Source organism: Delphinus delphis, chromosome 6, assembly GCF_949987515.2.
Source record: "Delphinus delphis chromosome 6, mDelDel1.2, whole genome shotgun sequence".
NCBI lineage: Eukaryota > Metazoa > Chordata > Mammalia > Artiodactyla > Delphinidae > Delphinus > Delphinus delphis.
This window is the reverse complement of record NC_082688.1, coordinates 62297088-62418983: the sequence shown is the minus strand read 5'-3', so window position 1 is coordinate 62418983 and position 121896 is coordinate 62297088. Positions and strand designations below refer to the sequence as shown.

The following is a 121896-nucleotide window of genomic DNA, read 5'->3' as shown; positions in this document are numbered from 1 at the left end:
TAGTTTAGATTAAGGTTCATGCTTTATATTAGACAGTTCTTTGGCTCTTGAAAAATATATAGTGTCATTTATCTACCATTGCAGCATAATAAAGAATAGTTTCATCATCCTAAAAATCCCCTGACTTTTACCTGTTCATCTCTTCCCCTTACCTCTGGCAACTACTGATTGTTTTACTATTTCTAGGGCTCTGCCTTTTTCAGAATGTCATATAGTTGGAATCATATAGGATGTGGCCTTTTTAGACTGGCTTCTTTCACTGAGCAATAGGCCATTAAGATTCCTTCATGGTTTTGGTGGCTTGATCGCTCAATTTTTTTATTGCCAAACATACTCCATTCCATGTACCACAGTTTGTTTATCCATCCACCTATTAAGGGGCATCTTGGTTTCTTCCAGTTTCTGACATTATGAATAAATCTGCCTAACTTTCCTGTGCCGGTTTTTGTGTGGACGTAAGTTTTCAACTCAATAAGGTAAATACCTAGGAGTGCAAATGGTGGGTCATATGTTAACAGTATGTTTACTTTTGTAAGAAACTGCCGAACTTTCTTCCGGAATGGCTGTACTCTTCTGCAGTCCCACCAGCAGTGCATGGGAATGCCTCTTGTTCTGTATCCTCACCAGCATTTGGTGGTGTCAGCATTTTGTATTTTAGCCATCCTAAATGTGTAGTGGTATGTCATGGTTGTTTCAGTTTTCAATTTTCCTTATGACCAGTGGTGTTGAGAGTATTTTCATATGCTTTTCCACCTGTATATCTTTGGTAGATGTCCGCTCAGATGTGTTGCCCATTTTTAAATTGTGTTGCTTGTTTTCTTATTGTTGAGTTTTAAGGGTCCTTTCTCTATTTTGGATGCAAATCACCTGTCAGATATGTGTTTTGCAAATATTTTCTCCCAGTCCTTGGCTTGTCTTTTATTCTCTTTCACAGAGCAAAATTTTTAATTTTAATTAAGTCTAACATCAATTTTTCTTATATTTTCTCATATTTTTAATGTTGCATCTGAAAACTCATTGCCAGACGCAAGGGCACCTAGAGGTTCTCCCATGTTATCTTCTAGAAGGTTTATAGTTTTGAATCTTATTTACATTTAGGATTATAATCCATTTTGGGTTATTTTTCGTGAAGAGTATAAAGTCTGTGACTAGATTCATTTTTTTTTGCATATGACTGTCTAATTGTTCCAGCACCATTTGTTGAAAAGAGCATCCTTTTTCTATTTATTTGCCTTTTTTTTGTGACAAAGATCTAATGACTATATTTGAGTGGGTGTGGTGTTTTTTCTCCATTTTAAAAATAACACTTAACTAGATTTTTTTAAATAAAATGAAATATAAATAAGAAAAACACAAATGATCTATAAAGAGAGGGCTTCCATTTGTTAGATGATTGAGTAAAGTTGATTTTGCTCCCTTGTTTCAGAAATCATTCCAAAGCAACAAGGATAATGGGAGACACAGACACAGATTTTATTTTTGATAACAGTAGGAGATTTTTTTTTAAACTCTAAATCACAGTATCCAAGAAAAGGATTGCGAAATGTTGTGCTGGTTAAACAAGGATGCCAGGAGGCACTTAGATTTTGTATGTGGGGCTGTGAATCTCTAAACAGCTGGAATTCCCCAGAGTCAACATACTTCCTAGGGACAATGCCTTCTTTGGAAGAACGGAAATGGGTAATTGGGCTAGTTGCACAACTTTCCTGAAAGCAATTTTATACTGTAAAGAAGCACACTTGTGTGCGCGCGCTCTCTCTCTCTCTCTCTTTCTCTCTCTCTCTCTCCTGTTACATAAAGCACTTCAGTATAAACCAGAAAGAATTTCTCCTATTTTGGAATGCTGGTCTCTTATGCATGAACTTCCTTTAATTGTAGAGGATAAATTTGCTTCATTCAAAGACATCTAATTTTTTTTTTTAATTTGAGATACTACAAAAAGTCAAAGAAACAGAGAAAACAGAGGTCAGAGAATATTGATAATGATGTTGCCCTAAAACATGAAAATTGTGATTATAGGCATACATTTAAAAAAAGTAAAACACTTTTTAAAATATATAATAAGAGTTGAAAGCAGATATATGAGGGCCCAGAGAGATGGCCATGTTGATGATTTTCATCTAAATAGCCTCAAGGAAATGGAATACTAGAGCCGACCAAAGATATAAGTACCTTCTAGCTCCCTCATAGATTAGGTACGATATTCAGTTAAATATGATTTGCGACATATCAAAAGCCAGGCCTGCCCCCTCTAATACCTCTTCACCTGCCAACCTTGGCATTATCCTCTCCTTCTGCCTAACACAAGAAGTTAAAGTAATTCTACTCCACTAGGTCAGGCGGGCACCTGTGTATCAGCTTAACCAAGACTGTATGGAAATGTACACTGCCTGCAAAAAAGGATATGAGTTATCGATGGCTGCTTTGACGACCTTGTCTAAGCACGTATCAGTTCATCTCTTGAGGCTTGTTGAACGTTGCATAGAGCCTGGCTGTGAAGACGAGATGATGGTCAGATAAACTGTAGTGCAGAGTAGCCTAGGAGTAGCACGCCACAAGATGGCGCTAGACTGGCGAGAACCGACACAGTAAAAAGCCTCAGAGAATTGAAGGAAATATTTTTAGTCCATTTTGGAAGGAGGTTGCCAAGAAACAAACATTTTCTTGGGAAGACACGTATCTTTTGATCCAGTAAGTCCAAGTCTGAATATTAGACTCTACTGGAAATCAGTTGTGTGACTTTAAGCAAGTTACTCAAGCTCTGAGAGCCCTGTCTGTGAAGTGTAAGAGATGTTTGTATCGTTGGTTGTTGGTAGTTTTAACTGAGATGAAGTTCGGAAGGTACCTAGCACAGAGGAGGTGGCATTCAGGCTGTGATGCACAATTCCACAGGGCAGCATTCTCAGTGTGGATGACACTGAAAGCTGTGGAACGTGGAGGCCCTAGGCAGTCAGTTAGGATGACTATTATTATTGCTGCCTTCTCCTTTTGCCCAAAGGCAGCCCCAGCCAGTCATGTACTGGAATAGCACAGGAAAATTAATTCTCTGCTCTTTCTGTCTTACTTCTTATTACTTTACAGCCTTATACACGTGTGATGCGTGAGAAAAGGGCCTAAACTGATAGAAGAGTGTTCCTGGTCAAAGCCCCATTATTCTTTAACTAATTTGGGAAAGTGAATCAATTAAGAATTTGGTCCCCAGTTTCTTCGTCTGTGAAAAGAGAGAGTTGGACCAGATAATCTGTAACATTCTTTCCCCAATTCTTTGTTTTACAGGCTGGGTCCCGTTCAATCCTTTCATCCTGGTACAGTTGCCCATAGAGAAGAAACCTTGTTCTTAAAATGGCAATGAAATTCATTGAACATGAATTCCCAGAGGATAGGAGAAACGGGCCAGACTTCTACAAGTATGTGGCATCTAGTCCTTGGCAAGAAAAGGAAGTTGTCAGGCTAAGCTTAAAATATTCCTCTTTGCTGATACAGTATTAATTAAATTTGCTTAATCATTGCTGCAACTGTTTAGCAGAGAGGACTTACGCACAGAGGGCTCAGGGAGCAAGCAGATTATGGGAAAGTATGGGAACATCGAGGGCAGAATCATGTTTACAATTAAAGTTGAACCTCCTCTCCATCTCCCTCCCCCCTCCCCCTTCTCCCTCTCTTCCTCCCCCTCCTGTCACTTCTACCACTCCTTCCTCTTTTTAATTTCAAGGAATTGAGCAGTTGCTCAGAGACCTTGGCGATTGCGCTGGGGCTCTGTCCAGCTGAACAGCCCTCCATTCCCATCTCCCTGGCAGTTACCCACAGTAACTAATGCAGACTGGGAACACATACGTAAGTCCCTTTCAAACGAAAGCCATCACATCTACTCCCACTTTCTTAGCAGGTTTTCTAAATCTTCAATAAGTTTGTGTTCGCTGGGAATGAATGTCTGAATTTAGGCTTCAAAAATATTCCTCCCCCCGTCCCAATCTGTATAATTACTGTTTTTTTTTTTTTTTCCTGAAGCCTTTCAAAATACTGTAATTAACAGATTGGCAGATAACCCATAGAACTGCAGTTAAGGCAAATATAGTATGCAGCTGTCTTTGCATTAAGTGATTAAATCAAATAGCATAGTTTTGAAGTACATTTATAAAGCATAAATTTACCTCCTGGCAAAACCGTCTTAAGTAACACACCCTGCACCATCTGTTCACTCAGTATTAATAACCATATTTCCCAGGACGATAGCTACGGAGAGCAGAGCTACCAGCTGTGCAGAGCTAAGAGGTGCTGAAGGATTCTTTGGAATACTCAGCAACTATTGGATCCTCTTAAGGATGCTCACAGTGATTGGGCATGTGAAACACACACACACAACATATATGTGTGTGTGTGTATATATATATATAGGCGCACATGCATGCACATACACCCATGCATGTGCCTACACTTGCCCATGTACACACGTGCACACACACACGCACACCACCTCAAGGTACAGATGACTGTATGCTCACTTTCCATGAAGAAGACAATACACTGGTGTGACTTTAACTGTATTTATTCAAGTACTTATTTCATTAAATGATTCATTCAGCAATGATTTGTTAAATACCTCTATGTGTTAGATTAGGTTCTAGGTAGCAGGAATACATTGGTGAAGGGCAGTGGCCCCTGCTCTTATGGAGCTTACAGTCTAGCACAGAAGTCTCATTAATAGACTCACTGCAATACATGGTAATGATTTAAAGGCAGGATAGAAACCCCCATTTAGGTTTATAAAATCAAAAGCTATAAATATTTTGCATTTCAAGGCTATGTGTAATAAGTGAAAACTGTTCCATAATCAAAAATGTATCCAGAACCTGCCATGAGTGGCAGTAGCCTCAGTGGACAAAACAAGAAAAAGGTGTTTCCAACCAGGTAAAAAAAAACTGAAGGTAGCGGTAAAAAGAAACGCTAACTTGAATGATTCAGGCTATTGTGCAGAGTTTCAGAGACAGCCAGCAACTACTGAGGCATGAGAAGCCTGAATGGGTTTCACAGAGCAGTGGTCTGCCCTGGCTGCCCCCTGGAATAGTCTGGGAGCCTTCAAAAAATATTCATGGCCAGGTCCCACCCCAGATCAATTAGATTAGAGGATCTGCGGATGGGGCTTAGACATCTCTCGGTTTTTTTTTTTAAGTTTTGGAGGTAATTTTAACGAAACTTATCCTGCAAGAAGTGGAATTTGAGCTAGATGTCAAATGATGGTATAATCTAGAGCTTTACTGGCCAATATGTTAGTCACTAGCCACATGTGGCCATTGGAACTTTAATTAATTAATTAAAATGAGATAAAAGTCAGGTTCTCAGTTGCCTTGTCCCACTTCATGTGCTCAGTAATCACCATAAATTCTGCTGGAATGTGAACCAGATGGATGAAGAAGAGAGAAACTGGATAATGATAGGAGTGAAGGCATAGTGTTTGGAGAATTCATTAGCGGCTGCGGGGAGAAGTGACTAGCTGCTTACAGCAGTGGGAACTTGTGAAAAAAGGTATGTAAGGGGGAGTGGTAGGAGATGGTGATAGTGAGGGTCCCTCAGTCAGACGGGAATACTTAGAGTTGAAGCAATAGCCAACAGGAAGTATGGAAAGATTGGATGTAGAAGAATGATAAAAGGGAAACTGTGTTAAAGCAAATGGCCTGGTGTAATTCAGGATGGATGGAGGATAGAGTAACTGGAGTTTGCAAAGCTGCTCTTTTCGTACCAGGCTCAATAGGAGGATGGGATGAAGACCTAGTCCAGTTAGCTAGAGCACGTTTCACTTCATTTCTAGTTTTATCTGGGAAGTCACACCAAAGCTCATTTAAGCTTAAAAAAAGTCAAAGATAGGATGGAGTCAAACTTGTCAGCTTTCTTGAAGACATAAAGCTAGAGCTTCCGAAGTCATAATTTATTAGGAGGGATTGTACAGGCCATCCAAGCCAATTTTCTCAGGTCATAAGTGAAAACATAGAGGTACGGAGATGGTGAATGAATTCCCCATGGTCTCACAGCTAACGCAAGGTAGATACTGAACCAGAGTACAGGCTTTCCAGTTTCCAGACTGGGAGTCCTTTTATTACATACCACTTTCCAGATTTTAGTGTATAGTAAAAGTCAAAGAGAGTCACACACACAAAAATAGCTTTGTCATGAAGGTTTCAAAATGGAAGTACTTTGAGTAGGAAAGCAAAGAGCAGGAATGTAAATAATCAGTTGAAAATCAAAGATCAGATATTACTATTTTGTGCAGGAAAGTGGAAGTAGATTCTTAAATTTTGTGGTTTACATGAAACACCAAGAATGCAAGCATCTAAGCTTCTTTTACTTCTGTTAACGATATGATTGCTTCTTTTAGGGGTACCAATCATTTGATCTTTGGGGACTTAGCGTTATACAAAATCTTGTCTACCTAAGAGTCCATTACTCTTGTGAACTCTTGTGAACAATGCCTTATTAGAAACACAGTGCTTTCTGTTACGGCTGCTTAATCTAAAGATAAAAAGAAAGGTTTCCCTTGGTAAAGTCTGGGTAACATAGTGCTGCCAGACTGGACTACAAGATTCAGCCTGCAAAAGAAGGTATTCTGAGCTTTGCTTTGTATCAGTATTTATTATTGTATCAGCAGCTACATTTGACGTGCTTATAATTTATTAATAGTCTTTATCTGGAAGCAGAAACAAATTCCATAATTCTCGTGAATCACATATCCTCCAGGCATTTTTTAAATCTAGTTTTTGTTTGCTGTCACTGGTACTGAACATTTCTCATTGCAATTCATGCAGAAGCTGTTCACTGAAAACTGGTATCTGGCCTACTCCAATATTTTCCATTTTATTGGTCGATGGGAGTTGGCTTTAAACTACCAAGCTTATAATTTATTACCGGAACAGACAATTTAAACATTTTAGGATGTGTTCAGGCACAGCTCAAAGTTTTAACAAGGCTGCTCTCTTTATTTCAGAGCCCTTCCCTGTCAAGTAGGCTCTTGTATTTTAACAAAGAAATCACTTTTTTTTTTCTTTCAGTTTTCCCTTGAGTTAGAATGTGTATTGAAACACTTTATGAGGAAGGTAATGTGGGGAAGTAAAGTTAATCTCCAGGAAGGGAAAAAAAAAACTGGGAGTCTTTTGAGGTCATATAAAAAATAAGTGAAAAAGATGGCCCAATTATTTTGACAGCAGATGGGATCTCTAAGCTGTTAATTAAGAGACTAACCATTAAGAACATGAAGACTCAAGTTTCTAGAGGTTTACTCCTTCTTTTCTGGTGTTTTGAGAAGATTTGATTATATGGTACTATTTTTAAATGTCATTTTATAGTTTTAAAAAATGACAGAAGAAGCACCTTAACAAAATGATCATCCTGAGGGGACAAGAGTAAAAAACCACCGTATTCCAGGTTTTCATCTTACGTTAACTCCAAACTATTTCCCCCGTGGACAAAAGACCATTCATTACGAGAAGTAGGTGATATAATTCAACATGCCTATGCTAGGCCAACTAATAAATCAGGCAAATGGGTGCCCTAGGCAACAGAATGGTATCTTCAGCTGATGGGATAAATAGGTGGATGGACAGACGGCAGAATGAACTGATGGATAGATGGGCAGACAGTATTAGTACTCATGTGAACAAATGCCACCCAGTGTTCATGTCAAATAGAAAAAAAGCAGGAAGAACCAAGAGAATTGCCAATTGGTAGATAGCCTCAGTAATGACAGTAGAAATAACTCAAGGAACACAGTTCTTTCTGGCACGAGCTTTGTCTTACTTGACTTTATATCCTCCGCATCTATCATAGTCCCTCTCATTCAGTAGTTCAATAAAGTTGCATAAATGGAGATAAAAGAACAGAAATAAGGACTCCTAGATGCGAATGCTATCAAATTGCATTTCAGGGAACAAGAATGGGATATTTCCATTAGAATTGAAAAGAATCTTAGTATCACAGAAGGAAAACAACTGGAGTGGAAATAATGACTTTTAAAGATGTTCGTTCTGAAGCAGCCTGTCTAGAAAGCCCTGAGAAGTCCTTGATGAAGGGGAGAGATGTTGGTGACAGGGCTGTAGAATGGGTGGAATGTGCAGGGCCATGAAACAGGACGAGGCCAGGAGCAAGGAGACCAAGGTAGATCTGGATGTGCCGTCTCTAGACGAGGAGTCCTGGGACAAACCTTCTGTGGGCCTAGTTTCTTATTGTATTAAATAAACTAATTTATTTACCCCTTAGATTCTTTTCTAAGTCTAATGTACATTTTTATAATCCTTATGTTTTATTCTAGAAATCTCTTGTCTGACTCCCTGCAGTACAGGTGATTACTCTTTGGGAGAAGGTGGGCAGAAAGCAGAAATATTGGTTATCATATTACTTTCATTTATGTTATGACTTGAAAAGTTTTTCATGTTTCTCAAATGTGATTTTATTATATGAAACCCTAAAATACTGAGTCTACGTAGGAGTTCCTAAAAGTAGCACCTGGAAAAAATTGGGTTTGAGCCAAAAAAAATTACTTTAAAAGAAACTTCTCTAAAAACATGTTGATATTGGTATGTATTTGGAACTACGTATGCTACGTGCTAAAACCTTTGTATTCTTTCCTTTTTAAGAAAAATCATTCAGTGATTAGCATTGAGATACATGATAAAGGCTTATGTTTCATTGGTTTAAGCTTTCAAATTGGGAATTTCAAGGATCTGGTGAAGCACAGGTTCATCCCCAGGTTTGGCAGTCTGCAATTTTCAAATACAGTTTGAACTCTCCGTGCAACTATAGATTTCTTTCTAGCTATAGGTTTCTTTCTAGATATTTATAGTAATGCACAGAGTGCAGAGGAGTGGATACCTATACCTGAATATTTGTTTCTCCTCTGTAGGAGGCTGGGAACAAAATGTTTCTGTTAGTAGAAAATGACAACAGTAAATATGAAGGGAGAAGAACCGCAAATCAGCAATGATGCATATGGTAAAGCAAACATAGGGCAGCTTTATCCCAACGTAGAAACGCTTTGAAGAGAAACAGAGTTCAAGTGAAATCTGTTAACCCAACACTGTGAGCGGGTTTCAATGGAAGAGGAAAAACCCTGAGGTGAAAGAACTCTCAGGAGGGTCCCATAAAAGGCTGAAGTGGGGCGACCTCTGCCTTGAGTTGGTTTTCAGCAGAACAGCATTATGGGGCAGTGATATTAACATACAGAAATAAGAACGGAGCACTTCATCTTGTTGAGGAGAATCAATCTATATAGGCTTGTAGGACTGTGTCCTGTGGATTATTGGACTAGGAGCTGTGCCAGGTGCACTCAGAAAAATTGGGGTGTTTTGAATAAAGACATTTCAGGTGCGGTAAAGCTCCTATTGGTTTTATTAGTATTCTTAATCATAACTACTGTTTCTCATGTGACTGAGGACTTTTATCTCTACCTTCCAGATAAAGAAACAGAAAAAGAAAGAAGTAAAATGACATTTCCCACATCACTCTGTTGGCATGTTACAGGGCAAAGGTTTGAACTCATATTAATGTGATCCTTTTATTTGATATTTTTACATGTATGTATTTTTATTTCATTTGCATTTTCCAATAATTTTTAAAATCCATGTTGAAAATGTTTAGAACCACAGTTGTAATAAGAAGATCCTAGTGTTTTTGTCTGAGACAGAACCTAATAAAACTGTTTAAAAGCTGGGATTTCTTGTAAAATGGATGGCTAGTGGGAAGCAGCCGCATAGCACAGGGAGATCAGCTCGATGCTTTGTGACCAACCTAGAGGGGTGGGATAGGGAGGGTGGGAGGGAGACTCAAGAGGGAGGGTATATGGGGATGTATGTATATTTATAGCTGATTTACTTTGTTATACAGCAGAAACTAACACAGCATTGTAAAGCAATTATACTCCAATGAAGATATAAAAACCATTTTTTTTAAAGTTGGGATATCTCACTTTGAGGAGTTGGATGTGATGGTGACAGCTGTGGGCATCAATGTATGTATCTCAAAAGGAGTTAAAGCTCAGCAGGACTGATCGATGGACCATTTCTTAGAACTGTTTGTTAGGAAACAGTTTGAAACTTACAGAAGACTTGCAGTTTGAAACTTAGAGAAAATTTGCAAGTCTTATAGAAAAAGACTGCCCAATAGCCTTTACCCAGCTGCACTTACCGTTTATAATTTGTCCTGTGTGCTCTCTTTCTGTGTAAACATTATTCTTCATCCCATACTTTTGAAATTGAGTCGCATACATCATGGCCCTTTGCTTTTAAATACTTTATGTGTATCTCCTAAGAAAAAGGTTATTCCCTTAAAAATCCACAGCAGGGTTAGCAGCTTAACTAATTTAACATCAACACGGGACCTCTGTCTTATCTACCATCTCTATTTCAGTTTTGTCAGTTCACCCACTCAGCAATGTCCTTTACAGCCTGTTTTCCCTCCAGTACAGGATACAATTAAGGATCACATATTTCTGATCCTTTACTTATCATGTTTCTCTGGTCTCCTTTAATTTGGAACAGCTCCCAGGAGCAGCAAGACACTTGAAAACTCTCAGAAAGTAATAGGATACCATCCTTCTAGGGGAAAAAGTTGGGTGGCTCAGAGGTCAGAGTGGAGACTGAGACTTGCATGCGAAATTCGCAGACCATCTTCCTGGGTGTGGTAGAGGTTTCCAGGGTAAATCCCAAACACCATTAATCAGGGGTGATAATTTGGTTTTTTAAGGTCTTTCAGGACACCCGAGAAGAAACATTTCTCAACGTTGTTCATCAGCTGCCTTCTGTCTCAGCTGCCTCTGGGATAATCCTCTCCCTGTGTGAGGGCTGACCTGGAGAGCAGTGCTGAGCCTCTGATCAGACGCTATCCCACGGATGCTCAGGGAACAGAATCCCACTGAATGGAGCATAGATGTTTCTGAAGGTCTGAGGATCTGTGCCCTTCTTCAGCCAAGGACTGCTGGTGGGAATGTCAACTGAAGACCTCAAGCAGGAAGCCTTTGTTACTTGAGTTTTTTAGGCAAGAAACAATGAAAAATTACTGTATCCACTTCAAGAAATGAATAACAGAAATGGAAAACTGATCGTAACAAATTGAATGCAGAATACTAAAGCGTAGTGTTCGTGAATAATGAATATCTGCATGTTGTCTAGAGAAAGGGGAATGAGAATGAAGTCCCCGACTCTCATTCTTTTTTTGTCTCTTAGCATCAGCAGGGCCAGGAAGAGGATCATTAACAGGAAGGTGGAACACTCACAGGTGCGTTTCTGCCCCTTCAACACTGTGCTTTCCAAGGGTTGACCTTAAACCCTCTGTGGGGACCCAGGTTGACAATCTCTGAGGATGTCAGTTATTAGACTGACTCCCTTCTCAGAAACAGGGCCATCAAAAGGGAAGTCCAAAGGAGGGAAATTCCCGGGCCAACCTTGGGAATAAAAGTATGACAGAGGGCTTCCCTAGTGGCGCAGTGGTTGAGAGTCCGCCTGCCGATGCAGGGGACACGGGTTCGTGCCCTGGTCCGGGAAGATCCCACATGCCGTGGAGCGGCTAGGCCCGTGAGCCATGGCCGCTGAGCCTGCGCGTCTGGAGCCTGTGCTCCGCAATGGGAGAGGCGACAACAGTGAGAGGCCCGTGTACTGCAAAAAAAAAAAAAAGTATGGGGCCCACCTACTCAGTGGTGGTATGGGCTGCAGTAAACACTAGTCAGGGTTATCCAGAGAAACAGAGCCAGTAGGGTGTGTATAGAGAGATTTATTTAAGGAATTGGCTCACGTGATTATGGAGGCTGGCAAGTCCAAGATCCTCAGGGTGGGCTGGCAGGCTGGAGACCGAGGGAAGAGCAGATGTTATGGTTCAAGTCTGAAGGCCATCTGGAAAATTCCTTCTTGCTCAGGGGAGGTCAGTCTTTTGTTCTATTCAGGCCTTTAACTGATTGAACAGGGCCACCTGCATTGTGAAAGGCAATACTATGCTTTATGCAAGTGTGCTCATTTAAATGTTAATCTTATCTAAAAGCACCCTCACAAAAACATCAACTCTGTATAGGTTTAAACAAATGCATAGAGTCACGTATCTTATTTTATCAATTTTATACAACAAACAGCTATTTTTTTGGCCCCAGCAAGTTTCACTTTCCATTTAATGTGATATTTATGACAAACTGTCTTCCTTCTTTCTCTTTTTTTTTATTAATTAATTAATTTTATTTTTGGCTGCGTTGGGTCTTCGTTGCTGTGCGCGGGCTTTCTCTAGTTGCGGTGAGCAGGGGCTACTCTTCGTTGAGGTGCACAGGCTTCTTATTTCGGACCACGGGCTCTAGGCGCGCGGGCTTCAGTAGTTGTGGCGCACAGGCTTAGTTGCTCCACAGCATGTGGGAACTTACGGACCAGGGCTCGAACCCATGTTTCCTGCATTGGCAGGCAGATTCTTAACCACTGCACCACCACGGAAGCCCCTTCTTTTTTCTTTATTGCGCCAGTTACAATACTAACTTAACCATTTCCACTCTATGTCTTTATTTTAAATAACAAAAATTTTTCATATTTATGTTGCTGAACTAGAAAAATAAGTTAATATTTTCACTGTAAAATCATTAATTTCAATATAATTATCAATTAAACTTACACAGATGTCATGATAACCTGTGATGTTTTCTTAAGATATTCAAATAAATGCATTACAATGTTGCATTGATTCATAGAAAAAATTTGAACTGAATTAATTCATTGGCACCGACATGTGCTTTATATGATACTAGAAAAGATGCACTAGCACCTCACACATAGTACAATATATTACAAGATGCAATAGTTAGCACAAAATGGAGGACTAAAATGGTATTAAATTGAAAGATAGTTTACACTGTCCGTTGATGGACATTTAGGTTGTTTCCATGGCTATCATGAATAATGCTACAATAAACATGGGTGTATCTCTTCAAGATCCTGATTTCAAGTCCCTTGGATATATACCTGGAAGTAATTCTATTTTTAATTTTTTGAGGAGCCTGCATACTATTTTCCATAGTGGCTATACCAGTTTCTATTCCCACCAACAGAGTACTACTCTTCTCTTTTCTCCACATCCTTCCCAATGCTTGTTATCTTTTGGGTTTTTTGATAATAGCCATCCTTCTCCAAAGAAGATATGTAGATGGCCAACAGACACATTAAAAGGTGTTCATATCACTAATCATCCAGGATATGCAAATTAAATCCACAGTGAGACAGTCACCACCTCAGCTTTGGGCCAAGGCCACAAACTTTCTGGGAAGTCCTCAGCCAATGTCTGAGCATGGCAGTGGCGGGGGGCTTCTATCTGTGGCAGGACACAGCAGTCTTCTATCTGCAGTTCCTGATGGGCTGGTGGAGAGTTTGCCTACAGCTCCTCTGCCCAATCCTTCCCCCTCCCTGCTTTCCTTTCACAAGGTTCAGATGTGCACTATCACCTAATATCTTTCTTTACCCAGACCTGCTTCTTGCTCCCTTGTCTTTCATGGACATCATCACCCCTTCTCCCCCAATAAAAGTTTTAGCCCCAAATTACCTTTTCATGTCTGCTTCCAAGACACACAATTCCTTAAATTGTTTTCCTTTTCTTCTGCTCTGTGATTGCTTGAAATTTTTAGTGTCTCCCATCCTTTCTTAGGGATGTTTTTAGACTCTCTGGCAGTAAAATCCCACATATTTCTGCACACAACTTAACTGAAATCTACGTTGCTAAAGTTTATGTTTATCAAGAACTGTAAGGCGATATATTCATGTCCTCATATTCTGAAGTCTTTTTTTCCTTTTTTGATAATAATCACAAATTATCAGTGTTACCAAATCAAATAATTCTGGAGTTGCAGCCACCTTGCCCAACACTGCTCTTTTATAGATGATATGATGTAGCTGAGGGCCAGAGTATTTAAGTGATTCATCTCAAATTGCAAGAATTATAGGATGAATTTTCTTCAGAAGTTAATTGTCTCGAGAATTTCTTCACTTTCATGACATTTCTAATCAGAAAGTGTCAGATCCTAGCTCTAAACTGCTCATGTACTAATCTTACTAAATTACTTCCTAATGTCTTTAAGATTATTTTACTCATCTGAGGTTTGATAGATTAGCTCTGTGTATGTGATGAGTGCATTCTCCTTGGGGGTATATATTCCATATATGCTGGGGAAAGCTATTTGCCCGGGGCTAGGTTAGCAAGGAACAAGGTGATCATGGAAAGCCCATTAATTAATATATATTTAATTTAATTAGTTTGGGCCAGGAAGTTAATATAGAGTACAGTATTAAAAGATATAAAAGTGCTAATTAATAATGAAAAATGAATTTAGATAATCTATGGGATGTTTTTAAAAGTATCCTTTTTTTTTTCTCTTGTTCTTTCCATGGCTCCCCACCTTCCTTCTTCTTCATCCAAATGGCTACCGCTGTGATTGTCCATTATTCGATCAACAGTTAACCCCCAGGAACAGAATCTAGGATTTCCCAGGAAGGCATTATTAGCCTCCTTTCCTGCAGACATTGTGGTGCATCTTGGGAAGAGAAACTCAAATTAGCTACCAAAAGGTAAGATAGAACTGGGGGTGCCTACTCAGACTTGGGTAGGAGGCAAGGAGGGTGGCAGTTTACAACAATTATACTTTACAGTTCTGAAAGGATTAAACACATACACACCCAGTTAATTTGACCCCAGGAGGCATGCAAGCAATTTTCTTCCCCTAAGTAATTCTGTCAAATGTATCCATGTTTTCATTAACTGCTGAAATAATTTTTTCTATTCATTGTAGGTTATACTGTACTTGTTTTGTGTTAATAAGTATTTATCCTCTTACCTTATACTATTACAATCATTAACTGCAGTGTGTAAATGTACTAGTTATTACTGTCTAATTTTTGTTGAGAAAAGCACAACAAAGGAGTGAAGGTGAAAAAAACATTTCATAAAAAGCATGCAGCCAGAGTTTCCTGCCAAGTAGCAGGGCACTGAATTCATGACATTTAGTTTCTGTGCCCAACAGCTATGTCCTATGGTTTTATTGAAAGAGAATACTGATCAGCCCAGGGAAAATAATATTCTTGAGAATTGCACATCTTGGAACTGAAGAAAATGAGAAATTGGAGGGAAACTATCCATGAGGTACTGCCTCTCCCCCCTCCCTTCTTTCTTTCCTTCCTTCCTCTCCTTCCCATCCCCTCCTTCTTCTTCCTCTTTTTCTTGTTCTTTTTTTTTTTTTTTTTTTTTGTGGTACGCGGGCCTCTCACTGTTGTGGCCTCTCCCGTTGCGGAGCACAGGCTCCATACGCGCAGGCTCAGCGGCCATGGCTCACGGGCCCAGCCGCTCTGCGGCGTGTGGGATCCTCCCGGACCGGGGCACGAAACCGTGTCCCCTGCATCGGCAGGCGGACTCTCAACCACTGCGCCACTGGGGAAGCTCTCTTGTTCTTTTTTTTAATGGAAACAATTTAACTGTGGACCAGGAAGGCATCAGAAGTAAGATACAGATAAGATAAGGTAGCTTCCAGTCAACAGTATCCATTTGGAAAGTTGGTTACCACACAGAAAAAAAAAATGCACAACGTTAAGAACTAACCATAAGGAAAAGTGAAATTAAATGCTAGTAAGTGATACAAAAAGAATAAGCATTAAGGGGGAACAAATGCATGTATACATGGCTCAGTTACTAAAAAAAAGTCTCATAGCTGTCAAAGCACTTCAGGGATGTTGTGGATAAGCAATGTCTTGAATATGACTCTTTTTTGTACACAATATTTTAAATGAAACAAAATCTGGGGAGAATGTAGCAAGTGCAGCCTCTTCACTATGCAGTATGTTAATGCGTCAGATTGGTTGTACTGCTGAACAGCTTGAGGGAATGGCAGTATTTTAATAATACTATATGGTAACCTGGCCTTTATAAATCATCTCTGTTTACCTGCAAGATGGTATTAGCTTAAGTACAGAAATGTCATTCCTGTAGCTGTATATCACTTGATTTTTATTTGAATTAGCAAGGTAGCATTTAAGTCTTTTTTTAAGGAGAGGAATTAGATTAGTTTTGGAGGAGAGGAATGTTGATTACTGAACATAAACATATGTATTTGTCAGGGTTGAATGTAGGTTCCAGGGTTGAATGTAGGTTCCAGTAATTATCATTTGTTGTTTTTTGACCATGAGAAGGTTACCTCAATTTCTTACTAGTTGCAGCCTAAAGGCAAAAATAATGGAGCATCCTGGAAGTACATCTGCAGTCCTGTTTCTTTGTCTTGGATTACTCTAAAATCCGTTTCACACACATTATTTAAAGAAAGGCCATTGGCACAGATGGAGAATCTGAAGCGCAGGAAGGTTGTCTGTGATTAGCTATAAGCCGCACTTATTTATGCTACTTGCACAGGGTATATTCGAAAATTTACATGTTTTTATTCCATTTTAGTGTTTTTCTTTTTTGCATCAAATAATTTCTCTGTATAAACAATCTGTGTTGATCGATTTTAAAAATGCCTTAATCCGAATGTCTCAGGGAAGGCGACAGGCGACAGTGCTGGCTGCCACACACCACCTCTCAACAGCATCCTGTCCAGGAGCACTGCTGTTGGTCTTGTCCACTACAATGAATTATGCATAACTGGAAGGCTAGTTGTTGGCATGGAAAAAGTGTGACATGTTAGATTAAAATTAAATATTGAGTAGGTTTCCTCCTAGAGGCATGAATCAAAGAAAAATGCTTCTTTTTCATCAGTGAATGTGGAGGCTTCCCATTAACGAGTCTTTGCACAAAGGAATCTGACTGGCACAACATGGCGCAGAACACTGAGTACATCACGCCCGGCTCTGTCCTCCAGTGTTGGTTGGTGTCACAAGGAAGTCCCAACAGTTCTCGGAAATGACTTGGTGATGAGAATCTTTCTGTAGACTCTGCTGCTTTTTCCATGGACCCTTTATGGCCTTTGGTTGAGTGGAGCCTGAACTTAACCCACAGACCCATTAGGGGCAGTCGTAAAGCAAATTACAACAATAACTATGTCAACCATGAAACGGACGAAAACACCCCCAAGTGATGCCCCTTTCCCTTCCTCACTCAGGAAGGCTCAGTGAGCAAGCCCTGGGAACAAGAACCTACTGAGAGAAGGTGAAGGACTAACTAGGAGCCACTCTGACAGGCCTGGGAAGGGAAGGAAGGAGATACAATAGCCACTGAGCAAACCAGCCAACCTTCTCCGAAAATATCAACTCCAAATTTAACTTGCATTTGTTGGTCAATTTCCTTGTCGGTTCCTTCTTCCCTTTTTTGTAATAACACATTGGAAGAGAATGAAAATATGGTCTCTACTTTTCAAAGCAAAGTAAACCAAGCACCAAAAAAGACGTTATTCAGGATATGTCTATTACAAACTTGGCTCTCCCAAACCGATCCAGTCTTTTCAAGATCCTGGATTAAAATCTCTTCGGTCCTTCTCCCGATATGGTAGCTGACATTAACACTCGAGGCTTGGCTAGGGATATCAAAGGTCATTTCTTTTGCAGGGATGGGCATGTATCTGGGTGTTTATTTCTCTGCTAACTAGAGGTTCCTTTGCAGATATTGGACTGCTGTCTCTGACGATGTTCCAGTGCCCCCTGAGGGCTTCTGAGTGTAATAAAAGCAAACGAAAAAGCGGCTTTGTATGAAATAATTCACTGTGCAGGAACAAAGCTGAATATGGGACTCAAAGGATCTCTGAAGTAAAGATTAACCTCCAGTCATCAGGAAACCTAAAGTCATTTGAAATAAGAGGTGCCACAAGCCAGAAGACAGAAGCCATAAACACATACAATATTAATAAAGCAATTACAGTAAGTGCTATAACGCTCTGCTTTTCAAATCTCTTGCCACTTCAAGAAACATCTGTCCCCGCCACTAGAAATTACTGTTAAAAAAACCAAACCAAACCAAACAAGCTGTGCTTTGTGTTTCAGCTTTTCATTCAGTATCCTGATCAGCCAGTCCACTGCCAGAGCTTCAATACCAATTTAATAGCCTATTCCCTGGGTTGGTTTTCCAACCAATGTAGCCAGTTGTACTTACAGTAAGCAGAGGAGCAATTAGCTGATGCACTGCATTGTGCAAACTGCCTGGATCCAATCACACATAATGTCTCAGGGGAAATTCAAGTGACCAGATGAATCCTTATTTAGTAGAAACTGGCTTGAGCCTTAGCTTCCCCAGATCCTGAAAGTTGTTGGTTCCTTATATATTTTTAAAATAAATTTTCATGTTTAGTTACAGTGCACATGTTTGTTACTTTGTTGCTGGTCAGTACACTTCAGACATGCCTGCTAGAGGGAGGAGACATGGTGATGAATGCACACCTTTTCAAAAAACCAGATTGGCCTGAGTTCTATTCCCTGTTTGAATGGGAATGACACAGATTCTCTGAAAGTTTCCTTTCCCACATTTTAAAATAGGAAATTTAATTCCTCCCCATCTCACAGGGGATCAGATGGAAACTTTTCCTGAAAATGCTGTGTATACTGTAGAGAGCCCTAACAGGGTAAGGATTCCCCCATACATGAGTTGTGGTACACTTTATCCTGGAATAGCAACCTATCTTAGAAAATAATTGAGAAGAAAGGCAGCCATGTCCCTAAGTAATCACTGACCCTTCCATTGAAAAGAGACACAACAACAAAGCTGAGGGATTCAGGAAACAGGGAATGAAGTTTGCTTCAATGATGAAGAAAGAGATAAAGGTAGTAGTGGTTTCTTAAATGGAAGATTATGACAGAAGATAAATTTCAGACGTCCACTACTTGGGGTTGTAGATCTGAATGAGCAATTGGGTTAAACGTTCACCCCAGTATTTAAATTAGAAACCCTTAAAGTCTACCTAGGTTTCTTTTCCACACTTATCACGAAGTCCTGATTTCATTGATCACCAGCTCTCTCTTCTTGCTATCTGTGTCATAAAATAGGCTTCCTCTTTTTATTCTCCTTCCCACGGACTTTGTTCAAAGCCATCTCCATTCTTGCCAAGACTTCAACGGCCTGCTGAATGATCTGTCTGCTTGTGGCCTCCTGCGCCTTTCATCTGTTCTCCAGATTGGTAACAGAATGTTTTCCTAAAATTCAGACCTGAGCTGTCATTTCCCACTTAAGCCTTCTCCATGCCCGCTCTCACCTACTGAACAGAGCTTGAGCTCTTTAGGCGGCCTGCTGACCCTTTGTGATAGAGCCCTTTGCCTGACTTTTTGTTCCATGTGTCCTAACTCCATACACGGTACTTCCATACTACTTTCAGTTCCTAGAATACGACATCCTTTGGAGCCTGGCAATGCGTTCCTCCTTCATTGTGCATTCTTCACTCTGCACACTTGTCCACAAAACCAATCACCTCTTATCCTTTTCTGTCTAGCTTATTAGATAACCTGGTTTGGGTTTGCTGGTCACTTCTCTCTGTACACACCAGCTTTTAGAGTACTGTTCTCAATGTGTGTGAGATACAGCATCATAACATAGTGGAAAGAAGGGAGCTTTGGAATCTTTTATTTTTTTTTTGCGGTATGCAGGCGTTTCACTGTTGTGGCCTCTCCCGTTGCGGAGCACAGGCTCTGGATGCGCAGGCTCAGCGGCCATGGCTCACGGGCCCAGCTGCTCCGCAGCATGTGGGATCTTCCCGGACCGGGGCACGAACCCGTGTCCCCTGCATCGGCAGGCAGACTCTCAACCACTGTGCCACCAGGGAAGCCCTCAAATTTGGTTTTAAGTCCTAGCTTACAACTTACTATGGCAAATTATTTATACTCTTGGAACCCTAGTTCTCCCATTTGTCAAATAGGAATAAGAATGTCCAAGTTTGGTGAGGATTAGCAATAGTATATATGAAATACCTGATGCTATACTTACAGTAAGGGCTCTATATATGATTGCCACAGTAGATTATATTGTAATTGCTTTGTTAGTTGTCTTCCTCATCTCCTTTAAACTATGACTTTGAAAAAAGGGGTTATATCATCTTATTTTTTCTTGTTCATCATTCTGGCCTCAGTACCTAGCAAAGAGCCTGGCACATAGCAATTGTGTAATACATATTTGCTCAAAGAATCAACAAAAAATAAAAGGTACATGAATGGTGAAATCTCTTTGAGAATTCGTACTACAGCAGGATTAGAAGTAATGACTTTGATAGTGTCTGTAAATCTGAAGCATATTTAAAACAGCATTGGATTTTCTGGTTCTTGAGTTTTACTATGCTGACAAATGAACATGTTTGGAAGCTGTTTCTTCTGAAAGGACAGACTGCTATCAACATGAAATGAAGGCCTGTATATAGTATAATCCCATGTTGTTTTACCATCTTAATCAGGTGTTTTGAAAATGGAATCTGGTACCTAAATGGCTCTGAATTTTGACTCTCAGGTGGAACGTTGTATGTGAAGCAGGGAGTGGAAAGAGATAGGAGATGACCGGTCAATTAGAGGCCAGATGGAGGAGTACCTTGCAGTTCACAGTTATAACTTGGACATCCCCCTTTCAGGGATTTATTGAAGGATTTAAACAGGGATGTGACAGAACCAGATGTCTGCTTCAGGATTTTATATGGAGGGTGTGTACAGGATGATTCCCAAGGGAGCAAATCTAAAGAACATCCGGAGGTTGTTGAAGAACAAAGGAGATGATGAAGAGCTGAAATAAACAGTGGTCAGGACCAGCTTCAGGGTCATGTGACCTGTGCAATCACACAAGAAAGGTCCCCGACTTAGAAAGGTCCTGTGCTTGTTTCATGCTCTGTTGTCATTGTCTTGAAACTTTTAATAATTTTTGGAAAAGGGACCCTGCATTCATTTTGCACTTGGCCCTGCAAATTACTTAACTGGTCCTGGCAGAGGTAGCAGGAGAGAAATCATGATAGATGGTCCAACACATAGGAGGATAAGTGTTCTGTTCCTCTTTGCTTTTCTGTGTATGTGATTTCCGTAGTGCCCTCAGGTTAATCCCTGCCTGACCCGAGTGAGGTGTGGGTGTTGGGATGAGTGGAATAGAGAAGATTTAAGCATTTAATTATAGTAATATAAAAGAGTAAATACTAAGTCTCTCTCCTTCAGTGGGGAAGTTTTGATGTCTCGTCCAGGCAGTGCATAGTCAGGATTGATTAAGGGTAGAAACAATTATCTATGTTCTTCTGTCTTTTCCTGATTAAAAAAGAAAATTTTATTCTGTGTCCAAAAGAGGGGGGTAAAATCGTGCCAAGATATTGGAAGCCTAAGGCCAGTTCCTTCTAGCCTGAAGGATTGTGACAGCAGGATATCAGAGAGAGAGGCCTGAAGGGGACAGCGTCCTCTGGCATTCAGGTTCCCATGCTGGGTACAAGTTCACATGCCCCGAGAATGACACAGAAGTAGTGATGACCGTGAGAGCCTGGTTTCTGCATCTCGGCAGCTGTCATTTTTCCCGGAAGACTGGTGCTTACTCTCTCCCCATGCCCCATTCCAAACAAAACTCCCAAGCTTTGCTGCAGAATTTGACTTTGGAGCAGAAGCGCTGATACGGATTGAGGTTGAATTTCTTTACAGCCTATTGGGGTAGGTGCTTAGAGTCAAATTTAAGTTAATTAAAGAAAACAAGGTGTACTATTTCTGCAACCTAAATAGGAGGTTGCAAATTCGTACCTGCGGCATAGACATAAACCACTGTCTGGTACTAAGAAGACAGAAATATTAAGACATAATCTTAATTGCAAGAAACCAGTTCCCTCATCGGAGTACTTTTAAGTATCTGAAATTGCAGCATTATATTCCTTCTTCATGTGTACGTTTAATAGACTTTCACGTTATTAGGAGTTATACAACCACAATATATGTGAACAGTTACATATTGTTAAAACTGATACATTTTCCATTACCTAACTGCCATAGTATGGGGTTTAGCATTATAATGCTCCTTCATACCTTTCCTACAATTTCTTTATGATAACTTTCCCTTTCATCTTTGTGTAATTAGGAAGTATTTATTTTTATGAGATCCTAAAGGAAAATAGTAACTACCAGCATGGGAAATAGATTTATTCCCACTTTCCTGCTTGGTATCCATTTGTGAGGACATTCTAGGCTTGTGCAATCCTTAGTGCTTGTAAAAATCAAGAACATCATCTCTTACTGAAGAAGGTATGGGCGCATCACTTTTTGGTATTATTTTGTGTTTTTTCAAAACTGGATATAAGGGGCTTCCCTGGTGGCGCAGTGGTTGAGAGTCTGCCTGCCGATGCAGGGGACATGGGTTCGTGCCCCGGTCCGGGAGGATCCCACGTGCCGCGGAGCAGCTGGGCCCGTGAGCCATGGCTGCTGAGCCTGCGTGTCTGGAGCCTGTGCTCCGCAGCTGGAGAGGCCACAAGAGTGAGAGGCCTGTGTATCGCAAAAAAAAAAAAAAAAAGCCGTATATAAGATTCTGGAAGTGATGCCTCTCTATCTTGATGGTCCCTGCTGCCCAAGTGTTTCAAATGTAGTCCACTGCATTTCTTACAGACAGCAGTAATATAAGTAGGACTAGTATAAGATTGGCCTGTGAGCAGCTGCTTTTCTGATAGCTAGCCTACCACTTTTGAAGCCTGCATTAGAACCATATAGCAGTTATTATTGTCTTCTCGTTATTTATAATTGCCCCATTGACCTGTAAGCACTAATATTAATAGATATCTCTCGTTTTTGATTTTTACTTCATTTTCCCGATTTTTGAAATAAAATATCTTCACTCTGGAAAACTTAGGAAATACTTAATGAAGAATTAAAATTGTTTCTCATAAGCTAACTTTTACGTTTTGGCCTGGATTATTTTATTTTTCCTATAAACTCATAAGTACTTCCCATGAGACTGGTCTGTGCCAGGGATCATTCTAAGTGCTTTACCTTCAGTTAATTTTCACAATGCTATGAATTTTGTAATTTTCAGCATTTTTTGATGAGGAAACAAAGGCCCAGAGTAGTTAACTTTCCCAATGTCACAGAGGAAATAAAGGCAGAGGTAGGATTGGAACCCAGGGCTGATTCACTCTGAACCAGGAAACAGTAGTGCCTTAGTTTGGGCTTAAATGGAACATATGTTTTGTTGTCTTTATTTTCCCGTTAATATTATAATGATATAAATAATTCTGTTTTCATTAAACATTTTCATAAATATCTTTAATAACTGAAGTGTTCATTATATGGGTGTTTTATAATTCGTTCAATCAATTTATTTATAAATGCTCTCCATGCCATTCCCCAAACAGATCTAATTTTGCAAGCTTTGTCGTATTGAATTGATTTAAGTTTAGTAAACTTAGTTATGTATTTCTCTCATTGGGGGAGGTTATTACCTACTCTGGTTAAATTTTAATGTAGATTTTCCAATGCATTTTAATTTTAGGAAATATTATACTGAGGGGAAACTATATCTCATGATGGAAGAAATATAGGAATCACCCTGTAGAATCGGTGAGGGAGATGAAGCTGCAGTTCTGTGCTCCCAGACCCGCCCAGCAGATGGCACCTTCCCCGTGGAGACCTAAGTTTTCACACTATCTGGTGAGAGCTGCAGTTTTCTTTGAATCATTGTAATTCTGTAGACAAAAAATGTCTTAACTTTGCAGCTCTTGTCACTTCGAATTTGGAAAGATAAAGAACAGTGTGCTAAAATCCAGATATTTCGTGCACTGAAAATTGAGGTGAGGTTGGGGTAAAGTACATAGGAATGTCTGGGAAGGGATGGCAGTCGGATTCCTTTCTTCAAAATGCATCACTGCTGGTGCTGGGAAAACTGGACAGCTACATGTAAATGAATGAAATTAGAACGCTCCTGAACACCATACACAAAAGTAAACTCAAAATGGATTAAAGACCTAAATGTAAGGCCGGACACTATAAAACTCTTGGAGGGAAACCTAGGCAGAACACTCTTCGACATAAATCTCAGCAAGATCTTTCTTGATCCACCTCCTAGAGTAATGAAAATAAAAACAAAAATAAACAAATGGGACCTAATGAAACTTAAAAGCTTTTGCACAGTAAAGGAAACCATTAACAAAATGAAAAGACAGCCCTCAGAATGGGAGAAAATATTTGCAAATACTGTGCATCAACTATACCTCAATTCAAAAATATATTTTAAAAAATAGTAACATTCTGAGAAGGGAAAAAAGAATCCATCACTGCTTTCTTCAAAATGCACCAGGGAACAAGATTTTTAAAAGAAATGCGGGGCAATCGTAATTAAGACTTTGTTTTTGAGTTTTTACTTTTTGAACATTGAAATATTTCGTGTGGGAGGGAACACAAACAAGACTGAGAATAACCTGAGGCTGAAAACATTTGCAAAGTAGAGTATGCCAGGTGCTTTCTTCTGTGTGGTAGATTTCTCAAATGTTCTCTACCTTTGTACTGTGAATATGTAATTAAAGTGGATAATGGAAAAGGAGATGTGAGGAAAAATAAATTTGCTTTTTAATTTTCAGTAATTTGAATATACTGAATTAAAATAACTAGGCAACATACTTTTCTGTCAAATCTAGTCTGGAGATGTGTTTAGAAGCTAACAGTTAAATAAAACGGAAATTAATGAGTTTTTTAAAAATTAAAACTTCCAAAACATTTTGGGAATTATGGTTTTTACTTGTCATAAATGTGTACATTTTTTTCTAATGTCAGAAAAATTCTTTCCCAGACTTGAATTATTGAAAAGTTTTTATTTTATTTTATTTTCAAGGAAGAGTAGCTTAAAATGGATTGGATAATTTCCAGGATTTTTAAAATAAATTCTGATCTGGGTTAAGACTGTTATACATATTTTCCAAAGATGAGGCAAGTTCGGGAAAATCAAAAAAAGTTTAGAAAATGCGGTTTTCTTAGCAAGAAATGGATTTTACAAATTAACTATTAAAAAGCCCAGTTACTATATATTTGATTCAACCCAATAAAATCCAAACAGCTTTTGTTTTTGGTGGAAATTGAAGCGCTAACCCTGAAATTTATATGAAAAAGAAATGTACCTAGAATAGCCAAAATTATCCTGAAAAAGAACAAAGTTGGAAGACTCACACCACCTGATTTCAAGACTTACTGTAAAACTACAGCAATTATAACATTGTGGCAAGAATAGGCAAAGAGATCATTGGAACAGACCATGTACCATCAATTTTCGACATAAAATGTGTAGTCAGGTAATTTTCAAGTAGAGCTTTTTAACAGAGTAACGAGAATCTTCTCCATAATGGAGTCAGACTAAGTAGATAAATGTGGGGAAAATGAACATTTACTCTTACTCTATACAGAAATCAGTTCAAGGTGAATCATAGAACTAAACAAAAAAGCTAAAACCACAAAGCTTCTGGAAGCATATATAACACCTTTAGAACCCTGTGTTCGGGGAGTTTCTTAGAGTGGGCACTAAATATAAAATTAAAAGTTAAAAATTGGACATTATCAGAATTAAACTTCCATTCATCGAAAGCTACTGTAGAAAATGAAAAGTAAAGCCACAGACAGAAAATATTTGCAAAACATATATCGGACCAGTGATTTATATTTGGGTTATGTAAATAATTCCTACAAATCAAAAAAGGACGACTTAACTTTCAAGTGGGAAAATGTCTTAGAGAACTTTACCAAGGAAGATCCCTAACTGACCAATAAGTGTGTGAAAAGATGCTCAAGATCAAGAGTCATCAAGGAACCGCAAAATAAAGCCAGAATGAGATAATGCTACACACACACTAGAATGGCCAAAACTTTCAACACTGACAATACCCAGGATTGGCAAGGATGCAGAGCAACTGGAATTCCCACACGTATTGGTGGGAGGTGTAAAACTATTCAACTAACCACCCTCCTGGGTTGAATAGCGTCTCCCCAAATTAATGTCCACCTGGAACCTCAGAATGTGACCTTATTTGGAAACAGGGTTTTTGCAGGTGTATTCAAGCTAAAATGAGGTCATAGTGGATTAGGATGGATCCTAAATCTGATGACTGGTGTTTTTGTAAGAAGAGGGACATGGAAGCACAGGGAGATAGGAGGCATACAGGAAAGAAGGCCATGTGAAGACTAGGTAGACATTGGAGTTATGCTGACACAAGGCAAGGAATGGCAAAAATTGCCAGCAACCGCCATAAGCTGGAAGAGGCAAGTGTAAGGATTCTTCCCTGGAGCCTTCGGAGGGAGTTTGTCCATGACAGGAACTTGATATCCAACTACCTGATTTCAGAAGTTCTGGATTCCTGAACCCTGTGACAATGCATTTCTTTTGTTTTCATCTACCCAGTTTGTGGTACTTTGTTATGGCAATCCTAGGAAACTAACACGACCACGTTAGAAACGTAGGCAGTTTCTTATAACCTTAAACATAAATACCTACCTTAAAACTCAGCGATTCCGGGCTTCCCTGGTGGCGCAGTGGTTGGGAGTCCGCCTGCCGAGGCAGGGGACACGGGTTTGTGCCCCGGTCCAGGAGGATCCCGCGTGCCGTGGAGCGGCTGGGCCCGTGAGCCATGGCCGCTGGGCCTGCGCGTCCGGAGCCTGTGCTCTGCAGCGGGAGAGGCCACAACAGTGAGAGGCCCGCGTACCAAAAAAAAAAAAAAAAAACTCAGCGATTCCACTCCTTGGTATTTACCCCAAAGAAATGAAAGCATATGTCTGTAAAACTATTTGTATAAGAGTATTCATAGTGGCTTTAGTTGTAATAGCCGAAACTGGAAACAAATCAAATGTGCAAGAAGGGAATGAATAAAAAATTGTTTTATATTCATATAATCAAACACTATTCAGCAATAAAAAGGAATAAACTCCATAGCATGAATGAACATCAAAAAACCAAACATAACAAGAGAAGACAGTAAAAGAAGCCAGAAACAAAGAGTATTTATACTCTATGAGTCCATTGATATGAAGTCCAAGGGCAAGCAAAAGTATTCACAGGCAATTAAAATTAGACCAGTGAGGGGAGGGGAGGGGAGGGGTCGACCTGAGAGGGCCTGAAGGGACTATCTCAGACACTGGAAAAGTTCTGTATCTCGACTGTGGAGGTGTGGTGGTGGTGTTTAAGTTAATGTGTATACATTTGTCAAAACCCATTGGGCTATAGACATAAGTGGATGCATTTTATTAAATGTAAATTATATTTCAACAAAATTGTTATAAAGAAACATAAATCTTGGAGCATTTCACCATATACAATATTTACCTCAATTTAAAAAGAAGAGGGCCATGGCCGTGAGCCACGGCCGCTGAGCCCGCGCGTCCGGAGCCTGTGCTCCGCAACGGGAGAGGCCACAACAGTGAGAGGCCCGCGTACCACAAAAAAATAAATAAATAAAAAGAAGAGAAAATCCTCATTTAATTTAATGAAAATGTTTATCCCTCTTCTGTTTTTGAAAAACATACTAAGTATCTGCTTTCAGAACTCACTTTTAATTCTTAGGCAGTAGATTATCTTCAGGTGATTTATTTTTATTCTCTAAGTTTTCCAATCTACCTTGAATGTAAGAATCCGTACAACTCATACCGTCGGAGTTCACTTCTGTGCGTGTCGGCAAAGCCTTAGGTCTCAGTTTCCTCAGTTGGGAGGATTCTAATAACTTATCAGGACATAATTTGCTCTGTTGGCTATTTTGTTAGGAAGGGAATAGGTCACTTGCAGGAGCCAATCAAGTGCTAAATAAAAAGACCTGTACTTCAAACTAAGAATGCACAGCTTTAAAGAGCATTCAGAATGTTCTTGGGCATTTTTTCAGATGGGAGGAACAGACAGAATTTGGCCTGTCTGAGAACAAAGAACAAACCAGCTTCAGGTGGGCAGTATCCAGTTCCGGTTTGACAGCTTCTTGGCAAGTGTTCTACGTATCAAGCTCGACTGGATGGAAAGGAGGACCTGAGGGGAAACACAGCAGAAGAGTGGGGGCAGGCAAAAGAGAGAGGGAGGCCCCTGGAGGGGCCTAGGGAATCCACACTGCCCAGCTGCTTCTGTATTTATGGTGCAGCGCCAGCGCCATCATGTGGTCATCAGTGGAATTTCAGAGGAAGAAAGGAATTCTTTCCCCACTACCTTTGAAGAGTGGAATTAAAAAAAACAGTCACCCAAAGGGCCTGAAAAACTTTGAGAAGGATATCACCGTATAATTCTTTTCCATTTAAAAGCTGAAGGGATTCTTGACATCTCAATTAGCAACACATCTGGAATCGTGTTTGTTATCCAGATACCTGTTATCTGTTCCTTCATTCATGGAACATTTGTTAAACACTGTGCCAGACCCTGTACTAAGCAGGAGAAAAGCAGGCATCATGGTCTCGTGAAGCAGACAAACCTGTGAACAAAATATTAGAGCAATACAAGTACTGTAATGCAGGACTGAAAGAGACCCTGCCCCTGAAAAGGAGCCAAGTGGGAGATTTTAATATTTACCAGAAATGCTATGATGTCCCCTCCGCCCCTGCAATTTGGTGCTATAATCTTATTCCCTGAAAGGCCTGTGTTGATCCTATTGCTTGTGTCACTTGCCCATACACTTTTTTTTTTTTAACATCTTTATTGGAGTATAATTGCTTTACAATGGTGTGTTAGTTTCTGCTTTATAACAAAGTGAATCAGCTATACATATACATATATCCCCATATCTCCTCCCTCTTGCGTCTCCCTCCCACCCTCCCTCCTGCCCATACACGTAGAAAAAATCTAGCTATAATTATTGATTGATCGATGGATTGACTCAGTAATTATTTATTGAGGTCCTACTATATGGTAGCACTGTTGTTAAGTGCTGGGAGATAACAGATACAAAGGGAAAAGACAGAAAATGTTTCTTCTTTTGTTAAGCTTGTGTGTGGGGAGTGAACTGTGAAAAAAATGTCATGTGTCATGTATATAAAACATAAGCTATTTTCTTTTTGCCTATTTATTTTTGTTTTTATTTTATATTTCCCACCCATGTCTGTTGTTCCTTACTTATTAGCTTGTGAACAATTATTCTAAGCTGTTTCAAGTTAGTTTGAGATTTTTAAATCAGCTTGGCTTCTTCCTTAAGGATTCTGGGAAATTGATTTAACTTTCCTCTTCAGAAGGGCACTTGGGTTTCGTTTATGTGTTAAGCCACAAAGTCAGAATCTGGGACAAGACGTCTAGGTTAGCTCTATTAAATGCTTCATTTGTCAGGTTTACTTCCTCATCTCAGTTTCTCCTGGCTGCTTTAGGGTCATGCATGTAATAAACATGAATGGTATCAGAATTTTATAATCAAAGTAGCAGATCTTCGAAAGCTGGCAGCACGCTGCATACACACCCAGCCCCTGCGCCTTGGCACTCACAGCCATCAGGGAGAGGATTGCAGCCTCAGCCCCTCAATCACACAGAGTCGGCTGTCTTTCCATCTGCTCCAACTTTGGGAGCCAGAGCAGGGAACGGGAACTCTTCTAGTGACCTGAAATGAGAGAAAATTTAAATAATCATACTGAACTCACTGGAGGAGGGGGCCAGGATGCCCAGAGTGTCCGCTTCAGGCTCAACTACTTTCCCCAATTTAATCAACCCAGTGGCTCATACCTGTAAGCCTATCAGCTTCCTGTTCATTTAAATTTGCAGGGAGTTTTTTTTTTTTTTTTGTAATAAAACTGAAGCTAAATAGAGATTATGTGTTATTTCATATAAAGTACAGTTGTAAATTCTATGCTGTGGTAACTTTCTTTTAGCTCCAGGTGTTTCAGACATTAAACACAAAACCAACTTTATGCTCTTTATGAATTTCAAGGAAAACGTCTTTTGATTCATAGTGCCATCTGAGAGGAAAAAAATGTAATCTTTGCCACAAAAAACAAACCTGTCATCAACAATAAAAAAAAAATCCTTTGCTTAAATTTCTGTATATTTACATGACCTGGTCACAGTTGTTAAAAATTTACAGTCTACATACATTTGATAAAAAAATTGAAACATTAAAAAATTCTCCTGTGTATCGCTGACTCAAGCCTTTAAAGACATAAATCTGATCTGTGTATGCTTCTACAGAGAACAGTTGTTTCATCAGAATTTTAAACATGTTATTGGTCACTATTAAAACAAATCCAATAAAAGAACTGAATCCTCATTTAAAAATACATACTTAAAATATTTTTCAGACTTTAAAACATCACCCAAAAGCATGCCTTGCAATTTTATTTCTGAGGTCTTTGCATTTAGGACATATGAACCGACTGTTTTCCCTTTGTGAAGAGCAACTGTGCTGTTCTCATCCTAGCATGCCTCTTCAGGGTATTAACTGCTTCCAGAAAACCATCGTCAGTTGAATCGATGAAGCATCCCCACTGCACCACAGAACAGGATGTACTGATGAGATAATCCTTTCCTTTGTGAAGGGCCAGTTTGTGAGACAGACTGGATTAACGGCACGCACTTTTAAAGTCGCGGTTCACAGCCAGCTTCATTAAACTGCATTAATAATCTTTGCAGTTTTATTGCAGCAACAACTGGTGAACATTCTGTTGTCAAATAAATAGGCTTTTATATTAAAAATGGATACTATTCTCACAGTCATATATTTTTAGAGAACTTATTTCCCTAAAATTTCCCTCAGCCTGACCCTAAGGTGCCTGAACTGTCTGATGAAGGTCATCAGTAGTGTAAACAGATGAGATAGAATCTTCATGAATAAAGTGACACTTTCTAGACCCATCCCTCTCAGCCTCCAAGTCTATACCAATTTAACAGTCTTGAATTGTCTGTAAAATTATTTCAAAATATAGGTCTCATCTATATGTTACTCTCATGGTCTAATTAATCAAATACTACAAAGAAAATGACACTGTTTTGTATCCAAGGCAACAGTATAGTATATTGTGCCTTTACTAGGGTATTTTTGAGCTTGAATTTGAAAATCAAGTATCAATTCCATAGCCGTAGCATTATTTACTCATTTTCATGAAGGATAAGAAGGCTTGTATAACTTGACACTGAGAATAGAAAGAGTTATTTAAAGATTATTGCTCTAGTTCATTGCTTAAAAAGTTCCTCATCTATGTCATGTAATAACAGTAATAACCGCAGGGCTTCCCTGGTGGCACAGTGGTTGAGAGTCCGCCTGCCGATGCAGGGGAGACGGGTTCGTGCCCCGGTCCAGGAGGATCCCACATGCCGCAGAGCAGCTGGGCCCGTGAGCCATGGCCGCTGAGCCTGCGCGTCCAGAGCCTGTGCTCCACAACGGGAGAGGCCACAACAGTGAAAGGCTTGCATACCGCAAAAAAAAATAATAATAATAATAATAACCACAATTAAATAATAACATTGTTGTGGTCCTAAAACACTGTGTGCTAGATACTGTTTTAGGCACCTCACATATACTAACTTATTTAGCTCTTATGACAGTGTTATGAGATTGGTATTATTATTATCCCCATTTTATTGAGAAGGAAACTGAGTCACAGGAAGGAGGAGTAACATTCAGAGTCTCATAGAGAGGAGGTGGTAGAGTCAGGACAGAGTCTTGTCACATGCTCTTCCCGCTAAACGAATCCTCTCTATAATCTTTATTTATTTTTTTTTTTACATCTTTATTGGAGTATAATTGCTTTACAATGGTGTGTTCGTTTCTGCTGTATAACAAAGTGAATCAGCTATACACATACATATGTTCCCATATCTCTTCCCTCTTGCGTCTCCCTTCCTCCCTACCCCACCCCTCTAGGTGGTCACAAAGCACCGAGCTGAGCTCCCTGTGCTATGCGGCTGCTTCCCACTAGCTATCTATTTTATACATGGTAGTTTATATCTCTCAATGCTACTCTTTATCTCTAGGCTGAAATCCTCCTTCAACTTCATATCAGGCTGCAGACCATCTCTTCCCAAACAGCCCACCAGATCATCAAATTCAGCACGTTCCAGATGGCGCGGAGGATCTGCTGCCAGGTACCTGCTGCCTCCACCCTTAACTTCGATTGTCTAACTTACCTTCCCAGTTGTGATGAAGATGCTTTCAGGCTCTGCTCTTGCTTCCCCATCAGTGCTTGCCTCACTCACACTTGGTCCTAGCCAATTTCCGTATCCTACCTATGAGACACCTTTAGCATCTCTTTCCTCTTCCCTATCCCCAGGCTCCATTCTCTGAGGCATTGCTTATCTTTAACCTGGACTTTTGAAATTGACCTTGAGTGGTTCTTCTTATCTCCATTCTTTCTTCTCCAATGAATCCTACACATTAGTCGCAATGAAACTTACTAAAACATACTTCAAATCATTCCTGCTAAGAAAATCCTAGTAGCTTGCCTATAAAATTAATACTAAGCTCCTAAACTTTCCACTGTAGGTTGTTCATATGATAACCTCAACCTTGTTTCATTCCTTATTGCCATTGCATCCTTCTGTCTCTGCCTATCTGTTTTTGCTTGTGAAATGTTCTTTAATCTTATTTTGTTATGTCTGATCCACCATCCCAATACCAACCCATTGCTTCCACCTCACCATTGTGTCTCTCCCACGTTCTAGATGAGATGTCCACTTGTTTGGCCAAATCTTCTTTCCTAATTTTTCAGGTCTCTCCCTTTCTCTTCCTCCCCTTCGCTAAATCTTGGTTCAAGAATTCTTGCTTAGGCTAGAAAAATGCTTCCTAACTAACCTACCTAATCTCCTTCATTAAACCCACTCAGCATTATCACGTCAGGGTAACAGTATCAAAACACACACTTTCACCTTGTCAATTTCCTGTTCAAATGTTAGAAGGGCTTCCTATTTACTACAGATCAAACTCCAAAGAGGTCACCATATGACACAACTATAGGGAGACCCATTCAGGTTTTATTCTGTTGGAGTCCTCAGACTTCTTAGTTTAGCCTTAAGCAGTATTTTGACAACCAGTAGTAGAAATGTTATTATATTACAACCTGCCCCTCCACTCTCCCAGCCCCCGCAAGGCATACGCCATCACCAAGAGAAGATGGGCCATTACCTTCAGGTATGTTGGGGAAGCATTGAGTCAAATAGGTTCTCCTTCCTGGAGGATGTTCAGATGTCTTCCATACGCTAATGTGTATTATGAATCTCCAAAAAGAATGTCTATGGACAAGAGTTGTTTTTATTTTCCTCAGTCACTCTTTGGTATTTCCCAGGACACCAGAGTCTCCAACCTAGAGTTTAGGAAAGCCTGCCCTCCACATTCTCTGATCCTGTCGTCACCCCAGGTCAGAGGCCACCTCAGAACTGCCTTCCCGACCATCTTGGTGGACGTTGCCATCCCTCCTCTATGCCGTCCTCCTGTCTTATTTTCTTCATAATACTTGTCACAATTTGATGTGATGATGCTTGTTGCTTGTTACTTATTGTTTGTTGTTCTTTTCCTCTAGGATGTAAGATCCAAGGGAACCAGCATTCTGTCTTGTCTGTTACTATCTTCTCCACGTGGGATAGTACCTGATACACTTAATGCGGGGGTTTTTTTTTTTTTGGAGGGAATATATGTTCCAGTCAAAAGCCTTGCTTGTGTCCATCTCCTTGTTTCTCTCCCTACCTAACTGAATTTAGGCTTATGTTACACGGTTGAAATAAAAGTTTCCTCCTCTCTGAGGTTTTCCCTGATGGCCTGACTCATCCCAAGTAATAGCTCTTCTACTGAACTTCTGTAACGTTAGTATTTGAATAAGTCAATTTAGTTTGAACAGTTAATATTTTTTTACATAGAAATGCTACCTTATTCTCCCAACTATAGGGTATTTGCCTTGTGGCCAGGATTGGTGTCATACGTTGGATATCTCCGAAATAACCAATACATGGCTTCTCAGGTAAGCAATAAATATCTGTTACTTGATTGAGTAGATATTCCCATTCTGTTCCCTTGAAGGATGCAGTGTCATGCTCATATGTGGATTGGCTGGGAGGGCTCCATCCTAGCAGGAAGTATATCCCCTGCTGGCAAGGAGGTAGAGAGAGGGTTTCTACAGCAGGAGAATCTTAGGGACTTGCTTTGAGTCCTCCTGTATGTGTGCTTTCTGGCATTTCCATGTGTTTGGTAAGTCTTCCTTGCCAGTAGCTACGTGGAACAGAAGAGGGGGAAAATCCTCCTTCTGGCCTACAGAAAAGGAATTGACAGAGTATGATCAGTCATAGAGAGGGGGAATATGGACCTTGCAGGGAAGCAAAGGAAAATGTACCTCTCCTCAGTTTGCAGAAAGGTAGTTTGCACTTAAACAGCAATTTTTAAAAGTGTGTATGTTATGCTGTTTTGAGAACCTGTTTCCTTCAAATGTTTATTTTACAGTATTTCTACACACATTATTTCATGTACAATATGACAGAGAAAAAATATGGAAGATATAAGTGATCAAATAGTTTTGCTAATAGCCAAGAGGTTTTCAATTTAAATATGATGGATTCTGTTTGGGTGGAGATGCTATACATTCTCAACTTTAAAATTATTTCTTATTCTCAGAAGAAGTAGCTATAATTGGGAGGAGTTGCGGTAAAAAGGTATAATGAAGAAGTTAGGGAAAGAAGGGAGTTTGGGATCGAATAATACAGTATGAGTGAAAATTCTTGTCTCGTGTATACGTAGAGGGTCTTAAATTCAGCAGTGCCAGCAAAACCTCTCTGGCGTCAGGGACCTTGGATTGAGATGTTACTTCCTGTAACGAATCAATAGGCACGTGCATTTTTATGTAAGTCCCTTCAATGTTAATCCATCTTTAAAATTATCACAGCGATTCCATTTCTTTTATGTAGAAATAAGATGTTCTTTGTTGAGACAGGTTAAGCTCTTGGGTCTTCATCCAAGTGATGTGGCTTAAGAACATCTGGAGAACCTACCCTTGTTTTCTTATTAATGGAAAGCTTGTAGGGCTTAGTGATTTATAACTTCTGTGTATACTAACACACCATCTGATTTTTTTCTTTTTTTAGAACTTGATTTCATTTGGCACCTTTATGTGATGATGTAATATGCCACATACGAAACTTTCCTAATGAGAAAAGCCAGTATTTCTGCCGCATGTCAGGTTGCATAGCCAGGAGGGGCATGATTTGGAGCAGACTCCACCTAAGTGTTTGGATCTTCTGGAATGTTGTCAGGGTGCTAGTTTCAGCTTGTCTCCAACCTTTCCATCTCAGCCTAGCCTGGGACCTTAAGATGAAACCTACCCGCAGGTGGATTTGGCAGAGCTTTGAGATACTCTGTGAGAGAGGAAAAAAAAGAAAAAAGCGTTGGGTATCAAATACATTTGAGGAATTGCAGAATTCTAAGTCTGCTGTTTGAAAACTCTCACGGCTTATTAACATATTAAGGCTTTGAGAATTCCTAGAGCTCTACAAAATTGGGTCTGTCTTGTTCCCTTTACTTTTACTTTCCTGTCTTCATCTCCCACGTCTCTCTGTCACTCTCTAGCAACTCAATTGATAGGGGTTAGGCACAGGCACTTGGGTTGTTGGGTTGTTACCCGGCTGTTGGGTAATCGAGGAGGCCCCAGTGAGATGACTGGAGCATCTTAGCTCTGTTGCATGCGCCTCTCATCCTTCAGCAAGCTAGCAAAGGCATAATCTCCTGGCCGTCACAGAGACGCAAGAGCCAGCAAGCCCTTCAGTGTGCTTATATCAATTTGCTAATGTTCTATTGGCCAAATCAGGTCACATGGCCAGGCACAGACTCAGAGCAGGCAGGCACTGCAACGCTACAAAGCAAAAGGTGCCGATACAGGAAGAGGTGAATAATTTGGGTTACTTTTGTAAACTACCTTATGTGTTAGAACTTTAAATTTTTTTTGTTTCCCTCTACTAGAATATAAGCTCCACAAAGGCAGGTTTTTTTAAAATCTATTTTGTTAACGACTTACTTTTATTACTTAGAACAGTGCCCTGCACATAGTAGGTACTCAATAGATATTTGTGAATGAATGCATAAAAATAAACCCATTTAACTGTGTTTAAGCCAACATTTTCAAATATGTTTTTCAGTTGATCCCATTATTAGTGGAAAGCCAGATGAAATTTCATTGGAAAGTAGAGATCCTTCGGATATCTATGCCTTTCTTACTGAGGATGGAAACTCCAGTAATTAATGGAAAATGATGATCTTTACAAAGAGAAAAATCTCTCAGTATTTATTTTGCCTCCTTTCATTCACCTAACTAACTTAAGTTTTAGTAAATGGCTTTCATGTATCAGGTGTGTCCTAGATGCTCATGGTAGTGGAGAGCGAGAATGCAGCTCCTGTCTCTGGGAGGTCTCAGATGAGTTGAAGAACAAACCTATAAAACTGAACTTTGACCAATATGATATGTGCCATTGTAACGTTGTTAAAACAGCCCCCAAGAACACAAAGGAAGAAGTGTTTACATGTGCCATAAGATATGAGAGAGAGCATTCTACCTTTGACCATCATATCTATTCAGACTGATAAAGTCACTCTTCTAACACAACTTGCATATTGCCAACATAGCTGTTCATACCATTTAATCTCTTCGCCCATCCACACATTCACCCTTGTTCTCTGTTCTTTCCAAATCCTACCCATTCTTCAAGTCTGACCAGCAATGGAACATTCTCTGAGGTTGCTTACAGTTTTCCCCTGAATTCCATAGCATTTATTGTCTGTATCATAGTCATGTGTAATACCTACAGACATCTATTCTACTGTTTTTTTAATTGACTGTTTAACCCTCCTGTTGTTCACCTTTTCATGTGTGACTGTTTTGTCTTTTCAAAGAATTAATAACCATCTTGAGGGTAGAGTTTGTGTTTCTTTTCTGGAATTGCTAAAAATAATGCTTGCTATAATAGGTGCTCTGATAATTAATTAGAAGGATATACTGAAAACTGAAAGTTTTAACTTCCATTCATCACCTAATTATGGTCAGGCCTGATAATGCATGTGAGCTGTTGGCTGTCAGTACAGAAATATTTCTACTTAGAACTGGTGTTTATGTACTGTCTTTATGTTGGAAACCAGTTACTACTTTATATGAAGCTGCAACCACAAGCCAGTATTTTTAACAGGTTGAAATAAAACTGACAAATATTAAGAGGTTTGGAAATGGATAAGAGAAAATTTTAAAATGGTGAAATGGCGAACTATAAATGCACAGGGAGTAAAGAGATTTCTCTACTGGCAAAGAATATGTTGAAAAAGGGAACAAAGGAAAAACAAAGATGTGTTACCTGCTGATTTTTGGCTCCAGAGCAGAGCAGTGAAGCATTTGTCATCTGTCAATTAGTTTTGCAATTTCTGTACACCTGCATATTCTATCCATTAGCCCCATAAGAGTGCCCTTTAGTGGGAAATTTTGCTTAACATGGTACTTGATGTGTGGGAAACTCCCCAAATAAACCACAAAACAATCAAGTCAATTCATTTAGGTTGAGAAGAATCTGAATCTTACATTTGACTTGGAGGCCCTTGAAAAAGGCAAAAAGGATCTCATCAATATTCCAAGTATTCACTGAAAGAAACTGCTCCAAGTCATAGTAATGATGATAAGAGAAAGGAAATTGTTAGTTTACTCATAGTCATAGTAATTAAAGCATAATAATCTATTCAGATCCTATTAAAGACTGTGTCTCACTCAATACATTTCCAGGCAGGTTTTAGGCCACAGCCCATTCCAAACTCCTTTTTCTTAAGTTCTACAGTCTAAGGAATTTCTTGCACTCATTCATGGCTCTCTCATATTAGGGGATGGGTGCTGTGTACAGCTGATGGATTAGTTTATTGCTTATGAACTTATTTCCCATTTTAAGTGAATGCATTTTGTTGGAGGTCTTATTGGTATCTGTATGGTATGAGTATTCATCTTTAAGCCTTATCCTTTTGGAATGAGCTGACTATGGACGTCTCCACTTGCATAGTTGAGAAACCTGTTGCTGGACTCAGAGTAATCTCACGAAGGTCAGAAGCCTGACCTGGAATAATTTCTTTACCTCAAAAACTGATATTAGCTACAGACATCAGTAAGCACACAGTATACTAGAGCACATACAATTTTTTAAAAAAGAAATGTGATTTTTGCTGTATTCTATTAAACTTGAATTTATTTCATTCTCACATTTTTCCTTTCATTTATGCTATATGTAGGTATTATAAGGAAAAAGATTGTTATTTGATTACATTAAGATCAGTCCAGTCCTAGCTAATACAATAAGACAAGGCAAGACTGAGAAGGAAGATATGAAATTGTCTTTATTCACAGATGATATGATCATCTATGTAAAATATCCAAAAGAATTTACAAAATAACTCCTGGAACTAATGAACAATTACAGCAAGGTTGCAGGATACAAGGTTAATATACAAAAATCATTTAACTTCCCTATGTACTAGCAATGAAAAAGTGGAATTTGAAATTGAAACTATAATACCATTTATATTAGCACCCCCCAAAATGAAATACTGAGGTTATAAATCTAACAAAATATGTGCAAGGTCTATATGAAGAAAACTGCAGAACTCTGATGACTGAAATAAAAAAAAGAACTAAATAACTGGGGGCATATTCCATGTTCATGGATAGGAAGACACTATTGTCAAGATGTCAGTTCTTCCCAACTTGATCTATAGATTGACTGAAATCTCCTTCAAAATCCCAGCAAGGTATTTTGTGGATATTGACAAACTGATCCTAAAGTTCATATGGAGAAGTAAAAGACCCAGAATACCAACACAATATTGAAGGAGGAGAACAACGTCGGATGACTGACACTACCTGATTTCAAGATTTACTATAAAACTACAGTAATTAAGACAGTGTGGTATTGGGGAAAGAATAGACAACTAGATCAATGTAACATAATTGAGAGCCCAGAAATAAATCTGCATAAATATAGTCAACAGATCTTTGATAAAGGAGCAAAAGCAATACAATGAAGCAAAGACAGTCTTTTCAACAAATGGTACTGGAACAACTGGACATCCACCTGTGAGTAATGAATCTAGACACAGTTGTTACACTCTCACAAAAATTAAATCAAAATTGTTCATAGGCCTGTGCATATAAATTTAAACACAAAACTATAAAACTCCTAGAAAATAACATAGGAGAAAACCTAGATGACCTTGGGTATGGTGATGACTTTTTAGATACAATACCAATGACATGGTATATGAAAGAAATAATTGATAAACTGGACTTCATTAATATTGAAAACTTCTGTGAAAGGTAATACCAAGAGAATTAGAGGATCAACCAGAAACTGGGAGAAAATATTTACAAAAGGTGCATCTGATGAAAGACTATTATCCAAACTATACAGAGAACTCTAAAACCTCAAGAATAAGAAAACAAACAACCTGATTAAAAAATGGGTTAAAGACCTTAAGAGACACCTCACCAAAGAAGACTTACAGATGGAAATAAGCATTTGAAAAGATATTGTTCATGATATGTCAATAAGGAAATGAAAATTATAACAACAGTGAGATACCACTACACACCTATTAGAATAGCCAAAATCTAGAACATTGACAACACCAAATGTCAGTGAGGACATGGAGCAACAGGAACTCTTATTCATTGCTGGTGGGAATGCAAAATGGTTTAGCCACTTTGGAAGACAATTTGGTATTTTCTTATACAACTAAACATACTCTTACCATACAATACAGTAATCATGCTCCTTGGGATTTACCCAAAAGAGTTGAAAACTTATGTCCTCACAAAAACCTGCACATGGATGTTTATAGAAGCTTTACTCATAATTGTTCAAGCTTGGAAGCAAGCAAGAAGTCCTTCAGTAGGTGAATGGTTGAATAAGCTGTGGTACATCTAGACAATGAATATTATTCATTGCTAAAAAGAAATGAGCTTTCAAGCCATGAAAAGACATGGGGGAAACTGAAATGCATACTACTAAGGGAAAAAAGCCAACCTGAAAAGGGGACATACTGCGTGATTTCAATTATACGACACTCTGGAAAAGGCAAAACTATGGAAACAATACAATGATCAGTAGTTACTGGAGGTTGAGAGATGAATAGTAGGAGGACAGAGGATTTCTAGGGCTCTGAAAATATGTGTAATACTATAATGATGGACACATGTCATTATGCATTTGTCCAAACTCATAGACTGCACAATGCCAAGACTGAACCCTAATGTAAACTGTGGGCTTCAGGTGATTATGATGTGTCAATATCAGTTGTAACAAATGCAGTACCCTGGTGGGGGATGTTGATAACGGGAGAGGCTGTGGATGTGTGAGGGCAGGAGGTATATGGGAATCCCTGTACCTTCTTCTCAATTATGCTGAAACTACTCTAAAACAACTAAGTCTTAAAAATAAGTCTATTTTAAGAAAGTGTAGATAAAACAAAGTTAAATATTAGAAAATCATTTTCAACATAAAAAGCGACATGAATGTGTAAGAAAAATAAATACGTTCCTCCCTTCACAGGGCAAAAGACATGAGTTTATAAAATTAGCAATGCAAATTTTAGAGTGTTATGCCAGCTCTCACCTACCAAACTGACAAAGATTCTTTTTAAAAACATTTTTTTACTTTTAATACACTTTTTTTAGGTTACACTCCATTTATGGTTATTAAAAAATATTGGCGGGCTTCCCTGGTGGCGCAGTGGTTGGGAGTCCGCCTGCCGATGCGGGGGACACGGGTTTGTGCCCTGGTCCGAGAGGATCCCGCATGCCGCAGAGCGGCTGTGCCCGTGGGCCGTGGCCGCTGGGCCTGCGCGTCCGGAGCCTGTTGCTCCGCAACGGGAGAGGCCACGGCAGTGAAAGGCCCGCGTACCCCCCACCCCAAAAAAAAAAAAAAAAAATATTGGCTATATTTCCCATGTTGTACAATACATCCCTGTAGCTTGTCTTATACCCAGTAGTTTGTACCTCCCACTCCTCCACCCTATGTTGCCCCTCTCCCCTCTCCCCACTTGAAACCACTAGTTTGTTCTCTATTTCTATGAGTCTGCTTCCTTTTTTGTTATATTGGTTTGTTTGATGTATTTTTCATATTCCATATATAAGTGATATCATACAGTATTTGTCTTTGTCTGACTTATTTCACTTAGCATGATACCCTCCAAGTCCGTCCATTTGTTGCATATGGCAAAATTTCATTCTTTTTTATGGCTGAGTAGTATTCTATTGTGTGTGTGTATGTATACATCACAATGTATACCACATCTTCTTTATCCATTCATCTGTTGATGGACACTTAGGTTGCTTTCATATCTTGGCAATTATAAATAATGCTGCTAGGAACATTGGGGTACATGTGTCTTTTCAAATTAGTGTTTTTGTTTTTTTAGGTATATACCCAGGAGTGGAATTGCTGGATCATATGGTAGTTCTATTTTTAGTTTTTTGAGAAAACTTCATACTGTATTCCATAGTGGCTGCCCCAATTTACATTCCCACCAACAGTGTACAAGGGTTCTCTTTGCTCCACATCCTTACCAACATTTGTTATTTGTGTTCTTTTTGATGATAGCCATTCTGACAGGTGTGAGGTGATATCTCATTGTAGTTTTGATTTACATTCCCCTGATGATTAGTGATGTTGAGCATCTTTTCATGTGCCTGTTGTCCATCTGCATTTCCTCTTTGGAAAGATGTCTATTCCGTTCTTCCACCCATTTTTAAAATTGGGTTGTTGTTTTTTTGATGTTGAGTTGTATGTGCTCTTTATATATGTTGGATATTAATCCCTTATGGGTCATATCATTTGCAAATATTTTCTCCCATTTAGTAGGTTATCTTTTTATTTTATTGATGACTTCCTTTGTTGTGTGAAAACTTTTAAGTTTAATTAGGTCCCATTTGTTTATTTTTGCTTTTATTTCTTTTATTTTAGGAGATGGATCAAAAAAGTATTGCTGTGATTTATGTCAAAGAGCGTTCTGCCTATGTTTTTCCTCTAGGAATATCCAGTCTTACATTTAGGTCTTTAATCCATTTTGAATTTATTTTTGTATATGTTGTTAGATAATGTTCTAATTTCATTCTTTTACATGTAGCTGTCCAATTTTCCAGCAGCACTTATTGAGGAGACTGTCTTTTTCTCCATTGTATATTCTTGCCTCCTTTGTCATAGATTAATTGACCATAAGTGTGTGAGTTTACGTCTGGGCTCCCTATCATGTTCCATTGATCTGTGTGTCTGTTTTTATGCCAGTACTATACTGTTTTGATTACTGTAGCTTTGTAGTAGTGTCTGAAGTCAGGGAGTGTGATACCCCCAGCTCTGTTCTTCTTTCTCAAGGTTGTTTTGGCTCTTCAGGGCCTTCTGTGTTTCCATACAGATTTTAAAATTATTTGTTCTGGTTATGTGAAAAATGACATTGGTAATTTGATAGGGATTGCATTGAATTTTCAGATTGCCTTGGGTAGTATGGTCATTTGAACAATATTGATTCTTTCAATCCAAGAACATGGTATATCTTTCTATTTGTGTCATCTTTGATTTCTTTCATCAGTGCCTTATAGTTTTCTGAGTACAGGTCTTTTACCTCCTTAGTCAGGTTTATTCTTAGGTATTTTATTCTTTTTGATGCAATGGTAAATGGGATTGTTTCCTTAATTTCTCTTTCCAGTAATTCATTGTTAGTGTATAGAAATGCAACTGATTTCTGTATATTAATTTTAAAGTTAAAATAGAATTTACAATGAAGACCAGAAACAGGGGCTCTCATTTAGTTCTGGAACAATTCTAAATTGATACCATATTTTGGAGAGCATTTTTATACCATATTTTCCTTCCATTACTTTCTGTAAAAACTTATTCTCAAACATTCAGTTTGGTATTTGGAGGACGAGAAGCATAACTCAGTCCTGTGGTCTTTTCCTCCCTTTTTTCCCTCTTCTCCTTTTCCCCCTCCCTCCTTCTCCTACTTCTTCTTCTTTTCCCTTCCCTACCTCCCTCTCTCCTTCTCTTAAATGTTGAAAAATGGGAGGTATTTAGTCAGTGAAGACCAGTGTTGAAGTTTATATCTATCTCTTCTCTAGTACAAAATGTAGATAATATAGAAATTTTTTTTTCTGGATTATTTTTCTTGCCAAATGGTAAGGAGTTTTTCGAGGCCACTCTAAAGACTTCCTGCGTGTGTACTCTCGGCTCATTGTACCTCCAAGTTTCTGGCATAAACCATTGAAAGGAATTTTTAAAAAATGTGCTCTAGGGCTTCCCTGGTGGCGCAGTGGTTGAGAGTTCGCCTGTTGATGCAGGGGACACAGGTTCGTGCCCCGGTCCGGGAAGATCCCACATGCCGTGGAGCGGCTAGGCCCATGAGCCATGGCCACTGAGCCTGTGCATCCGGAGCCTGTGCTCCGCAACGGAAGAGGCCACAACAGTGAGAGGCCCGCGTACAGCAAAAAAAAAAAAAAAAAATGTGCTCTATTAAATTTGATAGGAACATTTGCATTTTGTAGAGAGAAGATTCACACATGATATATTTGATTTCAAGCTTTCGCAGACTTCTTTTAATTTTTCACTAATATCACAGGGCAGAAACTAGGGACTTAAGAGCCATTTGGTTACTTTGCCTAGTCAGACAAGCTTGGGATTCCTGGGGAGAGGGGCATTCCAGTGGGACAAATAGATATGCAGGTATGCACTGGACACAGAATTAGTGTGCGTATATATTCAAGACTGATGTGGACTAACAGTAATCACACTTGCTCAGAGGCACATCCTGACTGCCCTGGATTATTATTCATTAAATGTAAGATTTCCTAACAGTAATCTAATTTCCAGCTTTGAAAAGAGAAGCAAATTTAGGAACTTGGAATTTTCAGAACAGAAAAAAAGGTATCTCTTGTCAATTCCAGACTTTCTTCTCCTTAATCAGAATTCTTAAACTATAATCTTTCTTTGTCTTGTTCTTACATCAGTCTTTGTTGGTGAAGTTTCTAAATTGGAGAGAAAAGTGAAAATATTGTCAGGACAGATTTCTCAAAGAATTTGTGGTACTTTCCTCATCAAGTGTATTTATAACTAACATATAAATCTCAAAATGTAACTGTAAGTATTATCTTTCATGTGAGGATGTGAGCGTGCTTAATTAACCGTAGTTAAGCTTCATGTAACATACATTTTATGATCAATTTAGTGGTAGACAAACAGAGGCTTTAAAGTAATGCAGACCTCAAACTAGGCACCATCTCGACTGGATAGCAGATATTCTGTGCTGAGTACCCGGGACAACTCTCACATGTGGAAAGCTGAATTTCAGGGAAACCAACTTTCCTAAAATTAATGTCTCTGTTTTTAGGGAGCAAAAGAATATCCTGGGAAAATTTGAGAGAAATTAAACAAAAAGGATGGAAGCATTTTAAGCAAAAGGCTTATGAGTCTCTTGGGAGAACAAAGTGCAAACTATAAAACAACAGACAAAAATACATACAAAATGTTAAGAGGAAATACCGCAAACATTTTTACTCAATTACTGGTTCAATATGTGTGAGATTAATATCTTTCTATCTCCTGCCTATACCCCTTTCAAATAGGAGTGGGAAGAGGGGAAGGAGCTGGCACAGACCAGAGATATTTTCTTGAAGTTGCAGAAGAAGAAGGCTTGTCTGGGACCAAATATCTATAACCTCTGGTTTTCTTAGAAATAAGAAAGCAATTTTTCCAAAAATCATTTTGCTAAGAAATCCAGTCTTTATTTCTTTTTTAAATACATGATTAAAAATCTTATTGAAATGGCAGACCATAAGGGATGTTGAAGTATTTTGGAATATCTAAATGCTTCCAGCTGCTATCTTAATTTTAAACTATTTCTTAAAGGGGATTTCCAGGCTGTTGGCAGCAACAGAATAGAATTTCTCTGTTTTTTTTTCTTGTTTCTGTTTCTATTATTGGATTTCACAATGTATCATATGATTTCCTTTGGAGAGGCAATAAAATGCATTCATTTGGAAATTATATTATTTCTTAATAATGTAAAAGTATATATTTACATTAGTTTGGAGTTTTTCAAGTTGGTGGAAATGACATATTAAGATACAGTGTTCCCCTACCGATGCTAGAAAATCAGAACTAGAAGGAATGTATTTTGCCAAAAGACATCATATAGAGAAAGATTAAACTGGGGTTAGACATCAGGTGCCTTGGCCTGGTCTCTTAGGAGTGCCAAGGTTCAATCTTTGTGGTGCCCGGCAAAATGTACCCAGAAAAAAAGAGTTCCCAGATTTCTGAAGGTGGTGTGTAGGAAACAAAAGAAGGGGGTATTATTCACTAAATTTCCTCTAATCTAGGTCCTACAACTCTGATTAGCAAACCTGTAGACTGAAGTTAGTCTTGCATACCAAAGATTAAAGAAGTGTCTATCATATGTCTCCACCATATTCAAGGTACCAGTTTTATCTCCCACACCCATTTCCTTAAGAGAGAATCTGCAAAATCTATAATTCTGAGCTCTTCCTTCTGGTCTAAGCTGACTTCACAAGTAGTGAATGCGAGACATCGCAATCGATTAGATAGTCTCTCTCATGAGTTTTGGAACGAGGCCATTGAGAGAATGAATTAGTAGTCTGTGGAGACCAAGGTGGAAAACTATGTAGTCCCTAAGATGAAGGCTGTCATTTTAGGTTGGCTTTGACGGTGTGCAAATATTATAAGTCAGTCCACAGAAGAGGTAATACCCCAGGAGAAGTAGAGGGAAGGAACATCGCAATCAGAGAGGCAGAGACAGGCAGATACCGCTCTCAGGATGTTCCTGAGTGCCTGCTGTGTTCGTACTGTGCTCCAAGCTGGGCAAGGGTTGGGGTATGTGGTAGACTTATGAGGCTCCCAAAGATATGTCCATGTCCTAATTCCTTCTACCTGTAAATGCTACCATATTTGGAAAATGGGTTTTCACAAATGTGATGAGAATCTTGCGATGGAGAGGTCATCCTGGATCATGTGGGTGGGTCCTAAATGCCATCGTGAGCATCCTGGTACAAGAGAGGCAGAGGAAGATAAGACACACAAAGAAGGGAAGGAGGCAGTGTGACTAGAGAGGCAGAGATTGCAGTGATATGGCCACACGTCAAAGGATGCTGATATCCACCAGAAGCTGGAAGGGCCAGGGGACAATTTCTTTCCTAGAGCCTCCAGTTGAAATGTGACCCTGCTCACAGGCCCTTCTTCAATTTTGTCTCATGAAATTGAGTTCAGATTTCTGGCCTCTGGAACTCTGAGAGAATAGATTTCTGATGGTTTAAGCCACCAGGTTTGTGGTAATTTGTTACAGCAGCCATAGGAAACTAATACAGGGATTTCCTTAGCATGAAATAAAACATCCTTTCTGTTCCCAGGTAGTCAAAAATCAATTAGATGGGAAAATCAAATACCCAGTTAACTAAAAAAAAGAGTAATAAAGTCCTTATTGAAGGGGCTGGTTAGCAAATGGCCACAAATTGACAGAATAATGAACATGAGTTCTTCTAGTGAGTTCTAAGATGTGTGGTAGGGATGGCATTAGAACTGGACCATGAAGTCAAACACAATTAGTTTGAACTGAGAATATTTAAAAATGTCAGGTGACAAAGCCCATACATGCATGATTAATACATTATATGTTCCTCTCTCCTCGATAAAAATAATGCATAAGAAACAGAGATTGAAATTAAAATATCCCTTAGAAGATGCTAGGCAGGCCTGTGAGCAAAGATCACTGTGTCTAATGATAAAGGTAGGAATTTCTGTAAAACTTCCTCATTTACAAAAGGCAAAGCAGACATTCTCAAAATTCATAGAACAGATCAAAAGTGAGGTCTCTTTTTAAAATTTGATTTTAGCCTTATCCTCTTTTTTCCTCCCAATGATGTGAAAATGCACATTGGATGTTATTAAACGTGAAAATGACTTTTCCCACCCCATCTATCTTCTGGATTATCTCATTTTTTCTTGTGGTTGATTCATTATTTCTTCTTTACAGGAAAGGAGACAGGGCTATGTATTTATTGAAAAGTAAAATCAAGGGCAAATGACCACGTGAATGGAGGAGGGATAGAGTTCAAATTCATAATAAATTAAAATGTATTACTTTCTCATCACAAGGCTGAGAAACTCCTGTTTAGTTGGAATGTTGAGGATGGAAATTCTGTAAGACGTAAGCTCTCACAGGTTATGGCCATGGGACACTCCTGGCTTATTACCTTCCAGGGCTGCTTTCTGCTTGTATCTATATCAGCTATATCCCCAGTATATTAAGCTGATCCTTTCCAGAAAGGAATTTAGTAAGTAATATGCTTAGATTAAAAAGTGCCAACATAGCATTACACATGGAAATTCCTGACGATTCTGAGACAAATTTGGGTTGCGTAAGATAAAAAGATATCAGGCCAAATTCCTCAGAAACTATTACCACGGAAAACCACTGCTGCTTCAAAATAAAAAAGAAAACAAAGCAAATTAGCTCCGGTATACATTGTAATGCTTACCAATATCCAGTTCTCTCTCCTTCCTGGGCGTGAGGGAGACTACCCTTCCCTGATCCCTGGCAATGAGATGGGGCCATTGACTTGTTCTTGTCCATGAGATATGATCGGAAAAACCTCTGTGTGGCTTTCTCCTACTTCTCCTGTCCTCTGAAAGGAGTTCTGAAACCACATTTTTTAAATTATGAGCTTCCATCAGCTGCAGAATTTGTGGAGTAGAACAAAGTACTCTTGTATCAAACATTCAGAGTTAATGAGAAATAGCCTTTGTTGTATTAAGACGCTTAGATATCAGAGTTAATTTGTTACTGCAGTATAACCTGCAGTTTATCCTGACTAATTCTGTACTAGTCAACCAAATAAAGAAGTAGACAAACAAAAATTTATGTTTAAAAAAAACTGGAGAGAAACATACCCGGCTTAAAGTAGTGTGAGTTTGCATAAACTTTTTAATATTTGTATATTTCCATATTTATTTGTATATATCCATATATACACACAAACTACTTTTATGAATGGATAAATTATACTTTAAAAATCATTATCTCAAAAATCATACTGAGCGCAAAGTGAAGACAACCACGTTGTACTCTTAGAGATCTTTGTATTCTCTCTTTTAGTCGTGTTCCCAAATGTTTGCAAATAGAATATACTCTAAAGATAAGCTGGCTTTTATCTATTGCCACAGTTCAGATTTCATATTGGTGGCTTCTTCCAAGTGGTTCCTTAAGTGGTTCCAGTTCTTAATTCAAAAATGTGATATTTTCCAGCATGTTGACACTCAGGTTGTTTCATTAGCTCTAGAATAGCGTGTTATATGAAGAATAGAGGAAATTGTTGAAACTAGTCATTGAGGCTTGTGTTCGTTCTCCCCTTAATCTTATTCTAAGAGATGGAAAATCCCTCCACGGGTCCTCTGCTTAGGGACCTGGCATCACATAAGCTTTCCTCCTTGTCTGGAGTAACAATTTCACCTTGGGAGTGAGAATAATTAACCAGTATGGAGATGTCTGTGGGTATGTGTGTGTGTGATGGTGTACCACAAATGCTATGTATTATTCTTCCATCCTCAACTTTTCATTTTTGCCTTTTTAGGTAATAGAGTTAGTTGGTTGCATTAAATATTGTTTTGATTGTTAAATATGGTAAATACAGCAGACAGTTATGTAACCACAATTACTATACAAAAACTGTAGAGATCTACAAATCAATAAAAAAATGACAACCCCATAGCAAAATAGACAAAGGACATGAGCAAGCAGTTTACAAAAGAGGAAGCCAGGATGCCCATTATACATATAAAAGATACTCAATTTTGCTAGTAATCAGGAGAATGCAACAGAGAAATGCTATTTTGTAGCCATAAAATTAGACATAATTTTAAAATCTAATAATGATAAGCATATTGAAAAAGTGAATTCTAATACATTGTTATTGGAAGTGAATATTGGTACAACCAACTTAAAGAACAATTTGGAATTATTTAGTGTTACGGTTTGAATTGCGTCTACTTCCCAAAAGATATGTTGAAGTCACATTGTGAAGTACCTCAGAATGTGACCTTATTTAGAAATAGGATTATTGCAGATGCAAACAGTTAAGATGATGTCACACTCGAGTGAAGCGGGCCTCTCACCTAACGTGAGTGATGCTCCTGTATGGAGATGGCTGTGTCAGGATACAAGGAGAGTGCCATATGACATGGAGGCAGAGATTAGAATTATGCGGCCACAAGCCAAGGAAGGTCTGGGGCTGCCAGAAGCTGGACGGGGCAAGAAAGGGTCCTCTCCTAGAGCCTTGGCCCTGCCAACACCTTGACTGCAGGCTTCTAGCCTCCTGGAACTGGGGGGACAACACGTTCCTGTTGCTTTAAGCCACCCAGTTGCAGGTACTTTGATATGACAGCCTTAGGAAACTAATACATCTAATAAGGCTGACAGTGTGCATACCGGTGATCCACAATTCTACTTACCTTTCTCCCACATGCAAACCAAGAACCTAGTGTTCAAACTGAAGTCTCCCTAAAGTATTCGAGGGACCTCAGTGATAGATGTTTGTATGTACAGAAAGACGGTGGTGAAGAGCAGTCAACTAACCTGGTTTCAGCTCCTTACCCTAGCTTCAACCAGAGTTATTTGGTTTTGGTTCTGATTAACATTTCCCTTGAATAAAGTCTTCCCTGACTAAAAATAAGCTTGAAAACAACTGGAATAAGAAAATATTCTTTTGTAAAATGATGACATTTCCTTTATAAAAGCTCTTTGATCTAATTTAAAGCTTTTTCTATTTTCACTTGCTTTATTGTGCTACTATTTTTATCTCTGTACTATACATATGATATTCTTATTTTAGTGAAACCTTTTCTCCCTTCTGGTATTTTTACTCCTGTGTAAGTCTAGTTTTACCCTTGACACATATTGGTAGGACAAATGTATCTGTTGTATTAATCAAGATTCTATTAATCACAGTTTTGTTAGCTATTTTTATTTTTTAAGTAAATATTATTATTATTATTTAAATTATTTATTTATTTATTTATGGCTGCATTAGGTCTTTGTTGGTGCACGTGGGCTTTCTCTAGTTGTGGCGAGTGGGGGCTACTCTTTATTGCGGTGCGCGGGCTTCTCGTTGCAGTGGCTTCTCTTGTTGCGGAGCATGGGCTCTGGGCACGCAGGCTTCAGTAGTTGTGGCTTGTGGGCTCTAGAGTGCAGGCTCAACAGCTGTGGCTCATTGGCAGGCGGATTCTTTTTTTTTTTCTTGCGGTACGTGGGTCTCTCACTGTTGTGGCCTCTCCTGTTGCGGAGCACAGGCTCCAAACGCGCAGGCTCAGTGGCCATGGCTCACCGGCTCAGCCGCTCCACGGCATGTGGGATCTTCCCGGACCGGGGCACGAACCCGCGTCCCCTGCATCGGCAGGCAGACTCTCAACCACTGCGCCACCAGGGAAGCCCTGGCGGGTGGATTCTTAACCACTGTGCCACCAGGGAAGTCCCAGGAAATATTATTTTTATTTCGTATTGGGGTGTAGTTAATTTACAATGTGTTAGTTTCAGGTGTACAGCAAAGTGGTACATTTATACGTATACATTGTCCATTCTTTTTCAGAGTCCTTTCCCATATAGGTTATTACAGAATATTGAGTAGAGTTCCCTGTGCTGTACAGTTGGTCCTTGTTGATTATCTATTTTATATATAGTAGTGTGTATGTGTTAATCTCAACCTCCTAATTTATCCCTCCCCCCGACCTCTCCCCTTTGGTAACCATAAGTTTGTTTTCAAAGTCTGGGAGTCTGTTTCTGTTTTGTAAATAAGTTCATTTGCATCATTTTTTTAGATTCCACATGAGTTATATCATATAATATTTGTCTCTGTCTGACTTACTTCACTTAGTATGATAATCTCTAGGTCTATCCATGTTTCTGCAAATGTCATTATTTCATTCTTTTTTATGGCTGAGTAATATTCCATTGTATATACGTGCCACATCTTCTTTATCCATTCCTCTGTTGATGGACATTTAGGTTGACTCCGTGTCTTGGCTACTGTATTGTAAATAGTGCTGCAGTGAATCTTGGGGTGCATGTATTTTTTCTTTTCTTTTTTGCATGTATATTTTTGAATTATGGTTTTCTCCAGATATATGCCCAGGAGTGGGATTGCTGGATCATATGGTAGTTTTATTTTTAATTTTTTAAGTAAACTCCATACTGTTCTCCATAGTGGTTGTTACATGCCTACCAACATTGTAGGGGGGTTTCGTTTTTCTTTACAATATCAATCAAGAGTCTATTAATCACATTTTTGTTAGCTATTTTGAATAATTTATTAACAATTGTAACCAGTTTTGAATGGCATGAAATATGGATCAAAGTTCATTATTTATTTACTTATTTTTGCATATGAATATCCCATTTTTCCAGCATGCTTTGTTGAAAAGATTATCCTTTGCCACTCAATTGCCTATGTAACTTCGTTAAAAATCAGTTGACCATGTATGAATGAGTCTGTTTCTGGACTCTTTATTCTGTTCCATCAGTATATTTGTCTCTCTTTAGACCAATATCACACTCTTGATTACTGTGGCTGTGTAATAACTCTTGGAATGAGGTAGTACTCTGACTTTGTTCTTTTTTTTTTCAAAGCTAATTTTGGCTATTCTAGGTCCTTTGAACTTCTGTATAATTCAAAGTTATGGATCATAGACCTAAATGTAAAACCTAAAACTGTAAAACTTCTAAAATAAAGCCCAGGAGAAAATTTTTGTCATTGCATGTTTAGGCAAAAAAACTTTTACATATGATACCAAAAGCATGGTTCACAAAAGTAAACACTGATAAATTAGATTTTATCAAAATTAAGAACTTCTGCTCTTCAAGAGATACTGGTAACAGAATGAAAAGTCAAAAAATAGGAGATATATTTGTAAATCATATGTCTAACAAAGAACTTGAATTACAGAGTATTAAAGAACTCTCAAAACTCAATAATAAGAAAATAAACAACCCAATATAAAATGGGAAAGTAATTTGAAAAAACACCTCATCAAGTAAGATATGTAGATGGCAAATAACAACATGAAAAGATGTTTCATATTTTAGGGAACCGCAAATTAAAACCACAAGGAGATACTATCTCATACTTATTAGAATATCTAAAATTAAAAAGATTGACCATGGCAAGTGTCAGGGAAGATATGGAAGAATTTCAACCCTCATACACTTCTGGTAGGAATATAAAATGGTATAGCCACTTTGGAAAACAATTAGGCAGTTTTTTATAAATGTAAGCATGTACTACCATATGATCCAGTCACTCTGTTCCTAGGTTTTTATCCAAAAAAAATAAAAGATATGTTTATACAGTGATATATGAATATGCAAATGTTTATAGTGGATTTATTTATAAACTGGAAATAGTCCAAATGCCCATCAACAGACAAATGGATAAACAAATCGTGGTACATCCATACAGTGAATACTACTCAGCAATAAAAAGGAATGAACTGTTGATACATGCACCAGTGTGAATTCTCCTCTAGGTTTTCTTTGGAAAGCATTTTCCCCTTACTGTGTTTCAGCAGCACTACAGGTCTTTCACTTCCTCAACTGTGACCATCTCATTCCCATCTCTTTGCTTATGTTGTTGTTTTTATCTAGAACACACCACCTCCTCTTTAGTAAGCTAAATTATATTCATCCTTAAGGTTCCAATTTATACTTCAGCTCCTCTGAGAAGCTTTCCTTGACCATGTATGTCATTTTTATGTGTTCCTGTGTGATTCTATCAGAATAGCAGAGTGTGATTTAATCTAGAAAGGTGTAGATTTTGGTGTCAAGCAGACCTCTCTCAAAAACTCCAGTCTGTGCTTTCTTAGCTGTTTGACCTGGAATAAGTTACACTGCCAGGCTAAGCCGCAGTTTTCTTCAGTTGTCAAGTGATCCTATTAAGTTTTATGAAAATTAGAGGAGAATAATGCATGTAAACCATTTAGCATGGTGCTCGAGGTTTTTTTTTTTTTTAGTATTCATGATAGCTTTATTTTACTGAATTTTTGTTTCTTGTTTATCTTTCTCTACCATAACATATAACATAAGTTCTGCTTGAGAAGAGCTGTCTTTCTTATTAATGGTTGCATCCCTAGAATCTAGTAAAATGTCTGGCAAATAATAGGTGAATGAATGTAAGGATGAAACTTAAGCCCTTATTTTCTCATTAGGAAAGATGTCCCACTGTTATCGAAATGCTGTCCACTCTCGTAGTCCTCAGGCTGCCACAGAAGCAGAAGCAGCCCGTGTCCAGTGTGGCTCACTCCCTGACTGCAGTTAATTGGCTCAGGGATTGGTTGCCACTCTAACTGGACCAATACGTCTGTGGCTTTAGGTTTTTCACTTTGGCTCAAGAGATCACTGGTCTAATCTTTCTTTGTGGGGTGGAGGCTGTAAAATGTAAACCTTGGGAGTTCTCAGTGACCTTATTTTTTGCCACACTGGAGGGAAAAAAAGACTACACTGAAAAACATAGTGAAGCTATTGCAAGGGAAAAGGACAGTGGACATTGGTAGGAGTGGGGGTGATGGGGTAGCTGAGGCTCTGCACTTAGGGAAGTAAAGGCTAAAGAGTAGTGAGATTCGGGTAGTGATTTTTCATGTTACCTAATTTTCACTCATTTTATCTTATGGTTGGTGGGGTCTGAGGACATTTGGTTCATTTGAGCATTGGTCCAACATAAGTAGAGATTTTTCTTCTTAGACACGGGATTAGTTATAGTTTCTTAAGTCCTGAAATCAGTGTTACTGCTCATTGATGAAAACAAATGAGAGAGCTCATGCCTGTTTACCACTTTCAGTTTTCCTTATTTAAGGCCAAATTCATAAAACAAGTAGAGAAGCATTGTAGTATTAATAGATTAAAAGTTTTAACAAGCCATTGTCTATATCTCATAATCAAGTACATAAACATTTTGTTGTTGTTGTTTTAAATACACTGTAGTTATCCACAGAAGGCAAGATATTTAGCCCTAGATAAGGAAAAAATACTTATAGCCTTTCCAACTCAAATGTAGATCATACATGTGTTAGAAGACCATTAAAAAGCAAACATGGGGCTTCCCTGGTGGCGCAGTGGTTGAGAGTCTGCCTGGCGCTGCAGGGGACACGGGTTCGTGCCCCGGTCTGGGAAGATCCCACATGCCGCGGAGCGGCTAGGCCTGTGAGCCATGGCCGCTGAGCCCGCGTGTCCGGAGCCTGTGCTCCGCAACGGGAGAGGCCACAACAGTATGAGAGGCCCGCGTACTGCAAAAAAAAAAAAAAAGCAAACATGTTGTCTGATTCAAGGTTAGCAGGTTGAAGGGAATTATAAACTGGTTAGGAAAATCCTCTAAGAAATTCGGACGTCTCTGATGAGGATTTGACCTAACCACTAGGCTGAGACATTGATGCTTTTTATCCTTCAGTTTATGTATTTTGAAAATCTCCAGGCACCTGGAAAATCTTAGACGGTCCCCTTGTCCCCAGGCTTATCAACTTTTGCAAATCAATGCCTGCAGGCCATCATCGCAACCAATTAGCAGTCAGCCAGGCTCTGCCTCTCAAAGCCAGTTGAGGCTCAGCTGGGAACAACCTGCCATACTCAGAATAGAATGATAGGGCATCTGAGAAGATTATTTCTGCTGTTATCAGGATACATTCACATATGTTCTTCCCAAAATACTCCTAAAGCACACATCCATTTAAAGATGTAGCTCATGTCATGAGAAGTAGGAAATGTCATACATCAGCTGCTATTTTATTTTCTTTGGGGGGAAAAGTGGCATGAAGAATTCAGAGTAACAGGCTACAATGATCATTTAAAAATTCTGGCTCTCTCATTCACAAACATTCTCTTCTTTGACTTTTCCTACTTTTCCCCCATGAGCCTCTGCTTCTCTGTCTGTCTCTCTCTCTTAAAGTCTGATGTTACAAATAAAGAAATACCAGAAGAAAATGGGAACCCATTGCCAAGAAGATCTGCCAGCAGAGTTTTATTCAGACAAATTCCTTTTTAAAGAAAATTAAATAAATCTCGTGGGCTCCTAAGTTAGAGTTCCATATTTAGAATTCTTGATTGGTATCTGAAGGTAGATCATAGTGCAAATAAACTTGGTAATATGTAATAGAATATGGAATGGAATTGTCTTGCTATCTTGAAATTTCAGCTGAGCCTCTAACTTAGGACAATAGGTGGGAATTTATCCATATTCTAGAAAGATCTAGCTGCTAGATACACGCATCCAGGACTTATTAACGAGAGAAGAACTGATCCAATGAATGTGACCACCTCTAGAAATCCAAGAGGAGGATCCCTTGAAAGGAGCACGTAGGAGAAGGGAGAGCTTTGACTCTTCTGCTTGCAGGGGCAGGGAAAGGAAGAGGTTTGGCCCTGATCCCCACTCACATTCGGGCCCAAATCAGGGAAGCTCTAAGAGAATACAGAGTAGAAATGTGGTGCCTGTAAAAAGTAGAATCTGCCTTCTTCCTGCCAACTGGGAAGGAGTAAGCTTTAGCATTCACAGTCTAGTCTCTGCAAAGATACTGGGGTAGAGCTTGGTGAGGGTTCTCTCAGAAGAACCTGGCGTGTGTCTCCAGGAATTTGGGAGCATGATTTAAATCAGTGTCTGCTTTTAGCTAGAGAAGTGGTTACTGGCTGAAATAGATATGTGTGGGGAGAGGCGGCCGCAAAGTAAGGGAAACTGCAGATCCACATTAGGTGTGACAAAGATGCTGTGGGTGTTTGAGGCATGTAGAGGGTCCTGTCTGCAGGTTCTTAGCTGTAAGTAGAGGAGATGTACCCAGGGGGAGGAAGGATTTGAAGAGGTCAGCCAGTGAGTGCACTGCCCATGTTAGGGATGCTAAAGAGTTCACCCAGGTGTTCCATTATCCCAGCATGAATGTCTCTGACATTCTTTCATTCTACGGATGAAAGCGGATGGAAAATGAATGTACAAACTTAGTCTGCTTTGAATGAAATTGGAATCGACTGGACATTTTAATACCTGAATGAATGTGTCGCAGACAGAGGGGGTGTCTGTAAGGTGTGGAGAAGGGGGGAGCCTGCAGAGCTCTGAAGGTGGCAATGGGAGAGAAATCAAGTTGTCTCCTGTGTGCACCGCAATCGGGGCTAAACATCGTTGCTATTTATTTGTAGCCACCGAGTATCACAGCAAAAATACACAGCTTTGAAAATTATGAGTTAACATTTTGACCTCAGAAATTAAATGATAATCGGATCATGAAGTTTTCACTCTTTGAACTCAATGGAACAGAAAATAAAGCCTCCTGTTTCCCCTGCATCTGTATCCTCTAGTTAATCAGATTGTATGAAGTGGCACAAACACCCAGAGGAACAGAGACCCATCTGAGGGTAGGAGGAGCTGCCAGTCTTTATTTCCATCCGTTCTTCGATAAACATCTGTCTCTACATGGTATCTTTAGTTCATGTTACTCTTTTCGAGTCTTTTAAAAAGTCTTTAGATGCAGTGCTATAGGTTGGTGATGTTAAAGTGTATATTTTTGTAGCATGGAAAAAAATAGCTTTTTGACAAAGAAAAAAAAAAACGTTATGCTGCTGGTGAAGGGTTTTGGACTATTTTCTTTGATGAAGAATTTACTAGTAGTCTACTCCACTGCCTTTCCTCATTGACCTTTAAGCTTTCATTCTAAACATGAAATTGCAGTTAGACTGGGTGTGTGTGAGAATGTCACGTATTCAAAATCTTTCCACTTCAGCCAAAACTTCCTGTGGGCGGAAATTCTTTAATGTAGGGCTTAAATGGGGGCGAGGGAGTAGTACTCATGTTGTGTGCAGTCAGTGCTGTGGTAAACATTGGAAATTCATCCTTCCGATAGAATACAACAACGTAAGTCTTAAATTGATTCCATAAACCCTGGTACCTGCTGGTACCTGGTGCTCGCATACTCATATTGTGGAATAGAAGGTCAAATTAACTTTTACATCTCTTGTGAAGCAGCGTTGGGAGAGTAACACCAAATCACTGGGAATCCTTTTGATTCAGATAATGACACTTGCAGTTTGGCCTGCCTTCAAAGCACAATAAAAATCCTGGCCGTATTAAATGGGACAATCTCAGGAGACTACAATTCTTATCCTTTCTATCTCCACCTTCTCCTCCTTGTCTGTACCCATCTTACTTCTCTGCTTAAAAATCATCACTTTTCACTGACTCCCAGACGGACTCCAAACCTCCCGCTTGGCACCAAAACTTCTAGAATCTGGCTCCAACCTACCTATCGTTGGAGGGTCCGTTCCTGTGTCAGATTGTATTTTTCAATATGCCTGTAACAAGTTCTCACACCTCACATGTTATTTTTAATATGACCTTGGCATTCCCCCTATGAAGTAGTGGGGTCTATATCCCCTCCCCTGGAAACTGGGTCGACCTGCATGACTAGTTTAACCAGGGGAATCTGTGAAGGTGCATATGGTAGGCTGGATAATTGCATTCCAGAAATGGCCCTGGCCAAATCCCTGAGACCTGTGAATGTGTCACATTGCATGGCAAGGGAATTTATGTATGGAATTAAAGTTTTGAACCTTAAAATGGGTAGATTATCCTGGATCATCTGGGTTGACCCATTCTAATCACACGAGCTCTTAAAAGCAGAGAACGTTCTCTGGCTACACTCAGAGGAATGTGTCAGAAGGGGAAGTCAGAGAGATTTGAAGTGTGGGAAGGATTCGTCCTGCCATCGTTGGAGGATGCCAATGGAAGGCATGAGAAGAAACGCAGGCATACCCTAGGAGCAAAGACAGGCTCCTGACAGCCAGCAAGGGACAGGGACTCAGTTCCTCAGCAAGGAACTGAATTCAGCCAACAATGTAAATTAGCCTGGATTTATCCTCAGAGTCTCCGGAAAAGAACACAGCCTGTGAACACCTTGACTTCGGGCTTTGAGACTCTGAGCAGATGACCCAGTGTAGCCACAGTATATGTGGACTTCTGACGTACAAAATTGTCAGATAATAAATAGATGTTGCTTTAGGCCACTACATTTGTAGTCATTTATTATAATAGCAATGGAAAACTAATACAGTAGATGAGGTTTAAGTCCCCATATAAGGATCAGTGCTCTAGAAGTTGTCTTATATCTACCTAATGAAATACCCCACCATTTCTCTGCCTGAACGGGTTGCTACCGAAAGATTTCTTCGCTCATCCACAAACTTCAAATCACCTGCACGCCTCATGCCTCTCTACCTGGAGCCTGCTATGACTTTTGGTTGCATGTAAAGTTTAAAATCTGTGTAGACTTTATTTGATGTAGCCAGTAATAAAAAAGGTTGAATACAGAGAGTGAGAAAGGGAAAAAAGAGAATAAATCAAATCAGAGTTTGAATCTGAAAATCATCAAGGAAACCAGGTAAATCTGTCTTATAAATTTCCAAATGTGTAATCACATTTAATAGGTACCAACTTCCATTCTAACTCATTTCCTTTCTATTTTTGTATTGTTCCTTTTTCATTTCATTATTTTTTCTCTCCTACTTTTCCTTCCTCTAGAAAAACTCATGGAAGTGTGCTATTAGCTATCATGAGCTGACATGCCAACTCACTATGGAAAATTTTGACAATGAAAACTACCAGGTCAACCAGATTTCTCCCTTCATAGATATTTTCTCAGTATACATTTGAAAAAATGCATGATGAATTGATAAGATTAAAATAGTTTAGTTGACACCAATCATAACAGGGAGCTTAAGAAACCCAGCTGAGTTCTTTCAAATGGTGCTGCCTTGTGTTTTCACTGCATGTAGTTGAAAGTCCCTGAGGTAAATCACCTGCCTGCACACGAAGAAAACACACACATGCCCGTGGGCCTCTGTTAATTCTCAGTTGTTAGCCCCGTTGTTATTTGAGTCTGGACAATTTATACTTGGAAATACTCTGAGATTTCTGAAGAAAGGCATTCTATAATTCTAGAGCAGAGTCACTATTTAAATGATTCTTCCAAATTGTGCTACTATATTTCTGAATATTGCCAAGCATCAAACCAGTATCTTTCAGGTGTTAACAAAAAGTCATTTTTAGCTACCTGTCATTGTTGTTCAGTTTATGCTCTTTGACAAGGTTTGGTTCTGTATTTCTTCAAAAGTGTGTAATAATCCAAGGTGAGCTAGTAAATGTCTAAGGCACAATTCAATGGAGGCCATGAAAATTAAGGTGTTCCTGCTTTAGAAAGCAACTTTATTTATGTATTGGTTTGACACTGTATCTGGAAGAAGCAGAGAGAGTATGATGAAAGTTGTTGGTTTTTTTTTTTACAAAAATTCAAGCCATACAGATCAGATTGGCAACAGAGGTAAAAGTGACTCTGTGATGTCTGATAAGAAACATTTCTTGAACTTGTCACATAAAACATTCTGTTATGCTTCAGGCTGTTGAAAATAATTTCTTGCACAGGGCAGTCACCTGAGGCAATTTTGTTGTTCAGCAACAGGACAAATGCACAGCTCGGAGGTGGAAAATTTGGGTTATCGTGAAATTGTAACCATTACCCACACTGAATAAGAGTGAGTCAGTCAAGTGAGAACTATTGCAATGTGGATTAACCTACTTTCACTTTTTGACGACTGTTCCTACCACTGCAAAGATCAAAGAGTATTTGTCACTGAGAAAATTTCAAACATTCTTTAAAAAGCACATTTCTTTTTTAAAAGTTGATCTGTCCTATATTTATGCCATAAGATATTCAAATTTAAGTATTCTGTTTTATTAACAAATTTGCTCAATCATCTAGAGGCGAGGCTATCAAAGAATGCAGGCTTCAAATGCTTTCATGCAGGAAAGAAGAGGAATAGCTCAAGTCACCTAGGTATTGGCATAAAGATTTCTTGTGATACCTTTGAAGCCGAGTATTTCATTGAACATTGACCTTGAGAAAAGGAATGGAATTGAAGGCATAGAGGAGGCCAGAGACACAGACACCAACACAATATGCTGTATCTCTTGCCTCAGAGATTTTGCATTTTACCTATATGGACAAAAAAAATGTTGCCTATCATTTCAGTAAACAAAGAATGTTGCCTGCCACCAAGTCACCAGCCCCTGCAGCTGCTCGCAGTGGTGTTCCCTGAGGGGAATTCAGAATGGAGAAAAACAGGATACTGGCCCTAGAGAGTTAAGATGCATATGGAAGGAATAATTTCAGTGAGCCCAGACTCTTGCATCTTCCCTTACATAGAAAAACTCTAAAGTCATTAACTTGAGATGTCTAGTTTTTGTGATTAGCAATAATCTTTTGACGTTCAACCAATTTTCTTTTCAGCAAAAACCCCTTCAAACAGTCCCTCAGAGCGATCTGAGAGGCTGCCTTCCCGGGCTGTAGTCCTCAGTAATGCCCTGAGTAAAACACACTTCTCAGATTTTAGGTTGTGCATTTTTTTCCTCAGCTGACACTTAGAGGGAACTAGTAATTCTGACTCTGAGACTTTTTCCAGGTTTAGATGAGTTTGAAATTAGTAACTGAGCATGGTCATAATCAGGTAGCAAGATCAGAATTAAACAGAAGCAGGAAGGCTTTGGTTGAGCTGCTACCTTTCCCCAACTCTTTCTTCTGTTTGTACCAGCTACAGAATCTACTCACATACTGGCAGAGAATTTGAGTGGTAAGAGGAGTGGAGACTCAGGTATTTGTCATCCCAACTCTCATCTCTAGAACATTCACAGAATATGTATCAGAACCCATTAGCTGAATGATACTATAAAAATTTGGTGCTGGGATATTGTAAACCATTAATTAAATGGTCAAAAGGTAATGCCAAAAGTGAATTTGAATTTCTTCATATTATTAAATGCATATTTTTTTTGCCCAAATACTATAAAATGGTTAAGATAATGAATGAGAAAATGATACATATATTTATATGTTGTGTTGTTGTTTAATTTTTTACATAGCCCAGTTATTTAAATAAGTGTTGCTGCTTGGATTTCACGAAGACCAGACTTTACCACGCTAACAGTCAGACTTGGTCTTGAGCTGTAATATATGAAACCTGGTAGAAATATGGTAGGATTAATTAGCCTGTTTCCAGGGGAAGTGTTAGCCAAGTTCAGGAATTTCCTTTACACATGGGGCCATAGTGGGGAACTTATTTCCATCATCTCCTAGGTTCAGTGAAAAGACCAGAAAATAAGGGAGACGGTGAAGGAGCTGAGAGCATTCATGGTGCCTTCTCCAGAAGAGGTGTGGGGGGACTGTTTTCCTCTTTCCTCCTGTTATTCTGTTTGCCAAGATTATTCCACTGAGCCACATATACTGAGTGTATCTCAGAGGGTACAGAAAGTGGAAAGTACACGTGGACGTTGTAGGCAACATGGAAACCTTGCAGATTACCTAGCCTTGGAACATGCAAGCCCCCTGAGGGCCTTGGGTAACTCTGGGCAGAGAGAAAACTTCTGGGATCCAGCACAGAAGCTTCTGAGAACTAGCACATGAGGTTGCCTGGTAGTCTGCAGTTATACACAGTTCACCAAAATAGTTTCTAATATAAATGCAAGTTATATTATACATCTGGATATTACTTTCTGTTAATATCCTATTAATTTTCTCCTGAGAAGTAGTATATCATCATGGTTAAGAACACAGACTCTGACTGCCTAAATTTGGATCCTTTTATACCACCGGTGAGCTATATTTGGATAAATTACTTAACTTCTCCGTTTCTTCATCTAAAAAACACGGTAACAGGAATACTGTATCATAGTGTCTTGAGGATTAAATGGCTTTTACACTTAGGATATTGCCTGGGACATAGTGAAGCACTGAACAAGTGTTCTTATTATTACTATTACATGCTTCTTTTAAGTTTGTATCTCACGGTAGGAGCTGTACCTTACTTTTCATCAACAAATAGCTTCCTGGGTCATTAGGAGGGAAGATTCAACTCACAGGTAATATTCTGTGAATCTTTCTGTGAAACTACCCAGAAGGTCATAGAGTGGTTCTCTTAGGCATTAAATTACCTATGCTACTCCAACCAACAAATTTGCTGTGCCTAATTCTTGACTTTGCCATTAGTTATGCAGAGCAATGTTATCTTGATAAATCATTCAGTGTATGTATAGAACTTAAACAGATTAAAATATGGCTTTCTGTATTTATTTTAAATGGATGTTAGTTTCCAGTTATTTTCTTTTGCCCAAGATTCTGACTTGAAGGTTTTAATGAGTTTTAGATATTTGTTTTGATTATACAAGTATTTCATGTTCATCATAAAAATGAGAAAATTTGAATAAAAGAAGAAACTATTGCCCAGAATATACCCAAATGATGGCCACTGTTAACTCAATGTTTGTTCTTTTAAATATTCTTCCTCTGAGTCACCACCCCTCATGTGCACACAACACATTTTTCTCCCCAAACTGTATTTTATTATACATATTACTTTATAACTTGATTGTTTCACTATGTAATATATCATGAACATATGTTCCTATCTTTTATTATAGTTTTATAGAATACCTTTGTAATACTCTATCCTGTGAATGTACCAAAATCTTCTAAATCTACTCCCTTATGTCAGACACTTAATCTCTTTTTAATGCTGCACATTATAAACAAAGCTGTGACAAACATCAAAAGAGAAAAAAAGGGAGACTACTTTATCAACTCCATGATGCCTGATTTCAGAGAATGGAATATATCATAACTGAAGTATTTTCCAACTGTGGATGAATTAAATGCTCCACTTAATACATTATGTGTTAAGAACGAGGTTATCAGAGACCTTTAAGTCATTTTAGAACATCTGATGACATTGATAAAGAATGGCTAGGTTTATTAGCCATGACTTCTAGATATAAATTCTCATACAGTAAGTTCTTTTCCTTATAACAAGTCATTCTATGATAAATTTAGCACCCCTCCGCAAAAAAAGAAACACAAATACACATCTTGCGATAAAATGGGCATTATATTACAAAATATTATCAGATATATACTTACTGGTTTTGATAAACAGTCACAAAAAATAGCTTGAGTGAACTGAATAAAACATCAAAGGTATATAAAACTCTCAAGTGATCATTTTTCCAAGATGATATAAAAAAGTATTTCATGTACATTCAGAATTTTTTAAGACTTTTTGAAAGTTCATTTTTATTTAGCTCAGAAAATTTTGCTCTTAATACCTTGGCAGATTTAAATATCTGCTCATTGCATATATTTATTTTAATAGAGTTTATCTCACATGCTCATGGTTCTTAGATCTGGAAGGAGCCTCTTTATTGATTTCAGAGTTTTAATCTATATTAAAGTCAACAAGAAAATTACATTTTCAAAAGAAAAAAAAAAACAGCAAAGATGTAAAAACTTGGGAGGTGTGTTAAAGGAGAACTGGAAATTAACTCTGGGATGTGGTGAGGCATCTATAAGCTCAAATCAGCATTCCTTGGCAAGTGGTGTTTATAGTCCAGCAGGTATTACTGAAAAGGAGTGCACAGTACAGGCCATGCATAATAAATTCTGCCACCTAAGCATTTGCTGGCAGTCACATCCAGCCACATCATGTCCCTAGGTAAACGTGTTCTGTTTGAACCAACTCTAATTGGAACTCAGACAGCTAACTAACGTGTAGGTACTTTTGTAATTAAGAAGCTGAAGGGTCTCCCTCATTAGAGAGCCCTGTGAAGGATACTCAGAGCTCCGCCTCTCAGCTTCCTGTTTCGAACCTGCTGCGTACGGCTGCCAACAGAACGGTAAGAGAAGTCTACTTTAAACATTTTTTTCATGAATTAAAATAGAAGCAAAGAGCTGTTCTTTAGGGCCAACTTCTTTCCATTTTCAGGGCTTTTACAGGACTTCAAAGCACATACTTTTTTTTTTTTTTGGTGGTACGCGGGCTTCTCACCGTCGCGGCCTCTCGCGTTGCGCAGCACAGGCTCCGGACGCGCAAGCTCAGCGGCCATGGCTCACGGGCCCAGCCGCTCCGCGGCATCTTCCCGGACGGGGGAACACGGGCAGGCGGACTGTCAACGACTGCGACACCAGGGAAGCCCCAAAGCACATACATTTAAAAAAGTGTTTTGCTAAAACCTTCCAGGAAAAACACACACACACACACACACTCACACACACTCACTCACCCCCACTCCCTTAGGCTGGGTGGAATTTATTTTGACCCAGATATGAAAGAACAAAGCTAAGGAAGTTTACTTCTATTTATTTCTCTCTGAGAATTTTACCAACCAGCCTCCAGTGTTTTCCTGCTAACCTTTATTTCTATAGTTCTCTTATAGAAACCTTAGTTTCTATAGTTTTCTAAGCAGTTGCTCATCCTGTAGTGACAATTTCCTTCATTCCTTCTTTTGAGAAAAAGTAATGTAAGATAAGTCACACCTGGGCTTCCCTGGTGGCGCAGTGGTTGAGAGTCCGCCTGCCGATGCAAGGGGGCGCGGGCTCGTGCCCGGTCCGGGAGGATCCCACGTGCAGCGGAGCGGCTGGGCCCGTGAGCCATGGCCGCTGAGCCTGCGCGTTCGGAGCACCGGCGGGAGAGGCCACAGCGGTGAGAGGCCCGCGTACCGCAAAAGAAACAAAAACAAAACAAAGATAAGTGACACCTGCTTCCTTGAGTTAAGTAGATAGTTTGGAATCAGGATGCACCTGGTCCATCTCCAATGAGAACAAGTTTTCTCCAAGAAATTTGATACAACTGGACAGTCAGCAACTTCTACTTGTGTGTGAATGCAGTACTATTTTTTGCTTGACAATATCACAATGGTTCATAACCCTAGCTGCACAGTTAAATATTGAAGGTTTTAATTTTTCTCTCTTTCTATTGATACATAATTTACATTAAAAGTCCATTTGCAAGTTTGACAAATGTATACAGTTGTAAAATGGCCATCACGATTAAGATGTGGAATTTTCATCACTCCAGAAGTTTTCCTCATGCTCGTTTTCAGTCAAGCTCCTTCCTTCATCCCCAGCCACTAGAAACCATCTGTTTTCTGTTCCCGTAATTTTGATGTTTGTAGAAGGTCATATAATGTTCTATAGTATATGTCTTGTGTGTCTAGCTTTTTAAATTAATGTAAGGCTTTCAAGAGTCATCCATTTTGTTGCATATATCACTAGTTTGTTCCTTTTAATTGTTGAATAGTATTCCACTTATAGATAAACCACAATTTGTTTATTCACTGGTTGACATTTGGATTGTTTACAGTTTGGGGCATTTACAGCTTAAGCTGCTACACTGATTCACACACAGGTTATTGTGTGGACACATGTTTTCAATTTTCTTGGGTATAAACCTGAACCTGGCTTATTATAGTAAATGTACGTTTACCTTTATTAAAAAAAAAAGCGAAACTGTTTTTCAAAGTGACTGTACCATTTTGCATTCCCTCTAGCAATGAATGAGAGTTTGTTTTTTCTACTTACTTACCAAAATTTACTATGACCAGAGTTTTTATTAGTAATTCTAGTAGTTGGGTAATAGTATCATAGTGGTTTTAAAATTGCATTTTCCTAATGATTAAGACGAAGAGCATCTTTTATGTGCTTCTTTGCCATTTTTTAATCTTCTTTGGGTTCTTTTTATTGAATTTTAAAATTCAATAAAAATTTTTTTATTGGCTCTTTTATTTGGGTGTATAATCTATTTTGAGTTAATTTTTGTACATGGTGAGCTAAAAGTTGTGGTTCATTTTCCAATTGGCTATCCTTCATTGTTGATCTACCATTATCTTGGGCTAGTGTGGGACTTGGGGTCCCAGAGGAGAGTGTTTCTCAGTGTTTCAGCTCCACCCCCAGCCTTCATCTTGCACACCTGCATCACGGAAGGGCTCTTTCTCCAGGCTCTTGCCCTCCCCCAGTGCACAACTATATTTCTTGCTGTGTAGTGCAAGCCTTATGATGGCAGCATGGGTGGCTTCTCCCTTCTCCTACTCCACCTTCAATCTTAGGCAGGTCCTGTACACCGGAGCCTCGGGAGAAGGCTTTTCTCCGCATTCCTGCATGTTTCCCGGTGCAAGCAGATCCCCTTGCTTCCCCCCATGGTGCCAATTAAATTCTATCACATGTAAGAGGGAGATCTTGGGTGCAATTACATTTCTTTCCCTTCAGGTTTTGCAGCCAAGTACTGCCTTGAAAAGGGCAGAATGTTTTGAACGAATGGGATTGTTGCCACTTCCCCAGCTGCAGCTGATCTTTGCCCTGGATGAGGGGTGGAAGGGTCCTCCCCCAGAGCAAGTCAGCGTTGCCTTACGGAAAATAAAGTCAGCTGTGGGACATGGAGACGTTTCTTGCCCCTTGTCCAATGGCAGGTGGCTTTTGCTTTGAGTTTGAAAGGGATTCAAGACATAGGAGTGTTTGTGCCTGTCTCTAGTGGCAGCCAATCATTTCTTTATATTCAGAGTTTCTAGAGAATAGATGGGCTTCTGCGGGTATTCCTGCTGCATTCTCAATCTTTGGCAAATCTCACACACTTGTGTTACTGGAGGAGGAATACAGGTCCTCTGCCCTGCCTCCAATCTTTCTTATGTGTGCTTGGTAGAGGCCCTTGACAAATATTGCAGGAGTGGATATGGACTCCACTTGTATCTGGGGTTCCTAGAGATCCTGAACTGACAATCTAGCCCTCAATTGATCTCTAGGAATTTATCACAACTTCAAGAGATAAAGGAAGGTTCACCACTCTTTGCGGCTTCATGTCTCATGCCCTTTTGGCCTTCTCTCTCTGCCCTTTTCCTTCCCAGGGACTGTTCTCCCTGGTCTTTAGATGACCTATTCTCATCTCATTGCATTTCAAATGCTTCTTTGACTTCACAGTCTGCTGCTCAGATCATCAGTTTTGGTTTTATCCTGCTCAGAATATGTATACCTATTTCCCCTTTCTTATCACACAGTTTTCTTGAAAGGCTGGTACCCATCTTTAGGCAGTCAGAAAAGAGACCAGTCAGTAATCTTCTAAAAGAGCTGATTTTCAAGTTTTCAGGGACCCATAGACATACCTATTTGAGATAACTCATGCTTATTATTATCCCATACTTATGTTATAGCTGTTTTTGAAGAGGAGTCTGTGCAACACAGGTGTATACAATGCTAGTCTCTATAGCTTACAGGTGCCAGTTCTATTGTCCCTCAAGTGATGTCCCACCTTATTAATCAAAAAGATAACAGATAAACATGATTCATTTCTCTCAAGGACTCGTGTGTTGTGTAACTGAATTGGGGCATTCTTTAATAGCATCCTGTCTTTTAAGAGGACTTTTTATGGTTAAGCAGATCTTGGTGGCCTTGAAGAATTATTTGGCATTGACTTCTATAAAAATGTAATGCTTTGGAATATATTTTTATTACAAAAGTGAGAAAAGGAGGAATGTTGTATATGGGAGGCATCATACTCACTATTTTGCATGTTTATTTTCAGCATTTTTCTATACCTCTTTGTATGTTGCAGTTGGCTCAAGTCTAAAAAGATAGTTTTCTACATTGAGCTACTGCAATGTTTAGATAATTTAAATGTAGTGTTAGGAATCAGAGAGGATAAACATTCTCTCCTTAAAAGGACAAACAATTGCAAAACGGTAGTTGCTAATCTTAATATTCCTAGTTCAGAAATTAAGATGCAGTTGCTGTTTGCAGGAAATTACTGAGAAACGATTCCACGATATCTAACCTATTGACTTGACTCTTCAACTGTCTAAAGGTACACGATCAGCAGGCACCTAAAGTAATTTGTTAAACTCTGTCAGCCTTTAAATTTATCTTCATTTGGCTCTGTATGCCACAATATTAAATGTAATGCTTAATTACATTAACATTTTCATTCATTCATATTTATACATTACATACTATGTTTAGGTAGATCTTGCAATAACGCAAACATAACTGAGATATAAACTCTATATTCAGTAGTTTATAATTTATTAAGAAAGAGATGCTATGAACCCAAATAATTACAAGACAGGTTAGAAAGCTGTAGGTTGTATTTTAAATCACTGAGATACAATTGTTATAGGCTTTAGAGGTATGAAAGATTAATTCCAGCTGGGAAAATGAGGGAGGACTTCATGGAAATGTGACAGTTGGATTCAGAGGATGGATGGGATTTGGATAAATGGAGGTAATGAAGAAAGGAATTCCAAACAAAGCAAAGAACAGATGCCTGGCAGCCTTTAGAAACAGTTTGGAACAAGAAAGACTTATTTTCAAATGTTAGGTCTGAAATTAATATATACCTATGTACACATTATTTACATTGTAACCTATGTAATTATTTACATTGCTGTTTTCCCCAAACTGTGCTATAAAATTGGATAAAAATGCACTGCAAAACAGAAATTTAAAAGTTTGAATTTCTTCCTATAGTTCTATTCTAAAGGCAAGTATAAAGCACATATCCTTTGGAAAAGAGAACCAGGTGATATAAAAATTCCAGAGGAGGGCAGCAAAGATAAAGACAGTAGAATTAACTCAAGTGGAAAGAACAGAGAATCCTCTTTTATAAATTCCATTATTTTCACAGTAGTAAGCATCTCTAAGGTGGATCATCTGTTAGCTTTAAATTATTAATTGGTTTGAAAAAATTAAAAAAAATGAAAGCACACATAATTGGTCTCTTTCTTGGTCTGTTTCTTTTATTCCTTTGAAAGACTTATGGTTGTTCGCACTCCTAAAGGATGTTACAAGAGAATTACTCCAGCTGAAACCAATACTAATTCAAGTAGTCCTTTATTTGTTAACTACTGAATGTCTACTATGTGCTTACATTGTATTATGTGGTAGGGATATGATATATAATTTCATTGACAAAATAATGCCTGATTTCATAAAGTTCATACCTGGTTGGTAAATTATTTACCTATAAATGAACTGGATTGAGCATTATACTCTTACAGCACAGTCATACTCTGATATGAGAATGGAATGAAACCATTGCTGGCAAACCAGAACTTGTATTGAACTCTGAATATACCCAGGGGAAAGTATGGAATTTAGGGACCATTTTGTAATGATAAAAACATAAAAAGTTTGTGACCTTATATTGAATTAGAAGGTTGTCCGGTTCCTACCTAAAATTTCAGACTAAAGGATACATTTTTCCCACTGTGAAGGAGGGTGTTTTTTAGGCTGTGCTATCTGTATATTGCTACCAAAAACTACGTACGGAATAGAACTATAAAATACCAGATGGTCATAAAGTATGGAAAACATGTTCATATAATGTTATTCAACATACTATATGTTGAAATGTAATATTAATAAACCCACATATGTGTATTATACCATTATATATATTCACCTATGTTTCCAGACTTTACAGCCACTCTGTAGAATGGTTCACATTTCATTATTTGAATGTAGCTGTATTTGACTATGCTTTTTTCTGACTAGTTGAAGACATGGAAGTAAAGTCAAAAGCTACTTTTTAAAGCAAAGTTTGTAAAGCAAGAAATGATTTTTTAAAAAAGAAAATTAAGGAATAGAGAATATAGCATAAGGTTCTTATTATTCAATCTTTTGAAGACTGGATGATTCCTGAATTTCTAAACTCATCTCCCACTTTACCCTCCCCCATCTTATTCTCTCACCCTATTGAGCTGCCTGCTCAGAGCCCACAAACACTTGATGTGCTCTCCCACTTCCTGTACGCTGTCTCAAGCTCTTTGTATAAGCCTGAAATAATCTTGCCTGTTCTTTACCCATTGAAATCCTTTGTATCCTGCATGGCTCAGACCAAGTGTCACTCCTTTCTCTACGTGTCATACCAAAAATGTTTGCCAAATTCTAAATGATCCACAAGTCAGTTGTTCTCTGTGCTCCCAGGTCACTTGCCTGGTCTTTTCATCATGGGATTTAATTAAAAGATTTTATCAAATAAAATATTCATATCAATTATTAGAGCCAATTTGTAAAAAGCTACTTCAGATTTTGTGCATTTGTGGTCTCTTATTTATCAGTGAAAATCTTGGTTTCATATAAACTTTTAATCTTGTCAAAAAAAGTTGATTATCTAAAGAATAATGTGCTCGGGATAGTAGAATGTTCCTGTTAATTGAGAATTATAAACGTTCAAGAGACTAGAATAAAGCCTCCTCATTTTCAAAGGATAAGCTCTAGAAATACATGTGAATAAGTAAACCTATTAATCTTGCAGGGGAAAAAACCACATTCTTTTGGGGTTGGGCTGGTATCATCTGAACTACAGGTTGTAGCCCATTCTTGGCTGTTAAAATAAATTTAGTGTCATTAACATTATGAAATAGATATACCATAATGTGATAGATTAGCATTTACTAGAAAACATTAGAGTATTTCATTTAATAATAAGAAGGGTTTTGTGGCCAGTGTAGTTCAGTTATACACATATGCACATGTGTGTTATAGATACATAAACAATATGTATTCCTTACTGGGTGTCATGGTCAAAATGTTTGCAGAACACTTATCTTCAGGGTATCTGAAAAAAAGCTAGTACGTAGTAGGTGCTTTCTCCTAGAAGAGCTCTTTGAAGCAGAAACGGTTAGGCAGCACTGGCTGGTTAAGACCTTAGCTGGTAGGAAGTGCCAGAAGTATTTAAAATCACAAAGGTTTTCAAGCTAAGAATACATTGTGCATAACTCAAAATTTTTTGATGATTCACCGACCTTTTATAAATTTTGTGAACCACATAGTCATTATCGTGACTATCAATTATTAGTATCGAGCGGTGTTCTGGGAAGACTGAGCTAACAGTGTGCCTTAGTTATTAAAAGACTGGAGAGTTTCCTGTATGTGGATGTAAGCCAGGTTAAAATAAAAGGATTATTCTTTTCCCCATGGTTTATAGAGGGTGCATTCCATGCCCCTGAATACCGAGGGGGAAAGTAGTTAAAATGAGAATTTAAGCCCTTTTTGCTTCAGAAAGTTTTAAAATATCAGATAATGAAAGAATAGAAGGCCTGTCTTAGAACAGAGGTTTTTAATTAGTGGTCCACAAGCCACATTCAATTATGCATATTTTTCCTTTGATATTTTTATTGTTTCAGTGGCAGTTATTTTTTTTGAAAGAAATTACTTTGGTATTAAATCATGCTATGGAAGCAGCGTTTCACACACACAATCGTAGATGGTACGAGAAGCTACTCTATAATTTGGGTAGTTGTAATCATGTTATGATGTTACAATGTGTACAATAGACTTCCATTTATAGGAATTAAATAAAACATATCCTGCATTATGCTTGGGGACATCTGTCTTCCTTTGCATTTGGTCCACTTAACTAGAAAGTGTTAAAAAGAGAAATGGGAAGGAAAGCCACACATTATATCACAGAAACACTGCTGTGAGGCACCACTCACAGATGGTAAGGTTCTTGACAATGGAAACAAGAAGCCAATGAACTTGAATGTACGTGACATTTTACCACCTTGAAGATACGCTGGCGTATGCCTATCTTCCCTGGGAGAAGAATTTTCAACTTGAGATGCATGAAATTTGAAAAAAAAAAGTGTGTTGCAACAGTAAAACTTTATTCTGAATGTGGCTCAGAGCATCCCTTAATAAAGGAAGCCACAATCTGAAGGAACTTGGTGAAGCAGTGGATGATTTGTAACCAGGAACAGGAGAAAAATAGGAAGCAGTGCCTTGGTCATCCAGTGTCCTCAACTCCAGAGTTAGTTACATTTCTTGTATAACTTAGAAGAAGGTCGTGGAAGAATTGGCAACAACAGAAAGAGATTGTTCTTGTCTCTGAGTGAAACCAGCTTCTGGTTTTCATCCGCTATGTGCATGCTAATGTCATTAAGGAAGAATTCCTGTTTCTGTGCATCTCACTGGGAATGTTCAGAGGTCTTCAAATGGTGTAAAGTTTCTTTGCCAAGCAAAATTTTGTCTGGGTAAAACTCTTGGTATTTTGTGTGTGGTGTAGTACCTAAAGAGCTTGGCAGCCTTTATACTTCATGACTTGGGTGAAGAAAAGAGCTTCACTCACCGTTGTGATTTACGACTTTTCTACATCAGGATACATTGTAATAAAAATAATACGGCCAGCAATCCCGCAATAGGCCTCCTCTCCTTCCATGAAAGTTGCTGATGATGTGAGAACTGGGGCCGTAAATCATCATCTTGTCAATGAAGGAACAAAATAAACAGTTCTTACCTACTTCACAGAAGTATACTGACTTCTTATAGAGCATGTCTTGATATGCTTCACTGATCTTTGGGCAGAAGTTTCACCCTTTGAATCCCAAGAAATGCCTTGAATAATTTAATAAGAATTATTTCATTCATAATGTGGCATACGTACAGATTCGGCCTTGTGAATGCATTCATTCAGTGTATTTTTTTTTTTTTTATAAAGAGATACATCTCCTGTTTCAAGGCCCTACAATCAGTGTTATGGATGTTGCTGAAACACTCAGATCTCTTTTGCTCGACTGACATTTTGGGAAAAGAGATCAGAAGACCATTGTGTGGGATTTCTAGTGCTGAGAATGTGCTTCCTTGACTGGCTCAGAGGGTGACACTGCCTTGTCAGTTTCTTTGCATATAGAAACCTGCAGACGTCTAGAAACAGCCATCACACTTGAGATTTACAACTGCCGAGAAGACCTGAGGTTGAAAATGTGGATTTTCATTCCTTCCTCACTGATATGGTGAATGTTGAAGAGGCAGATGTTGTGAAAGACTTCAGTGCAAGGTCACCGCACTCAGCCATATGCAGTGGCCTTGCCTCAGTAATTTGAAGCCAAAAGAAATAAATTTAGTTCAGATGGTCTTGAAGAATTCTGAAGTCCCTTGACTCAGTCTTCCTTGCATGATAAAGTGAACTGTAGGATATCTGCTTTTCTTTGCTCTTATGTCCTTTTGTGGGTCCAGACACTGGGGACTTATGGGCATCCACTTAAAAGATAAGATTAATAGAAGGTAAAGGGTTATATAAAAGATAACGTACATATTTCCATGTAAAAGACCATGCCATACTTTGAACTTCCTGTTCAAGTTCTAAAGTTTCATCTCTAACCTACACATTTTTGGTTTGTCAGATACATTTAGGCAACCAGTAGCTCCAGTATAGGTAATAACTACCCCCAAGCCCAACAAATGAAACTCTTCAAAGAATTTTCATCCAAAAAAAAAAGTATATAGTAAATTATGTATGAAGGCTAAATTATAGTGATACATTTTCAGAAACTTTTTTTTTTTTCCTTAAAAAGAAAGACCAGGCTTAAGAAAGCGAACTTAATGGACTTGAACTGCACAGCTGCTCTGACTTCTATCTAGCTTGAGGAATCCTGACATTTGGTTAAAAAAAAAAAAAAAAAAAACTACGTAAAATAGCATATGGAAGTTTCACAATCTTTATTACAGTTTTTGATGTCTGATGTTAGAGGTGCATTGGAAGATTGATTGCAAAAATGACCCCAGTAGTCCACACTTTGCTGTATCTGCGCCATCTGGAGTTTAATTTTGCAGCTCTTCCATACAAAGGTGAGGTCTATTTCCATGTCCCTCTAGTCTGGACCAGCCTTATCAGTTCCTTAGACTAAAGCATATGGTGGAAATGGTGGCATGCCAGTTCTGAATTGAGGCCCCAAGAGGCCTTGCAAGTTTCTACTCACTCTCTTCAACCCTTGCTTTGCCATGAGAAAAGACCACCATGGCGGAGCAGAGTTCAGTCATGTCTCTTAGGCCATCTTAGAGCATTAAGCCTTCAGTTAACCTATGAGCTGAGTGCTGATGCATGAACAAGCCCAGCTGAAATTAGCTGCGCCCAGCTTAGGTGAGCAGAACAGCACAGCTGGCCCATAGACTCATGAAAAATAAGAAATGATTGGTATTTTAAGTCACTAAGTTTGGGGGTGATTACTCAGCTATAGCTAAGTAATACAGAGGTCTAAATAGACTGTACCTACTTTTAAAAAATAAGAGAGCTAGTATAATAATAGATGGTGACAGAAGGTAACTAGGCTTATTGTGGTGATCATTTTGTAATGTGTATAAATATTGAATCACTATGTTGCACACCTGAATTCATATAATATTGTATGTCAGTTATTCAATTAAAAAAGAATTAAAAAATAATAGATGCCGTGTAAGGTATACTATCTACAAGGCACTTCGTATATATTATCTTCTTAACTCTTACACAGGATACGCTTTCCAATGTACTATACTGAATCTCTACAGTAACATACCTGAATTCTTAAGATATGTCTTGACATTTCCCACAAGTGTACATTGTTTTTTAAAGGAAGACTCCTATCCAGCCACATGTACTAAATTTGTACTAAGTTTGTCAAGACACTTGTATTAAGTTGAGAGATGAGAGGAAAGTGCTCATTAAATGTTTCATTCATTTTGTACATCCTCTATAACCTTGTTTCATTTTTGGCAATATTTCTCATGGTACACACAGAATTGTTTCTCGCTTTCTACACACATGCATATAAAAAGCAAGATGAAACAAAATCCTGAAAGAGAAAATGACTCTGGAAACCTTTTTATACACTTTTTCAATTTTCAGAGAATCTTTATAATTTCCCCTGGCAAATTTTGGTTGCTCTGAACATGTGTAATAGCTGACACAGTGAATTAGAAAATAATTTATTACAGTTTTGTCTGATACACATCTAACAGATGACCATGAGTACCTTGAAGATGGCCCAGTATAGAAAAAACAGAGACACAGCACTGGCTAGAGGTGAAGCAGTAGGTTGCACTTTCTAAACTCTTTGGATAAATATATAAGTGGTTTTGGAGGATGATGCAAATAATCTAATCATTTGCAACAAGGGAAGGAAATTGTGTTCACTATTCTTGTATAATTATCCCATCAGATTGTTCCCCAAGTGTTTCCTTGGTTTAGTGTGATCTAGAGGAAATGAAAAACCTTTGAGAATTCTAACAGACGTCGAGAATGCTAACAGACTTTGGAGGAAAAGTGGAGAGAAAGGAGAGGAGAGATGGGAGGAAGAACGAGGCACAACAATTTTTTAAAATGGCCTGGATGCTTGCCATGACACAGGGGCCGTAATGATGAATAAGAAAGTTGAGAGAGAAAAGTATTCTTTCTTTTTATACAGCCAAGTGTTAAGGCCACAGGCTCTACTCTAAGTTGGATGTCAAACGAAGGTGTTGGCTGCTACGGCTATATAAAAAGTCAAGTGTTACGGGCTTTATTAGTACTCTTAGCAGACTGAGACTGAGCTCTTGCCAATGTGGAAGCCATCCAGATTCAAGAGATAAGTGTCCTGAGTAGTCAAGTTGTCTCTGAAATCTGAAGGCCGCTGAGCGCATGGTACACTGGTTTTCGGTCAGAGTGCATTTAAGCCTGGGTGATCATAGTTTACTTGGGTGCATAGAATTCTTAGGTTATGCATGCGTGTGTGTGTATATATATATGATATATATATATCATATATCATATATATGATATATATATATGTGCTTGGAAACTCTAAGTTTATTTTTCTTTGTTAAACTTCTTTAGTAACTTCCCTTCCTCCTAGCCAGGAAAAGAAGACATTAAAATTTAAAATCCACTTTGTAACCACATCTGTAGAATTATTGAATCTGAACTATGTATGTGTTTTTTGGATTCAGATTTTGCTTTTCACTCCAGACTGCTCAAATGAATGGGAATTGTGTCTGGGGTAACCAAATTCCACTTAACGCCAGTGCTTTTGTAACTCATTCAGGCAGACTCAGTAATTGGAGTTATCTTACAGCAGGAACTAGACCAGCAAGTTCAGGTCCAGACTGGTTGAATATCTTACTCTGGAAATCCAAGTCCAAGTTGAAGATTAGGCCTCAAGTTGATAGTTATTCCATCCACCGCTCAGGGTTTTGAATCATATTACTTCTGCAGAACTCCATTTTGGAGCAGGAAGAGTGTTTAATCAACTACTTCAATTTTAAATTCTCAGTGACCTCTGGAGGGAGAGAACAGAGCTGTCAAACTAGAGAAAAGAGAATGGGAAGTTACATTTTGAGGTGTGCTCTTAGAATTGGGCTCTTAGCTCCAGCACTTACTTGCAGTGCTGCTTCAGAAAATCTGAACATCTTGAGCCCTATCAGTTTCACTTGTAAAATGCACATAATAAACACCTACCTTTGGAGGTTATTGTAAAGATTAAATTTTTTTTTTTTTTTTTTTTTTTGGTGTATGCGGGCCTCTCACTGCTGTGGCCTCTCCTGCTGCGGAGCACAGGCTCCGGACACGCAGGCTCAGCGGCCACGGCCCACGGGCCCGGCACCTCTGCGGTATGTGGGATCTTCCCGGACCGGGGCATGAACCCGTATCCCCTGGATCGGCAGGCAGACTCTCAACCACTGCGCCACCAGGGAAGCCCCTGTAAAGGTTAAATTTTAATGTGCATACAATGCCAGCACGGTGGCTTACTTTTAGTAAATAGTTAATTTAAGGCACATTTACACTTTTGGTTTCTAATTCTATTAGACATTGATTTCTACCCTTCGCCTTTAAATAAACCAATGAACCACTGCCACACTGTCCCTGCCTTTATTATTGGGATTTTTATTTCTTTTAGAGTTTTAAGGATTATTTTATCTATGAAAAGGCTATATAGTATTTAGAATTTTGTCTAGGCTGCTCTAATAAAAACATTGGCTCAACCAAGAGAGAGTTTTATTTATTTCATCTACCTCTCTTGTAACAGTTCAGGGTAACATATTTAGTGGCTTAATGGAGTTGGCAAGGCTGAGTCCTCCCATCTTCCAGCTATGCTCTCCTAAGGCATTATCTTTGGCCAATTGTTGACAGATAAGATGGCTTGCCTCAGATCTTTACTCCAGCCAGTGAAACATGGGAAAGAGAAATGTACAGGTGTGTCCATTCCATTTAAGGGCTACTTTTAACTAACACACACACACCCATATCCTGTTTTCAAGACCTTAGTCACATGGGTTACATCAAAATGGAGAGGAGATTGGAAACTGTGGCCTGGGGTCTTTAGCTAAGAGATCATGTTCAGCTAAAACACCTACTACTGCAGAAGAAGGGGACAATGACTCGGTAATATGAGGAGTGGGAGGTGGCTGATTAGTAGTGTCTGACAAAATGTGTTTGTTTGGGAGGATGAGTGTTCATAGATGGTACAAATGGTAACTGCGGAAAGGTCTTTAAACATAATATCTTAAAGGTAAAAGAGTCTCGTTCCTTATGTCCTTAAATAGCCTTTACTATGACACACAAAACTAACTGATCCACAATAATCCGTCACCAAACACAGTTGTCCCACAGTTTGGAGAGAGATGTAGAAATATTATAATCCATGATTTTTGTCAATTCAGAATTCAGTTTTTTCCATACTCCTTATTCAGCAAATATTTATTGAGCTCCTAGATGCTGAGGATATTGTAGTGACCAAAACAGGCAGGAATTTCTGCCCTTATGAAACTTGCATTCTAGTTTGGGGTGATGTGCGATACAACAATTAATAAAATACTTGGTGGAGGCTGTGCAGATTGTGATGATTAACATGGAGAAAAAATGAACCAGAGAAGGAGAATGCAGTTATGACTAGGGTGGCTAGGGCAGGTCACATGCAGAAGGTGACACCTGAACAAAAACCTAGAGGAAGTGAGGGAGTAGGCCATGTGCATCTCCGTTGCAAGAATGCTCCAGGCAGAGGTTGGAGCAAATGCAAGTGGTCTGTGGTGTGAGTGTTTGTGACGACAGACAGCACGGAGGTCAGTGTGGCTGGATTGGAGCAAGTGAGTTAGAAAGCAGTGGGAGATTAGGTCAAGGAGCTCATGAAAAGCTAGATCATTGGAGCCTTGTAGGCCACAGACCAAAATCTTGGTCCTTCAGTTGAGTACAGTTTTGAGCAGAGGAATGAAATGATCTGATATGTCTTTTAAAATGGTCTCATCTCTGCCTGCTTTGTTGAGAATGGACTGTAGGGGAGAGACTGGTAAAATCAGCAATACCAGTAAAAAGGCTACTGCAGTAATTCAGATGAGAGATCCCAGACAAGGCTGATAGCAGTGAACATGGTAAGAAGTGTTTGAATTTTGTATATATTTCGCAAATTAAGCATTCAGTGGTTTTGCTGATGAATATCTGCGAGTGATCAACAAGGGAGGGGTGTATGTGGAGAACAGTTAAGTCTTAAGGACAGAGCACTGAGCCATTGCAGTGTGAAAAAATGAGAAAGGATCCCCAGAGGAGACTAGAAAGTAGGAGCCATTCAGGTTGTAGTAAAACCCAGGGCAATGGGCAAAGACAAATAATATATGATATCACTTATGTGTGGAATCTAAAAACAAACAAAACAGAAACAGACTCATAGATACAGAGAAAAAACTGGTGGTTGCCAGAGGGAGGGGGTAGAGGGATGGACAAAATAGGAGCAGGGGATTAAGAGGAACAAGCTTCCAGTTATAAAATAAATGTCATGGGATGTAATGTACAACATAAGGAATATATTCAATAATATTGTAGCAACTTTGTATGGTGACAGATGGTAACAAGATTTATCATGGTGATCATTTCATAATGTATAAAAATATTGAATCACTATGTTGTACACCTGAAAATAATGCAATATTGTATGTCAATTATAGTTCAATTTAAGAAACAGGGCAATGGGTGTTCTAGAAGTCAGGTGAAAAAAGCGTTTCAAGGAAGAATATATGACCAACTATGTCGAACACTGCTGCTGGTCAAGTAGGATGATGACTGAGAATGGACTCTTGGACCATTAACACATGGAGGTCAAGGGCAGTTTGTGTGAAATGGTTAGGGATGAATGTCCATGATCTTATGAATGGATCTCTGGGGTTAGTTCTCAAGCAAACTGTGAAAGGAGACCTATGATTTACCTACTCTCTTAGTACATGAATAAAATAGGAAATTTCCTTCACACCATAGGCCTTAAAAAATAACAAAAAAATCCCCGCAAAACTTTGTACTGAGAATGGTAAAGTAAATGCAAAGGAGAATTCAAGTGCAAAAGACAGGAAATTCCCAGCCAGAAAAGGCTGGTTCAGAAGTGCTTTAAAACTTTAGAGTTTAGAAAATATGAGTGATAGGATGTATGTTTTACCAGGTCCCAACTTTCTGGGAACCATTGAAGATTCTAGTAATTGAGAAGACAGGTGACCAGATGGATAAGGTCTTAATCTTGAGAGAAAAAAATGTTTTGTTGGCTAGTTTTATTTCTGATGGGGAGCAGATTGGTTAATGTTTTGTTTTTCATATATGGAAGTAATCCTACAGCTTCTATCCACTGATTTTCTAGAATATAATTTATCAACCATATTCATCATAATCATTTCTGGTACTTTGGAAAATGAGAATTCCTGGGAATTATTTTTATCTTTGGAAACAGATTCTGCAGGTACAGAATCCAGAAATAGGAACTCTAATCTTTATGAGTATCCTTATGTACATTAAAGTTTGAGTACCATTTTCTTAGAGCTCTGTGAAATGCCTAATTCCTCTTGCACAGGCAGTTTCTCATATATTTGAATATAGCTCTGCTGACTCCTGTCTCTTCATTCAGAAGTCCCTAGACAAATAGCCATGATCACTTCCACCTTAAATGAAATGATCCCACATGCATTTTCCAAAGAAACTTATATACTTTAACATTATATTAAATAACATGGGAGTAAATACTGTTTTAGTCCTTCTCATTTTTCAACTTCAGTTTATTGTATAAGTTATTTTCACTTTTCCATTATTTTTCTCATTTTTATGAATAGCTCATATTTTATTTGTAAAACTAGAATTGACCCAAATGGACAATAAGAATGTTAAGTTTTATATATTCTACAGTATTTGCAGAAAAGCAATATTATGTACTTTTTCTGGAATGCCTTTCCATTAAAATGTACTATGAGTAATGTATTGGATTCATTTATAAGGGAATTGGGAAAAAAATGTTACCATAATCTTTCTCATCTGAAAGATCATTCCATTTTAAGTGTTCATATGTCTCCTCTGAGATGAAAGCTTACAAGTCTATTATTTCAAGAGATTTTCTATTCCTGATTAGTAAACATTAGTGGTTAAATCTATGTGGAAGTTTTGTTAATAGGCATCTATTTTATTTTTCTTAAACCTTAAAAAATACTGGGTTTCAAAGATTGAATTTAACTGATCAATTAAGCAGTATATCTGCAAATGTTAAGACCTTTAAAGTCTACTTTTTCTTTTTAAGCTCCAGATTACTTCCCAGTAAAGCAATATCCAGTTGGTGACATAATGGAATGCAATTTTATCATGTGGAAAAATGGAACCTTACACACATTATTTTTTGCTTTATGGGGGGAGGTTGGCATACTAATTTTAAATAAAAATAGATATAATAACTTGGATTTTTATTTGAATGTGGCCTTAACCTATTCTAGTCCTTTAATTTTTTCTTTTAATCTGGGAGGGCCATATAGTTAATTTAAGAAAACCTCAAATTTTACACAAAGCAGTATAGCCCATCTCTTCCAAAACTGAATTTTTCTCTCCTGAACAGTCCCTCCCTGTGGGTATTTGCTCCTAACTTTTTATGCAGTATTTTAACCGAATTTTTAATGTACAGTCTCTTCTTATCTATTTGTTCCTTAAACTTGGCTCTGTGTCCCATCCAGAGGCTACCTCATTTAAAGTGGATCAAAAGCATGTATACTTGGCCTAGGCTGGTGTTTTCATAATTCTATTTCTTTTAGTAAACGGAGTAGAATCATAGACTTATAAAAAGTTAAAAGTTAAAAGAAACAGGATCTCAAGTTGTGGTTCCATGTTTTACAACCCAGCTTTGCTGTATTTCTTACAAAGGTACCTGAGGTTTTCCTGCTTAATTTTTTCTTTTTAACTGTTTTATTGGGACATGAATGGCATTCAAAAAACTGTATATATTTAATGTATACAACTTGATGAGTTTGGAGATAAGTATATACCCATGAAACCATCATCACAATCTATGCCATAAATATGTCCACTGTGTCCAAAAATTTCCTCCTATTTATTATTATGAATATTTTTGTGATAACATTTAACATAAGATCTACCCTCTTAGTAAATGTTTAAGTATTCAATACAGTACTATTAACCATAGGCGCTGTGCTGTATAGTAGGTTTCCAGGACTTACTCATTTTGTATAACTGAAATTTTGTACCCTTTGACTGATAATGTTTTTGGTTTTAACTATAAGATAGAATCATAGTGACTTCATAACACTGTTGTGTGATTCATAACATGATTAATATACTTGGAAAGTCCTGGGCTGTTCCTCAGTATTACTAGAAAAAGCAATATAAACTTTTGTTATTTTATTGCCTTCGATTATAATTAATCAATGTATTCTATATGTGAAACATATATTTGGTCTGGTTTTGGACATTGGTGTTTGACTTTTTGTTCCAACGTTAAATTTCTTTTAAGAGTAAGCTTCAACTCTGAAAAATACTAACTTTATGGTCTGCTCTGAGAGATGCTTGCCATTGGCAATGAAAACTGTGTGAAATCTGACAGCCTCACCCGAAATGAATTTGAGCAGATTATTTTATTTGATTTAGCCCTCATGGATGCAAACCTGTTGAAATGGGTTCCAAAATAGGGATTTTTATCCCATCTTGCAAACACAGCGTAATTCAGCAGAAACCACCCACCTCCACCTTTGCACAGTTTTCACCCAAATTCATATATAGGCTCAGTGTTGCTCTAAAACTAGTCCTTGGTTTTACCATAAGTTCATGATCTTGGAGAACAAAAACTAAACGCATGAAATTGGTGTTACCTTCAACTTGAAAGGCAACCCCGTATTTATGCAAGTTCCTCATTTCCCTGGAAATATTCTGTTCCGCTTACTGGCCGGAATTTCTCAGAAGGCGACTACCTTGTAGTAATACATGTTCATATAGCTTAGTTCTAATTTCAGGACTTCTAACTGACTTCTGATTTTTAAGAACTGATCCAGTAGGAAGCATGCAACAGCGATATAAACAACAGAAATCAACCTGTGAAAGTCCAGAAACTTGGGAGTGTTCTGTTCATGTATTTCCATTTAAAATTGTATGATTATTATGATAATGCATGGGAAGTAATTTTATATTGATTAACTTATATTTCCCACATTAATAAAGAATTGATGTTAGAAATTTAACACTAAATGACCAGCTTCCAAAGTTTTATGAAATATAAAGCTGTTTTATCGAAGCAACAATGGATTCTTTTTTTTAAATTTATTTTTATTAGAGTATAGTTGATTTACAATGTTGTGTTAGTTTCAGGTATACAGTAAAGTGATTCAGGTATACATATATTCATTCTTTTTTAGATTCTTTTCCCTTATAGGTTATCACAGAATGTTGAGTAGAGTTCCCTGTGCTATACAGCAGTGGTCTCCAACCTGTTTGGCACCAGGGACCAGTTTCGTGGAAGACAGTTGTTCCATGGACAGAGGGTGGGGGTGATGGTTCAGGTGGTAGTGGGAGCGATGGGGAGCGGCAGATGAAGCTCTGTTCGCTCGCCGGCTGATCACTTCCTGCTGTGCGGCCCTGTTCCTAACAGGCTGTGGCCCAGTACTGGTCCACGGCCCAGGGGTTGGGGACCCCTGCTAAACAGTATGTCCTTGTTGGATATCTATCTTATATATAGTAGTGTGTATGTGTTCCTCCCAAGCTCCTGATTTATCCCTCCCCCTCCATGTTTCCCCTTTAGTAACCATAGGTTTGTTTTCAGTATCTGTAAGTCTGTTTCTGTTTGTAAATAAGTTTATTTGTATCATTTTTAAAATTAGATTCCACATTTGAGTGATATCATATTTTTCTTTCTCTGTCTGACTTAACTTCACTTAGTATGATAATCTCTGGGTCCATCCATGTTGCTGCAAATGGCATTATTTCATTCTTTTTTATGGCTGAGTAATATTCCATTGTATATATGTACCACATCTTCTTTATCCATTCTTCTGTCGATGGACATTTAGGTTGCTTCCTCATCTTGGCTATTGTAAATAGTGCTGCAGTGAACATTGGGGTGCATGTATCTTTTCAGATTATGGTTTTCTCCAGATATATGCCCAGGAGTGGAATTGCTGGATCATATGGTAGTCCTATTTTTAGTTTTTTAAGGAACCTCCATACTGTTCTCCATAGTGGTTGTTCTAATTTACATTCCCACCAACAGTGCAGGAGGGTTCCCTGTTCTCCACACCCTCTTCAGCATTTATTATTTGTGGGCTTTTTGATGATGGCCATTTTGACCAGTGTGAGTTGATACTTCATTGTAGTTTTGACTTGCATTTCTCTGATAATTAGTGATGCTGAGCATCTGTTCATGTGCTTTTAGGTCAGTTGTATGTACTCTTTGGAGAAATGTCTATTTGGATCTTCTGCCCATTTTTTGATTGGGTTGCTTGGGTTTTTTGACATAGAGCTGCATGAGCTATTTGTATATTTTGGAGAGTAATCCCTTGTCGGTCACTTTGTTTACAAATATTTTCTCCCATTCTGTGGGTGGTCTTTCCATTTTGTTTATGGTTTCCTTTGCAGAAGTTTTTGAGTATAATTAGGTCCCATTTGTTTATTTTTGTTTTTATTTTCATTACTCTAGGAGGTGGATCAAAAAAGATATTGCTGCAATTTATGTCAAAAAGTGTTCTGCCTATGTTTTCCTCTCAGAGTTTTATAGTGTGCAGCCTTACATTTAGGTTTTTGATACATTTTGAGTTTATTTTTGTGTATGGTGTTAGAGAATGTTCTAATTTCATTCTTTTACATGTAGCTGTCCAGCTTTCCCAGCACCACTTATTGAAGAGACTGTCTTTTCTCCATTGCATATTCTTCCATCCTTTGTCATAGATTAGGTGACCATAGGTGTGTGGGTTTATCTTTGGGCTTTCTATCCTGTTCCATTGATGTATATTTTTGGTTTTGTGCCAGTACCATACTGTCTTGATTACTGTAGCTTTGTAGTATAGTCTGAAGTCAGAAAGCCTAATTCCTCCAGCTCCATTTTTCTTTCTCAAAATTGTTTTGGCTATTCGGAGTTTTTTGCTTATCCATACAATTAAAAAAAAAAATTTGTTCTGCTTCTGTGGAAAATGCCATTGGTAATTTGATAGGGATTTCATTGAATCTGTAGATTGCCTTGGGTAGTATAGTCATTTTGACAATATTGAGTTTTCCAATCCAAGGACATGGTATATCTTTCCACCTGTTTATGTCTTCTTTGATTTCTTTCATCAGTGTCTTATAGTTTTCAGAGGACAGGTTTTTGGCCTCCTTAGTTAGGTTTATTCCTAGGTATTTTATTCTTTTTGTTGCAATGGTAAATGGGAGTGTTTCCTTAATTTCTCTTTCAGATTTTTCATCATTAGTGTATAGGAATGCAAGAGATTTCTGTGCATTAATTTTGTATCCTGCTGCTTTACCAAATTCATTGATTAGCTCTAGTAGTTTTCTGGTAGCATCTTTAGGATTCTGTATGTATAGTATCATGTCATCTGCAAACAGTGACAGTTTTACTTCTTTTTCAATTTTGATTTATTTTTTTTCCTTCTCTGATTGCTGTGGCAAGAACTTCCAAAACTATATTTATAGAATAAAAGTGGCAAGAGTGGACATCCTTGTCTTGTTCCTGATCTTAGAGGAAATGCTGAAAGTATTTTAGTACTTTCAGCTTTTCCTTGTTGAGTATGATGTTAGCTGTATGTTTGTCATATATGACCTTTACTATGTTGAGGGATGTTCCCTCTATGCCCACTTTCTAGAGAGTTTTTATCATAAATGGGTGTTGAATTTTGTCAAAAGCATTTTCTGCACCTATTGAGATAATCATATGGTTTTTATTCTTCAGTTTGTTAATGTGGCGTATCACACTGATTGGTTTGCAGATATTGAAGAATCCTTTCATCCCTGAGATAAATCCCACTTGATCATACTGTATGATCCTTTTAATGTATTGTTGGATTCAGTTTGCTGAGTATTTTGTTGAGGATTTTTGTGTCTATGTTTATCAGTGATATGGGCCTGTAATTTTCTTTTTTTGTGGTATCTTTTTCTGGTTTTGGTATCAGGGTGATGGTGGCCTCATAGAATGAGCTTGAGAGTAGTGTTTCTTCCCCTGCAGTTTTTTGGAAGAGTTTCAGAAGGATAGGTGTTAGCTCTTCTCTAAAGGTTTGATTGAATTTGCCTGTAAAGCCATCTGGTCCTGGACTTCTGTTTGTTGGGTGTTTTTAAATCACAGTTTCAATTTCAATTTCGATTTCAGTACTTGTGATTGGACTGTTCATGTTTTCTATTTCTTCCCTGATCAGTCTTGGGAGATTGTACCTTTCTAGGAAATTGTCCATTTCTTCTACGTTGTGCATTTTATTGGCATGTAGTTGTTTGTAGCAGTCTCTTATGATCCTTTGTATTTCTGTGGTGTCTGTTGTAACTTCTCCTTTTTCATTTCTAATTTTATTGATTTGAGTCCTCTCCCTTTTTTTCCTGATGAGTCTGGCTAAATGTTTGTCAATTTTGTTTATCTTCTCAAAGAACCAGCTTTTAGTTTCATTGATCTTTGCTATTGTTTTCTTCATCTGTATTTCATTCATTTCTGCTCTGATCTTTATGATTTCTTTCCTTCTACTAACTTTAGGTTTTCTTTGTTCCTCTTTCTCTAGTTGCCTTAGGTATAAGGTTAGGTTTTTTTGTGAGATTTTTCTTGTTTCCTGAGATAAGGTTGTATTGCTATAAATGTTCCTCTTAGAACTGCTTTTTCTGTATCCCATAGGTTTTGGACCATCGTGTTTTTGTTGTCATTTGTCCCTAGGTATTTTTTGATTTGCTCTTTGATTTCTTCAGTGATCCATTGGTTGTTTAGTAACACATTGTTTAGTCTCCACGTGTTTGTGTTTTTTGCAGTTTTTTTCTTGTAATTGGTTTCTAATCTCGCAGTGCTGTGGTTGGAAAAGATGCTTGATATGATTTCAGTTTTCTTAAATTTACTGAGGCTGATTTGTGACCCAAGATGTGATCTATCCTGCAGAATGTTCCATGTGCACTTGAGAAGAAAGTGTATTCTGCTGCTTTCAGATGGAATGTTCTATAAATATTATTTCCAGCTTTGGGGTCGGCCTGTTGTAGCAGAGAGCAGCCACAGACAACACAAACAGAGGGATGTGGCTGTGTTCTGATAAAACTTTATTTATGCAAAAAAAATATCAATTAAGTCCATTTGGTCTAATGTTTCATTTAAGGCCTGTGTTTCCTTATTGATTTTCTGTCTGGATGATCTGTCCGTTGATGAAAGTGGGGTATTAAAGTTCCCCACTATTATCATGTTACTGTCAATTTCTCCTTTTATGGCTGTTAGCATTTGCCTTATATATATTGAGGTGCTCCTATGTTGGGTGCATAGATATTTACAATTGTTATATCTTCTTCTTGGATTGATCCCTTGATCATTATGTAGTGCCCTTCTTTGTCTCTTGTAATATTCTTTATTTTAAAGTCTATTTTGTCTGATGTGAGTATTGCCACTCCAGCTTTCTTTTGATTTCCATTTGCATGGAATACCTTTTTGATCCCCTCACTTTCAGCCTTTATGTGTCCCTTCATCTGAAGTGGGTCTCTTGTAGAGAGCATATATATGGGGCTTGTTTTGGTATCCATTCAGCCAGTCTATGCCTTTTGGTTGGAGCATTTAATCCATTTACGTTTAAGGTACTTATCGATAATGAATATTCTTATTGCCATTTTGTTAATTGTTTTGGATTTGTTTTTGTAGGTCTTTTTTCTTCCCTTCCTCTTTTGTTCTCTTCTCTTGTGATTTGATGTGTATCTTCAGTGATGTGTTTGGATTGCTTTTTCTTTTGTGTGAGTGTATCTATTACAGATTTTTGGTTTGTGGTTCCCATGAGGTTTTGATGTAGCAGTCTATATCTGTACAAGATTGTTTTAAGTTTCTGATCTCTTAATTTCAAATGCATTTCCTGCATTATTATTCTCTTCTTTTCACGATTGATAGTTTTGATATATTTGTGTGTGGAATATTTCCTACCTTTACTTTATGTTTGCCTTTACCAGTGAGCTTCCCATTCATAACTTTCTTGATTCTAGATGTGGCCTTTTCTTTTTCACCTAGAGAAGTTCATTTAGGATTTGTTGTAATGCTGGTTTGGTGGTGCTGAATTCTCTTAGCTTTTGGTTTTCTGTAAAACTTTTGACTTCTGCATCAAATCTGAACAGTGGACTCTTTTTAATTTGTTACTGAAATTCTGTCATAACATGGCCATGCCTTGAAGGATGCTGGTGAGATACTAATTGTCATGCACTTAAGCATTCATTGAGGGGCAACCTCTGAAAAAATAAATAACTGTGTCATGGAGCAATTATTCGGGGTTTTTCTTCCTGCTTCTTTCTCAGCTTAATGCTCTTGGGTGAATCTCTTTGGCTCACTGCTGGCTGTCAGGACTGAGAAGGGGCTGAAGCTTCTGGAACAAGGGCCATTCTTAGAATATATGTATAAATCTCTGATGACTTTTTATAAATCACTCATGTGTTTGACTATCAGTGCACTTTGATGACACACACCAACAGTAAATTGAATGGTTTAGTCATGATGAAAAAGATGGACAGGTAAAACATTATATTTTGGAAGAAAGAACAATGAGACCCATATGATTTCAATCTTGGGTGAAAATCACCAATTTACAAAATAAAGTGTCTTGAATCTAGTTTCCATCTCCTCTCATATGCAAATTCCCTTGAAAATGGTATTTTATATTTTTATTATCTCCTCTCAGCTGATATGGATATAAAAATAGTTTATGATTCTATTGGTCTCTATACAACAGTCCCAATCAATTTAAAATAGAAGTATGTAACCACATAAAATATAATTGCTTTCATAGTATGTACCTCAGTAAGAATACGTTTCTATCACAGTGCGTGTTTTTATTTAAATGTATTAAATATTTAAATTACAGAAGTAATACATCGTTTGTCAAAAGCAAAAAATATATATACATATACTTGAAAAAAGGTAATGAAGTATACACAATGCAACTAGCTTTGAACTCTTCTGTCTCTGTGCTAATATAAGTAAGTTAAAAAAATATTTCTTATTTTTTAACAAAATATGGTCATGTAATATGCTTTATGTTACACTTGATTTTCATGAATATTACTCATTCTTTCTGTAGATGAATGCTCCATAATTTACTCAATCTGCCTTTTACTAGTGGAGATGTATGTTTTTCTCTTCTCTTTTCTTTTCTTTTCTTTTCCTCCCTCCCCTCCCTGTTAATAACGTGCACATAAATATTCTTGTACAAATAGCCTGACGTAGAACTGTACTTCATTAGAGTTCCCTAAATGGGTTTTCTAGTTTGGAGGGTATTCACATTTTAAATTTTGGTATATTCTTAATGTTACTTCTATATAATACATTGCTTTTTAATTTTTGTTTTGTTTTACGTGACTGCTTCCTTCACTAAACTGAGTTCCTAGAGGGCAGGGACTCTTTCCTATTTATCAATGTTTTTAGCTATAAATACTTAATTTTTTATTCTGCAAATAAAAGATTTGACTATTTAGCCATACTAATATGACTATGTTTTGCCTTCCCTACCCTCTTACAGTCCATCTTAATGCTAAACACCTTCCCTAGCACTGAAGCCACCATTGATTTCCACCTTTCCTCAATACCAGCAATCCATATAGTGTGTTACAGATCAGCGATTGGTTAAATGCTCCCCTATAACCTTAACTGATTATTTAGTATCTTAGTTATAGCGAACTTCCATTGAGAACAGATGATCAGCAATTTGAGGCCATCGATCTAATATATATGTGTATATATACTACGTATATAATGTATATGTTATGATGTATACTGTATATGTATATAACAGGATAATTATTAGTACTTTTTATATACTCATTAAATGTATTTTTATATGCTAATTATATGGACTAAGTTTATGTATTCCGACACTGTTATGAATCTACATTGACCACATTTTCTAAATGATCATTCTGTTCATTGTGTACTGGAGGCACAGTTAAAGGTATAAGATAGTGGCATTCAACCTCAGCTGTACATTAGAATCATATGCGGTGGGGAGCTCTTGAAAATGCTTAGACCCCACTTGCATCTGATGGAATCAGGGTCTGGGAGGGCAGAGTGAGAACCCAGGCAACTGTGCTCTTAAAATTTCACCAGGTAGTTGTGATGCACAGTGAAGGTTAAGACCCACTAGTAAAAAAACAAACAAACAAAAAAAAGTAAGACAGTTGTCCCTTTCTTAAAGTTGTATTTTTCTTGCCCTGATATACAAATGTGGGGACTTCCATCTAGACAGTCAAAGTCCAGGCTATTGTAAATAATACAAACACAAGTGACCTTATGGAAAGTTGAGCTTAGATGGAAACTGAGAGCAAGTTTCAAAGCCAAGAGATTTGATTGATATACATGAAAATAGGTGGAATTGAAGCAGACTGGGGACGTTTTCTTCTTTTTAATTGAGATATAATTGACATTGTATTAGTCTTAGGTGTACAAATTAATGATTTGATATATGTATATATTGTGAAATAACTAGCACAATAAGTTTAGTTAACATCTATTACCACACAGTTGCAAAATTTTTTTTTCTTATGATGAGAACTTTTAAGATCTACTCTCAGCAACTTTCAAATATGCAATACAATATTGTTAACTATACTCACCATACTGTATATTACATCCCCAGGAATTATTTTGTCTTATAACTGGAAATTTGTTCCTTTTTGACTACCACCTAGTGATGCTTTCTGTACTGGGTTGAATACTGTTCCCCCAAATGTGTATTCACCCAAAACCTGTGAATGTGACCTTATTTGGAAATAGGGTCTTTGCAGATGTAATCAAGCTGAGATGAGAGCATACTAGATTGGGATGGGCCTTAAATGCAAATGACTGGGACCCTTATAAGGAGAGGTACAGAGATATAGATACACAAAGAGGGAGGAAAGCCATGTGAAAATGAAGGCAGAAATTGGAGCAATGCAGCTAAAAGCCAATGAATGCCAGGGATGACTGGCAACCACCAGAAGCTAGAGGAGGAAGGAAAGTTTCTTCCCTAGAGACTTGCTGGGGAGCATGGTCCTGCTTCAGACTTCTAGCCCCCAGAACTGGGAGAGAATACATTTCTGTTGTGTTAAGTCACCAAGTTTATGGTAATTTGTTATGGAAGCTCTAGGAAACAATAGAGTTTTCTAAATTTTGTATGGGCCCCAAGCAGCAACATATCATAGCCTCCCCATATTTATGCATATTTAAATGTGCAGGCCATGTTTAAAGGAGAAAATTTAAAGCAGAAATGTATTGGAGATTTTTTTAAATTTGGAAAGACCTGTCCTGTCACCTTGCCAAATTATTTAATTATAATAGATTTTAGTTACTTCCTTTGGGTTTTCTAGAGATGCAGTCAACCATATGCAGATGATTACATATAACTGTATTTCTTCCTTTCAATAATTTATGCTTTTTAATTTTGCATCAAGCCCTGTTAATCAGATCATCAAAGCAATATTACTTATAAATGGTAGAGAACATATCTGCTGTGTTTCTTTTTATATTAGGAATAACGCTATTGTTAAATCATATATAATGTTAATTATCTGTTTTGAATAAAGATGTTTGATATTGAGAAAAATACCCTCTATCCCAATTTTTAATAGTACTATTATTAGGCATGGATCTTGACTCTTATGAATGGATTTTTTTCATTTACATAAGTATGATTTTTTTCTTATTAGCCTATAAATTATTTTCCTGATTCACTTCATATGGATGTTTGAGTATTAACTGATATAGTCCCTGGATATTGTGAATATTTATTTTGTTTTATATTTTTCATATGTCCTTATTCCATAGGAGATTCTTCTGTCTCTTTATGACAGATTTTTATATTAGTATTTGCTTATACATTTAAAATCATCCTTTGTACTCTTCATTTCTTCTCCTTTTATATTCAGATTTTTATTAACTCCTGGTTTTCTTTCACATTAGTTTTACTATAACTTTATTATGTTAGTTCTTCCCTCAGTTCCTAGATTAATTTATTTCTCTTTTTATCTTTTATTGCTTCCTTTTTCATATTTTCTCAGGTTGACTGTCCTTTTTGTGATTTCTTTATTTTTGTAATAAAATAATTTGAGGACATACATTTGTTTGTTACTGTAGTCAACAATAACACTGGTTTGTAATGTAATACTCCTTTTGATTATTTTCTAAATAATGTTCTTGCATCATCTCCTAGATATTACTTGTGAGTGTTCAGTGCTTAAAAAAAATTCTTTATTGTTTGATATTTTTTATATACATGACTAACCTCCATCTTTATTAAATGTGATATGAGAATTTGTTAAATAAATTATTTGAGGATACACTTTAAAATATATTTTATGGTATCTTATATAATTATTATTTGTAGATGATAAAAGAGTATTTCCAAATATTCAAAAAAGAGGTATTCTCTGTAAGGTAAACAACTTGATATTACTCCATTATTTAAATATCCTAATATTACATATATTTTACTTGTATGACTTCTCTTGAGCTGATAGTATTTTAAAATTCCGCTGTATTTCTGTTTATTTCCTCTTGATTAAAAGTTCAACTGACTTTATCAATATAAAACAGCCCTTTTATCCTGGTTTAAGCTTTATTGCTTTTAATTCTACCTTGATTACTATATGTTCATGTTTGCTCGGATGAATTTATTCATCTGTTAATTCAAAGCCTTTCTGTATCATTCGGTTCTGAGTGTCCCTCTGTTTATAGCAAGTTAGTGGATACTGTTTTAAAGCCAACCTGACTTATCCAGACAGTGTCTTATTTTTGTCAATTTATATTATGATTTATTTTATTGATTTCATTTAAAGTTTACTTAGTATTTCTCTGGCTAGAAAATGCTTTATCTGCTTTTATTTCTTTTGTGGTTTGGAAGATAAACATTTGGTCTAAATTATCATAAATCTATACTAACCTAATTATTAAAATGTTAGTTTGTACTCTACTTAATGAAATGTTAGGAATGTAGTGCTATATTTTAATTTCAGATTACTATTTAATCTTGGTACAGATCACATTAATTTTTTACATAATTTTAATAGTTATTAAAATTTTACATATTTCATTATAGGCATGATACTATTTATGAGCTTCAGTTTTTAGTGTATAATTTAAATTTTTCCATATAATTTATCTGTATTTGTTTTTAATGCTTACTACCATCTTTTTGCTACTACAACTTCCCAATCTTCAGTGACTTCTAAATTCAGTTCTTCTTACTTTGATAAAATTGCATAAGCCATTTAAAATAATAACCTGGGTAGCATATCTGAAATTGTCTTTTTATTCACATCTGAAATTATTACCTGGACTGGGTATGTAAACCTTGTAGCATCATTATTTTTTCTCTAAACTTCATGGGAGCATTTTCTTTGGTATCATTTTATTATTGAAGTGAAAATATAGTGTCTTTTGCTTTTATTATGAATGAAAGATTTCAGGATGTATTCTTCATTCTCAAAATGTAAATTTTCATTAGCTCATATGTTGGAGTTAATCTCTATTCAGTTATTTTTCTCAAATACTGTGAGTCCTCTTAATTTCCAATTTGAGGGTTTCTCTGTTAGATTTTCATCATTGCTTCCTTTCTGGGAAGAATACTTGTTACTTATAGATGAACTCTCATCTTTTTCAATCTGTACTAATATCATCTGCCTTCTGAATGTACTCATTCATTTTAGCCTCTTCAATCTCCTTTTGGTGTTCACAATCTCAGGTTATTTACTGCTTTCAACACTGATTTCACTTCTGTTATTGCAGTGTAGTTTCACTGTCTTCTTATTGCTTTGTTCTCTTATTTATTACAATAACTATTTTTAGTCTTGTTTGTATCTAAAGCAGGTATTTTCTGTCTTTCCTAAAGTCAGCATATTTGGGTGGGAAGGGTTTTCTTCTCAGCACTTGGCTGCATTTCTCTTGTATTGCTACATTATTTTAAACGCCCATGTAGGTGTTTGAACACAAAACATTCTATTCTAATTGTTTGAGGAAGACAGTTAGTTTTTGAGAATTTATATTAACTTCATCATACTTGCCCTGGCCGCTGTCTCCCAGACCTGGAGCTGGGCTGTCATGTGACAAACCTAACAGAGCACCTACATAGCAAGTTTTTAGCAAGTTCTGGGGCCTGCTTCTAGGTATGCTATTGAATAAGTTCTCCAGACCACCCTCCCCACAGCCAGTAGACCAATAACTTATTTCAGTGGTCACTGGATCTGAAGTTCTCAACACTTTGAAAAACAAGGCTACCTGGGAGAGAATTTTTGTTTGGCAGTTGGGCTGTAAAAGGTGAATTGGCCTCAACACCGTCCACAGAACTAAAATTCTAAATACAATGCTATGCCAGGGTCTAGATGCCCAAAGAGAGATGGCCAAATGAAAATGATGGAGAAGGCTTCAGAAAAGAACTGATTCATAAATCAGTTTTCCTTCAATTAGCAGGATTATATATATATTCCTATCAAAATTTGACATTTTCCTATTTTTTTCCTTGCTATTGCTTGGAAAAATGATGCAATTTCATTAAAACCTTACAAGGGTTTCTTGATGCTTCTCCTGTCGCTGTCTTCCAGAAGTTCCAGAAGCATATATATTTTCCATTTACAGAAATGATATATTCTTCAAAACTTTATTTACCTTGGCTTAATTCATCCTTTAGCACTTAATACAGAGTAAAGGAAGGATAATCTGTCTAAAATGTGTTCTTTCATGAGGCTGTAGAGTGATTACAATAATCAGCCTGAGTTTATGCATAGCTCCACTGATAGTTGTGTGCACGAGTGCACACATACACACACGTTGTGTAAGCCCTTTTATTTTTCTAAGGATCCCAAATTTCCTGTTTTCTTAGATGTCTTAGTAGTTCTTTATTTTCCCATGTTATTGTTGCTACATTAAAATTCCATCCGTTTAAAAGTTTCTTGCAGTGATCTTATGGAGTCTGTTTTCCTTAATCTAAAAGGGGTTGGATTTTGTCAAATGAGAGGAAAGTAACTAACTTCTGGGGCTAGACCAAAAAAAAAGAATATAGTGTCCACCTGGTTCTCAGTCTCTTGAGACTTGCTGTTGGGATCCAGCCTCCATGGTGGGAGGGGCCATGTGTAGGTGTTCAGGTAGATGGTTCCAGCTGAAGTTACAGCACACAGCCAGCGTCAGTCACCAAACAGGTGAGTGAGAAAGTCATCTAGATGAATTCAGCCTCACCACTATATGACAGCCACCGCATGATGGAAAGCTACTTTGCCAAGCCCATATTCAGAACTGTGGAAGATAATACTAATAAATGGTGGTTGTTATTCTACACCACTAGGGTTTTATTTATTTGGTTTGCTGTGCAGCTAGAGATAACTGGAACAGTAGGATATCTCACCTTTTATTAAACTCAATCAGCATGTATCTAATTGTACTTAGCAAATATTCAAAATCTCACTCTGCTAATTTTCTATCTTTCCTGATGATTGGGATATTAGATCTACTTAATTTATGTACTGAAAGCGAAGTCAAATACGGTAGAAAATAAGGAAGGGCAAATGAGACAGAGCCTAACTCATTTGCACCAAAATGCATCTGACCCTTGCCTCAGGTACATCCCAAGCTTGCAAAGATGTAAATGGAGGTCTGGACATTGTTAGAGAAGGGGATCATCAGAAACTGTCATAGCATTCCCCTTCTCCATGGTAGTTTCCATGTACTGCCACACACTGTAGACATTTAATAGGTTCTGCCAAGATTATTTAAGGCTCCCCCGCTCTTCCAGAAAGAGGTGATGTTTGAAAATATTCAATGCCTAGTTACTTGTCACCAACAATATTTAATATCTAATAAGAGCCATCACTTATTTCCGAACAGGCACTGTTTAGAAAAATTAATTCTCACAACAAACCACGAGGCAGAGTCTATTATTACATCCATTGTTCAGAGGAGGAGACTGAGGCACTGAAAGCGTAAATATTTTCTCTGAGGCCACACAGATGATCGATGGCACAGCGAGAATTCAAAACCAGGCAGTCTGGTTGTCGAGGCTCTTTTCTTAACCCCTAGGTCACATGTTGTAATGCTTTTCAAGGAAGAGTTCCTTTTCTTGCTTTTGGGTTTTGTTCTGGTGTGTTCCATGTTTCTGTTGTTTCTGGGGTGTCAGCCTCGTGCTTTGAGACCTTTCTTTGTAACCCCAGGAGGCCGTTTCTTTCTGACTTTGCAACTGCTCTAAGTACTGTCTTTATTTAAGGAGGCTTTATCAGTGATGTTGGAGGATATTCTTCCTTTTAATAGATTCTGCTGAATAATGACTTCTTGCTAAATTTGTTAATAATAATTCCGTGCAGGCTGCAGCTCTCTGGCGTCCCCACCTTTTTAGAATTTTCTGTGTGTTTCTGCACTCAGATGGAGACATTTTCCCAGCAGGTTCGTTGTTCTCTTAATTCTCTTGGAGATAGGAGGACTTATGTCGGTGGGAAAAGCAAATCCCCATTGGGAACTTGAGTTAAAAATAAAACCCAGCCATTATATGGGATCCTGGTTCTTGCGGCGTGACATCACCGTCACACAAAGGTTTGTTCTGTAGCTAGCCTACACCCAAATGAAAGCAGGACCTCTGCAGAGGAGGCCCCCAAAGAGCACCTTATATGTGCCCACAGATCACTCTGTTAGCTGCAGTCATGTAGTCATGTCTTTCCTCTTCTTTCTTTTTTGCTCTGATTTCCATTAGTCCCTGTCCTTTACCTGTAAAGTTACTCAGAAAATCCTCATCAGTTATGCCAATGCCAATGTTCAGGTCACAGTTCTGTTTCTCGATGTTCCCTCTCTTTCTTTTTCATGATGCCAGCAGGGTTCTGGATTCCATTCAGAGGTACAAGGGAGGTCCTTCTTCCCCTTCTGTGCCAGTCATCTCCTCAGCTTATCCCTTCTTGTTCCTAGAGACTCAAATTTTTTTTTTTTTTTATTGAAGAGTTTTGAAAACTTATGGATTTTGGGACTTAATACTTGTCAAGCTCTGACCAGAGGACTGAAGAGGGAATAAATAACAGGGCCTCCTACCCATTCTCCCTACGTTTTTCGTGGACCTTTCTTTTTTTTTTTTTTTCATTTCTCAGTTACAAAACAAAAACTTCCAGGCACGTGAATGGAGGTGAAAGATGCTGTGGGATTCCCAGAAGAGGAGGTGTAGTCTAATACAGCCAGAATTTAGCCAGAAATATCTGGTTATGTCATTCAAAGTTTCCTCAGCAACAGTAGCTGCAAGTAGAATTTTTAACCACTTCACGTTATGCCCAGTGTCATAGGGACTATATCATAAGGTGACAGAGAATCCCAAGGGTAGAAAGAAAGAGGGAAAGGCAGGAAGAAACGGGCCTTTATTTATGGCCTTTTGTAGTAAGTGGTATTGGAAATGATTCTTGAAAAATGGCTGAAATTTAGCTAGATATAGAGCTAATAAATGAAAACACAGAAATATACTTTTCCTTCTTTTTTCCTTTTTTTTCTCTCATTCCTCTTCCCATATTTTTATTTTTTTTACTACTAAAGTAAAAGCTTAATACTCATGCTATAAATAACAATCTAAAGTAAGACTATCCTAAGGCATAAAGTACGTTTTGCCCATTTGTACAGAAATCCAACACTGTAGCATCTTCATCAAATTTCCAAGTATTATTGATAATTTATACAAAATTACTATAAAGCAAATCAATTTAACAGTTTATTAAAAAAAACAACTTACTGTGGTTGTGTTTCTATTTTTGCCATACTCCTTGTGTTGAGATTTCAGACCAACAGAAAAGTTGAAAGAATAGTACAAAATCTATCCATATATCATCCTTTGCCTGGACTCATGTGCTACCTTTTTGCCACATTTGCTTTCTCTCTCTCCATGCACACACACGCACATACACACACACACTTGTGTGTGTCTGTATACATGGACATATTTATATAATTTTCACTGAACCATTTGTAAGTACTTTGTAGACATCACGAAGCTTCACCTCGATACACTTCAGCGTCTAGCTTTTAAGGGCACTCTCCTACTTTCCATCATCACTCTCAGGAAATTTTACCTCACTACAATAATATCAAATGTAAAGTCCCTATTCAGATTTCTCCAGTTGTCCCAACAATGTTTTTTCCCTACCTGATCCAGGGTACAGACATACACGGCATTTAAGATGCCATATATCTTTGTCTCCATTAATCCAAAGTAGTCACTCCTTTCGTCATCTTTAGTGATGCAATTTTGATGAGTCCAGACCAGCTGTTTTGAAAAATTATGATCAGAGTCACAATTTGGGGAAAACAGTAATAGTATGATGCTCTGTGGAGGTTTTCATTTTAAGTTGGGGATTTTGATTTGGTTTTTTGTTTCTGATCTTGAAAAGAGTGACATAATCAAAGGCACTAAATCATCCCTTAAACAGTTATTTTTCAAAGGATAAGCAGAAGAGAATCTGAGATCTGCCTTTTCTACTAACTTACAATTTAAGTCAATCAAATAACGAAAGTCTCAAAATCAGAGAGAGTATGGAAGAGTGAAATTAGCACAGTTTGAAAGAGGTGACTTCAGCTTATTATTGATTCTGCTGCTACTTAGTAATTACTTCATTTGGGATAAGTTGTTTGGTTCACTTTTCCCATCTGTATATGGTGGAATCATCCCTATTCTTCCTATGCTATGGGGTTATCGTAATGGGCAGAGGAGATAAATGTGTGAATGTGCTTCAGGGACTGTAAAGCACTATATAAGTAAGTGAGACTCTGCCTGTATACCCACATGGTAAAAAACATCTCCAGGAAGGACCTCAATTTCCTGGAAGTTCGTCAGGTGTACACTTACTGTCCAGAGGATCATGCAGACATTTCTTACTGTGTATTTCTGGCTGCCTTACAGTCCAAGACTTGTTTCCGTTCTTGATAGGCTCCCCACTCCCACTACCCTTCTGATAAGCTTTCATTCCTTGAAGTTATATATGCAAGTTCTGTTTCTCAGCAAGTTGTATCTTCAGGATGAAATGCTAATAAAACAAGTTATATTCTTGCTAATATATCAGTACAGACAGCTTCTCATTGTACAGCTTTGATGTCAGTATGCTAACAAATCGTCTCCCCACAAGGGGTAAATGTGGGACGGGACAAACCTGAGAACCTTGCTCTGGCATGTATGCCATTATTATTAATAAATGTAAAATAAGCAGGTAATTTGTCAAGATATTCCAACTTGAATCATGCTTTGGTTCCAGTTATGAGAAACAGAGCATGAGAAAGTAAACTTGCTGGCACTGTTAGTTTTCTTGCTCTTAATGTTGAAATACCCCATGTCTTACCATTTAGAAAGCAGTTTTTACAAATTGCTGATTATCATGGTGTTCCAAAGTAAATCAGAGATGGAGTTATAGGAAGTTACGTCAGCACATCCTGAACTAAAGGCAGAATCAGAAGACATAGAAATTCAGTCAGTGCTCTGTTAGATTACACCGTGTAGCTACCAAATGTCTTCAGAGGTTGGTATTCCAAGGGAACAGGCAAAAGGCATATAATTTAAATAAAGTTTAGTTAAATAGAAATGAGGAGTTACATAATTATGAGATCAACCGTTTCAGCATTTTGCCAATGGAAACATTTTCTGCCTAGAGTGAATTCCCTAATGTTCATTCTAACTTCAATGACTCAAGTAATGGTTTTTATACTTCTAAGATAATTGGAGAACATTATGAAAATGATCACATGTTATTGCTTATTCAAAACTGCCAAATATATTGTTCCTGGAAGGCTGTTACTATGCAAATCCCTTTTTCATGAGGCAACCAGGCACTCAATTCTTTTTTTTTGCTGCTATTGAAGAAGTGTGCAATGTATAGAGAGAAATAGAGGAGGTAAAAGTATTGGAAACATCTTTTTTTTTTTTTTTTTTTTGCGGTACGCGGGCTTCTCACTGTTGTGGCCTCTCCCGTTGCGGAGCACAGGCTCCGGACGCGCAGGCTCAGTGGCCATGGCTCACGGGCCTAGCCGCTCCGCGGCATGTGGGATCTTCCCGGACCGGGGCACGAACTCGTGTCCCCTGCATCGGCAGGTAGACTCTCAACCACTGCGCCACCAGGGAAGCCCTGGAAACATCTTTTAAAACATATAAAGATGTGTTATAAACTGAAATTGAGCCATCATTAGATTATATTTGAATATATCAGAAAAATGTTTTGTGTCATCTTCAATTCAAAAAAGTTTCCTATTGACTACTAAATAGAGCCCAAGCTCCTTCCTCTGTTAACCATAGCCCTTCACACCTTGATCCAATTGCCTTATTTCTCACTTATACATGCTATACTGCTGGCATATGTCACTTATACCCTTTCATTGATTTTTTAAATTCCAGCCCAAATGAACTATTCATTCTTACTTGTCAAAAAACTCAGTATGGCCATCATTAAAAAGTCTACAAATAATAAATGCTGGAGAGGGTGTGGAGAAAAGGAAACCCTCCTCCACTGTTGGTGGGAATGTAAATTGGTGCAGCCACTATGGAGAACAGTGTGGAGGTTCCTTAAAAAACTTAAAATGGAATTAGCATATGATCCAGCAATCCCACTCCTGGGTATATATCTGGAGAAAACTTTAATTCTAAAAGATACATGCACCCCAGTGTTCATAGTGGCACTATTTACAGTAGCCAAGACATGGAAGCAACCTAAATGTCCATCAGCAGATGAATGGATAAAGAAGATGTGACACACACACACACACACACACACACACACACACACACACACACAACAATGGAATATTACTCAGCCATAAAAAAGAATGAAATAATGCCATTTGCAGCAGCATGGATGGACCTGGAGATCATTATCCTAAGTGAAGTAAGTCAGACAGAGAAAGACAAATATATATCACGTATATGTGAAATCTAATTAAAAATGATACAAATGAACTTATTTACAAAACAGAAACAGACTTACGGATATCAAAAACAACCTATGGTTACCAAAGGGGAATCATGGGAGGGAGGGATAAATCAGGAGCTTGGGACGAACATATACACACTGCTATATATATGATACGTAACCAACAAGGACACACTGTATAGCACAAGGAACTCTACTCAATATTCTGTGAATAACGTATAAGAGGAAAAAAATCTAAAAAAGAATGAATATAAGGATATGTATAACTGAATCACTTTGCTGTACAAATGAACCTATTTACAAATCAGAAATAGACTCACAGACATAGGGGAAAAAAAAACCCAAAAAACTCATGGTTGCCAAAGGGGAAAGGGGGAAGGGAAGGATAAATTATACCCACTACTGTATATGAAATAGATAAACAAGGTCCTACTGTATAACACAGGGAACTATATTCAATATCTTGTAATAAACTGTGATGGAAAAGAATATAAACAAGAATATACATACACGTATAACTGAATCACTGCTCTACACCAGAAACTGACACAACATTGTAAATCAACTATACTTCAGTTTTAAAAATTATGCTTTTCTACATCTATGCTACAACATCCTTTATTTACAAAGCTCCCTTGTTCCCTTCTTAGCTTCCATGATACTTTAATTGTGCCTATTTCAGGGAGCATAGTACCTGTAGAAGTGCTTTGTTACTCAGATCTACTTCTTCCCCCTCCTTCCACGCAGCTCTCACTTGCTCGGCTACTTGATGTCTTGGCCAAAGACAGCATCTTAGAGAACTTGACCTGTTAGAGAAGGTATATTATACAAAGCTAGAAAACCCACCAGCCAGTTATGTTCTGCAGAGGGTCTGGAGAAGATGCCATTAAAGAACTGAGCTCCTTGATGCTACTGGGGATGAAAGACCCTGAGACAGCAGAGTAGAGGTGAAGAGCAAAATGTGTGCATTTGCTGTCATAAGAGGCAAAGGTCGGAGTTTCAACCAGGATCCTGACCTGCAGACAGCTTAGAAGTGGTTAAAAGAAAAATGTCCTGGGGCTTCCCTGGTGGCACAGTGGTTGAGAATCCGCCTGCCAATGCAGAGGACACGGGTTCGAGCCCCGGTCTGGGAAGATCCCATATGCCGCGGTGCAACACAGCCCGTGAGCCACAACTACTGAGCCTGCGCGTCTGGAGCCTGTGCTCCTCAACAAGAGAGGCCGCGATGAAGAGTGGCCCCTGCTCGCCGCAACTGGAGAAAGTCCTCGAACAGAAACAAAGACCCAACACAGCCAAAAATAAATAAATAAATAATTTAAAACTATTAAAAAAAAAAAAATGTCCTCAAGGGCAAGATAGACGGGTGGCCAACAAGCAAGTCGCTTAATTTGTATGACTGGTATAAACTGAGGCAGAGGGCAGCTAAAAGCTCAGGCTCAGAATTGCTACCCTCTTACCCTTCTGCTGGGTATGTCAGCTGAAATCTTGTTTCCCAATGAAAGGAAGTGGGGTGGGGTTAGGCACTGGGGAGGAAAAGAAAAAGAAGGGAGAAGGGAAAATGAGCAGGAGGGGAGGAGGAAATGAGAGTTTAAACATCTTCACCACAAACATACCCCTCACACCCTCCAACCAGAAATACCAGTGGAAGGTCTCATTCACATTACTTTTTATTTGTTGTGTATTCACTATCAAATGATGAGTCTTCTCATCCAGATATTTTACACTTTGGAAGTAAAAGGGTGGCATAGAGGATTGAATGGATCTGATGCTCTTTTTAGGCTGAGGAGAGAGAGGCAATAGCTATGTACTTTTTCTCCCCCTTGTATCAGTCATTGCAAATAGAGGCAGATACACACTAATAAAAGAAGTTTATCCCCAAATGTCATTTTGGAGACTAAGTTTCCATAGAATGCATGCTACTTCATTAAGTAGACTTAATGAAGCTGAAATACCGTGCAAGTAAAAAACAATATTGCTTTAATATTAATCATATGTGCTGGTCTTAAAATATGTGTAGAAATTCTTTGATATTTCTTCTTTCAAAATGTGGCGCTTAATTTGGCTCCCCTTGCCTATAGAATGGACTTAGTGACTTATTTCTAATGAACAGGATATATCAGAAATGACTGTATGTCATTTTCTATAATAGGTCGTAAAAGGTATTATGTTTCCTCTTTGGTCTCTCTCTCGCATCCCTTACTCTCAGGAGTGTGATAAGGACCCTCAAACAGCCCAGTGAAGAGGTCCATATGGCAAAAAACTGAGGCCTTCTGCCAAAAGCATGTGAATGAATCATCTTTGTAGTGGATCTTCCAACCCTACTCAAGCCTGCAGGTAACTTCAACCCAAGGTGATGTGTTGCCGTGCAGCCTCATGAGAGAGACTGAGCCAGAAGCACTAAGGTAAGCCACCTCCAATTTTCTAATGCACAGAAAATGTAAGGTAAAAATGTTATTTTAAGTTGTAAGTTTGGGGTAATTTTTTATAGCAATAGATACCTGACACACTATAGTAAAGGATTTAGTGATAATTTTCTCATATTTTTATCATCAGGGCTGGTACTTAAGAAAGAGTAAATTTAATCAGAAATAACTGAAGAAGTAGAATACAAATGGAACTTCTGGCACCTTTAAGGAGTAATAATTAGCTGGAACATTTTTTCTTGGAAAATTATCTTTAATCATTTTGGGAAATGTGTATCATTTTCATTACTTGAGTTCCTTGCTATTACACAAAATGAGGGAAATTTGGGGATACTGACTGTTGTTTTCCTAATAATATCATGTCCCTTTCTCGAATGGTCGTTGGTAGAGAAACAGCTGGGTCATAACGCAAGTCCATGGCTATCCAGGGTTGTGTCATTTAAGTGCTCTTTTCCTGGAATTTTGGTATGCTGTTAGCGCTTGTCTCTTTGGAACAGGGAAATTATTAGCATCACTCATGAATGGTACTGGCCTTTTCATTGGATAGGAGAACTGGGTTTGCTAGTCTGATGTGGTTCTTCTCAGAGAATCTTAAAGCCTGGAGGAAGAGTACTTCCTTCCACTCTTCATGTCGTAACTAATTCCTGTGGATCCTTTCTGTTAAACACCCTAGGAAATCATGGCTTTCCCCGTTGCAATATAGGATTATAACTCCAGATACCTGAGACTGTGTAAAGCTCATGGTTTGCTTTTTCCTCTCTCCCTTCTTTTCTCCCTTTCAGAATAGTTGGATGCCTTACATGTATCAGGTTCTATGCTTGGCGATTTGTATGTGAAGTTCAGACAGGCAGTTTTTGCTCATAAGAAACTTGCAGTTAAGATTGGAAATGGACATGTAAACAGACAGTTATCAGAGTGTAAAAAATGCTAATAGAAGAACCACTGAGCGCTGTGCCATCTAGCTCGCTCAGATTTAGGATGTCAACAAAGGATTCTGGGAAGAAGTGGTATTTGGATGGATTTTGAAAGATAAACATGAATGAAGTAGAGAAGTGTGGGGAAGGGCAAGCAAAGAAAAGAGAAATTCATATATAAAGTCCTAGAAGCAGAAGAGCTTGGCCCGTTCAGAGAAATACAAAGAGCCTAGGCTAGTTGGATGGCTGATGCAGACAGCTTGAGTGCATTATGATGAGAGATGAGATGGGAGAGGCAGGCTTTATGAAAGGCCCTTTATGTTACACTAAGAAGAACGGACTTTATTCTTTCGGTTATAGGGATCTATTTAAGAATATTTAATGAATAAGGAGGTGGTGTTAACATGATCAGATTTGCTTCTTTTCATAAGTTTGCTTTGTTGTCAATAAACAATGCATCAGAGGAAGCAGTACTGGAGAAAGATGGGCCTTTTGCCATAATAATATTAGTCACATTTTAATAAGGACTTTGAGAAAGAGATGCACTAGGAATGATTCCAAAGCTGTGGGCCTAAGCCACTGGGTGAGTGGTGGTGCTGTTTACAGAGATGCGGAACACTGAGAGGGGCAGGGCCTGTTTTTTGGAGGTCAGGAGTTTGGAGTCAAGTGTTTTCTTTTGACTCTATTATCTTTATGAGGCCTATTAACTAAATTATCATTATTCACCAAAGCTCTTTCTGTATTATGAAATTCTGTAAAATAGGCCATTCGTCAAAACATTCTACAGTGTACCACGGTTGCATGATAAATTAGCTGTTTTAAAAAGGAAAAAAATGTAAACTTTCATCACATATGTCACTTAATCAGTGACATGAAGAAGAAAGAATTCCATGGTTAATATCTTTATTCCTGGAATGGAATTTAAAGATAAAAATTACAAATAAATTTGTAGGTAGAGATAATGATATCCGCGTGTTTAATGGGCAGGAGACTTTGATCTGAACACTAAATTGAGCAATCAGTGAAAAGTATGATAGCATTTGCCAGAGTTGATTGTGTTCATTGGTGGTTAGTTAGAGAAGCTTAGTTACCCCGTGGCCTGTGGGATCTTAGTTCCCTGACCAGGGATTGAACCGGTGTCCCCTGCATTGCAAGATGGATTCTTAACCACTGGACCACCAGGGAAGTCGCAATATGAATATCTAAAACAAATTTTTTTCTCTCTTGTTAAGTATCAATGAATAATAATGCTGTTTTACTTTAACTGACAAAAATCTCTGACAGTATCAAGAAAATCACTCATTAAGATCCATGGATCATTAACCCTGAAATTTTATAAAAATGATTTGTTTAGAAAAATAAATTCAGACCTTTTAACAGTACTGATTAATCAAACATTAATTTATCGTCTTCATATAATGAAGCTTAGACCTGTAGGAGATTGTGTGCAGGCGAGGAAATAAATTGCAATTTTCCTTTGAGGCAAATACATGTTTCAGTTGATATTATATGTTATTTTATCCAAAAGTAATGTATAAAAATAGAAACAATCACTTACTGAAATATCACTCATTAACTCGTTATTAAGAGAAGCCTGATTTTTAATAGATAGTCATTTGTTTTATAATTAGAAAATGCTATTGGGGTGGTTGATTTGTAACATATTTTAGGACCTATTTATTTGGATCCACAGAAAGTACGTAAAATAAGTCACGAATTTGTTCTGAGTAAAATTATTATAGCTATATTTGAATAATAACAGAGGCCACGTGATTCAGGGCAAATTCAAGGGCAAATTGTAGAGGAGGGTGAAATTGCTTTGATGCTTTGCATAGCGGGAGTCCCACAAGTTTTGATACCACTGGGCAAACGTTGATGTGCACTCTAGTTGTTGTTTTTCACATGCTCACCATTGCCACCACTCTACCATAGCCAGTTATTGGGCTCTTTGTGTCCCAAAACTTAAGTACTAATAGCTGTCTACATAGAAGTTTCAGGCAAAATTCTGTTGTATAAAGGAATGAGTGACTCAGTCAAATATTCAAGTAATCTGCTCTTGGTTCTAACAGCTAATAATGGCTTTATCTGTTACTATAAATGGTTTTATGTCACCAGTTCAAATTAAAGTAGTGATGTGTAAATTGATTTGCTACCCCAAGCCATTCATCAGTCTCCATTATAAACCAACCCCCATGCCCTTTAAGTGGGGTTGCTACTGTGCTCACCTTCTGAGATGGCATTGGTCTGTTGATGCAATCAAGGTAAAGCTATCTCCCTTGACCCTGGGGTTACTGTAGGGGTTACATTATCTAAGTAGTTCCAATCAGAGAGAAAGTCAGAAAATGCCACTTTTTCACACAGCTTGGGAATGAACTTGAGACAGCATGTGACCTTGGTAGCTGCCAAGAGCCACTTTGGAGTCATGAGGGAAACCAGGCAGAAGATAAGCCCGAACCACAGAAGAAGCAGCCTGTGGCTGCAAAGAACAGCAGCAGAAGAGCTGATCAAAACCCCTTTTTGGAAACATGATCACCTCTGGATTTGAAGTTCTGCGAACAGAAAAATTATTGCTTGTCTGTTTGAGTTGCCCTTCTGTTACTTGCAACTGAAAATATTTTAAATGATAGAACGGGCCTTTAAGGTGGCTCGAAGAAAAATGAGGCAGCTGACCTGAACAGGAAGTGAGAAAACGTACTGTCTTTTATTAGGTTTGAAGAAAACTCAGTGCAAAGGAGTACAGAATATGTAATATGTACATCTTTTTAAACCTTTTTAAGGTGCAGTATGACTCAAGAATACAGAAAAATAAACAAGTTACAGCTTAATGGATTATCACAAAGTGATCATGCGAGCCAAGGAGGACATTTCCAGAAAACTCATTCCCCCCTTCCAATCACTACCTATTCCAATCTCTATTCTGAAGATTATTTTTGAAGTAGCCAAAGATTCAAATGAAAATATATTATGTATACACACATTTTGTAGTCCTTAATTCTACCAGAAATTTTGGGGCATACAACTACATGCGATTTTATGCAGTATCACAACTAGAGAACCAAATGAAACAAACAATTGTAGATTAAGTGAGAATAAAAGTAGAAAGATCAGGAAAAGATATATCTAATCACAAAGTTTCAGAAAGGCAATACATTTGACTTTGATGTTCCTAGAAGCCAGAAAAGAGAAAACAGAATCAATTTCAAAATATATTATTCTCCTAAGAATCATAGGTAACAGGGAGTGCCCACTCTGTGTCAGAGATTTTTGTAGATGCCCTGTATGTTTAATGTCATTTAATATTTTCAATAATTCTACCAGGTAGAACTGCTTTTCCACAAGGAGGAAAACTTTTCCACTACTTTTCCACAAGGAGGAAACAAAGACATCAGCATGTAAGTGGAGGCCACAAGATTTGGACCCAAGCTGTCGACTGCAAAACATCCACCCTTGACCATAGGACCTAATCCCTCTGTGTGATAAATGAAAAGTTGCTGCTTAGAAGAAACACAGATTTACTGACAGATGGGATACCACTGCTGCCTGTCCTCATAAAAGATAGTCAGTAGAACAACGTCAGCCTTCAGTGGTATCCATAAAGCATGTTAAAAGGCAATTTCCCTAATGTTCTTATGAAGTAAGGTCAATAATGGAGCATAGTTCAAATAAAGGAAATTCTAGAATTCTCTGTTTGGCTCACCCAAGGATAAAAGTCAAGATTAGATGATTGCATATTCTTCAGAAAATCCTCCGGGAGTAACACTTCTCACTTTTGGATTATTGATAATTCAAAGCAACTCATTTTGTCAGGTAACTGAAGTGAAGAAACTTAGCACCAACTAAGAGCAGATGCCCAGGTTAGTACTCATTCATGTGGAGGCAGGGCTTAAAATCAGTGAAGTATAAATATTTCTTAAAGTGCTTCATCAGAAGCAGAAGGTTCAACTTCCTCATGGTTGTGGACTGAAGCAGGGTTGAAACCGGAGTATTTCTTGAGCAGTGACTTGTATTACACTCTGGGAGTACAAGTCACTTGTATAAGACAAAGAATTCCAAGATGATAAGTTCATCGTTAAAATAAACAAATGGGACCTAATGAAACTTAAAAGCTTTTCCACAGCAAAGGAAACCATAAACAAGACTAAAAAGACAATACTCAGAATGGGAGAAAATGTTTGCAAATGAAGCAACTGACAAAGGATTAATCTCCAAAATATACAAGCAGCTCATGCAGCTCAATATCAAAAAATCAAACAACCCAATCCAAAAATGGGCAGAAGACCTAAATAGACATTTCTCCAAAGAAGATATACAGATTATAAAGGGAACCCTCTTACACTGTTGGTGGGAATGTAAATTGATACAGCCACTATGGAGAACAGTATGGAGGTTCCTTAAAAAACTAAAAATAGAACTACCATACAACCCAGCAATCCCACTGCTGGGCATATACCCTGAGAAAACCATAATTCAAAAAGAGTCATGGACCACAATGTTCACTGCAGCTGTATTTACAATAGCCAGGACATGGAAGCAACCTAAGTGTCCATCGACAGGTGAATGGGTAAAGATGTGGCACATATATACAATGGAATACTACTCAGCCATAAAAGGAAATGAAATTGAATTATTTGTAGTGAGGTGGATGGACCTAGAGACTGTTATACAGAGTGAAGCAAGTCAGAAAGAGAAAGACAAATACTGTATGCTAACACATATATATGGAATCTCAAAAAACAAAACAAAACAAAACAAAAAATGGTTCTGCAGAACCTAGGAGCAGGACAGGAAAAAAAATGCAGAAGTAGAGAATGGACTTGAGGACATGGAAAGGGGGAAAGGTAAGCTGGGAAGAAGTGAGAGAGTGGTAGGGATATATATACACTACTAAATGTAAAATAGCTAGTGGGAAGCATCTGCATAGCACAGGGAGATCAGCTCGGTGCTTTGTGTCCACCTAGAGGGGTGGGATAGGGAGGGTGGGAGGGAGACCCAAGAGGAAGGGGATATGGGGATATATGTATACATATAGCTGATTCACTTTGTTATCCAGCAGAAATTAATACACCATTGTAAAGCAATTATACTCCAATAAAGATGTTAAAAAACAAAGTTCATTGTTGCCTATGCTCAGAAGGATTGCCTATGAAGCCTGCAGCAACACAAATACTATATATGGAGAGAAAGGGTGGGCTAAATCAAAGAATACAATAAATGAGTTTGGGAGAAAAGTAAAACTAACACAAATAGTTTAGATTAGTACAGATTTTATGAGACAGATGAATTTTTGAATTTACCTGCAAAGGCACTTTAAACTCTGACTTAAATTTTGTAAGCTATTGTGCTTCTTCCTAAAATTGAAGAGCAATTGCATTAAAATGCAAGTGTACCAACATTTCTAAGGGGAGGATTACTGAAATCTGTGCCTTGCTGTTATAACATTTTTAAAAAGGCCACACAAATACTTGAACGTTTTCAAGTGCGAGACAGTATACTGGGACATTGCTTAGGATGCAACATCTAGTACTGAATGCCCTATGACAATAATTTGGTGATTCCATAAATTAATAATTATAGAAGGTATTATGTAGCAAGGCTTTATATATAGTTTCCATGTGAGGTTGATTTTGAGAAATGTTTCATATCTTTGTTGCTGAAATGGAGCAAGGGAGGGCAACTTAGAAGAGTAAGGAAACATATCACTTTACGTTGTATAGCTGCTTCCTTGTTGGAAAGTCCACTAAAATACTAGAACAAGAATTTTGAATACCTTGCTTCTTACTGCTGCTTCAATACGTGGTACTTAAAAAATGAATAATTGCTGAATGAACAAAGGGCCGTGTAAGGAGGAAACCATGAAGCAATGTCAGAGAACGAGTTAGTGAAGTGGAGGGAAATGTACACACAACAAAAGTAGTGAAAGCTCAGGCTTGAAAAAGAGGTTAGCTTGACCTTCTGTATGGTCTTCAATGCCAGCCGAAGTTGTTAATGATGGATTCATTATGGGTATAGCTACTCTTACACATGTGACTAGATAGGGTCACATGTGTAAGGTGTGTAAGGTCACATGTGATACGGTAGCTTCAGTTTGATAGTTTAAAAAAGCAGTGTAAGACATCAAATTTATAGAACTATTGAAGTTATCTTTTTCTTTTCAACCATCTGCCGTAACTGTAAATCTAAATCTAGTAATAACTTCAAAACACCCGGGCAATCAATAATCGTGTCAAGCAACAAGAAAATAAGGAAGAACATCAAAGTTAGACAATATGAAGAAACTGCTATAATACTGTCAACTTGGAACTGCTAGAAAATTAGTGATCTAGGCTTATTTACAAGCATAATTTAGCTACTCATAAATCTCATTCAAACTTGAGTTTACAACCTCATTTTTGGTTGAGTATGGGACTCAGATGAATTACTGTGAAAATTCCTCTGGGAAATTACAGTTTAAGTAATGTTTATCTTGGGGAAAAATAACTCAGATTTTTGGTCTATTACGACCTATGCTTAGAGTCAGAGTTTATTAGCATTAATCACTTAAGCTCAATGTGGAAGAGGGAAAACAGATGATCAGGAAATTTCATTCTTTTATTAATTCAATATTACATAGTCCATTCTGTGACAATAAAAAGAATTCACGATTGTTATAATCTTATTGGTCATTCTTGGGATTCAAACACCCTTGAAAAAGCCAGAAAAATAGATGTACTATGACGGTGCATTGTATTTGATACGTAACCGTATTCAGTTTGACAAGCAATAATTTATCCTGACACTCAGTATTTCACAGGAACCCTGGGAAGAGAATAACCACTATTTCTCAGATAAATCTTGCCTTAAAAGATCATAGGTTATTTAGTTGATTATTATAACTATTCTATTTATATAATAGCCATACAGATCTCTGCCTTTTATATTATGACTAATGTAAAATAAATTCTCATTTTGATAGAATATTTAGCTCATACCAGCATTTATCACTCAAATCTAATTATTGTGGTATCACATACATTTTTATTACTTTAATGACATTACTATTTCTTTCAACTTATCGATCCTTTATTATATTTGCACTTCATTAATTATTTTTATTAGTAAAATAAACTCATTAATAGTGAGGGTCAAATACGTCAGGTTTATTTTCATAATCAATTTCATATTATGGATATTAGTTGGCAATGTGATCCATTTAGTAGTACTCTCTCCTTAGAGACTCTTAATACCAAACACTAAGATCTAAAAGGAACCATTATGGAGCCTCTCCCCTGCCTTCAGTTGAGCTGCATCCCGCAGCTTAAGTGTTTTTTTCGTTAAATCTCCAATGACTACCTTGTCAGTAGCTTCATAACTTCACAGGGCATTTTCCACTTATCTCATTTTCCATTTATCATTTCTATGCCAAAATAAGTAACATAGGAAATCAAAAAGATAAATATTTAAAAGTCAATCATTTTAAAATGAGAAAAAGATTTGCATATCAAGTCTCTGGAGGCTTAGTAACTCAGTAAACTTAGAAGAAATCAGAAAGGAGAAGATGGAAAGATTTTAAGACGTAAATGACATACTTCAATTAATCAGTTAACTTTTGCTTTATTTTATTCTTGAGAATATATGAAGTAACCATTGAAGATACGTTTAGAAATTTCTAAAAATAATAGGTCTTTAGTTATTAACTTGGAAATACATATCTGAAATATATTTGAGTGAAAAAAAATTTCCAACTAATGAGTTTAGATAGTATAATCTAACTTCTAAAAAAAAAAAACCTAGAAAAAAGTCCTCTCTTTATGTTTTAAAATAGGTGAAATATATATATATAAAAGAAGAACAGGGTTTGTACTTAACCAAGGTCCAAGGCTATTACGTAAAAAAAATAGTGTCTCTTTTAGTCCATTTGGGCTACTATAACAAAAATATCATAAACTAGGTAGTTATAAATGACAAACATTTATTTCTCACAGTTCTGGGGACTGGGATGTCCAAGATCACAGTGCCATCCAACTGATGGTCTGGTGAAAGGAGGGCCCTGCTTCCTCATTGATGGTTATCCGCTCACTGTAATCTCAAAAGGTGGAAGGACCAGGGAGCTTTCTTGGCTATATTTATAAGGGCACTAATTGCATTCATGAGGATTAATAATCACCTCCCAAGGTCCCCACCTTCTAATACCATCACCTTGGGGGTTAGAAATTCAACATAGGAATTTTGTGGAGACACAAACATTCAGAACATAGCAGGGTCCCTTAAATTTTCTATTGAATATTGTTGGTATAACTGCTTTCTGTGGGTAGGCCAGGAATTGGGCTATAGGTGTCTAGCAGTCAGTTTGATAAGGAAAACCCAGACAGTTACCCAATTTCTTCTAGTGTTTGTAACTTAAAAGCATATTGAGTACTCAAGTGAAGTACAGATGTTCCTGCCAAGACCAGAGGACTTGCCTCTGAGTGTTCACACTAATGACACCCTGTAATGTCCTTGAATAATGTCTTTATTAAATTCCCTTCAACTAGCACAGCTGTGAGTCTCACAGGTCTGTTTCTTATAAGGCTGCATAATGGAGGCCAGTGGCCTCCTGATGAAGTAAACTCAGAAAGAGCAAGTACCTTTATTTCACAAGAGCGCTCATATGAATTGGTAAGAAAATATAGCGTAAATATATTCAGCCATATTTTATTCTGTGGAGAGTTTTAAAGAGGCAGGGCCTAAATTAAATCTTTCCTCGCAATTACTATTTTCCTTGAAACCTCTCTGTAATTAAAAGCACATTTTTAAATTTAAACACATTATGTGCAAAAGTACTAAATCAAGTTGAAGAGGCAACATTAAAGTGAATTTTGAAGAACTTCATTTTAAATGGATAGATTAGGAAGATTCTAAAATAGTGTATCTAGCATAAGTTATTGATATTTCAGATTTAAAGTAAAATAATATAAAATTTATCTATATCATTGTCTTCTAAAATATTGCCATTATTTTCTGTTACAACAAGCATATTTCAAGAGAAGGGGAAATCTAAGATTTGTTATACCCTTATTAGATAGTTGGAAACTCGTAGATACTATTTCTTTTCAGTTTTTTTAATGACCCTATTAGATGGCAACCACAAGGCCTAGTAATTCATTTAAGTGACCTGAGTGCTAAGTGGCAAGTTCTGGTTCATCCCAAGGTCTAAGATTAGGAAATCTGTGCTCTTTCCAATACGCCAAGCAGCTCATGAGTAGTTTACCAAAGCTATTCTCAGAGAACCCTATCATTTGCTAGTCACCTGCACCCTGGTGTTTACAAGGTTTGTTCTAAAGTAATCCATGACTGAACGTACACCCCTGTGTTTGAGAAGAACAAGGTGTTTCTTCAGAACAGGGCAAGTTTACTTCACTGATATATTCATTTACTCCTTTAAAAGAATTTATTAAGCACTGCCCTGTTCCAGAAACGGTTCTTGTTTGTTCCAGAGCAAACTGGAGAAAGCCCTCAGGGAGCTTATGGTCTCAGTAGGGATTATTACTCTTTCTTTCTTTCTTTTTTTTTTTTTTTTTATTGAAGTGCAACTGGCATAGGACATTATATTAGTTTCAGGTATACAACATAATTTTTGATATTTGTATATATTGCAGAATGATCACCACAATAAGTCTAGTTAACATCTGTCACCAAACACAGTTATATAATTTTTTTCTTGTGATGAAAAATTTTAAGATTTACTCTTAGCAACTTTCAAATATGCAGTATGGTACTATCAAATGTAATCACCATGCTGTATGGGATTGTTAATATTGATCATGTTTTGACCATTTATACATCATTTATTACATGCAAATTCCCATGCTAAACACTTTACCTACATAATTGCTTTTAATCCTGAAAACTCTGTAAATTGTGTGTTACTATTGTTATTTTCACCTCACAGATAAGAAAATGGTGGTGTAGAGAGTTTGAGGATCTTTTCTAAAGTTACACAGTTAGTATAGATGTATTGGTTAGCTTTGGCAGCAGCAAAAAAGCCAAAAAACAAACCAAAAAACCCCCTGAAAATCTCACACATCTGTAGAAAAACTTGGATGAGCTGCTTTGACTGGGCTTGTCTGGGTTCAGCTGGGCTTGGCTCTACACTGCTGGTGGGATTCAAGGCTTCTCTGAGTATCTTTTCATTCTGGAATAAAGATCCACTGTCTGAGGCAGGGTCTCGTGGAGAAAGGAAGAAGCTCAAGGGGAGAGAATGACATGATGGGAACTGGCAGACTGTCACTTGAACTTACATTCCAGGGCCATAGCAAGTCACAGGTCAAGCCCAAAGTCAGTCATCAGGGAAGTATTCTCTGCCCACCTGGGGGCGTGGCAAGGACAGAGAAGGAAGGAAGAATTGACCACATTAGGCAATAGCACTGGGATTCAAACCCAGGACTGCCTGAATTTAAATCCTGTTGTTTTAACTACTTTCCTATTCTAAATAAATAGGAACCTATTTTATCTTCCTTTGGGTTTATGGCTAGTCTTTTCTGAATGAAGTTTCTAGTCAGGAGTAAATTTGCTGATTTTTTTCTCAATAATTGACAAAATTTAAGAAAACTTATAATTTGTTATTGACATACAGAAGATTATCATCTGTAGTTATGGTAATAAAATTCTTCTTAATCATATGGCAGATACCTAATAATCTCCCGTCATGTATAAACTTTCTGTATTTTCTGCAACTTTCCGGAATTCCGCAGTCATGTTTTCAGAGATATACATTGCTCAGTAATACAGTCTAATACTTCAAATCAGTGTCATAGTTCTAGATGGTTATCACTTTAAAGCATTTGGTCAACAATGGTGAGAAATGATATCAGAGAACATTTCCGCTAGCTTTGGTAAATATACTTGGAAATTTATACCATGGAACACTCTCAGATACTGCTGGGGGTTATGCAAAGTGTTACAAGTCCTATATGTAGCGTTTCAGCAATATCTATGCAAGTTGCAAACCATTTCATCCAGCCATCCCATTTCTGGGAGTTTATGTTGCACATATATGACAGAACAAATACAAATTGTATTATTGTATATTGTAGTATCATATACAATAATGTATTGTATATATTATATGTATACAATGTATAATATACACTATATAGTATACTGTATATATAGTATTGTATATATACTATTGTATATAGTATTGTATATTGTATATAGTATTGTATATATACTATTGTATATTGTAGATAGTATTGTATATATACTATATATATATTAACAGTACTATTTGAGATAGCATAAACTTATAAATGACACAAATCTCCATCAGAAGAGTGTAGGCTACATAATTTACAAATAGTGCAAAAATAATGAGAAGATACTCTATGTTCTGATATGGAACAATCTCAAAGTATACTTTGAAGTGTAAAAAGCAAGGGACAGAACAATGTATATATCTTTTATATAAGGAAGGAGATAAATCAGAAAACATGTTTGATTTGTTTGGGAAAGATGCACAAGAAACTCATAAAAATGTTTATAGAGTAGATAGGGACAGGATTGAGAGGGAGCTTCTTTACTACGTACCTTTTTTGTGTTGTTTGGATTTTTGAACCAAGTAAATAAAAGAAAGGAAAATTTCCTTATCTAACTCATACTCCAAAACCAAAACAATATAATGTATAAATCACTGGCTTCATGGGGACTTTCTATTTAAAAAATTTAGTTGAAAAATATATCTTAGCTGTTATTTGTGAAGGAAAATTCTGTTCTATATGCTTACCTATTCTTTTTAGAAATTTCATTGTATATTCTTGGTTAGTTATATAAACTTTTCTAAACCACAGAAACTTTTCACTTCCTTTGGCCTTTGGCTATTTTTGTAAAAACTATGGAAGTATTTCATCTTTATTGGCATTTGGATTTATGTGTATTTTTATAATCAGTCCGTCCTTGTCTAAAATTAGGCAAAGGGAGAAGGTGAGTCCTTGGATTCCGGATAAGGAAGGAGTTGAGAGTGAGTAAGCGGGAGCAGGGCCCTTATCCCAGAACCTGTCAACAGCAGTGGCTCAGACCCAGCCTGGTCAACTTCACCCAGCACCAGACCTTATTTTGGGGGTTTAAGATTGTAGTTTTAAGACCAAGCAGCACATTCTAGCCTAAGAGTGGAACCGATAAGTAACAAAGGACATGGACAGACTTCACCCAATAATTATAATTCTTAAATGAGTCCATTTAAAGCATTATATTCAATAATAATCAAAAGAATATTCATTTAAAGAGAATATTTGAGGACTGTTTAATCAATCTGTATAACTGAATCCTTCTAATTCCACTGCATGTATGAATAAAGTGAAGTATCAAGTTGAAGGAGAAATAAAGGTTCATTCCCCACTGTCGTTGGAAGACAACTTTCCACATGTTTCTCATGTTTCTGCATCTCTTATACTGAGACCCTGACTTAAATTATTCCAGACCATCTTTTCAAGGATATTTGAGTGGCGAATAGCCTTGGGAGGTAGAGATGATGCCTCTCTCCAGAGCAAAAGGGAAGGCATAATTGCAGCTTTGCTTAGGTGGAAAGGAGTCCTCACATTACAGAAATGTCCAGTTACAGCTCTGCTTGCGCCTGGACTTCCCTCTTGAACTAACTTTCCACCCATGCACAAAGTCAACATCGAATCCCAGTTTCTCTTCCGGGGTAAGACCATTGGCTGCCCGGTGTTCCTGCAGTTCAGATTACCCTCTATCTATCAGGATAGCTCTGCTTTCAACTGGGCCTGCTTTGTGCAGTGAACCTTCCTGCCCTTTGACATTATTCATGCAACAAAGTTACTGAAGCATGTGACCCTTTCTTTTGAAGTTACATTTTGGAGGACCCTGTTCTTCCCTGTCGGATCCCGGGACACAACTGGACATGAGTGCATGTTGACCCCATGCACTGGGCAGGGCGGCTCTTCACTCTGGTGCAGGAAGATCTCAACCCTGCATCAGCTCCCCGATGTTCTCCTGACTTGGTTCTTCTGGGGCCTCCCTTTTATCAGTTGGCTCTAAATTTTCCTGGCTCTTCCATGAAGCCTGAAACTTTAGGAATTCAGGGCTCCGGGCGTTCATCAATGCCCCCTGCTGTCCTCCACGAGGGCATACGACAATCTGGGAAATTGCCAAGTCCCAGGGGGACTAAAGCAGGGGGTCTCTTCAAAGATATGGCTGGTGGCTGTCTGTACAGCTGGACCTCCAGTGACAGCTTTAACTTCTCAGAAAGATGTTCTGTAAGAAATGGCTTTGCTGGATCTTCGAGGTGGAAGGAGCCATTTTTTGAACTCCTGAGTCACTAGAGTATTCAGATTTCCATTTAGATTTTTAGGAGTTTCCTGGTTCACTGGCTCTCAGGATGTCTCAGTTGTGTTTCAGGAGCTGGGAACTCCTCAGCCTTGACTATCTCCCTTGACCCTTGGAGGAATTCTTCGTTTCATCTCTCACATCCTTATGCTCTGGGAACATTGCTATTCTGTTGTCAGATTCTCCTGGGATATAACTGACTCTCATCCTTTGGCTCATTTCCTGTTACTGCTTGACTAGTAAGCAGCTCTGAACTGCTTCTGTTGTCCCCCAAAATAGTCCCACTGTGTCGTGTTTTGGCAACAGTGATGGGTGTGAGGGTGTGAAAAATCTGCTTTCCTCCCCTGAGAAAGGTCTGTGAATCCAGGGCCAGTATCACAGAGGGACCATTTCAGGGCTCTCTGCTGCTTCTTTCCCCCAGGTGACGGGGCAGATGGAGGGCTATCCAGGGCAAGGACTGCAATTTTTTGCGATCACCTGTCTTCCTGATCTACTTGAGGGTTTCTTCCAGAGAGCTTGGTGACTCACTGTGGAGTCAGCCCTTGACAGATGGTGACTGAGGAGAGAATGGCAGACTAGGGAAGGAACTAGGATTGGGCTGCCCTCACCAAAACAATTTACAGATTCAAATCCTGTTTATAGGGACACTTGCGATTGAATTTAGGATTCACCCAGATAATCCAGGATAATCTCTTCATCTCAAGATCCTTAACTCAGTCATACCAGCAAAGCACTTTTTTGCCTTATAAGAAAGCATTCACAGCTTCCAGGAATCTGGACCTGGTTATATTTGGGGGAGTGATTATGCAGCCTGTTATACACATAATTGTCAATTTAAATTTCAGAGCCTCAAGGGCCAATCTTGTGGCTCTAGGCCAGGAGGTAAGAAGTGGGCAGTGAGAGAGGCTGAGGTGGACATCTTTGCATTTATTCACCCTTGTGGAAGAGTCCCTCTACTTTCCCCTTCAGCCTCAGCCCATGTGCACGTGGAGTTGTAGTCTCCAAACATCCCTACAGTCAGGGTGTCCTGGGGCTCAGTTCTAGCCAAAAGGAGAATTCCATTAACCTAGTCAGAGTGATTGGTTCAGTGACCCAACCAAAAGCCAATGAGGCTTTTGCAAGAGGTATTGTGAGAGAGGTGCCACATTTTCAACTGCACTCGAACCTGGAAGAATACAGCCCTGACCTTGTCGGCAGCCATCCTGCTACCACATAAAATCTGAGAATAAAATCGGAACAGGAGACAGAGAACGCACCAGTAGAGAGGAACTCATTTCTGATGACATCAGTTGAGTCCCTCTGCTAAAGGCAACTTTGCCCCCAGACTTTGTTACATTAATCAATGAATTTCCGTTTTGGTTTAAGCTTTGTTTGTTTGTTTGTTTTTAGTACTTGGTGAGAGTTTATTATGCATATAAGAACACCTGTCCAACTGGGAGCTTTTAAATTCAAAGACTGCTATGAAGCTCAGAGGCATGACATTACAGGATGGCTTATAAAGTGAAAATGAGGAAGTTGCTTCACTTTATAATGATTGGTTATTATAAAGGGGGGTTTCCAGATGGCAAGGGATTGGTTAAAATTTATTACCTTATATTGTTCTTAGGAAGATGGCTTAAGTTTCTTTTATGAGTATAGAAGGCATTTACAAGAAGAAGCCTAAAAGGCAGGCCAGGTTACATTTCACTTGTTTTGCAAGAAAAGCTAAATTAAGTTTCACTCACCTGGTTTAAATGTTTTTGTCTGCTCAGGGAATTTTTGAGTCTGGTCTCTTTTGTATTTAATTTTAACACCTGGCAGGCAAAGGGCACAGCTGGAGGCCGCAGGCTGCACTATGTAGCTTCAAGTGTGTGGGGGGCAGTAAGTGTGGTTCCAGGTAGACAGGCAGGAGAGGATGGGCCGGGTGGGGTCAGCCGAGCCTCATCTTGCAGGATCTCGCAAGTTCTGCCAAGCAGCAGGGGAGTCCTGAGATGAGAAAACTTGGTTGTCCCAGGTGCCAGAGGTCGCCTGTCCATAAGGAGTCTGGTTCATGCCACCTATCCAGCAAACCCCAATTCCCCTCTAACCCTCACCGCTACCTGAGGGTCACAGTGTTTCCATGACTCCCAGACAGATGCAGGGATGGGCTCTGGTCCAAAGGCTGTGCTTGGGTGGTACCACCCAAAGCCGGAATGGGGGAGTCAGCTGCACATGCTAGAGCTGAAAATCTAGAGCCTTCCAGGAGGCCAAATACCTCAGGCAGTGACTCAGGCTTCTGGTGAGTGACCCGGGCACCCCATCCAACATCGGCCCAGGTCCAAGGTCGGTTCCGGTGCACATCCCCAGGTCAGTGTTGAGTTGTATTTTTTGTTACTACAAGCAAATGATGCCTCACAGTACCTGTGGATCCTGTTTATGGTTCTTTCCTCCATGCTAGTGCACTAAACATAGATGTTAGCCTCACCCGTCTCAGTTTCCCTTTCTGTACAAGAGGATTTAACTACAATAAATACTTAAAACGTTTGCAAATATAAAATAAAATAATCAATGTTAAAGCCAGAATTTGTTTCAAAAATGTCAGGTGCAAGTAAAATTATGTTTAATTTTTATAAATTAAATTATATCTGACTCTAAGCCCCCTTTTATGAGGACGGGATGACACCTAATTTATCGCTGGAGCCTCTTTTCCCTCTTAAGTGTACTCTGCATTCTCAGAGGAAAAAAAAGACAGCTTAGGAAACAGCCTCTGGTCTTTGGTCCTTCAAGGTTACCACTAAGAGGCTCATTGTACAAGGCATCGTCCATTCACAGGCAGGTAATGCCACAGCCTCTCCGCCAATGTGGTCCCAGCGTCACTGGCTGAAACTCTCAAGGCTGTGGTGCTGGATGTTTAGCAGCCCTCACCTCTGGAAACTCATCCGCCCTCCCCGTCAGAAGTCCTGCCGTCTCCTTGGGGACCTCCACACAGGCCACAGCCCTTCATAGAACCCATCACTGCATGCTTTCTTCCAGTCCCAGGAGGCACTGCTACATCTGGGCCACTCCCTCTTTCAACCCAGTCCCCTTCTCTTTCATCCGAGGACTACACAGCTAGGTTCTCTTCTCACCAAAGAGCCTTGATGAGGTTGGACAGCAGCTATCTAGCCCAGGCAGCATAAAAGCCATTACGAACCCCTGAGAGAAATCAGAAACTCAGACCTTCTTGGAGACGTTGGTGGGGGCCAAGTTACCCTTTCACCTTTATGCTAGTCTCTTCTAATTGCTTGGTAAGTCTTACCCTGCCACAGATGTCTGTTACCTAGCAGAGAGTGAGAAGGTGGGGCAGGAATATCTTCAGAGAGACATCAGCTCTCCTGTCTGGTCATTACAAACTCCCATACTGAAGCGTGGCCAACCACCTAAACTTGCATGGTGCCTGGCTCCTTCCTGGGAACGCAAAAGAATGAAGGAACAGACCTGAGTTTGGGGGGAAGGTCTGGTGAGGAGAAGGTGGAGAAGGAACCGCCACAAGTTCCTGAAATGCCCTTTGACCTCTGTAATGTTACAAAATCAAAGGCCTGAATGTGTATCCTTGATTTACCACTTCCTGGTCATGTGATACCGGGCAGCTCACTCTACTTCGCCAGAGTCTCAGCTTGCCATCTGTTATATGGAACATAAATCAATTTCATGAGGCTATTGTAAGAATTAAGTGAAATAATTTATTTGAGGTTTTTAGCTTAGCGCCTGGCACATCGTCCTTGGTAAAAATTTGTTGTATCATTATTGTTAACCACTGACCCATCACACACTTTACATCCCAAATTGTAGCTGATATTTCCATTTGTGGTCTAGTCTCACTTCCCAGATCTGGTGCTTGGAACACTTTTACAGCTATAGCCTTTTGCCAGACCACTGTATGGATTCTCTCCCTGGCTGTGTTGCTCTCTTTGAGTTCTGAATAAACGTCTGTCACTTACTCTTACTTCACAGACTATGGTGGCCACACTTTCACCACATCTAGTCCAATTCTCCATGTGAAACCCGGACTCGTGTCATTCCCTTTCGCTCTTTCTCTAAGGATTAACGTATTCCTTCTGCCCGGAAGATTAAAGATGGGAGAGAGACTGCAGACCAGGATCCTACCAGGGAACGCACACATTTGTTCTTAGCATCACAAATTACATTTCTCACTTCCAGCACCCCACCCTCTCATGTTCAAGGGCACCTTTTCACTCAGCCCCAGCCAGGAGCAGTAGTAATGCTAACAGAGAAATCCAAGGAGCACTTGGGAGAGGGGTAGGTAAGGAGGGAAAGGCAAAGTAAGCAAAGAAATTACCTACTTGTTATAAATGGAAAGGACTGTAGTTGGTCTACCAGTCTAAGTGACAACTCAGCAATCAACTCAGAGATGACGTGGCAAACTTATAATGCGCATAACAGCTTCCTTCCTCTCCATTCATCGCTTCCCTCACCAATGCAGAATAACAACACTTCAGTTCGAGTCTCATTTTTTTCTACCCTTTTCTCTTTTACCTCATTCCCACAACTCATGATAGAATATTTTAGGGTTTGCTTGTGCAAAAATAATTTTGGTTAGGACACACTGAGTTAAATCTGTTCTACCATCAATATAGACATGATAGTCACATAAAAGGTTGTGAATGATTACTATATACATCAGAGTGTTTTCAAGCATGTACCTCAGTGTTTAGTGTACTTGCCCTGAAAAATGGAAATCTGGCAATCACATTAAATGTGATATAGCAGAGGGAGATCTCTCAAGGGTGAGTAACAACATTTTTGAACTTCCACTTTCTAATATGTAAATGGAAAAAACATCTACCTTGCCTACTTTTGAGTGTCAGTGAAAAACAGATTATAAAAATTTTTAGGGCTCCCCTGGTGGCGCAGTGGTTGGGAGTCCGCCTGCCGATGCAGGGGACCGGGACACTCGTGCCCCGGTGCGGGAAGATCCCACATGCCGCGGAGCGGCTGGGCCCGTGAGCCATGGCCGATGAGCCTGTGCCTCCGGAGCCTGTGCTCTGCAACGAGAGAGGCCACGACAGTGAGAAGCCCGCGTACCAAAAAAAAAAAAAAATTTTTAGAAAACTGAAGCACCACATTGATTTGAAGATTCATTATGTTGCCAATCATGTTAAAGTACATTCTGTGTTCCATGGTTGTTTTATTAGGTGTTCACTGGTTGATTCCGTTATTTGACTTCTCCAGTAGTTTACTCCTCAGCCATGGCTGCACATTAGAATCACCTGGGTAGTTTTTTAGATGTATTAATGCTCGAGAAATACCCCGATTATTAAAATCACAATGAGTAGGGCTCAGACATGGGCACTTTTTAAAAGTTCCCCAAATTCCTCTAAAGCACAACCAAGGTAGAAAGAATCTGTCATAACGAAAGCCCGTCCTTTCCTCTTTGTAGTTAAGAGACACTAGTTCAGGTATAGGGTAGAGCATGCTTCATCTCAAGAAAACTAATCAAAGATGGCCATGTGGCTCTAATACAGTG

At 38.2% G+C, this 121896-nt stretch overlaps 1 long non-coding RNA gene across 4 annotated transcripts; it reads left to right on the top strand.

Moving 5' to 3' along the window:
- Nucleotides 1-9879: 9879 nt before the first annotated feature.
- LOC132427351 (uncharacterized) lies at nucleotides 9880-102948 on the top strand. 4 transcript variants are annotated; one of them, XR_011246519.1, is made up of 8 exons: nucleotides 9880-11016; nucleotides 11205-11256; nucleotides 14451-14561; nucleotides 17575-17828; nucleotides 23374-23531; nucleotides 31777-31887; nucleotides 33680-33752; nucleotides 101982-102948. It is a non-coding gene; the product is annotated as an uncharacterized lncRNA (long non-coding RNA). The 4 variants fall into 4 exon arrangements; XR_009519877.1 differs by adding an exon at nucleotides 15014-15132 and having other exon boundaries at nucleotides 9880-11256; XR_009519876.1 differs by having other exon boundaries at nucleotides 9880-11256.
- The last annotated feature ends 18948 nt before the right edge of the window (nucleotides 102949-121896 follow it).